Here is a 144,179-nt window from a genome sequence, read left to right as displayed (position 1 = left end):
TTCCCTTAATAGTGGGTTTCCAAAATATGTGGGTGATTTGTTAAAAAAAATGTTTCAGTTCACTGTAATATTTGATCCATATATAGTAAAACATTACAAGTACACTAGGTGAAACATTTTTGGTGGAACAAAAAATAAAACGAATTCCCTTAATAGAAGGTTTTCAAAATATGTGGGTGATTTGTTGTAAAAGAATATTTTAATCCACTGCAACATTAGATCTATATAATGTTTCAACATTGTAAGTACATTAGGTGAAACATTTTTTTGGAACAAAGGGAGGGACAGGTGGGTGCACCCAGCGGGGTGCGCGTGTTGGGGGAGGGGGAGCGACCGATTTCCCCCCTCACCCGGTCGACCGATCCTAAGAATTTTCGTGCAAACGTGTCACAGTTTTTCTGTTGTTACTAATTAAATGCTACCATCATGTGTATTACTACTCCCTCCGGGTTGATAATACTTGTTGTTGTGGACAAGGGCACAGTCTCCAAAAAACAATTTTGACCACTATTTTTCATCATAATATATATAAAATTGTTAGCAAATATATGATCTTATTAAAGTATTTTTTAAGACTAATCTATACATGTAGTCATCATATTTGGAAGACAAATATTTTTAAAATGATTCATAATCAAAGATTCTAGAGTTTAACTTCACTCTTGTCCAAAACGACAAGTATTATCAGCCCGAACGGAGTAATTATTACAAGCAGCAAATCTTTATTTTACCTCTCATATGATCGTTTGATTATGTTTTTACAGGTGACTTGAACAATATACGTCAGAGAGGAGTGCCTGAAATCCATCTTGCAAACATCTCTTGACACTCCTTGGGTTTATACTCTGCAGCAGTATGCCCAGCGCCCTGCATTGGTATACACATATGTCAAGATTATAAATATTATATATCCAAATCACGACTAATTGTATCGCTTGTTTTAGTATATTGATATTTTTGCATGAACTAAAAAAATACTCTGTATATATATACTCTAATAACATGCATATATGAAAATGCACCTTCACAGTTGCGTATGTCAGGTTATTACTCGCAAAGCTTCGTGTGAATCTACAAAACAAAGTAACCAAGTTAGGGTATGATACAAGCAAAACATATCAGCATATGTCCCAAACAGCTAGAACATAATAAATAAGTATGTTTATTTTGGACAAATAAGCAGATAACAATATCCAACTGTATCATCATATATAGGAATAGAAAACACATCTTCCACCCATGATCCACTATACCAGCAGGCCTTCATTGATGAGTTAGAATTCTGATAAAATATAATAGTTAAGCATGACAATATATCTTCACATTAACAGATTTGACACACCTTTGAATGTCTCTAATGAAGTACTGTGAAGTAATATTATCTCTAGTTGAAATACACATTTTACCTCTTGGTAGCTATACTCACCAAAGAAATTGAGGCATTTCCATAAGACCATAAGGGCTAATTGTAAAAGGTCTAATTCGTGACATCACGTTCTATTCCAGTGGTACCAACAGACACCAAATTAATACTAGAAGTGTAACTGATTGTATGATACATTCTTAGGCTGAGTTATTTTCTTCACTTTCCTAACTTATCTCTTTTGTTTTTCGTGCACACGCTTTTCAAACTGTTAAACGGTGTGTTTTATAAAAAAAATCTATACATAAGTCGTTTTAAAAAAAATCATATTAAACCATTTTCAAAAAAAAAAGCTAATACTAATTATTCTTACATCGTTTTATGTGTAGGAGGAGGGGTTCCCAACACCTCCCAAATATAGCCTTAGTATGATAATGGTGGTGCGATAATTTTTTAATGGCATGTTTAGCACAACTTCAGCTCTCAGCCAAACAGTTTCAGCTCCACCTAAAATGGGAGCGGAGCTGGGTGGAGCTCTATCATAAAATGAACTAGAGAGTTGGAACTGGGTTTAGGCTGCTCCACAACTCTAGTGCAGACCCAACTCCTGAAGCTAGATTTGTTCCCTAAGTTAATTTATGATACCTCTTGGTACATCATCTCTACGGTAAAATAGGTCATGCTACAAAGTGCAGTGCGTAGCTCACACTAGAAAGCATAGTATATCAAGTATAATTTTAACAATGAGTGTTAACGGAAACACTTACCCGGCAACTTGTCCATCAACGTACCACGGTCGCCAATCATCAGCAATAGAAAGGTTAAGTAATCTAATCCATGCTTGTGTGCTAATGGAGGGAACTCTAGAATCATGATCACCGCTGCATCGTTAATTACATGAAAACATTAATCCACGTATCTGGGTTAACCTGTTTACTATCGACGAGAAGAGTTATTTTGATCTCAACCACAAGGTTGCATTGGAATATAGTATTATATAGAAACATGGGGATTTATAGATATATATAGCTTAGTTTGTGACTGCAAAAATCTTGTATAAGAATTTAAATTTCTACTGTAGTAGTTAACTCCATGTATGTACACCTGAATATATATTATATGATTAAGAGAAATCAGTCCAACAAATCAGTACCGAAAGACGAATTACCTGTATATGATTGCTCGGTATCCCTTTCTCATTAGCGTCAAATGATATTCCACTGTACTACGGACATCGCTATTGTAATCTATATCGCGATTGCATCGTTTCCACTCTCCAACTGTTCCCTGTATTGCATAGCAGTTCTTTTCTGAAATTACACTGATCATATTTGCACAACTATCATGGAATTAATGCAGATTTCACCCTTTCTCTTAGGCCTTGTGCAAATATAGGTAGTACCATAGTACAAATACCTTTTGCACACCAAGACTCTCCCTTACTGTTTCATCATTTGCCCATATTTTTAATAACACGTGGGAAGCTTTCTGCAATAAATTAACCAAAATTAAAAGTTTTTAGCTCGAGAACTATCCAAAGAAACTGAGGGGAAAAAAAAGAATTCAATGGGATTGTATGATGTTGTAATAATATTTATGCACGCAACTCTACACTCAAATATAATAATGTCATCATCGGCAGCAGCAGGACGAGACTCCAGCATGAGCCTACTCATTACATCTCTCGCTGCAGTGTTATGGATGGGGCTCTGGAGTTCTTCACATAATGGCTCAAGAATGTGTCCCCTGTTGATGTCCTTTGTGCACTAAATGGTTGGTGAAATGTCAGCGAATTTGTAAACTATAATATTAATACAACAGAACAGACAGCTATATACAGTAATTTTGAATAAATTATTGATGTTTCTATACACACAGCGGCGTAATAGAGATCATTTTTATTGGGGGTACTTACATCGTTTATTGCTTGGACGGAATGCGCACATTGAGCATTGCTCGGAGCACTGTATTTTTCTCCGCAGGTCTCCTTTGCATGCTGATAGGAAATTTGTTTGAGTGGTGATTATATATAAAATGAAAGAACTATTACAGTTAGTGTCTAATGATCCGTTCGTGTGTCATACTGTCATGAATGGATAAAGATGGCACATTACCCAAGCTACTAAATGTTGCTGTTTTGTAAAAAGTTATATATTTATATATAAGTTTAGTCGAATATTTTTTTTAAAAAAACTATTCAAGTCGTTTTTTTTAAAAAAAAACTATTCAACATTGTAATACCTAATTGAGTATTTTCAGAAAAGCAGATAATCCATCATCTATTCATCCGTTGAGCTGAAAAGAACTACTGTGCCATGGTGGTCAGGCATATATGGTTACCACTTCAGAAATGCACATAGAAGACGACACTAGCTATAGATGTCGACTATGCTAAAACTAGCACCTATAGATCTTTTCTCACTTTTCTGTGCTGAAAAAAAAGCACATTTAAACGATTGTAGGCATTGGTATTTTGAAAAAAAACCGACACCATTAATTTATTGTAGGTGCAAGTTAATTAAAAAACCGGCATCAATAATGATTATTGGTGCCGGTTTTTTAAAAAATAGGCAAGCGTAAAAAACCGAGCCAAGCTGATCGTTAACCTTATCCTCGGGAGCAGATTAATCTGCTCCTGCGGCTCTCGCGCCTCTCTCTTCCTTCCCAGCGGTGGCAGCGCCCTTCCCTCCACCAGATCAGGCGGAAGGGGAGGCGGCAAGCTCCCCACCTGACGGTGACGGTGTCGGTGGTGCCCTCCTCTCCACCTGATCCGGCGGAAGGTGAGGCGCGGGCTCCCCAAGCAGAGACGGCGGTGCTCTCCCCTCCAACAGATCCAATGGGAGGGGAGGTGGCGGACTTCCCAAGCAGCAGTGGCGGCGGCTATGACGCCCTCCTCGACATCGGGCCATTCTTGTGCTCTTAGTGTTATTGGATGTTCTTGTATTCTTAGATATTTTTGGATGCCGATTAAAATTTTCATTCTGATCGGGTTGAAGGGGAGCTGCTCGATGATTCGAGCTGATACATCGAGCCCTTTTTTTCATTTCTAGAACCTCAAAGGTGCCGGTTTGAAAGTCCGGCACCTATGGCCGGTTCTTTTCTATAGTATTGGCCCTTGATCTGTTTTTTTTTGGCAATGCCTACAAAGATATGCAGTATGTACTATATGGAAACATATAAAGTTATACTAGAGAATGGATTACTTCGTAAAGTTCATCAGATATAAGTCCCATGCCATGCAGAAATGGAATTCTACCATCTTCATCAATCTTGTAATCTGTCACTGGATTTCCAGCAATGTATCCCTGTGTTATGTACAGAAGGTAAATAAATTAGTTGAAGGAAAGTTAATTACAGGACAGATTGTGCCCATTAAGAAACAAATTATTTAAGGAATGCAAGATAGACTATTGAGGCAATTAAGATGTCAAATATAAAATTTCATGATTGACATAATCTGATAAGATCAGACCTTGAGATTAAAAAATGGTTTTTCTTCTGAACCATTGCCTGAAAAATATAGACACATATTCACTAGTTAATAGTTGTGTACATGCGCAGTTAGTCGATACAAGAAAATGAACACCATATTTGTCCCAACTCGTAAACATGAAAACTACAATTTTTGTGCTTGTATATATCTAGATTCTAGACAACAAGAATAGCATTTGGTTAGTAACAAAAAAATATTATAATTATTGTGATACTAATCTATATTCACAGACAGCCGTTACCCGATATGAGATTAGGAATTTACTAAAATATATTTCCCAAACTGCTAATAATTCAATCTTAAGGCCCTCTAAATGTATGTGGTAAGTCTAAGGAAATTATACATTCATAATGAAAGAATCTTACTTTCGTCAATTGCAAGTGTAAGTGTAGGTACAATCATTCCACTATATGAGTCACCTCCAATATAGAGTGGATTCAGTGAGAACCGGGGATGGTCATGAAGCCACTGTATAAAGCAACACTTTTAGCACGCATCCACGGAATATCTGTTATACATGTAGGGGCAATGTAGATCAATGGGTTATGGTCTCATAACACTATGTTTTTATTATCGTGGCACCATATTTCAAATGGAAACTAATCCTCATCACAGTATTGTTTTTCATAATTACATTGTGCATGCAATCAATACATTTTTGAAACGTCTTCATTGTTCAATGATCATAGTGTTAGTTTTATTAATGACCAATTGAAAAGTAAAGGCAGTGCATGCATTTATTTAACTGGATAGGAGTAAGAATGGTAATAATGAAAAAAGAGTGAAAAAAAATCTTAAGAATATAATATCATTTAATTAACATGAGAGAAGTAAAAAAGGTAATAATGTGATAATTCATACGGCCCCTTAAGAAGCCCGCATGTGATAATACGACCATTATATCCCCAAACAAGCTTAAGCTGCAACCATTTGAACTTGAAGTTTCTCTCTCCAAAACAAAGCAACAAATAGGGGGAAGTTTCCAACTTGAAATCTTTGCTTCAAATTGGTATAGTAGGTTACATACTTGCTTACCTCCTTCAATTGCAGCCATTTTTTAAAAAAATTCATTGGTGAAATGCAGCGAATTTTGCAGTTAATAAGGGTACTTTTATGAGCATTTTTTTTTGCAAATTTTAGCTACAATAAAGAATTTTTAGGTGAGCAAATTGTTATTGTAAGCACAGGTTCATAGTGATTCAATGTAGTGTTGCATAATTTTGTGGACATACATGAATTTTCATGTTTTGTGGGGAACACCTTCACCCTAATTTTATTCGTACTGCCATGTTTTATAGATTGATTTAGGCCTGGATGTAAGACATGCGACAACCTCATCTGGCATTTATGAAGAAAGCATATAACTTTGTTCACCATGCTAAGGCACATGCTTTAAGGAAAAATAGGAAAGACATATATTTTGTTCGTTCTTTGATTGCAAGAATCAGAAATTGTTGAGAGACCCCAGTACAATATTGGTGTACTCAATGGAGCATGAATTTAAGGAGGATTGCAGGGTATGGCTATCACGGGGAAATCACCGTTCCTGAAGGTGACAGTAACATGGAATGTGACGAGACTTGTTTTCCCCTTGATGGGGCAGAAGATTTTACAATTGATGACATGGCCCTTGAAAGAATGGATGAAGATGGTTCGACTAGTAGTGACGATTTTGAGGCAGAATTCAGTCTAGAAGATATGATGCACCACGCTAAACCAGAGGTTCTTATGGGTACAGCACGGGGATTAGACAACTAAGAGGCATTATAGAAACCAACGGAGGATCTTCTTTATGAAGAATCCAAGGGATATGAGAAGGATTATACGTGTTGCGTTTGGTGCTTGAACTCTTTATATTGAAGGCTAGGTATGAATGGTCCAATAGCAGCTTCAATGATTTGATGGGTTTCTTGAGAGTTTTACTTCCTAAGCCTAACTTATTGCCATCCAACAAATATCAAGCGAATAAACTTATATGGCCATTATCTCTAGGTGTTCAAAAGATTCATGCATGTGTAATGCAGACAATTGTCCCACCTGTGAGAAAATTAAAGTCGTTACAAAATGGGTAGTGGGTCCTCTGACAGTGAGGTTGTTGAACCAGATTCATCAGGCATACAAAGAAAAAGATTTTGGCCATGGTGATGTGGAACCTGCACTGAAAGATCGCATGAGCATTTGTTCTCAAAGCCTAACGACGCTAAGTTGATGAGATGACGTCAAGATAACCGGAAAGTAGCTGGTATGATTCGATACCCAACGGATGCTCACTAGTGGAAGTTTTTGATTCACTACATCCAAAATTTCCTATGGATCCAAGAAATGTAAGGTTTGCATTGAGCACAAACAGAATGAATTCATTTGGTGACATATACATCTCACACAACACCTGGCCAGTTCTGCTCACCATGTGCAACCTTCCTACATAGATTGTCATAAGGGAAAGTATATTTTGTTGACTATACTTATACAAGGTCCAAAACAACTTGGCATCACCATAGATGAATTTCCTGAACCTTTGATGGAGGGTATGGAAGATCTATGTCAAGAAGGGTTACGAATGTGGGATGTATACCAACTGGAGTACTTTACTCTATGTGCTATCATATTCGTGATCATCATTGACCTGCTTGCAAATATTTTCCTCTTTGGCCAGATTAAAAGGTAAACTGCATATCTTATCTATCTTGACAAGATGTCATACAAATATGTGACATCCTCAAGCAAGATAGCTTACATACGCCATCAACGGTTCTTACTCCAGAAACAAGTATTGTACGATGGCCAAATGTTTTGACAATACAATAGAGAACGAGTCTGCCACCGCAAAACGAAGTGGTAGTGTTGTCTTCGATATGACAAAGAATATTAAGATCGCGTTTGAGAAGGGAAAGAAGTAGTCAAGAGGAAGAAAGCAGTGGAGGAAAATATATGCCTTACAGGAAGCACTCTATCTTCTTCAAATACATGCTGTACTGGGAGGACCTGGAGATTCATCATGCCATTGATATCATGCACCTCGAGAAGAATATGCTCGATAGCACCATTGACACCTTAATAGACATCTAGAGTAAGATGAAGCACAGGCTGGATTCATGTAACGACTTGGTAACTTTAGACATAAGGAACAACCTTCACCCAAAAGATTTGGCGAATGGGAAACAAGATTCTCCTGCTTGCTACTCCATGACACCAAAAAAGAAAAACGGATTTTTGTAAATACTTGAATTGGGTGAATGCCAATTGGTTTCTCATCGAACATCAGGAAGCTAGTCTCAATGAAAGATATGACCATCTCAGAATGCTCATGATTGTCATAATGCTAACGGTCTTTCTCCCTATTGCTATAAGGACAATCAAGCTAGTTCGAAGGTAGTGATAACAAAGATGTGTTACTTTTTCAATCAAATTTCCTAGAAAATATTTGATCCTATGGAATTAGGACCAATCCAGAACTTCACAATCGAGACAGCGTGCCAACTTGAGATGTATTTTCCTCCATCTTATTTTGATATGATGGAGCATCTGATTGTTCATATTGTCCTTCAGATTACGAACTTGGTCTGCTATACTTGCATCAAATGTGGGTGTATGAGTGGTACATATCGATTCTAAAAGGGTATGTCCGCAATCATGCTTACTTAGAGGGATCGATGACATAGGGGTACACAACTGGTTGAGTGCGTTCTAGATTACATAAAGGATGTCAATTCCACCAGGAAACCCATGGCTAGATACGAGGGAAGGTTAACTGGGAAGGGGGCCGTAGGCAAAAGATGCTTATTTGATAATGATTACAAAGCAGTAGCGGAGGCAGACAACAACGTACTGCAACAACTCGCCATCATTGAGCCCTATATTGAGCAACACATGAATGAGGTTAGTGCCTGCAATGCTTTCCTCAATGGTTGTTGGATCAAAGCCTGCTATTGGTGAATCCATGAAGGAAAATAACTTTAGAAAGACTGGCATCTGGCCTGTCAAGTCTAGTGACCTCATGGCAATGGTATGTCATTAACGGATATGAAAATAAAGGACAAGAAAAGCTCAGCACAGAATAGTGGAGTTCGTGTTGAGGCATTCAACACAACGGACGAGAAGAAATTGCACTAGGGATCATACAAGAAATTGCAGTAAACATCCAGATCCCTATCATCGATGCTAATGGGTGAAAGACACAATAGGCATTTCTCTGGATAACTACAACCTGACGATTGTGGAAGGTAGTAGAGTAGGCTTAGAATATTCTACGAATTGCAGTTTCACCGGCAGTTTGGTTTGTAGAACCCAAAATTCAAGTGCTTAATCACTCATTTGCAATCGAGTTGCCATCTACCTTGTTCTTGCTTGTCTTCTTCGATTTGCATGTAGGGATTAGCCTTCTCTGCATGGTCAATCATGTTTTGGCACGGTTGATAACTAGAGAATATGTGATGTTATGATTTCAGGGTTCAGATTATATTGATCGGAAGCCAGATCATGTATGTCGAATTTCCGCCAAATCGAGGGTTATTAATACATATCAAAATATAGGGGCCGAGTTCCTTATCTGAAGCGATGAGGCATCATGCGATGGACCAAAGACTGACACGCTTATGTTGGCACCGACAAAGCCAAAGCCAATGCCCATAGGAGATGAGCCCAGCGGCAAGATGGCAGACGTGCCGCACGGTATGAAGGAAGCAGCGACGGATGGTAGTGGCACAACCAGAAGGGGCCAGTAAAGGAAATGTTGTATGTGAATTTACAGCACCCGAGCGGAGCAGCGATGGATGTATGGTACGAGGCTTACGAATGTGAGATTGATTCGGTTGTGATAGACTATATTTTGGAAAGGACAAAAATGCCCACTGAACGATGATATGGGAAGTACTATCGTACCCTCACAAATTGACGGTGTAGATCATTTATACCGGTAGTATAATACTACCAGTAGAGAGCATCGTAAAGGTAATCCAATCAAATAGCATGCAAAGTGTGAGGATATTCTTGTCCAAAGCCTTTAAGGGAAACGAAAGAAAAGAAAACCAATTCCGTACAAGACAAATAGAGTAAAAAGTTGTTCTTCTAGGAATTGGTCAGGACAGAGTTACCTTTCTAAGGAAAATTAGAAGTTGTTTCACAGCATTGGTATCACTAGACTTGGAACCCTCCTCTGTGGCTGCATATGAGAACCCTGCCCCTACAGGAGAATCCACAAAGATTATATTGCTTACCTACAAAATCACACAATTCATCCATTAAAATATGCAATTGGGCTTATCCCCTTTTCATTTTCAGAGAAAGAGAGAGATACACATCCACTAAAAATTGAACATGGAACTTATTTGCTAATACATGGTATTTGGCATATGCAGGCGACAACCTTAGTCCATGTCTCTGGTCGGTAGATAATTATGGGCAATCCTCCACTATAGTATCGTTTTGCAGCGAATTGAAATGGCCCTACAAGAGCATACATGCACATCAACAATCCGTTAAAGTAGAATAAGCATTGCAACATAACCTATATGCACAATGCACCATATGTTGGTTATCCATAGAAACTCACTAGAACCTTTTAATAATTTGTGAAAAAATAATACGATAATTATTACTCCCTCCATCTACTTTTGATAGTCATATTTCTAAATCTGAAAATTTTATTTTTGATAGACATATTTCAATCCAACAACCTATCATCTTAATGACTCTCTCGGATTTAATGCGTGACTCTCCATTCTCCCATACAAGATTGGCTACATGGACATCGAGAAATATAAATATTAATGAATCACTTGTTCATGAGGAATAACTAGTAGCATGTTTAAATGGATGATAAGTAGAATCACTTATCCTTGGTTTGTGTGCCAAGATGAAATATGACTATCAAAAGTAGATGGACGGAGTATTACCTATCTCATGGGCTAGGCCAGAGATGCTAGAGCAGCCAGGCCCACCTGTTAGCCAGAGCAAAAGTGGGTCTAGATCAGGATTCTTCTCTGACCGGACAAAGTAGTAGAAGAGCTGCACGCCAGTGCTCTCGTTCACTTCCACGTACCTGCAGCGGTCATAAGTGTGCACATGATGTATCCATGGCTTGCATTATATGTTTGTCATTTCTTGGACCAGTGGTAGACCGGCGTTCTTTTTTTTTTTTTTGACTGCGTTCATTGGAGAAATATACGGACCCATACCTTTTCTTCAAAAACAAATTTTTGGTAGTGCCATTTTTATATTTTCAGCGGTATGGTTAAATAGAAATGAAATTGTTTGCATTAGAAATTCATCTAACCCTATCAATGTGGTATTGTTGAGTTCTTTCTATGGCTTTTGAATTTTATTCCAACAGGAGGACTATTATTTGGATTGGGGCAAGTCATAGATTGGAGAATATCACTCTCTTTAGAGGTGTTTATCTCACATGAGTAGCAATAGGGATCTATCCAAACTAAAGTTTGATGTTTTATTATTTCATTTAGAACTTGTTGGTATGTCTATTTTTCTAAGGGGTATCAGGTCTAATACTTAGGTATCTGATTTGATATGATGATATCTATGAGTACCATGTGTGATACCTCGATGCTATGTATCTTAATTAGGTGCATAGTTTCCCATCATCGCTGCCCAATCACTAGTATTGTTTTACATGCTAAATGACACAATCTCCTGCATGATTACCTTTTGGATCATCTTTAAACCATTCTTTTCCATATGGATCGGTAATTTTGCCAATTTTAGCTTGGACCATCCCAAACTACTTCTCCGGTGCACCGGTGAATATAGCGCTTGGTGAATGAACAATATCATGCTTATCGATACATATCGATACTTAATATAATCCTTTATTATTAAAAAAAAATATTGAGACTGCAAGATGTACTCACGCTTTGCATTCAGTATATATACATACCCGGTTTCGAGGGAGAATGGCAATGGGCCGTCGAACCCGGGCAGGCTCGACACGGCGACACAGGCCGCCGCCGTCCACGACGACGAGGCCACCCAAGAAACGAAGCAGCAGCAGGCGAGCCACCACCACGTCAAGCAACGGCGGCTGGTGGTGCTTCTCGTCGCCACCATCGTGCGCGCTTCCTCTCGCATCGTCGATCGAATGGTTTGTTTCCCGTTTCGTCTAACCAATTATGACTGAATTATCAGCCCTGGGGTTATGTGAAAACAGATAGAAACAAGAGATAAAAATTGGCAAAGGAACATGCAAAACAGGCCAGTCCAACTAACTCTTATCTCGTCTCTGACAGATTCATGGATGCGTATCAGAAATTCAGACTATATTTATGTGTATATATATCAGATTATTGACATACCTGCGCACAGATCTTAGGATCACTTACTCTTCGGAATGATCCACTTATTTTACTTTCTTCACTTGATCGATCGGAAAAACAGCACTCCTAATATACGCAAGAGTAGAACTCGGTGTCCTCTAGTTTCGGCAGCTAGAGCTCAGCGCTATGTATATCTTTTATATAGTTATACAAACCCATATAGTGGGAACCTATCCCATGCATACAAGTGTTGCATGCTTACTTTGTACCAACTAGCAAATATCATCGAAAAATCTAAAAAAATTGTGCATACAATTTCGTCAGTATTATACCTACTTTTTAAATCTTAATCTCAAATTTATTATATTTTAGAGATGCATTAAAAAATTTTATCTTTTTTTTATCTTTTTTTAGTCAGAATTTTATCTTTTTTTCTCTATATAATGAATTTGAATATGAAACTTTCTACATAGATATGTACAACTTGTTAAGAAATTTCCATGTGTACATGCTGTGCATCATCGGTTAGTGTACACGGTGTATACATGGGAAGGCTTGTGTATGTAGGCTATTAGTTAGTTGGTACATAGAAGACTACTTGTCTATGCATTAGTTAACATGTAAGTATATGGGCATCAGAAATCATATATAACATGTATATATAAAAATTATTAGTAAATGATTAAATATAATTATACTACATCATCTACAAATTATAGCATTATGAAGCATGCTGATCATACGTTTCTATAATATTGTGCCGTACAATGCGGGTCATCGTATTGAATTGCATTTAAGTACAGGTCTATGTTGATATCCGAGTTGATTACATGGGTCGATCACGTAGGTACAGTATACTGCATTTAAGGTATAGGATATGTGTTGTTGTCATCTCAATTACGACGTACAGCTATGATCTGGCATAATCAATGACGGACGTTGGACATGGCACCCGTGCGTCGGTCATACGAGTCACGACACTTTACGACGATCTTTCCTGATTTCTAGATTTCCACTGTGATGATAGCAGAGAAATTGGCACTCTATACATTCGTTCCAGCCTGACCAACACTATTCATTACTACAAAATCCACCGTAGGTATCGGCTCATGGAACGTTTTCCCATCTTCATGTGTTGAAAAAGGCTCTTTTAAACACTCTAGATACTGGTTATAAAGGAAGCACCAATACTATAGGTACTTTTTTATAATAATCGCACAAAAAACCGGCACAAATAAAAACTAAGCGAGCCGAACCCCCATCGAACCGATCGAGCGCCCACCCCATAAACCCCCCGTCCCCGTCGCTCGCATCTTGTCCTCTCCCCAGTCCCCACCCCTCTATTTCTCGCACCTTCCTCCCCCTTCTCTAGTTCACCCCTCCCGTCCTTGATCCCTCGAGTTCCCCCTCTCCTTCCCTCCATTCGCCTGCCCTCCTCCTCCTCTCCGTATGCGTGCACCTCCTCTCCTCTCGAGAAGTTCGCCATTGATATTTCTTAATGACATTGCTAAAAATATAATTTCCAGTAATGGTGCTCGAAATATTACTTGGTGTTCTTTACTGTTACAGATATAATCCGCAAGTACACGGATATACTATTGTAGCATTTCACCCAGAAGTATTACAAGGTATCATATTTATTTAATCCCAAGGAAAGATATGATAGGAGAGTACTATGCTAGTAATTTATACTCCCTCTGTCCCAAAATATAACAACTTTTAGCCCTCAAGTTTTTTCCTAAAATATAACAACTTCTTCACCAACATTCTCTTTCTAACCAATCACAATCCTCCACCATTCTTTTTCCCACCTGCCTCCACTACTCAACCAATCACAACCATCCATCATTCACTTCTATCTACTTTCTTATTAACCGTGTCCAACTCTAAAAATGCTTATATTCTGAGACGGAGGTAGTATCACTTATGTAGATCATTTTAGGGGTAAGGATAGATAGACACACAGAAGGATACTCTCACTAAAATGATAATCTAGGCTAAGTGCGAAAAGAATAAGAAAAGAATCATTTATGTACTTATAGTATATAGTTATTTAGTCTACACTTGCTATTATACAATTATGAAGCCAATACCCCCTAACAATGCCCTCCTAGTATATCGAGAAACCACCTCTGATTGTCGAGTTTCTTACGACAATCCGTCATGGTCATCCAACCGGTAATAGATATGGAGGAGTACCCACACCAGGAGAAACTCTTAGCCCTATTTACACACGTGGATGAATACCCGTATTGAGCTGTCACCATCAACGGCCTACCTCTACAGATCCATAGCATATAGCACCATTTAATGGTATGTAATAATCTAAGCATCGCGCTTATATTAGTAAATATTACTCTATATCTCTGAAGATGACATAGAGCAATCATGTAAATGAACACCAAGCCAATACCATTACATATCTCCACTAAGCTAGCTACATAATTATTATGAGTCAAGTATGAACTAAAGTCGGCACTCGAATAATTATATAAGTAAAGTAAATGACCAAAACTATATTAAAAAATAATATTTCATTACAGAATAAAGTCTTACAAGCGATAGAAGAGCTACTAGAGCTATACCCGAAATCTCCGGAAGACTTGAAGAACTAAGAAACTATTCTAATTCTACTCCATTAGCACTAGAACAAAGTAAATAACTAGAGAGCTTCTTGCTTGATCCACCTTAGTGTGTGTTAAAATGGAGAGAGAGATAGCCTCCATATGATGGTTGTAACGGCTGAAATATCCTAAACACCCCGCAACCGTCATTGAGGAGTAATCCAGGACATCCACGTGGAAGGCCAGGATGAACGGAGCTGGTGACGGTTCGGCCGAACCCTGGGCTGGTCCATTTGGCCCATCCTTTCTCCTGTAATCCATTTGATGGATCCTAAGCTCAGTGGTATGGTGGTTGGGCCAAATTGTAGGTGTTCAAATGGGTTTGTGGGCCCATTCGTCCATAAGTGTGCCACACGTCGAGCTCTGATTGATCGAACGATTATTTTCATCCTTTCTCCATCATTTATACGAAGATCTCCTGTACACCAATACTTTGCCAAGTACAAGTGAAAATATATTATTTTTAAACAAATATGCATGCAAGCATTGCTAGTTCTTCTTTATTTTCGGATGTATTGACGGTCGAAATTGGTCTATAACGACCGTCACCACTCGCGGATGATAGTGGTCACCGTGGCTGGGAGTAGGCGGGTGGCTGTAGTGCCCACCACTCTACCAGATCCAGCGGAAGGGGAGGCGGTAGGCGACGGCACCCGAGGAGGGGTGGCAGGAGGCAGGGGTGCCCTCCCCTCTACCAGATCCAACGGGTGGAGAGGCAGCAGGCTCCCCACAGGGAGGCGGTGGTAGGGGTGCAGCATCCTCCCCTCCCCGCCGGCGGTGTCACATTCTTTGTTGTCAATGACCTCCGCAGTGTGAGAACCGATGCCCATGTGCGATGAAGATGGTGGACTGGTAGGTGGTGGCGTAGAAGCAGAAGGTGGCGGCAAAGAAGTCCTGTTGCCAGTGGCAGGCACCTAGCGGCCCAGTGGGTCACATAGGTGCTGGTTTTGTGTTTACAGTTGACACCTATTAAGCCACAAAGGTGTCGATTCGAAGTGTATGACAAGCACCTATAATACTGTAGTAAAAAAATGGTATTGCAGGGCAAACACCAAATACTCACAAAAATCCCACATCAATTCAAAGAATATATCCATATTCATATCACCCACATGCCAAATTAATCTCCAAACATACACATATATCCATATTCAGTAATCAATCTCCATGAGTCACATCACCCACATCCCAAATTAATCTCCAAACATACACATATATACATATTCAGTATCTATCTCCAAGAGTCACTCACTTCATTTCACAATGGTGTTGCTGCCGAAACACTCTGCAATCAAATCTAGTAACTCCTGAAATAGAGTTCCTCTGTACCTGCATACACTGTCGTCTTCGGTTTTAAAATCCTTTCTTGCAAAGGTCAACTTTTTCTGCAAATCCCAAGCAAATAGTTTGTCATTGCAAATAGGGGATGTGCTGAATCATTGCACAATGATAATTAGCACTATATGATGGTAATATCTCAGTTTTTCTGCTTCAATGTTTTTATCCAGACAAGAATAGAACGCCATATTGTCATCCTTGTTGAGTCTGACAATGTTGACAAAATCATGCAGTGCACTCACTGTCCAGGTCATTTTAATCAATAATCTGCGTATGCTGTAAAACGAGGATTAAATGTAGCCAGTACATTTTTATTTGTTTCCATTATCCTGGAATTATCTAGAGGAATGGGTATTTGAAGCAAAATAGAGCATGCCACCATGAATTAAAAGGACACCAACATGCCACAGTACTAGAATTAGACAAAGAGAATGTTAAAACAGTACCAAGTTATTCTCTGCCATTAGTTCGTCAATACTTTGTTGATCCAGGTCATTTGGTTCAAATTCTTCAGAACCATCAGTGTGTACATTCTGCAATATAAAGAGAGAGTGACAACAGATCACATTAGTCAACAAGGATTAAGATGCACTTTCCCAGTCAGCTGATATCAAGACTACTTCTAATTTCCTCACTGTTTTATTACAGCTAATTAACCTGAAGTGCATGAAACATAAACAGGTACCTCATGTTCGATTCCATTGAGCTGATCTTGAGAAGGGAATAACGTCGTTTGGGTTCACGACCTGTAAGGAATACAACAGTGAAGTATATGATATAAGGAGCCAGGAGGCATATACATCAGTAAAATTAAGATTAGTGGTTGAGGTAACTTTCCAACATTCTTCTGACCAAACCTCCGTGGGGTTAAGCACTAAGGTAGTAGTCCAAAATGAAAAACAAAATTTGTGGTTCTTAGATGGAATGTGCTTCAAATACTACTGAACACTTGGTTGGTTGATCCCACATGTACATTTTTCAGGCCATCTACAGTTAACCCCAGCACCAAGAACAGATAAGTGTTCAAGAAAGCAAATAGATAAACAGATTAAATCCATCACATTGAATTCATGTTCAGGACAATAAAAAAACGACATCAATCCAAATAACTAATCTACAAGATACTTAGAAAACAGAGTTTGGACTTAGTTACTAAAAATAATAAGTTTGGACTTACTGACAAATAGAGTTTCGATACTTTAATTTTAATTCTGAGCATCACATTTATTCAATCATGGAAAAAGTATAATTAGGCTACATATTTTACAATTACTATTTTTGAATTTAGAGCTGTTAATCGAACCAATTGTTCAGTATAAACAATATACCATGGGCTCTTTAGGTTCTAGTTTTTTTTCTCAAGACCTATTACTTTCTAAATCCAGAATTAAAAATATTGAAGTTGATTTTGTTAATTTCATTTTGAAATAAGGAGTAGCAATTGATGTAGACCCTCTATTAATGCAAATTGCCATAACTTATAAAACGGCCAATATATTATTAGAATTTTAGTATTTATGACGATGATAAATAACCCCCGTGAAACACTCGGGTTGGCGACTAGTAACTCCTAAGTCATCATTCTCGCAATGTGCATACGTGCATGTACACGTCACGGCTTGCAAAGGAGATCGGTATTCGGTAACGCATACAGCATGGGGATGCATGGCGGGATGATGTTCCGTAGCATTCACGAAGGGAATAATCTACGGAAAACAAAGCTACCTTGCAACAAGATCCATTATCATTCTCAAGTCTCAAAACCTAGAGTTAGCAGAATGAAAAAAGAATACGCAAAGTTGCAATGTGGATAATAATAATGATGATGATGATGATGATGTCAAGATAATAATTTTCAGAAAACACGAAGTACACTGACTGAGGACAGGGCTAACAAGGATGAGCAGAGGAAGGTCAAGTTTAGCTGGACCTATCATAGGTGAAAACTTTTCACGCTGTCTCACTTCTCTTATGGGCTCGATTTGTTCACTGTTCACTGAGACGATATATGGAGATTTGCTGTTAATTTATTTTGCATGATAAGAGTTTATTTTTCCTTTTTTTTCCCAGTCCAGATCAGACTGCCTTGAATAGTTTGTGGTCCCAAATTAAATTTTATCTATTATTTTCTTTAAATCCATATGAACTTCAAGTTCAAGGACGAGTGACCTGGTTGGGTTGTTTTGAAAGTCTATTTTTATAGTTTCCACCACTATTGCACCGGGTCTGCGATCTTCAGATTATGAGTGCTTTTAATCGCTATCACAAGACACGCAGGTTCAGCTATATATTAAGGGAGATAAGAATAGGATTACTGAGTGAGCTCTGATAAAAAAGGGCATTGTGTGATTTTGGATCATGGATGAAGATGCCTATTCTAGTTATGTAGTTCTCCTTCCAGGAAGCATCTAACACCTGGAAGCAGGCCAAAATATCATGTGTACTTCTCAAAAAAAATAAGGCAATCTATTTTCAAGTTAAACTAAATCAGCCTACTAAAGTAGCGGCGGAAGAATAAAATGTTTTTCATCTTCTTGCTGCCCACATGGCCACATCTCGTACATGATGAGCTGATAGCATTGATCCTATGATGAAGGTTTTGTGCTGTTGGAAATGCTCTCCTCATAAGCCTCCAAGCAAAAGGTTTGCACCCTGCGAGGAAGAAATTTGTGTTTCCAGGTGTTTCTGATTATGAATACTATCTATGTACCTAAGTTTGTCGTGAATGGAAGAATATCACTTTGTACGCACGTTCTGTGTTACATTCTCCTATTTGTTCCTGCATGATAGCTTGTAACAGCATCATTAATAGAGAGATTTTTTCTTCATCTCAGTTTTTATTTAGTTCACAAAGATCATTTTCTGGGGGCGAGTCTGGGGGAACACTTCTCGACCTTGGAAAGTTGAAGTGAGTTGTGAATGAACTGCAACATAAGTTTACTATATTCTTAACGTTCAGCTATCCATTTGCGTATTTGACAACTGAACATGATTTCAGAGATTCATCTTGAAACGTCAGGTTTCTTGTTCTTAAAATAACATCAGCCACCAGGACTGTTAAATGCACCTTTTACATAGATACCGGTTACCAATAAACCCCACCTAACAGTAATTCGAACAGCTCGTAAACACTTGCAAAGCCTCGATGGGCACATCCCAGTACTTTTGGCACAAGACAAGCATAATTTTTTTGGCCCGTATTGATGAACATACTAGGATACAGTGGAGGTGGAGCTTCAGCTTGTTTTGACTTTTGACCCACTAAGCTAGTAAAAGTGGCCATCACCTTTTTTCTGATTTTAGGGTGATGTATCATAAGAAAGCCTGCCATGACTTTGCAATTACTGTATTATCTGCAAAACATGTAGTCTGTTGAATCAGTGCAATCCATGGGAAAACAAGCATTAGATATGGTGCAAATCCATCGGTTAATAAAATAAAAAATGCTTCTAGGTATTATAACTGAAGGAAAAGTGAAAAAAACAAAAAAAAATGAATAAGACCAATAAAATTGCACAAATTGTAGTGTCATGAATGAAAAATCCCAATAAAAGGAGTAATAGATAATAAGAAAGCAAATTCACTAGCACACGCATCACAACTAATATGATACTCCCTCCATTTCACAATGTAAGTCATTCTAACATTTCCCACATTCATATTGATGTTAATGAATCTAAACATATATATCTATCTAGATTCATTAACATTAATATGAATGTGGGAAATACCATAATGACTTACATTGTGAAACGGAGGGAGTAGAAGTGAACATGCTGACCATTCACATGTAATACATTTTGGGAAGTCATTATTAAGTACTTGCTCAAGCAAAAGAACATTTTTGTCATGATATGTTCACTGATAAGTTAATTAGGAAAGAACGATATTATATTGTTCAATGTCTGTGGATCTGAAAAATAATGCTCACTACATGATGAAAATGGATACTTGCACAATAAAAACAAAAGATAGTTTGTAATACTACAATATACAAATGAGCAAACTGGAAATTCTGATAGATAGCGGTGGAATGATAGATACTTGCATAGCTGAAGGATGGTTGTTGCCTGATGGTTCCTGTTGAGTGCTCACCTCATCCACTCTTTTGGGAACTCTACCCAATGTTCGAAACCAGTGACTGTGAGCAGCACCTCAAATCAGCAGCTGGTGTCCTCTCACTGCATACACAATGATTCCTACAAAATCAACAAGCCCATGTTTTGAAATATAAGAGCTGCCAGTTCAAAAATATAGCATGTAATCAATATTTCCTTGATTATTGGGCAATTGATGGACAAGATTTGCAAATGGAATCCACATAGACAAAAAAAATCTGTAATGAAAAAATGAAGTACGTTGTGTTCAAATTCTCACAACAGACACCATTTTTTTTTCGTGACTCGTGAGTTGGGACAGCAAAAGAGCAAATTGCAGCAGTGAGAATTTGTTGTCTAGTTCTAGAGAAAAGAACATGGACGGAGCGAAGCAAAAGTTACATTGTATACTGGCTAAATTGCCTAGAAAATCAGGAATGATAGAGAGTAAATTGGCGCATCCAAACGAGATGGGGGGAAATCATTAAACAGAAAATTTCAATTCAAGTGCATCCAGCCAACCAAAAAAATCTGAAATTTGTTCCTAGGCATCCTTGCAGCGCTTTAGGACAAAAAAAAACAAGGATTTATTCATCCTTGCTCTTGCCGTAAGTGCATGCACATGAACCAATTTTCAGAAAAAAAAAATGGACAATACTTTCTTAGGAAAAAAATGGGCAAGATTCATGTACACATACCACCTTTTTATTAAAAAAGAAGTTCAGTAAGATGAACTGCTGAGCCTGGGGCTTCAGATCCCCAATGTAGTAGAACCTGAAAAAAATTGAAGAAATCGAAGCACACAGTAACTTGTACTAATTGCTACGACCAAAAGGAAGAACAAACGAGGCAAAAAAGGGAGGACAAAAATCTTCAAATGTAAGTACTACTTTGCATGATTACATCTCCAGAAAAGAAGCATGAGTTCCAACATCCAAACATATCAGGAGGCAGCGCTTGATGTAAAAAAGGTAAAAGTGTAGGTCGGGAGTGCATACCTCTCATTGGTGCGTGGGGTGGTCGCGCGCCCGAAGAGAAAACTCCGTGAACGAGAGGACGGTGGATGCCATGTCCTCTACTCAAGCGAAGGTTGTCGGCGGCTACGCAAACGCACCGCGGGCGACTGCAGTTGCGGAAGGAAGTGGGCGCGGTGGTTCGGGGGAGGTAGACTCGAGCCAGTCCGACACCGGTGCGAGCGCGTCCGCGGTCCGCTCCTTCCAGGACGGAGGTGCGCGGCGGCGCCTCCCATTGCTCATGGGCTCACAAGCCCGGGGTGTCTCCGAGAAAGGGGATCTTGGCGGCATGCGTGTTCAGGCCCCAGCGGGGCGCCACATGCACCTGTACAGAAGTATGTTCTGGTATCACTAGTGAACATAGTTTGGTTTCTTTTAACATTTAAACCGCAAAAATTGATGTTAAAATACAGAATTCAGTTGTGCCTGCACACTGACATTAGTATATATAAAACTGACATGAACCGTTTTTTATAGAGGGAATTGCACAGTTGTCAGCATCGTATCCAGTTGATAAACGGATGCAGCAGATTACAAAATTCCCTTGTCTAATCATCTAATGTACAAGGAGCATACTAGTTAATAGAAAATGCAGAACATGAGGGGCTTTTCTTTTCTGGCTAATTTGTTAAACCGCTTCGCTAGAACATTGGAGACGAGCAAAAATGCAGTTAATGTAGTTGGGATAACGTACCACTGCCTGGGTGTACTTGGTGTTCAGGAATGTCAAGATCAACTGAACTGCACCCTGCTGGAGTCTTCCCAACTCCTTTATGGCGCCTTTGATCTAGGAAATTTGGCGAAAATGTTTTCTGGTATCATTTGTGAAGATTTCTTTTTTAACATTTCAGCCACAATAATCGATGTTCAAATACAGAATTCAGTTGTGCCTGCTGATTGATATTAGCATATAAAATTAACATGAAGCGTATGGTTATTTCTATGCCAGAAGCCCAGCAACAGTTGATAAAGGGATGCAGCAAAACACAAAATTTCCTTGTCTGATTCATCTAATGTCCTTGGCTAATCACCTATGTACCAGAAGTATTGTTAATAGAAAATCCAGCACATGAGACAACCAAAAAATGCAGTTAATGTAATTGGGATAACGTACCACTGCCTGCGCGTACTTGTTGTTCGGGAACATCGAGCTCAACTGAACTGCACCCTGGAGTCTTCCCAACTCCATGGAGCGCCATCTTTCTCCTCATGCGTTCAGCCTGCTCCCATCTCTCCGATGAGGCCATGATATTTGACAGCAGTATGTACTCTGCATCGTTGGTTGACACACGACAGGAGTGCAATTGGTGAATCTCACTTGATACGAGTTCAGACATCTCTGCATCGCCATGCACCCTGCAAGCTCCGAGTAAGGAGCACCAGATCACCTCGTTTGGTTGAACAAGCATGTTCTTGACAATCTCATAAGCTTCTCTCAATCTTCCAGCACAGGCCAGGAGGTCAACCAGGCAACCAGAATGCTCCACTGCAGCAGCAACCCCGTAAACATCGAACTTGTTGAAGATTCTTAGTCCTTCATCTACAAATCCTCCATGCGTGCAAGCTCCAAGCACAGCGAGAAGTGTGATCGCATTAGGCTTCTGGTCCGAACACTCCATCTTGGAGAACAATTTAATAGCCTCTATGCTCTATCCATGGGTGGAAAGTGCAGAGATCATCAAGTTCCAGCATTCGGTATTCCTCCATTGCATGTTGTCGAAGATCTTTCGTGCGAAAGCGAGGTCATCGCACTTGGCGAACATGTCAACCAGGCCATTCAGAACGAAGTGGTTCTTCCGGATACGGTGCTGGATGATGAAACTATGTACCTTTCTTGCTTGCTCTAGCGAACCGAGCTGTGCGCAGGCAGAGAGCACCCCTGCCATGGTGAACTCGTCCGGCTTGATCCTGTCATCCAGCATCGAGTGAAATGCTTCCAGTGCCTTCCCGGAGCATCCTATTTTGGCATACCCCGCTATCAGCGGAAGAGCGCTACGGCTCGGACGTCCGGCATCACACCAAAAATCGGACGTCTAAACGAGCGCATGTGGGAACGAACCATGTCACTGTAATGTATGTGCCTAGCTGTTTCTTTTCATTCTTTCATCCTCTTTTTAAATATTTTTTCCTCTTAAATTACTTATCCGATCTACGATCCGATCACACCGTTGTATTCGTTGCAATTAAATCTTTACAATAAGATATCACATGATTATATTATGTCAAAAAAAAACATATGTTTCAAACCGTTAGAATAAAATATTTCATACGTGATAATGATATGTTTCAATATGTGTCTTCGGTGTGTTTCACAAAATTCCTGAAACTATCTGCTACTACTCTCTCTCCACCTCATGCATGCAACATGTATGTATTTTAGCAAGCTTTAAAATGAATTTTCTTTTAAATTACTTATTTAATCTATGATCCGATCACACCGTTGTATTCATTGTAATTAAATCTCTACAACAAGATATCGCATGATTATATTTTAATAAAAGAAACACATATGTTTCAATCCGTCAATACTTGTTGTTTCATATGTGACAGTGACATGTTTCAACGTGTATCTTCACCATGTGTCATAAAAATATTTAAATGTTTCAGTTGTTGTATTCTTTGTTTCACCATATATAACTTAATGTTTCATTTGTTGGTCAATGCTCTCTCCCGCACTCCCGTGCTGCGTTGCTTGCCTGCCCTGCATGTATTGCTTGCGCTGCTGCTTGCATACTCTCTCTCTCTCCCTCCTATTACACGTGCCTAATTTTTTCCTCACATTGTAAATATTTTTCTCCAAAATTATATATCTGATCTAAATTTCAATTATACCATTAGATTTTTGCACAAATACTTCATTATGTTGAAATATTTTTAAATCTGACGCTACAAATCTTACGTTCAATATTTTTTCAAATATCGAATGCTACTCCTCGTAGGGACGTGTTCGAGAAGCGATGTTGTCACATGCATGCATGTAGGAGTAGAGCTGGTTGCCAAGGTGGCCTGAGGCACCATTACTTTCTCTCTCTTAATCAAACTTTAAACAAATTTTTATTCTAAAATATATATCCAATCTATAATTTATAACAAGATCTCACATGAATATATTTTGATAAAAATATATATGCTTTCTAGAAGAAAACAAACTTATGTTGAACTATTTAAAAATAATTCTTTCATCACTTGTGGAGATGTTTCAACCCACTTCACAAATTATTCCAAAGAAGTACAATATATAAAAAAGTTTTGACGACAACAATAATCATTATTACATGAAACATTAAGTCCCGACTAGTGAAACATTTTTTATATTTAGATCGAAACATCGAATTATAATTATTGTTGAAACATAAAAAATATATTTGCTAAAACATATAAAAAAAGATAGCATGAAACATTGCTAATGAATTAGTGAAACATCAACAAATGCTTGTTGGAACATTTCAGTAACAATGTGTGCAACATTTAAAAAGAAAAATTAAAAGTCGTCGGAATGTAGTCATGTGATATCTTGTTATAAAGATTTAATTATAACGAATCTAATGATATAATTAATTTGAAATTTGGATAAATAGTTTAAGAGTAAAAATCATTTAAATTTTGAAACATGTTTGTATACATGCTCCGTTGCTTGTCAGTACACCTGACCAACCGTTGCACCATGCACCTACACTGTTGTTCTTTTAGATTAAGACGTCCGATTTTTTATTTCTGGCCGGACTGCCGATGGTAAGCATTTCCGCTATCAGCGTGTTCCAATTCACCAAGTTTCGCACGGGTATTCTGTTGAACACCGCGTGCGCTTCGTTGGCATTGCCAGCCTTGAAGTACCCAGTGACCATCGATGACCACACGAACGCGTTCCACGTAGGCATCTTGTCGAACAGCTCCCTCGCGGTCTCCATGTCCCCCGTGGCCATGTAACCCTGCACAGCCACGGTCCACGTGACGACGTTCCGCATGCCCGGCGGCGCGGCCTCGAACCACCGCCGCGCATCCACCATGTCGCGCTCCTCCGCGAACCCCCGGATCAGCGTCGCCCACGTGACGGGCGTCCGTGAGCCCATGCCGGCAAACACCGCCTCAGCGTTGGCCATGTCGCCCGCCGCCGTATACCCGGTGAGCATGGCATTACACGTCACGGTGTTCCGGTCCGGCATTCTGTCCAATACCCCGCGTGCGTTGGCCAGGAGGCCGCACTTGCAGTACACCGGACACCAGCGTGGTGCCCACGAGGCGGTCATGGGCGTTGGCGGATTTCACAGCCTCCGCGTGGAGCGCCCTGCCGACCGAGGATGGGATCCACGCGGGAGGCGGTGGCCTTGAGGAGGACGATGAGGAGAGGCAGGCAGCGCGTACGATGGGGCAGTTGCTTTGAGTAGATGATGGCGGCTTCCCAGAGGAAGGAGTTGGAGGCGTAGTCCTTGCTGAGGTTGGCCCACTTGTCAGGGTCACAACATCCTCTCGTCAGGTAAAGGCCGTGGAGCTAAGGGTGTAAGTGGGTCAGCCGCGAACCCACTTAAACCTGCTTATTTTGACCTATAAGTGGGTTTCGCGGGTTAACCACTTACATCCCTATGTGGAGCTGTCTCGCTCGACTGGCCGCCATGGCGAGCGTTCATCCGCCCGTGCAGCTGTGGCGGCGGCTGCTACCTGGGGCTTATAACGTCATTGGGTCAAACAAAAAGTTCCTGGAAATCTAGCATTCAAAAGCTCACGATTAAGGATGAAGGAGATAAACAGTGTTGCTCTGTTGCAAATGGGTAATACGACTAAATTGACAGGTAACAAATCCCACAAATCACAAGCAACAAAAGTGGCAGGATTGATTACAAATTAGCCATTCCAAGCAGGGCTTAGCCAGAAATTTTTTGTTGGGTAGTCCTATTTCAAAAGTTCACATCACACATGAAAATTTTTCAAACACCGCAAACACCATGCATAGTACAAATTTGGTTAAAAGGCGATGCAAATATAGTAACAATATCTTATGATATTAATAATCGACTAATTTAACAAGCAAGCTCAAAATGTGCAATTATTACAGTAGGCTAATACCAATCCTCACTCTTCATATTTTACCCAATAAAAGAATACCAATCCTGCAATAACAGAAGCAATCTATTCGCATTCAATCATTCACAAATCAGCATCCTATGCTATGAGCTAATCAATTAGCCATGAGTATGATCAATGAGGGAAGCTAATCAGTAATCATAAATTGCATATTCACAGGTTCGCTAATCACAAATTGACAATATAACATTATGATAGTACTCTAGTAGCAATCACAGGTTGCATTGCTTGTAAAGTTGGCCTGCCCCAGAAGACTGCCCTCATTGGCTTTCAATATAAGCCGGGTCCTTGTGACCTTTTTCTCTAAAAAATCACAGATTGCATTATGAAGCTAAGAGCAAGAGGAGTAGAGCTCTAGAGCCCAGAAGTAGAGGAACCTCACCAGCAATGTGGCACCGGCACGGGCGCATGGCAGTGAGTGCCAGCAAGCCAGCCAGCCACGGGATCTTGGTCTCGCCATCTCGGCTCTCAGCTGGCATCTCGAGTTCCCACGCCGAAGCCGATGGCAGCGTCACGACATTGAGCGAGAGTGGATTTGTGTGGCGTAGGCCACAGGCTAGAACGGCTGTGACCAGCAATCCGGCGAGGAGAGGTGGAGCGGCGAACAACCGGACAGGCAGAGAGGAGCCGGCCAACGACCTAGCATTGCTTGGCTCTATGGCTCACCGCTGATCGTCGAAGCAATGAAGAAATAGCGTCCCGCGTCGCGGCGGCGCGGCGCGGACCCACGGGCAAGGGCAGGCTTAGGATTTTCAACTTAGGTATTTGAAACTAGAAGAGAAAAAAATTTTCAACCCAAAGTCTAATAGTTGTATAATATAAAACGGTATAGTGTTCATAGAATCGACCATAAATTGAATGCGTTAAGCATATTTAAGTACAGTACTAAACTATTAATTGACAAAACATATCAAATTTATAGAGCATAGAAAATGGCAAAATGATAAGAAATCTTACAATTCAGAAAGGAACTTTCGGCTTCTTGATATTTTGAAAACATGTACACTGATAAATACTACAATATGGTATTCCAATTTAAGTACTAACATTGCTAACACTGCTAAATATGTGCACTGATAAATACTAACTCTGCTACAAAGCTTCACAAATCAGTGAATCACAAGTTTCGAAGTTCAATTGTTCAACCATGAACCATCCCTGGATGGCTGGATTCAAATCCTAAAATAAAAATGTTCAACCATGAACCATTCCAGATTACTGGATTCAAATAAACTAAATCCTAAATCCTAAATCAAATGAACCATCCTAGATTCAACTGTGAACAACTCCTAATCCAAAATGTTTCTAACCAAAGTAACCATCTCTGGATTTAGGCAGTACAGAGCTATGGGCAGGGGAAGAATTACCTTCGTCTGGAGCTCCGGGCGGCGTCGCGGCCCGGGGAGGCGCCGAGGCGGTGCGGCGCAACTCGGCTACCGCGCGACGGGCAACAGCCGACGGTGCGATGGGCGAGGGCGATGCGCTGCCGCCGACGACGGTCGACCGTCGATGGCGAGTTGACAGCGGCGCATCGGCGGTCGGCCGGTCGCTCTCCTGTCCTGGCTGTGTCAGCTGGATAGGGTTAATTAGATTTTGGGCTGTTCTTTTGTTATTGGGCCAATGGGCCTGAAATAATGAGGAGAGAAGGATGGTGAGGGAGAGGGGCTGCTGGGCTGGGCCAACGGGGAGAGATTGAAGGAGATGGGCCGGATTCGGCCCAAAGGTAAGAGAGGGATTTTAATTAACTTTTTAATTTAAATAATTGCTGAAACGATCTTTCATCTATATCTATATCTATCTACACGTGGCATTTGAAACTCACGAAGATAAAGATTAATTTAGAGCACGTAAAAAGATTAATTAAGTTTTAATTATTACAAACTTGACAAATGGATATATTTGATATTTTAAAACTTCTATATAGAAAGTTTTCGCATGTAACATACCGTTTAGTAGTTTGAAAACCGTGCTAATAGAGACCGAGGTAAAATCTATAATTTCATCAGAAAATAATAGGGCGTATATCTATATCTATATCATCATGATCATGATCATGAGAAAAGAAATGTACCAGTTTCATCCATACTGATTATTTTTAACACTTAGATCTTTTCATCCAACGACTGATATCGCGAGTTGATCCGTCCATACAATTATTGATCTCCCACTCCGCATAAACAGCGGTTACAGAAATTAGCGATCAATCAAATCTTCGCTCCCATCGCCAACCCACTGCCGCCGCCTTCTCCCACGCTCGCCCTACCCCACCGCCACTGCTCGTAGGCGGCGGGGTTGCTTTCATCGTCAGTCGCCTCCATCTCCACGGCTAGGTGAGAGGACAGAGAGCCAGGATCGCCATCGCCATTGATCCTCCTTCCGGGACGTTCTCTCTTCGCCATGCTCTCATATCACCCCTCCGCCTCGCCACCAGCGTCCCTGTCATTGTCGTCGGGATTATCTTCACCAATACCTTCCCACGACGATCCATGGCCCAGGCGCCATCCGTGCACCCAAAGCCCGATGACCTCGCATTGCGCCCAAAGCCCAAAGATCGAGAAAAGGGACTAAATAGCCTATAAACGTCATTTAGAAGCGGTAATTTCATTCATAAATTATCCAAGGGAAGCCGGTGCAATCACAAGACACGGATGTGAGAACCATTTGCTCCTCCTCGCCGTCGCCCCATTCGGAAATCAAGAACTCTGACTCTGGTTTGCTAAGACATAAAACACGCGAATATTAGAGAAGAACCTAATATCAAATAATTAGAAGGGGTGTGGGCGTGAGGCTTCGAATCCAGTTCGTTTAGCCCACCACCTTGTGGAGTTAGCCGGAAGACCCTGGGTGTTTCCCTTGTTTGCTAAGACATGAAGATCAAAGAGACTCTTTTGTCTTTGCTAAATGATGTTCAGGCTATTAAGTAATATATTTAAATCTCTCCCTCCCAATCTTTAAAATTTAGGCAATTTTCTCTTCGAAGAGTACAGAAAGCACATATTCGATTTCGATTCACATTGAGATTTGTCAGACGATGAGTACCACATTCAACAACAATGGCATCATCATCATCATCCTCGGTAGCCTACCTCGTACGGCTGTCCGGTGCTGACGCCTCGGACGGACAAGTACACCACCCACCCGGACCACCTGCCCCACCACCACCGCCGCCGCCTCGCTTCGCCGGCAGAAGCTGTCCACCGTGCACATCACCACCCCGTCGAACATCTCCGCGCCGGCGTCCGCGTGCCCCTCGACGCGCTGTGCGCGCGTCCCGAACCGGCCGTCCATGATCCGCCTTGCCATCTCCTCCCGCCGCACCGCCCAATCCGCACCTTGCCACCCGAGGTGGTAGCTCACATGGACGGGCGGCAGCGGCGGCGTTGTGCTGCGTCTCTCGCCGGGCTGTCCCTCGGCGTTGTGAGCTTGTCGCGCCACCGCACGAGCGGGCGGTTGGTGATATGCCAGCCGTCGGCCTCCTCGACGGCTGTAGTGGTCTGTACGCACATGGTCACGTTAATATTCCAAAAGTTTTGACAAAATTACACCGAAAGATAAACAATGTATTCATGAGTAATGTGAAATAGAAATCTTACATGTTTGAATTTTTATCAATTATATTTGATTTGCGTGTGGTTAAGTTCAACCCTTTCATTGTCGATGGATGACCTAAAGATCCAAGAAATAAAACAAGAAAACTACTACAACCATCCCAAGGGCGATGACAGCGGAAGCCTAAGCGGCAGTGGCCATAGGACGCCCTCTCTGATGCCATGTTAAATATTATAAGGAGAGATAGATATACTGTAGATATTGGACACATTGTATTGTGCCTCGGAGGGCTAGTATATTTAGATTACATGGCTTGGATATCAAGCAATGTCACATATATAGTACTAGTGAGTAGAAACTAATCCTATCTTACCATAACAACACAATACATTATGATCATATCCATATACTCTCATTATGTTAGGCAAAGAAGATGAGCCGAGCTAGACTTGTGTGGGCATCGTCTAAGCTATTTCCTGTACTACCGGTGAATATTGATTTCGAAAATCCAAAAAGTCCAACGAGTCTCCCTGCCTCAAAACGTGTTATTCTGTTTCGGCCCACTCCTGGATTGGTATCCCTCTTCGCTAAAACTGGTATGGCGCGGCGCAAGGGTAGGGTGACGAGTACTTCGTTATCGTCTTGCCCTTTTCGCTCATACGCCGCTGTTGCTCGTTTGGCGATGGAGCGAAATCATCGTCAAGGTTTTGGCAACGGTGGCAACGGAGGCTATGCGCCACGCGGGTTTCATCCGGGATTTGGTGTTGGAAATCAACATGGTGGTGCTCCGGGTGGAAGAGGGCGTGGTCGCGGGAGAGGGAGGTCGGGCGGTCGCCCTGGGTTTCGCCATGATCTCTCTCACGGTGGTAGATGGAATAATTTTGGTGGAGGTCATGGGTGGAGGGGTGGCTTTGGTCTCAATGCTGGTCCGAGTGGAGGTGGATTTAATGGCGCTGGGTTCCAGCCTTCTTTTGGATCTGCTGTTCGGGCAGATGGAGGTGGAGTTGGTGCTGGTAACCTGGTTTTTGGTGCGGTACCAGGGATGTCTGCTCCAGTTTTCCCGGCTGCTGGCGGAGGTGTGTTGCCGGCTGGCGCTTTGCTGACTGGTGGTGCGCCGGGGGGTGGATTGCAGATGGCTGGTGGTGGTGTGCAGACTGGGGTTTTGCCGGCTGGCGCTGTGTCGACTAGTGGTGCGCCGGGTGGTAGATTGCAGACGGCTGCTGGTGGTTTGCAGTCCGGCGCTTTGCTGACCGGTGGTGTGCCAGGTGGTGGGTTGCAGGCTGGCTTCCCGACGAATGGTGCTACTCCTGGTGCCGGGTCAGCTGGGGCAGGTGATCTTTTGCTAACTGGTGGTGTGTTGGCTGCTACATCGGCTGTTGCATCGGAGACTGTTTCGTTAATGAAAATTGCTGATTCAAGAAAAGGAAACTCCCAACAGGATAGGTTAAAGGTGGATGGAGGTGGGATTCAGACTAGAGGTTCGGGGGCAATGGTCTCCAATATTTCTAGTGGTCCTACTGCTGGTGGTCCTGCTGGGGGTTCTATACCTAGTGGAGGAGCTTTTGGTGCTTTTGCTCTTGCTCCTTCCGCTTCGGTATATGGAGGTGGTAAGGATTCTTAGGTTCATGGTGAGCCGGTTCAACATGAGATGGCAGCTTGTGTGGTTGATGTTGACAAAGGCAAGTCAAAGGTAGAAAGTAAAGGATCAGGTAAACCTTATTGCTTTAGATGTCTTACAAAGGGGCATACGATGCAGGATTGTTCTTCTAAGTTTTACTGTGAAATTTGTGAAAGTGTGGATCATATTGCTATCCGTTGCCCAACTTTTAGATCTACAGTTAAACCTACTGCTCAGTTATGTGGTTATGCTACTGATGGTCTGGGTTTTTTTCATATTCCTCTCTCAGCTGGTCATAAAATTAAACATGAGCCTAGGGCAGCTTTGATTAAGGTATCAAAGGGTAAGCTTTCTGTAAATGATGTTATAGCTGAGTTGGAAAGGTTAATTCCTGGTAGATGGAGGTGGGTTGTTCATGACAATGGTGATGATACTTTCCGCACCATGTTTCCGTCTGCTGCTGAATTAAGGCGAATGGTGGAATGGGGTAAGGTACATACTAAGGTTGGTGAGGTTAAGATGGAGATAGCGGAGAGAGGTGTTGGTAATGAAGTTAAATATGTCATTCCAAAGGTTTGGGTGCAGTGTAAAGGTCTTCCCTCTCAATTAAGAGAGTACTTAATTATTTGGGCGGTTGGCTCTATTCTTGGCATTACAAAGGCTGTTGATATGCTCTTTACAAGAAGGTATGATATTGCTCATTTACAAGTTTTGGCCCTTGACCCATCTCTGATCCCTGATGTCGTTGATGTGGTTATTGGTGATCACTTGTATGAGTTGGCTTTTAAGGTGGAGCCTGAAAGTGGGCTGACGAGCCTATTCCGATGGAAATGGAAAATATGGATGATGGTAATCTTGAGGAAAAGGATGATGGAAATATGAAACAGGTTTCAGGGAAGGAAGTTGGGGGTGATTTTGGTGGACAGTCTAGTGGAGGTGGTGGATCGTCCGTACCTTCTGCTCAGTTGAGTTTGTTACCTGAATATGATGGGTTGACTGCTTCTGATGAGGAGTTTGATGGCCTGAAGGGAGAACCTGTAGTGGTTGAAAAGCTGAGAACTCAGGAAAGTCTGGGGACAAAACTTGCTGCAATTCCTGAAGCAGTAATTTCACCTTCTAGGAAGAGCAAGAGAAGAGCAAGTGATAGCGATCAGATTGTTCTTGAAAGAGCTGAGAAGCTGAAAGCTGAAAAGAACTTGGTGTATATGCAGGCTAAAGGTAAGTCTCAAAATAATATTTCTTTTTTACAATTTACAAATGAACAAATATCTGCTTCTCTTGATAATCTTTGTGTCATTACTTTGGGTACGAATTTTTTATTAGATGATGTTATTAATGATTTAAAGAGTATAGAGGAGAAGAGATTAGGGAATTTTGTTTGTAGTTCAGTTAATCAAGCTTCTACTTCAATTGTTGAGAGTGAGTTATTAGATGACCATTTGGATGATAATACTTTACTTCAACACTTATGTGGTGATATTATGGAAGAGGTGATGGATTTAAGTGGTGTAGATGATAATTATTCTCAGGCCACTTTGAATTCTTTGGTCCCTTCTCCTAATACTAAGAAATCTGCTAAGAAGGGTAAGAAAAAGAAATCCATAAAACAATAGTTTCTTATGAAAGGGATTTTTTGGAATTGTGATGGGTTTAAGGACCCAAAAAAACATAAGTTCGTTTCTGATTTAACTAAGAAGCATCAGCTTGATTTTATTGCTTTGTCTGAGACTATTAAAAAAGATTTTTCTCCAAATGCACTTAAAAATCTTTGTGCTGGCAAGGAATTTTTGTGGCATTGCAAACCTCCTAGAGGTAGGTTTGGTGGTTTTCTATTGGGTATTAATTTACTTAATGTAGACATTGGCCTTATTGATGAGGAGGACTTTTATATTAAGTTCCATCTATGTAATAAAGTGGATAAGTTTAAGTGGGCTTTAGTTCTGGTTTATGGGCCTACTCAGAATGAGTTTAAGGAACAATTCCTTGTTAAGTTAGTTAATATGTGCAGTCATGAAACCTTATCAATTCTTATTGGTGGTGACTTTAATATCCTGCGTAGCCCTGATGAAAAAAACAATGATAATTATGATGATAGATGGCCTTTTTTTTTAATGCTATTATTGATGGGTTATGCGTAAGGGAGATTCAAATGTCTGGTAAGGAATTTTACTTGGGCAAACAATCAAGCAAATCCAACATATGAGAAGCTTGACAGGGTTTTAATGTCTACAGAGTGGGAAGAGAAATTTCCTTTATCTTCTGTTGTGGCTCTTAATAGGGATATCTCTTATCATACCCTTTTACTGTTGAATACAAATTCTTCATTTCTGAGTAATGCTCAACATAGTTTTAAGTTTGAACTTGGTTGGCTATTACGGGATGGTTTTGTTGAGATGGTGAAGGAAATTTGGTCTAGTGTTGACGAAGGCAATACTGCTATGGAGAGATGGCAGGCAAAAATTCGACGGTTACGATAGCATCTTAGGGGCTGGTCGAAAGATACTAGTGGTTTATATAAAAAAGAAAAGAAAGAAATTTTAGATAAGTTGGATTTGCTAGATAAAAAGGCAGAAAGTTCCCTTTTGAGTCCGGAAAAATTGGATATTAGATGGTGTTATAGGAATAGATTATCCTCTATTCTGAGAGAGGAGAAGATCAAATGGTATCAGAGGGCTAAATCAAAGGATATTTTAGAGGGTGATTCTAATACAAAGTATTTTCATTTAGTTGCAAATGGAAAACATAGGAAAACTAGAAATTTTCAATTACAGGATGGTGACCATTTGATAGATGGTGATGCAAATTTAAAATCGCATATTACCACTTATTATAAGGGTCTTTTTGGGCCTCCTGATGATTCTTTACTTCAATTTGATGAGAGTAGAGTTGCTGATATTCCTCAGGTCTCTCTTTTGGAGAATGAGGCTTTAACTCAAGATTTCACTGGAAAGGAAATTAAGGAGGCTATTTTTCAGATGGAACATAATAAAGCGCCGGGTCCTGATGGTTTTCCTACTGAATTTTATCAAGTTTTTTGGAATGTCATAAAGAATGACTTACTTGAGCTGTTTAAAGAGTTTCACAATGGATCTTTGCCTCTATTCTCGCTTAACTTTGGTACTATCATTCTTTTACCTAAGTGTGTAGAGGCCATGAAAATTCAACAATATAGGCCTATATGCTTACTTAATGTTAGTTTCAAGATTTTTACCAAAGTTGCCACAAATAGAGTAATGAGTGTCGCCCAGAAAGTCATTAGTCCTACTCAAACTGCTTTTATTCTTGGGAGAAATATCATGGAGGGTGTGGTTATATTGCATGAGACTTTACATGAATTGCATCGTAAAAATAATAGTGGTGTAATTCTAAAGATTGATTTTGAGAAAGCCTATGATAAGGTTAAATGGTCCTTTGTTCAACAGACTTTGCGGATGAAGGGCTTCTCTCCTAAATGGTGTGAGTGGATAGTCTCTTTTATCCAAGGAGGTCACGTTGGTATTAAAGTCAATGATCAAATTGGAGATAATTTCCAAACTCATAAAGGCCTTAGACAAGGGGATCCATTATCTCCAATTCTTTTTAATATAGTAGCTGATATGTTAGCTTTGCTAATCAAAAGGGCTAAAGATAATGGTTTGCTTAATGGGGTAATTCCTCATCTTGTTGATGATGGTTTGTCCATTTTACAATATGCAGACAATACTATCATTTTTTTGGAGCATGACTTACAACAAGCAAAGAACTTGAAATTGATTTTATCTGTGTTTGAAAAATTATCTGGCCTGAAAATTAATTTCCACAAAAGTGAGTTATTTTGTTTTAGTCAGGCGAAAGATTGCTATGATCAATATTCGAGTATCTTTGGTTGTAAGCTTGGGTCTTTTCCTGTTAAATATCTGGGTATTCCAATGCATTTCAGGAAGCTAAGTAATAATGATTGGAAGGTAATTGAGCAAAGAATAGAGAGGAAACTTAGTAGTTGGAAAGGAAAACATATGTCTGTTGGAGGTAGATTGGTTTTGATTAATTCCGTCCTTTCTAGTTTAGCTATGTTCATGATATCTTTCTTTGAGATTCCGAAAGGGGTTCTTCAAAAGATTGATTATTATAGATCACGTTTCTTCTGGCAAGGGGATGATCATAAAAAGAAATACAGATTAACTAGATGGGATATAATTTGTCAACCCAAAGATCAGGGTGGTTTGGGTGTTCATAATTTAGAGATTCAAAATAAATGCCTGTTAAGTAAGTGGTTATATAAGTTAATTAATGAGAATGGTGTGTGGCAAGATTTATTGAAGAGGAAGTATCTTCATAATAACTCTATAACCCAAGTGGATAGGAAACAAGGTGATTCTCATTTTTGGTCAGGGCTCATGAAAATAAAAAACACCTTTTTAAGTATGGGCTCTTGGATTGTGAATTATAGTCAACATATAAGATTTTGGGAGGATAAATGGGTAGGAAACATGGCCTTCAGAGATAAGTATCCTTCTTTATATGCTATTGTCAGAAGGAAGAGTGCTACTATTGCCAGTGTTATGGCCTTGGTTCCGCTAAATGTTTCTTTTATAAGAGCTTTAGTTGGACAGAACCTAACCCTTTGGTATGATTTATGTGCTTCTATTGCTCATATCCAGTTGGATGATTCTTTTGATTGTTTTAGATGGAATTATCATCAGAATGGCTAGTTCTCTGTTAGATTAATGTACTTAGCTTTAATTAATAATGGTTACATTGACAGAAATAAGTTTATTTGGAAGCTTAAGATGCCACTTAAGATTAAGATCTTCATGTGGTACTTGCTTAAGGGTGTCGTGTTAACCAAGGATAATTTAGCAAGATGAAATTGGAATGGGTGTTGACGATGTTGTTTTTACATGAAAAATGAGTCTATTCAACATTTATTTATGGATCCTCATTATGCAAAGTTTATTTGGAGAGCGGTTTAATTTTCTTTTGGTTTATACCTCCCTAGAAGTATATCTCATATGTTTAACAGTTGGCTTCAGGGTGTGGACAAGGAAAAGAGTAAACTGATACTTTTTGGTGCCTCGGCTTTATGTTGGGCTCTGTGGTTGTGTAGAAATGATAGGGTTTTTGACAAATCACCATCTATTTCCTATATGCAGGTAATTTTCAGGGCAACATATTGGTTTCGACTGTGGGCCCAACTACAAAAGTGTGAGGAAGATGGAAAATTACTGTCTGTTGCATGTCGTAACCTTGAGTCAACGGTTATGCAACTTTTTACCAACCATGGATGGAGATTCATCAATAGAATGGAATAATGTTTTCCTTGTCATGTTAGAATTTCTTTTATTTTTGGTTGATGTGCTTGTTTAATTTTGGACTAAGCCATTTTAGTGTGCTACTTCTTGTAATAATTGGCTGTAGCTTTCATGAGCAAAAGCCGGGATGATTCATTCCATTATCTAAAAATAATGTGTTGGGAAAAACTGGGAATGGGCTGAAGGGGCAAATAAGGGTGTGTTGGCTGCAACGTCCTTTGTTATTTTAGCCTTTGTATAGGAGAGGATAATTGGTCGAACTTTTGTTTGGTACAGATGCATGCTGATCCAATGGTTACACAACCTGATTGATCTGGCATCATAGAACTGTGAGTTTGTAGCTGTAAATGACACGAAGTGAGTAGTTGTACATATATAAGAAGAAAGTATATCTTCATGTATGCTGCATCAGCATGCGTGCAGCTCATCGAGCATAGATGACCTGTGTCGGGCCACAACTAAAGCCCATCATAGATGAGGGTTCAACGGTGATGGGTATGGCCATGAAGCTCAATTTTCAACAGGATTATTTTCAGCCCAACATAGATGAATACCTTTTTTATGGGCCACTGGTCTCCGTCATAGATATCTATGTACTAGTGATAGTAATTATGGTTTTCCAAAATATTACATGCAGCAAATGTTTTTCTTCATATCTCTGATGTGATCATTTACTCATGTTTTCACAGTTGACTTGATCTGGTTGAGGAATATACATCAGAGAGTATTGCCGGAAATCCATCTTGCAAACATCTCGAGACACTCCTTAGGTTTATACTCCGGAGCAGTGTGCCCAGCACCCTGAAGTATTGATGTACACTTAAGTGAAGGTTATAAATATCTCTTATTACCACCAGCCACAAGTGTAAATATTCTGGACATGGAGATAATCTTGAGAAAGCAACTTGTCAATTTTTTTTGTAAAAGCTCAATATAATAAGTACAATATCACAAAAACGTAAAAAAAAATAACTTGCATGTATAAAAACACACCTTCACGGTTGCATATGTCAGGTTATTATTCGCATGGCTTCTTGTGAATCTATAAAACAAAGTAACCATATTAGGCTAAGATATAGGTAATGGTCGCAATGCATATCGCGGCAGATGTCCCAAGCAGCTCGGATGTAGTGAATTGGAATATTTATGTTGCATAAAATAAGAAATAGCAATATGAACCAGCGCCACATATAGGAAAAGCATATATATATTGCCAGCAATGTTGGGAGCAAAATATTCGACGCTAATTCAAAGATCATGCTTTTATGGTTTGAGGAAGATAAGGACCATGTACAACGTGTAAGCCATTGGGAGAACAACTTCGTCTTTTGAGGTAATATTGTTAGTAGTTTTCTTGTTTTTAGTCAAACCATAATTTTCTAATTCGCAATTATTCATCATATTTGAACTCTATAATACTGGTTGTATAGCTTCATGGAAATAATGAACAGAATAAATTCTATTGTATTAAAAAATAACTGTAAATACATATTCCACTCATCAGCCACTTCCCCAACTGGCCTTCATGATATGTCAGAATTTATTAGTTATAAGTATGATAATCTTCACATTTATTAATTTTTACTATTGTTAAAAAGCCAGTGAAAGATACTACTCCCTTTGTAAGTCATTTTGGGAGTCAAATTCTTCATCAAGTTTGTTCAAATTTATAATGTGATGGAGTACAATTATTTCTTGTGCTAATATATTTGCACCTCATGGTAGGTTAACTGTAGAAACAACGGTATTTGCTTAACGGCTAACCAAAAGCGTATAATATTTGACATTGTGTTCTATTGTATTAAAAATTAATGCATGATATGCAAAAGGGTCTGTAGCCTAGTGGTTACAAGAACCTCAGTAGCACCTGAGGTCCTGGGTTCGCTCCCAGTGGGAGGCGACGTACCCAGCGATAGCGAAACGCCTATGGTGACTTCGTCAATTTCTCCAATTTTACTGGCCCAGTCTTCGAAGATACTTATAGGGGTAGGGTTTGCGTGCGTTGTGAGTGTCTGAGTTGTACTGTATAATTCTAAAAAAAAAATTAATGCATGATACTCTTGCTTGGAATGGTAATGGGGGTACCGTAATTTTTGAAGTTAATTTGGGATTCCTTTACATCATTTTTACGAAGGCACTGAAATATACCAATATTTACACTAAACATATCTCGTGCTACAAAGTGCAGTAGCTCACACTAGAAAGTGCAATATATCCCCCGAAATTATAATCACTCTTGAAATTGACTGTCAACGGAAATATTTACTTCTTACCCGGCAACTTGTCCAGCAACATACCATGGTCGCCAATCATCAACTACAGAAAGGTTGAGAAATCTAATCCATGCTTGTGTACTAGTGAAAGGAATTCCACAATCGTGATCACCGCTGCATCATTAATTAATTAAATGAAAAAAAATAATCCATGGGTTAGCCTGTTTAATTTGCTATCGACGAGAAGAGCAATTTGGTGGATTTGAACCGCAAGGTTGCAATCAAATTTAATATATAAAGGATCGGAAGATGGCATGATGTAGCCGAGGATTCCATAATCTTATAAAAGAATTTTAGTTTCCAATATGTATAGTAGTTGAGTTCCATGTAAGAATATATAACTGCATGTATATTTTGTGAATAAGAGAAACGCAACAGTTCGGTATCAGAGGACATAAGTGTACATATTGATCAATTATTTGTTCGATATATAATTACCTGTATATCAATGATCGGTATCCTTCTCTCATTAGCGTCAAATGATACTCCACTGTACTATACACATCTTTAATGTAATCTATATCGTAATTGCATCTTGTCCACTTTCCAACTGTTCCCTGTATTGTATAGCAACTTCTATGAATTAAACTCGTATATATGCATAACTATCATGCAATGCAAATTAATCCTTTCCCTTGGCCTTCACAGCGGATAGGCTGAGTTTCGGTTCAAAGAATTATTCTGATATAAAAGGATTCAAAGAATGATTAGCCTTCTGTAAGGACAATGCTGAATTTGTAATATGATAATCGGCCTAATTTCATGCGGAAGACCAACTGCAAAGTGAATTTATATATTCACTTTGCAAACTTTGGATTTCCATCCACCAGTAGCAAAGTGCATATACTTTGAAAAGTCAATGGAAGCATACATAGTACCATAGTAGAAATACCTTGTGCACACCAAGACTCTCCCTTACAGTTTTATCATTTGCCCATATTTTTAAAACCACATAGGAAGCTTTCTGCAGTAAATAAGCCAAATTAGACTTTCTTAGGTCAAGTGCTATCCAAGGAAAACTAGAGCAGATAAATTGGAATTCAATGGGATGTAGTAATTAATGTTGTATTTTTCATGCACTCAACTCTACACTTGAATTCAATAATGTCATCATCAGCAGCACGAGCAGACTCCAGCATGAGCCTACTCATTCCATCTGTCGCTGATGTGTTATGGATCCTGGGGCTCCAGACTTCTTCACATAATGGCTCAAGAACATGTAGCATGTTGATGTCCTTTGTGCACTGATTAATTTGTAAAATATGTAATTAGGCCACATAACAGAGAACTATACACAGCAATTTCAATTACATTATTGACAATTGTATACACACAAACAGTAGCTAGTACTGATACTACCTATGTCCCAAAATATATGATTCCATTGACTTTTAGCACAATATTTGACCATTCATTTTATGAAAAAATATATAAATAATATTAATTTTGTTTTAACTTGTCTTATCATCAAAGAAATTATAATGTTGTCTTATAATTTTGCATATTTAATCTAAATTTTTGAATAAGATGAATGGTTCAATGTTATATAAAAAGTCAACAGCGTCGTTCAACGTCATATAAAAAATCAACGCCATTATACATTTTGGGACGGAGGGAGTATAGTTTTTCTTGGAATACTTACATTGCGTATAGCTTGGATAGACTGCTCACACCGAGCATTCCCTGGGGCACTGTATTTCCCTCTGCAGGTTTCTTTAGCATGCTGGTAGAAAATTGGTTTGAGTGGTCAGTATATAATATGTAAGAAATATTACAATAGATTTTGCACGTAGGCAATAGTACCTTTTGCCCTGTTCGAATGTCATGTATGAATAAATATTTTGGGCAGCACACTTCGCAAGCTAAACGTTATGATTTTATAAAACAAATTATATATACACGGTTGGTAGAATATGTTTTTAAAAGCAACTTTTCAACTTTGTAATATAGTTAATTGTCAATTTATTAGTTCGTGCTCTCGGGTATTATAAAAAAAAATCAGATACTCCATCATCCTATTCATCCTTTCAGCTGAAAAGAATTAGAATATTGCCTAGTTGGTCAGATATATACTGCCGTGATCTGTTATTCATAATGAAACAGGCCGGTGTCTTTTTTTTTGGAATTAATACCTACAAATATTTGCTGAATGTACTATAGGAAACATATAAAGTTATTAATTACTGGATTATGGATTACCTCATAAAGTTCATTGGATATAAGTCCCATGCCATGGAGACATGGAATTTTACCATCTTCATCAAATTGGCTATCGGTCACTGGATTGCCAGCAACATACCCCTGCGTTATAAAGACAAGGTAAATAAAATGGTTGAAGGCAAAAGTTAATTACAGGGCAGATTGGTAGTACACATTAACAAGCAATTTATGTAGACTATTGACGTAATTAAGATTCCAAATATAAAATTTCATGATTGATATTTATCTGATAAGATCGATCAGACCATGAGATTCAAAATTGGCTTATCTCCTGAATCATTGCCTGAAAAATAAGATGCATAATCAGTAGTTAGTAGTTAGTAGTTGGAAACACGCACAATTAATCCGCGCAGAAAGTGAACACCAAATTTGTCTTTAACTCATGAATAAAAAATATATATATATATATATATATCTCTGTCCTAATATTGTTGTGATAGTATTTAGTTAGTAGGAAAAGAAAAATCTTTCTAGTAATTATTGTGATAGTAATTGATACATGGTGACAACCATTTCCCATATGAGAGATGGTATTATTTACCGAAATATATTCCGAAACTGCTTGTTGATCAAATTTAATGTTGTGTAACAGTACGAGGATGTCTAAGGAAATTATCCATTCACAAGGCAAGAAGCTTACTTTCATCGATCGCTAGCGCAAGTGTAGGTACAATGATACCACTATATGAGTCACCTCCAATATACAGCGGACTCAACAAGAACTGGGGATGATCGTGAAGCCACTGTATAAAGCAAATGTTTTAGAACAATGATCACTGGAAGATCTGCTATACACCGAGGGGCAATATAAATGAATATGAGAAAAAAAAACCTCAGTCTTGTGCTGTGATAGCGCATCAGATTAAAAGTACATAACGTGCTACTGCTTTTGCATCTTCAAGCTGTGATTTATGCTCAATCAAAGCAGAGTTTTGCTCAACAAACTCCGTACATCACGGAGCAAGATTTAGTATCTCCACCGAGAGATAATTACTGGAATTTTCACAATTTGGTCCTTTTAAAAAACTTATTTCACAAATAGACCTAAAAAACTTATCATAGAAATAGTCATTTATGGACGCTAGAGTCGCTGGTGCCGTCCTCCTGCCACCGTGGCGGGTTGGTGCTGACGTGGCGGGGGAGCACGCCAATAAGGCTGATGCCACCCCTGTCCAACCCACGCCATTTTTTTTCCTCTCCTCTCTAGTGCAGAGGAGAGATGTGCAACTTTTTTATTTTTCTTTTATTTTTTCATATTTTTTCACACTTAGGAGTAGGGGTGAATATGGGGCAGGTATTTCCCGCCCGCCCGCCCAGCCACATTGGGTATTTTAGGATAAATTCGGGTACCCGGGACTTTTCACGGATATTGGGTCCGAATACGAGTATTTTATGGTGGTTATGGTATTGGGTTCGGGAAGTAGTATCCGACGGATATGGATTATCCGGTAAAATTCGGATATTACCCGGATAAATATACGGATATTACCCGTATTAGTTTTTGTGAGACACTTTTTGGTATTATGTATTCGCGGGGGGGGGGGGTGCCAGAGAGGCTGGCGCGCTCCCCCTGCCACGTCAGTACCTGGCCACCACGTTGGCAGGCATTGGACGATGGCGCCAGCCACTCTGACGCCCCAAAAATGACTATTTCCACGAAAAGTTTTTCTAGGAATCTATTTGTGAAAAAAGTTTTTCAAAAGGACCAAATTGTGAAAAATCCAGGAGATAAATCCTTGATTAGTTAATTCTGAATCTTATACCTAAGCTATTAAAAATAAAATTGGGCTATGGCCTCATAACAACATGTGTTTTATAATCGCTGTCGACGGGGGATACCCGTAGACCGGAAATAGAGGGTATTGGGGTACGCTGGTACGAGGATCTACGTAGTACGACATCAAGCAAATAGGAAACAGGGATTATACTAGTTCAGGCCCCTTGGTAGGTAATAGTCCTAATCCAGTTGATATGGGATTATATGATGGAAACCACAGATTACAAAGGGAATAGTAGAACTCGACGATACCAACGAGATCGTAGTCGAGTTGATCCGACTAGATCTCCCCGCGACTTGGCTCTCACAAGCTCCGGCTTCGTAAGCTGTGGTGGGTGTGTTGGCTCTGAGATTCGATGCCTTAGGTCCTCCCAGGGGGTCCCTTTTATACCGCAGGTCAACTGTCTCCAAGTAGGACTTGGAGAGGCCAGACCGAACACGACACAATGACGACCCAGTTCTGACCGAGTAGGACTCCTTCCATCTGTGAACTCCATGATGTATTTCCTTAATGTATGCCGAAAACGTCCGTATACGCGTGAGCATACCATACCGATACGTGACGTATATCCAAGGGTAGAGGGTATACCTTACCCGTAACCCTGACAGTAGCCCCTGACTTCTGCTTAAATGAACTCGCGAAACCGATCGCAACTTCTGATGTCGAAGTTGTCGTCGTTCTCGGTGTGAGGACCGAGAGACAAGGAGTGATCGACAACATCGGGTGAAGTTCAACGGTCATGAGTGAATTTAAATTGAAGTCCGAAAAACTGCCGCGCGTAACGGACCTAGAAATTTCCGGCGGTCATCTCTCCTTTCCTTGGAATTCGCACCGGCGGAGGTGCGTCTATTTAAGGGAGTTTTGGGGATCTAATTTGAGGTCCGCCTGTTAAAAAAACTCTCCAGCTTCCAAGCGTCCTTCGTCTTCTTCGCTCTCGCAAAAACCCTAGCCAACTCATCTCGGTCCTTTCTCCGGCGATCTCCGGTGGCCATGGATCTCGACAAGTCTACCTCCACCAGTGCGTCAATGAAAAAACTACAGGAGGATGGCGCCCTTCCCGGTCGCGGGACCGCGGAGAGGGAAGTAGGAGGTACTGAACCCCAGCCTGTCCTGGGTCGCATGGTTGCGGTTGAGGACTTTATTCTCTGCGGTTTTCTTCCACCGCCTTCTGAATTTCTCCTTTTGGTCTTGAATTTCTATGGTCTTTCCTTGCTCCATTTGAACCCCAACTCCATCGCCTTCCTGAGTATTTTTACGCATCTTTGTGAGGCCTACATTGGGGTGGAGCCGTTTCTTGACCTCTTCCGCTTTTACTATGAGTTACGCTGGATGGAATCCAAAAAGGTGTCCGAGTGTGTTGGTTTCCGACTTCGGGATGGTCTGAAGTCGCGATACATCCCCTTTCAGTGCCCCTCATCTCGCAGCAAATGGCGGGGGAGGTGGTTCTATCTTCAGATAGAGGATTTGGATCCTGTCTTCGTTGTTCCTGAGGAGCAGCCAGACAAGATTCCATCTTGGACCACTAAACCTGCCTTGACCCCGTCCCTCCAATCTTTCATCGATATCGTTGATGACCTCCGAGAACGGGGGTTGTCGGGGTATGAAGTTGCTGCCGACTTCATTGGTAGGCGGATCCAGCCGCTTCAGGCTCGAGCCCATCCTGCCTTTGATTATTCTAGGCCAGAGGACGCGACCCGGGTTTCTCCTCGGGGTATTTCCTTTTTAGTTAAATTGACTCCCTTATGTGCGTGTTCTTCCCGGCTTATCGAATTCTGGTCTCGATCTACAGGCTTGGATAGCGCAACCGTGGAGCGCTGTGTTGGCTAACGGATGATTAGCGGCCCAACAACGGCGAGCAACGTCCCCGTCCCCCTTTTGCGAGAAAGGGGTAGCCGAGCGACGCTGCCATCAATGTAAGTGTACTTAGCGGTCCTTTTGCATTTTTCTTCCGGGATCGCATTATGACTTTATGAAGCGTAGGCTCTCCCTTTGACTGATATCATCGGGCCGCTCGTGGACCATCAGGTGGCGGCATCACTGAAGGAGAAGGTCGCCAAGGGGGTGTCTGACACTGCTGCTGCCGCTGCCACGACGAGTAGCGGCGACGTTCCGAAAAAGGGGAGGAAATTCTCCTCTGTAGTTGGACATCATCAGAAGACACCCACCACCTTGGTAAGTTCTCCTGTTATTTGATCACGTAGTCGGAAAACTTCCACCTCACATCATATCGATTGTACTACAGGCCTCGGACGCGTCTCCCCCGCCTCCGCGACGGCAGCGGCTTATGACGCTCAGCGAGAAGTAAGTGAATGGATTTGACGTTTCATGATTTTGTCGAACTCTGTCTCAATCGTAGCCTTTTGCAGGGCGGCGCGGGCGAAGGCGGCGCAAGATAGGTCTGGAGGGACCTCTAGCGCGTCTTCTGCCGTGGCCTCGACGGATGTCGTGGCCGTGCCCAGGAGCCGTGAGGCGAGACCTAGCGGTCTGGCCAGCGATCACGTGGCTGGTCGTGGTTCGCCGGCTACCGTCCTCACCTGGGAGGAGCTCCAGGTTGAGATGGGGTGCCTCCTCGAAGCTGGTGCTCGAGGTGTTAGCCGCGAGATTGCGGAGGCGAGGGTGGCGGCTGGGTCGTCGGCGAACGAGCGCGCCGATCGGCTGGCGCGTGATCTGGCGGAGGTTCGCGAGGACCTCTAGAAGATGAGGGAACTGGTGGCCAGCAACAAGCGACAACGGCAGGGGCTCGAGCACCGTATGTCGGAGCTTGAGAACAAGTTGTCGGAAATCCGTGGCTCGTTGCGGGTCACCTATACTGGTCTGCATCAGCTCGCCGGGGAGTGCGGTACCAAGTCCACCATTCCGGCGAATCCCGATGAGTTCTCGCTGACGTCTTCTCTTGCGGAGCTGGTGACGGCGATGGAGGAGATCCCCTCCAAGCATGCGGCCAGGATCGGAGAGGAGACGTCTAACGGGATCTACACCGGGGCGTGCCAAGTCCTTGCGTGTGTGAGGCTGGCGCACCCTGAACTCGATCTGCGGAAGATCTTGGATCAGGGGGCGACTAGCGACGCGCGCAAGGATGTGATGGAATAGGTCGGCGATTTGGGGGAGTCCGTCCTCCCGCTTTTCGAAGAGTAGGGTCTTAGCTCTCTTGTACTCTTTAGTCATGCTTTGTGTGCGATCATTGCCTTAACCTTCTTTAGCATTTTGATCTCGAGTACTTTGTTGTCCTTTGTAGAGATGTTAATGTCGATGATGTCCAGCAGCGCGGGCAGCCTGAGTTGCCAGTGGTCGTTCCGTTACTTGCGTCCGAGCAGCATGTGCCGGAAAGCGATGTAGATCGAAGTTTGCCAGTGGAAACGAGCATGGCAGCGACTCCCTTAGGTTGGTTGTCTTTGTTACCATCTCCTTTGCCCTTCCGTCTGGATCGACTTAATTTGTTGTGTTCTTAGGAGAGAAGAGCAGCTTGACTTAGTCGTTTCCATGCTGAGCAGATCTCGAGAGTGCGCTTGCTGACCAGGATCGTCGCATCCAGTATTGGAGGACGAAGTTTGAGGTTGCGGAACTCGAGAGGACTATGCTAGAGGTGAGAAAGGACCAGGCCATAGAGACACTCCGGGGTCATGAGGTGTGGTTCAACTCGTATCTGAAGAGTTGCTGCACATCCATGTCGAGAGTCTGTAGAAAGCTCCGAGTACCCCATGGGGATCCCGAGGAATCGGTGGCCGGATACATCTCGTGGCTGAATGGGGCCTGCGCCCAGCTCGAAGGCATCGGTCAACGTGTCGACGAGGCCTTGAAGCAGGAGTGTCGTCGCTCAAGCTGATATGCCGGGGGGCTCGTGTCGGCCTGCGTACGAGATCATTGTCCGCAGCTGCTCCTTGAGTTCCTCCGCGAAGGGTTTTCACGTTCTCGGAGAACTCCTACGGAGATAGATGGCTTGGCGAAGTCGATGGCGCCGCTGGCGGAGAAGGTTTTCCAGTCGATGGACTAGCGTTGACCTTCCTGGTAGTCTCCGTGTCCTGTGACAAATGTCTTAGGAAAAAGTGTAATTTGGATTTTGATGGAATTGTAAGAAATGTTTGTGTAATAGAAAAGAAATCTATCTAACTATGCTTTCTTACTCTGGATGTAGTGTGTATGAGTGTCTTCTCACTTCGCGACTTCGATCAGTCGTTTGAGTTGTACACTCTCCCTAGCCCCTAGCCTTGTCATCGGAGAATTCTTCTCGGAAGATAAGGCTCTTGGACCTTTGACCTGCCTCGGTTGAACAAGCACTGATCCTAGCCCCCAGCCGTGAAGTTGGAAAGTTTATTTCCGATTACACGGCTTGGTTAATACGCACGGCGAGAACTCTTACACGACCAGATCTTACATGGTCTTTCGTCTCTACAGGATCCGACAAGGCCTTATCGGCTCTAGGCGTCCCCAGCCGAAGTTCCCTTAGGTTCCTCGGAGGCCTTGTCAAGACGGCGTAAAGGAACATGAGGATAGGTTTCAATGCTAAGTGTCATCTGGGTAAGGGATCATCGGAAAGGAACACTTTGATTGTAGTCTGTTCCTGAAAAATAGGCTTTATTGAGGCTGTAAGATGTCTTATAAGTATGGATACTATTGACTTATACATAGAATTTACGTAATTGATCAATGTTCCAGGAATTTGCCAACTCGCGACCATCGCCGCTTGCGATTTTGAATGCGCCTGGCCGCAGAACTTGTGTGATCGTGTACGGTCCTTCCCATTTGGGTGAGAGCTTGTTGCGCCCTGCTTGGCTTTGAACCCGTCGGAGGACGTAGTCGCCGATCGAAAGCGTGCGTGCTTGGATGCGCTTCTCGTGGTAACGTCGAAGGGCTTGTTGGTAGCTGGCTGCTCGAACGGCAACTCGTTCGCGATGTTCTTCGAGTAGATTCACATCGTCGTATCGCTGTTCCTCCTGATACTCATCGGAATACTTCTGTACTCGTGTACTTTGATGTCGTAGCTCGGTGGGGAGCATGGCCTCTGAGCCGTAAATGAGGAAGAAGGGTGTTTCCTTGTTGGACGTTGTCGGTGTGGTACGCACGGCCCATAGTATTGATGGAAGTTCCTCGACCCACTTCTTGTCATGTGACATGAGCCTGTCGTAGACGTGGGTCTTGATTCCTTGTAGTACTATGCCGTTTGCCCTCTCGACTTGTCCATTGCTCTGAGGGTGAGAAACCGAGGCGAAGCAGATCTTGACTCCCAGCCTGATGCAGTAATCCTGGAAATCGGCACTGATGAACTGGAGCCGTTGTCTGTTATGATACCGTGGGGCAATCCGAATCTGCAGAATATCCCTTTGATGAATTTGATGGCGTTGTCGGATTTGATTTCCCCCGTGGGTGTCGCTTCAATCCACTTGGTGAATTTGTCGATCGCCACAAATAGGAACCTGTAGCCACCCTATCCTCGCGGGAATGGCCCGAGTATATCTAGCCCCCAGCACGAGAACGGCCAAGTAAGAGGGATAGTCAGGAGTGCTTGCACTGGCAGCTTTGTATGTTTATTGTGGAATTGACAGGCTTCACACCGCTGAACCATGTCGCAGGCGTCTTTGAGGCCGGTTGGCCAGAAAAACCCTTGTCGAAAAGCTTTTCCGACTAATGTCTGACCGGCGGCATGTGACCTACAGATCCCTTCATGTATGTCGAGGAGGAGGTGTCTGCCGTCGTCGGACGAGACGCATTTTAGGAGTACCCCGTTTGGTGCCTTCTTGTATAGATCGTTGCCGATCATACAGTAGACTTTTGCTTTACGGGATATTTTCTCGGCCTCTACGTCATCCTCGGGCAACTCTTCGCTGCCTATGAATTTAATGAGTGGGGTACGCCAGTTGTCTGTGGTCTCAATATCGGCAACGGCTCGCTCTGCCTCTGTAGCCCCCGAGCCGATGTTGGGGGCGACCGGGCTGTCTGTGCCGGTTGCCTCTTTCACTGATGGCCTCGTCAGGACGTCCAGAAAGGTGCCAGGTTCAAGTGGTTCTCGTCTGGACGCACGTCGTGCTAGATCATCCGGTTCGATGTTGTCTTTGCGGTATACATGTCGGACCTCGATCCCATCGAACCTTTTTTCTAGCTTCCTGACTTCTGCGAGATACTTGGATAACTCGGGGCTAGAGCACTTGTAATCTTTATGCACCTGGTTCGCAACTAGTTCGGAATCCCCTTTCACGATCAGTTGCCTGACTCCGAGTGCAGCTGCAACTCTTATCCCAACGAGTAGTGCTTGGTATTCGGCTGTGTTATTGGTTGCCCTGAAGTTGAGGTGAATTGCATGCTTGAATTGATCTCCCGAAGGTGATGTCAAGATAAATCCTGCCCCTGCTCCCTGGCTGTTGAGTGCACCGTCGAATGCCATTGTCCACGTTTCGTTGTCGATTTGGTTGTCTGACCTATTATCAGGTATGGTCCAATCAGCTACGAAATCGGCAAGTACCTGGGACTTGATGGCTGTTCGTGGCACGAAGTGGATATCAAATTGGCTTAGCTCGACTATCCATTTGGCAATGCGGCTGACAACGTCTTTGTTTCTCACGACTTCACCGAGAGGGAAGGAGGAGACAACTGTGACCTTGTGGGCTTGGAAGTAGTGGCGTAGCTTTCTTGATGTCATGATTACTGCGTAGAGCAGTTTTTGGATTTGTGGATATCTTGTCTTTGCGTCGTGGAGAGCTTCGTTGACATAGTAGACTGGTCGTTGCACCTTCTCTCTCTCGACAACAATGACAGTGCGAACGGAATATGGTGTGGCGGCAATATAGATAAATAATTCTTCATTAGGTTGGGGGGCAACAAATACAGGTGGATTTGATAGGTAGAGCTTGAGTGCAATGAATGCCTCTTCGGCCTCCTATGTCCATACAAATTTGTCTTGCTTTTGCAGCAGAGCGAAGAAAAGTTGTGCTCGCTTTCCCATCCTAGCGACGAACCTGCTTAGTGCAGCGATGCATCTGGTTAGCTTCTGTACTTCCTTGAGTCTTGTAGGTGACTTCATGTTCTCGATTGCCTTGATCTTCTCAGGATTTGCTTCTATTCCTCTGCCAGAGACGAGGAAGCCGAGTAGTTTGCCCGATGGTACTCCGAACGTGCACTTCTCTGGATTGAGCATGAGGCGATATCGTCGGAGGTAGTCGAACGTTTCTCGCAGATCGTCAATCAATGAGTTGCTTGTCTTGGTCTTGACAACAATGTCATCGACGTAGGCCTCGACATTGTTTCCGAGCTGGTCGCTAAGTGCACCTTGGACCGTGCGCTGGAAAGTGTTTCCTGCAGTTATTAGTCCAAACGGCATCTTAACGTAGCAGAATACCCCGAACGGCGTGATGAATGTTATCTTCTCCTCATCCTCTTTTGCCATACAGTTGAGTCCACCAGTTGGTCTATTCGAGGAAGAGGAAAATGATCCTTGGGGCACGCCTTGTTGAGGTCGGTGAAATCGACACAAATTCTCCACTTCTCGTTGGCCTTCCGTACCATAACTGGGTTGGCTAGCCACTCTGGATGGAGTACCTCTCTGATGAAACCGGCTTTGAGAAGCTTGTCGAGCTCTTCTCGTATGGCTTGTTTTCGATCTAGTGCAAATCTCCGCGGTTTTTGCTTTACTGGCTTGGCATCGGGTCGCACCATGAGTTTGTGCTCAATCACCTCCCTGGGTACCCCCGGCATGTCGGACGGCTGCCAAGCGAACACGTCAGCATTGTCGTGGAGGAAGGTGATGAGCGCGAGTTCCTATTTCTCGCCTAGTGATGCCCCGATCTTGACGGTCTTGTCGGGGTTGGCACTGGAGAGTGGAATGATCTTGATTGCACCATCTGGTTTCGGCGTCGTGTTTGTGTTGCTCACTTTCTTTGGTGGCTCTGTTGTGGCAGGCGGGCTGGGCGTGTGCTCGACCAAGTCGAGGCTCCGCTTGTCGCATTGTACTGCCAGCTTAGTGTACCCTTGAATAGTGATTGTTCCCTTCGGTCCTGGCATCTTGAGCACTTGATACGCATAGTGAGATGCGGCCATGAACTTCGCGAGTGCAGTTCTCCCAATGATTGCATTGTATGCTGTATCGAATTCAGCGACATCAAAGGTGATCTGTTCCGTTCGGAAGTTGTTTGCTTGGTCGAAAGTCACAGGCAACGTAATTTTGCCCAATGGTTTGGATGATGACTGAGGAGTGATTCCATGGAAGGGTTGATCGGTAGGTGTCAACTCGCTTCGTGGAATCCCCATCGCGTCCAAGGCGCTGGCGAAGAGAAGGTTGATTGAGCTCCTGTCGTCGATCAGTACTCGGGCAACCTTGATATTACGAATAGTGGGTTCGACCACGATCGGATATCGCCCTAGGATGACAGCAGTCTTGGGGTGGTCCTCTTCTGAGAATTCTATCTTCTGCTCGGACCACTTCATCTTGGGCGCGGCCCCCTGCCACGTCGAACAGACTTCACGTTCCACTTTCTTGTATTCTCGCTTTGAGGAGTATGCCGTGGAACCTCCGAAAATGTGTGAGACATGGAGATCGGAATCTGGGTATGCTGACTCCGATTCCTGAGTAGGCGCCTCAGCGTCCTTCTCAACCACGCGTACTCGCTTGCCTTTTTTCGATGCCATGTGTTTTGCGAGCAACTTTTTGAAGACGAGGCAATTCTAGAGAATGTCTGTCCGTCTTGTGTATAGGGCACTATGCTTTCTTCGTGTCGCTGCCTTGTGGGTCTGGGCGCTTGGGAGGGTCCGCGTATTCTGTTGCGAGAACTTCTGATTGAGCTTTCCTTTTCCCACTCTTCCGATTTTTCTTCTTGCTTGACTCAGGTGCGTCCTTGGCTGGTTTCTTCTCTTCTCCGGTTTTCGGTTTGTCGTTCTTGCATCTCAGTGCGTTATCCGCATGAGCGCATCGGTCGACAATTTCGAATAATCTCCGAGTAGTCGTGATGCGCCTCGTTGCCAACTCCTGAGTAGTATAGCGATCTCTGACACCGGATTTGAAAGCGCGAATTACAGAAGCATCGTTGATCTCGGGGATTGTGTTTCTACACTCGTTAAAGCGCCGAACATAATCCCTTAAGGATTCGCCCGGGCTCTGTGTCAACGCATGTAGGTCGTCTTCGATCGCGTGGCGCTTGTAAGTTCCTTGGAAGTTGGCTACGAACTGCTGCCACAAGTCTGCCCACGAAGAGATCGAGTAGGGGGGAAGATGCATCAGCCATGAACATGCAGAGCCTTTCAATGCGGTTGGCAAGTAATTCGCCAACGCGTTGTCGTCAGCTCCGGCAGCGTAGAGTACCGTGGACTAAACCTGAAGGAACTCTTCCGGGTCGGTGCTCCCATCGTATTTCTCTATTGCTCCAAGTTGGAATCTTTCGGGCCATCGGACATCCCGAAGTGAACGACCGAAAGCTCTACACCCAGCGCTGGGGGCGGTGGGTTGTCGGCGATCATACGTTCTTCGTGGATGTCTATCTGATGATGAAGATGACGAGGATGATGACGATGACGATGGGTCGCTTGGTTCCAGCGTATTATTACGAGGACGTCGGCTGGGTTCTCGAGAATCCTGTCGTCGTCTCCATCATCGTCATCATTATGGCGACGTCCTTGACCAGTATCGCCCAGCACCTGCCATTCGTGATCGTCGTGATTGTGGCGGTTATCATGGTCTCGGTCTTCGCTTGAACGGCCTCCTCGATCTTCGTCATCATGACACCGTGAAGAGACATGACGCCGGGAACGGTTCTCGTTGTCTCGTGTGCGTCGTGCCTCTCGGCGGCCATTCAGGTGATCGCGGAGATCGCCGGTGCCGCGAGGCGGAGGGGTGGCTCGATGAGGCGATTCCCGCCGTTCAGGGTCTTCACCATTAGCATCGCCAGTTGGTGGCTGTTCCGGGTGCGCTGCAGCAGCGGTCTCTTCGAACGCGTTGTTGAGGTTGGTCATTGATTCCCGTAGTCGTTCTGTCCAACGTGCGAGATCGTCGTTCAGAACAGGATCGTAGGGGGTTTCCCTCAGTATTGTGTTGACGGCTCTGATGTGCTGGGCCGGAGTAGTCACTTGATTCTCCGCTTCCGTATTGGTGCTGCTGACGTGCCGACATCGTCGATAGCCAATACCTCATGCGGCATACTTGTTGTCGATGATCCATAGTCTTCGAGAAAGTGCAAGACTGATGGTTTGTGGGGATCGATGTCGATTACCCCAACAAATCGATCTGAAAATGGCGTCGCTCCCTGTTCCTTGTCTTCATCCCTGATGGGGATGTGTGACTGCTGGACCTTAGGAGGTGGCGTCTTCATGGCGCTGAGAAAGACCTTGCAGCTCGAGAGGTCGTGATTCTTTGTCTTGTGAATAGGACAATAGACATCATGAGTTGGAGAGGTACGCTGAATTCCACGCTCTTTGCAGGCACGAATTTCAGCATGGACGTTGAGAAAGATCCAGCAGGCTTGCAGGGTGTGTTTCCTGGTTTTGTGATAGGACATCAGGACCTTGTCACCTCGGAAGTAATCCTCGTCGGCTTGTGATTCCTATTGGGAATACAAGGCTTGGCCGCATTAGGATCCTTCTCGGGCTCGGATGTCGTCGACGTTCCGATCTCCGCTTCGGTGGGAGGATCCTTCGACATGGAGTCGCCCCAGGTTGTAGCCACTGCATTCTCGTTTCTGGCCATTGGCGGACCAGCTGAGATCGGCACTGTGGTGTAAACCGGAAAGATGATTTCACCGACTTGAGTCCACACCAGTGTTGTTGAAGTAGGAACTCCTTGGTTGAGGTTGGTGTTGACGCTGTTGTCGGCGAAGCTGGATGTCATAGTAGTAGAACCTTGAGCACCAAGTCCCCCTACCTGGCGCGCCACTGTCGACGGGGGATACCCGTAGACCAGATAGAGAGGGTATTGGGGTACGCTAGTACGAGGATCTACGTAGTACGACATCAAGCAAACAGGAAACAGGGATTATACTGGTTTAGGCCCCTTGGTAGGTACTAGCCCTAATCCAGTTGATATGGGATTATATGATGGAAATCACAGATTACAAAGGGAATAGCAGAACTCGACGATACCGACGAGATCGTAGTCGAGTTGATCCGACTAGATCTCCCCGCGACTTGGCTCTGACAAGCTCCGGCTTCGTAAGCTGTGGTGGGTGAGTTGGCTCTAAGATTCGATGCCTTAGGTCCTCTCGGGGGGTCCCTTTTATATCGCAGGTCAACTGTCTCCAAGTAGGACTCGGAGAGGCCAGTCCGAACACGACACAATGACGACCCAGTTCTGACCGAGTAGGACTCCTTCCATCTGTGAACTCCATGATGTATTTCCTTAACGTATGCTGAAAACGTCCGTATACGCGTGAGCATACCATATCGATATATGACGTATATCGAAGGGTAGAGGGTATACCTTACCCGTAACCCTGACAATCGCAGCTTCATATTTCAAGTAGAAACTAAATTTCATAATAGTATTGTTTTGTCACAATTAACATGATGCATATAACTAACAAAAATAATTTAAGAAAAAAATATTGTAACTGTTAGTATGCATTTATGTGGCATGTGTAGCGTCCTCCAACCGGATGGGCGTAAAAAGGCAATAATGAAAAGTGTCAAAAATTCTCAAGAACATAATAACTGTATGATGCATCATTATCGATTTACTTACCATATAGACATAATATCATACTTAATGTTGTATTCGGAAACTCTTTTCCATGGTATGACACACAACATGGTCTTTTGATGGATCATTGGACAAATAATCTAGAAAACTTGAAAATGGCCGTATAGTTGGCTACCATGGGGAAATAAAGAATTTACTCATTTTAATTCATAGCTTCGGCAATATAGCTTAGATTAGAAAATTAACTTGATTCACAGCTTGGTCCGTATAGCTTGAGAGAACTTGTTGCACATACATAGGTGTGGAAACTAGAATAGCAAAAATCTAAATTTTGTCTACAAGCATCAAAATTAGAATAGCAAATTCTGCAAACAAACCCAATTAAGGTGAACAAAGGTAAATTTTCATTGGAAGAAAGTCTAACATTAATTTTTAATGGACAAGGCAATAAAGCACGGGCTACATGCGAAAACATCTTGTCCCAAGCAATAGATGCCGTAAAGCCTCTATTTCCATAGGTGGCTGCCTGGGACAAGGCTATTTTGACAGATCCATGGCTGCATATAGCTGGCCGCATGTGAAAATGGAGGGCTTTTTCGTAGGCAGACTTCCGTGATAGACCTTATACACAAGCCTTCTCATATTGTTATGTTTTGCTGTTACTGTGTTTGCTATCGAAGGAAAGTAACATGACACTCTCACATTTGAATAGAACTATACATTGGGGATAATTTGACATGAAGGACTACTATGTCTGATGTAAACACAAACTTTTGTTTCCCTAGAGAAAATAAATCACACATTTATTTTATTATAAAAAACTGTTTTTTCTTTTTTATGATATTTCTTTATGAAAAAGTTAATTGTAGTCTCTTGAACTATTTTGTGAAAGCAGTAAACCGCCTAAACTATATGCAGCTCAATTCACACCCCTAACTAGTGAAATTAGTTCGGCTTACTTCGTAACGATATTTTTCTTTTCTTTTCTTCTCTCTACATAAGGAGATAGATGCATTACAGTTTATGTCTTAACATTTTTTTAGACTTTTATATCACTGTCTACATATGTTGGAAGCACCAAATACTGAACTAAACATGGAGATTTTAAAGTTCAAACTGTCAAGGTTACGGATAAGGTATACCCTCTATCCATGGATATACGTCGTATACTGATACGGTATACCCGTGCGTATACGGGTAGTTCCTGTATACGTTAAGGAAATCTATCACATGATAGAAACAGAATCCACAGATGGAAGGAGTCCTACTCGGACAAGACTAGGTCGTTACCATATCGTGAGGGGTCCGATATCTCCGAGTCCTACTTAGAGATCAAGTAACCCGCGGTATAAAAGGGACCCCCTGGGCAGGACCTAAGGCATCGAATCTCACCGCCAATACATCCACCATAGCATACGAAGTCGGAGCCTACAGGAGCCAAGTCGCCGGGTGACCTAGTCGAACCAACTCGACTACGGTCTCATCGGTATCATTGAGTTCCGCTATTCCCTTTATAATCTGTGGTTTCCATCATATAATCCCATACCAACTGGATTAGGGTTATTACCTATCAAGGGGCCTGAACCAGTATAATCCTTGTCTTTTGTTTGCTTGATATCGTATTACGTAGATCCTCGTACCAACGTACCCCAATACCCTCTATATCCGGTCTACGGGTATCCACCATCGACACAAACGTTCATGAAAAATTTTAGATTAAAATATATCTTGTATAAAGAGGAACTAAAACAGAAATATTATTAAGAAGTAAAGTGAACAATTCTTTTAAAAAAAACTAAAGTGAACCATTTTCAATTGTGTAGGGATTAAAGTGAGCCAAAAAAATAGTTTAGATGATTAAGTTATTGAAGTAGATCAGGGGAGTATAATGGTCAATTTTCATTATTTGTTACATCTATATATATTGTGCAGCATTTCAAATAGTACAAGAATATTTTTTGTTGCAGAATTTGGTACCTCATAGTAACTGCTAGTTACTAAATGGTAAATGTGGTACTTCCTGATACATCCAGTATGGTGAAGTCACACTTAATTATGTGCTGTACATGTACTTTCTCATTCTCCGTCCATTTCAAAATATAAGGAGCTCTAGGATTCCAATTTTATATTACAATATAAGCAATCCTGCATTGATTCTTATGATTTCCATCATCTCAATGATCCTAGAACCAATCAGATGCTTAGAAAGAAAATCTAAGGTATTTAAAATTTAAAAATGGACAACTCAAGTGACAAAAAAGGAATCTTTTGACCTAACCATAGAATTTACTGAGCAACCTAAAAAAAATATTTTGTAACTGATGGTGGATGTTACTGAAATGACATTCAAAGCCCGCAGATGTTCTCGAAGAAAACCATAAGGCAAATAAAAAAAATATTAAACCAATTCCATACAAGACAGATAGAGTAAAAATCTGAAATTCTGGGCATGCATTGGTCAGCACAGAGTTACCTTTCTGAGGAAAATATAAAGCTGTTTCACTGTCTTGGTATCACTAGACTTGGACCCTTCCATTGTTGCCGCGTATGAGAACCCTGCCCCTATAGGAGAATCCACAAAGATTATGTTGCTCACCTGCAAAACCATACAAAGTTCATCCCTTAAAACCTGGATAAGGGCATATGCCTTTTTTTTCATTTGAGACAGAGATACAAATAATTTTCTTTGTTGCCACATTCAATAAAAAATGTAGGCAACCTTAGTCCAAGTCTCTGGTCGGTAGATAATTTCCGGCAATCCTCCACTGTAATACCGTTTTGCAGCGAATTGGAATGGCCCTATAAATATATGGACATAAACAATTTGTTAAGTACAACAAGCCTTATTGTAACATGACCTATAAGCATGGTTTATAATATAATATATATTGTTTATCCGAAGGAACTCAATGTAAACTTTTTAATAATTTGAGAAAAAAAACCTGCTAGTTAATTTACCTATCTCGTGGGTTAGGCCAGAGATACTAGAACATCCTGGCCCACCTGATAGCCACAATAAAAGTGGGTCTACATCAGGATCCTTCTCTGACTTAACAAAGTAGTAGAAGAGGCGCACGCTAGTACTCTCGTTCACCTCCACGTATCTGCAACAGTAATATTGCGCACACATGATATATATGGATCGCTGGCATTGAATAGCCAATAAGTTTTCATTTCTTTGTACCAAGGCTGGAACCACAATCGTTGAAGAAGGAGAAACATATGTAGCTAACCACCCATTGTGGTTTAGAAAACAAATACTTTTAGCCACATGATTAAATTAATAGAAGTGGCATTGATTTTATTAGAAATACATATCAAACCCTACGAATACGACATTTTGGAATATACTGGAACTATCATTTGGAGGCTATTGTAGCAAGTCGTAGTTTGGAGAAGATCATTATAGTAGCGTTCATCTCAAATGGGTGGAAGACAAGTACTATGATCTACGTATATGCAAATAAAAGAATTTATAACTATTATGATCATTATTGCCGGCGCAAACTTTTTTATGATGCCTAACTCTGTCATTGTGTTGAAGTTATTGGATTTTTAAAAAATATATTATTATTTTAATGGAAAATGAGAAAAAAATATTTTGTGCCTAATTATAATCGTGAAAGTAGAAGCCAATCAAATTCATGATGTTCGATGTGAGGCTTGTCGAAGGGCACAAGTTCAACATAGGCATATCAATTGTTGGAAGCGCGGTGAGCCAAGCCATTCAAACTGCGGGTGGTTCAATAGGGGCTTGTTGAACTTTGATAGTTCGACTAGGCCCACAACTAACAGCCGCAGGCCCTGTCTAATGACAGTAGTTCAATTGGCCCCAGTATATCCCCTATTGAACAATGGGCATTCAGTACAGCCCTTTTAAATCCTTCCCCACAGCTCGACAGGGGTCGTTTTGATCTGAAGAGGGAGGACCACTTAGAGGGCACATTGGCGTCGGCAATGAATGGGGAGTGCAGCTGTGGGAGAGGACGCTGCTGGAGGCCACGAGAGAGGAAGGAGGCCACACCTGCAGACAGCGGGAGAGGAGCGGCAGTGGAGGCCCTCCCTCAGGTGATTGCAAGGTTAAATTCCCAATCCCTAAGTAAAATGCTGGATGTTAGCACAGATTTAAATTAGTTTTACTAGAATAGTTAGAGTAGTTAAATATTTAAGTAAGTACTTGGTGAGTACATGTCTTTTTTACTTAGTATTAATTTATTATTACAGTGAAAAAGGTTTTTGGTAGCACGTATGTTACTGTGCATAATTGGCGGTAGTAAAAATTAACACGGAGTATTAAGTTGACGTTGAACCGTATTTTAATGAAGTTGTATTGCATCAGTAAAAACTGAACCACATGTGAAATTATTGGGTAGTTCCATGGTAAGACATTTTTTCATGTTCTATCAAGATGACATATGATGTGGTTATTTGTGCGTATGACGGTGATGCTCCTATACTAATTTTGCGTTAGCAGGGTAGATTTGAACTTATATGCCTAAATTCACTAGAGTAGTAGGTTATGTACGATGTCCTAGGGTGGCTGCATAATATGTTTAGGGTTGATCCAATTGTTCAAAAGTTTGTTATCAAAACTGTGAGGCCTGTAAGGGGTGAGTATGCTTGGCAGTGGGAAGTAGTACAACTTGCATGCACTGGAAGTTGGAGAAAGTTTGTAGCTAGAGTGAATAAGAAAGGGTATAGCCTGGCAATACTAGTGGAGTCATCAAAGCTGCGGAGGCAGCGCTGCCGCCCCGTCTGTTGCCTCCTCGCTCCTCCCATTGACGTCCATACGCAGCAGCGTGTCGCATCTTCCCTCGAACCCCTGCAGTTCTCCGCTTTTTCTCGGCTGCAACCACACGGTGAGCAGGTGAGAGCTCAACCCGCTCTAATGCTGCATGCAAGTTGCTTGATGAAATGCTTCCATGGAGCCAGCTTCTAGTTTCTTGTGTACATGTACAATTTGCTATTTTCCGTATATTTTAACAAGAACTTTCTGCTTCCTCAAATTATTTACTTGATGAGTTCTTGGAACAAACTCATGTCGAATCTGTGCAAGAGTTTAATGTGTATTACTCTGGCCTAAGTGAAGCAATGAAAGAGGTTGTTGCACCATATAGTAATTGCTAGGCGTATGATTAGGCTGACGACAAGCTGAACTCACTGTTGACTATTGATGCAACAAATGAGAATGAGGCGTTAGTGGAATAGATGCAGCTGGGAAACAAGGAATACATCAAAATTGTAGTGCAAGGCCAATATACAACACACTGGGACATAGAAATCAACGTGCTTCCTGTCACGTCCCAAAACGACTCTAAAATATATCCTTTAAATGATGCCTAGAATAATTAAAATCCTTGTGAAAGCCCCCAACAATTAAAATGTGCAAAGTTAAAAGTCAAATGAGGCTTGGAGGATTTTTGTATATTTCCTAAAAGCCTAAAATACGTAAATAAATTTTAGTGGAATTTTCAGAGCACAAATAATAATTATTAAGAAATAAACAAAGTTAAAATGATTTTATAAAAAGAAAAACTCTAAAAAGTCCCCTTTCCCTCCCTCTTCCTCTTGGGCCGGCTCAGCCCATCTCCCTCCCCCTCCCTCTCCTCTCCCCGCGGCCCATCCGGCCTCTCCCCGCGCGCGCGCCGCTGACGGGCGAGCCCACCCGCCACCCTCGCTGACGGGTGGGGCCCACCCGTCATCCCCTTCCTCCCGCCGCTCCCGCCACCTTGCCCGCGCCCTAGCGCCGCCGCCGCCGCGAATCCCGCCGCCCCCGTCCTCCCCGCGTGCAATCAATAGGGGGGAATTATTCCCCGTGATTCCCTCTCCCTTTCCCCCCATTTTTCCCTCTCTCTCTCGCGTTCAAACAGGCGGATTTGCCCCCGCAAATCTCGCCGGCACCATTGATGGCGGCCGGACCTCCCGCACCTATTCCTTCCCCGCTGGCCGCCCTCTCCCCCTTCCAACCCTATATAAACCCTCCCCGCACTTCCTCCGTTCGTTTCCGCCTCTCGCCGCCCTTCCTCCTCGCCGAAATCGAGCTCGCGCCGTCGCTCTCTCTCTCCGCCGTCGCCGCCAAGCTCCGGTCCGCCGCCGTCGTCGCCCCGGACCACCGCCCACCTCGGCGTCGCCTCCTTCGGCTTCACCGCATCCTCACCGACCTCGTCCACCCCTCCGTTTCGCTCGTCGACCGCCGAAACGCCGTCGACCCCGTCGACCCGAGCCGTGCCGCCGCCTTCCTCCGCTCCGGCCGCCTTTTTCGTCGTCGCCGTCGACCTAGGGTGAGCCATGGACCGCCGCTTGTTTTCCCCCTTCCCTTCCCCTCTCTCGACCACCGCTCCGCCGTGCCTATGGCCGCCGCCGGCGACCATAGGGGGGCGGGCGCCGCCTCCCGCCGGCCACGCCGGCTTGGCCGCCCTCGGCCGCGCCGAGTGGCTGCCGCGTGGGGCCCGGCCGTCAGCCGCCCGCGCCCTCGGGTGCGGCTGACGCGTGGGGCCCACGGCGCCGGCCGGTGTGAGCCCGGGTGCACCCGGTCCACCGTGGACCGTGAGGCTGCCGCGTGGGCCCCACTCCCGTGGACCCGGTCCGCGTGCCCCCTCCCCTCGGCTGACGCAATAAACCTTTTTTTTTAAATAAAATTTAAATGAAGAAATTCGCAAATATTCACTTAAAGAGCATATAAACTTCAAATAGCCATAACTTGGCCATTTGAACTCGGAATTGGACCGTTCAAGTCTCTAATTTTTCCTTAAGAAGTCAAGAACCTATTTTTGTGCTTTGTTCCTGCTTGTTATATGGAGTTTATTAGAGTAAAAGCCTTTTCTTTTCCGTTGGTCGTGTAGACGCTGCAGCTTCAGAAGATCCGCTCTTCGTGGAAGTTGAAGCCGACGTTTGGGAAAGCGAGCAAGGCAAGTCACATCATCCTTGAACATATTGAATCCCAGTTTATAAAATTATGTTGATTTAAATTATTGCATTATCGCTTTATTTAAATTCCCGCGTTATCACTGTTTTATCTAGCCATGCCTATTTACCTTTGTTATGACCTTATTATTGTTATTGTTATTATTTCCTTGTTCACCCTAGAATAAACAAAACCCCAACTAGTGGACACTCTACTCATGGTACCACTAGTATGATTTTTGGTAGATGCTTCGCCGCTTAATTAGGCAACATTAGGCGGTTTTACAACTCTAGACTTTGGGATATTCATATCACCTGGATACTATGGAATGGTTGGATTATTGTGGAATTGGATTCACACCTCCCCCTTTATTCAAAATCCTCAAAATGGTTTTAGGCTGGGCTCGGGGTGCATGGTTTTGATAGTAGCATCTCGGCCATATAAGGACCGGTCTTCGGGCCTCTGTTGCAAAGCACTACCGTACTTCCACATGTCTAGTGGGTAAGGCTTAGTTTGTGGCTCAGTCTGGTTATAAACAAAAGTACACGGATGGAGATGGACGAAGTCGGGGGTCGATGGACATCTCTAGGACAAATGAAAGCTACACGAGCTGCGGCCCGGTAGTCGAGATGTCATGGCACAGGGCCGGTGTCCTGCTGCTAGGGGCTCAGTCCTGCCTACCTGTCCCGGGGGTTCCGGCCGTAGGTGGGGTTGGGTCGGTACTCTTGTCTATGGCTAGGATGGGTTGGAAACTATGTCACGTCTTCCGTCCATATACTGTGATGGTATGTGGCACGTGGTTACACGTGAGGAAGATGTGTCTTGTGGGTAAAGATGTACACCTCTGATCAGAGTATAATCTATTCGAATAGCCGCGCCCTCGGTTATGGGCAAGCCGAGCAATGTACCCAAGTTAGTGTTTTAATTCTTAAAACCTGCTTAACAACTAAAATGTGGAATGGTTGGCCTGGGTTGGCTTGGGACGAGCTGGGACCCAGGGTCGGGTTGCTAGTTGAGTCTGAATCATCGTAGGCCTTGGGTTAAGGCAGGTTCGTGTGGGTTCACGGCCTTGATTAATAATATTGTATAGCTCTGGAATCGTGTTTACAAAATAGCTTTGAGCAACTAAGTGTCTTTTAATGCTGTTTACTGCAAACTCTAACCCTTTATATTATAACCCCCTTGTACTCCCTTGCATTTATCCTGCACTTGTGGGTGTGTCTTGTTGAGTACGGTGGTTGTACTCAGTCTTGCTCAATTTTTCCCAAACCCAGAAGAGGAGCCCCTGGAAGATGAAGGCTTTGGTGTCTAGCTCGTGCCTGCCGTCAAGCGCCTGTGGTCGTCGCCCTAGTCTTCCGCTGTTTCTCGTTTGTCTTTGTGTGTGCTGGGCCTTCGCCGCCCATGTAATAAATTAACTATTTACGCTTCCGCTTGATAAACTCTGAAATGTATCAACTTTTGGTGTACCTTGCCTCCTGGGATAAGGAATAATACACGCACGTAAGGAACGCCCGTTGGGTTAATTCCGGTCGTGACACTTCCTGATGTGTCGTCTAAGGGTCAATGATGGTCTTGGTGCCCAATAACAGTATGATTGTAAGCAGGTGCAAATTGAATAGATGTTTTATGATAAAGGACAACTCCAATATGCAGTGGAGAGATTGGCTTTCCCGCAGAGGTGGGAGTAGGAGAGGGGATTTCAAATAGGACAATTTATGTCGTGAAGTGTACAATGCTATGCATAACGGGAAGTACACTCGATATACTCTGTAGACAACCTGTATTTTCTCAAGTCAATCAATTTCCCAAGGCACGTTAGGTTTAGCTCCGGCGCATATGTATTATGTGTACGGTACATGCCATTGTAGTGCTAACATCTAAGTATTTCCTAATCTGCCATAGTATTAGTCAGGCAAGCATATGTAACCACATAATCAATTTAAAGTCGTGAATGAGGAATTTGTGATGGGGCCTATCACCTGTCACATAGGCCATACTATTGACGGGCTGGAATAAACCCCGATATAGAAGCAACCATATAGGCACTCATCATAGGCCTCTTGGCCAGACCCGTCACCAGTGACACTCATCGGTGATGAGGATAGGTGGCGGCCCGATAAAGATTATCATTGACAAGCCGCAACCTAACCCCGCACTGGTGACGGCCCCACAAAGATAATGTTATGGCCCGTCACTGAGGATTATAGTTATTGATGGTCTCCATTTATTGGCTGTTACTATGAATACTCCCAACCACTTCGTGGAAAGGAATCCTGATCAAATGTACTATCCCCATTTGTGGTGGGAGAGCTAGAGGGGTGAATATTGTCTTTTATTAAAATAACAGAAAATTTAAGGAAAGGCTATCTAGGTAGTAATAAATTAACCATTCCTACAAATTTTGTAATATATTGTTGGTATTTCTTAACGACATTACTAGAAATATAATTCTCAGCAATGGTGCAGAAATACTCCTGGTATATTATGGTTACAGAGTTCATCCGCAAGCGTACGAATATACCATTGTAGCATTTCACCGGAGAGTATTCCAAGGGTATCGTATTTATTTTATCCTGTGGAAAGATCATGTAGAGAGAACTCAACTAATAATTTATATATTACTTGTGATAATCATATTCTAAGTAGTGGTTAAGATAATCCAAGGGTAGAGTGACACACAAGTATTACTACTCATTCTCATTCTCATAATATATTATCTGAGCTAAGTGGAAAGAAAAGAGAAAGAAGATCTATTCCTATACTTTTAATATACATAGTATACATACATTCTAGTTAACTGATATACTAGCTAATACCCTCTATCCGATGCCCTCCTGGTACTTTGAGAAGCCACCCCTGACTGTCGAGTTCCTTACGACAGCCCGTCATGACCATACAACCGGGGCTAAATATGGAGGAATACTCTCCTCAGGGAATTAACTTAGGATTATATATCGGCGTGGAGAAATACGTACTGAGCTGTCACCATCAGCGGCCCACCTCTCATCCGCAATATATAACCCCAAATAATAATATCCCGTAATCTAGACACCACGTCTAAACTACCAGATACTACTCCAATATCATCGTCATGACATAGAGTAACTGCATAAGCAAACATTATACCCGCACCAAAGCATCTCCCAGATAAGCTAGCCGTATATTTAGTATAACAAGAACATAATGTAAAGTAGGTATTTATATACTTGGAAAGTATTTCAATCCATAAATGTATTTAGAAGAGTATTATAATAAAAGTACAAAGCTTACAAAAGAGGAAAGGAAAGCTGCTAGAGCCATACCCGAACTCTTCCGACGGCTTCCGGACTCTTGATTTCTACTCTATTCCTATTCCACTAGCTAGATACTACTAAACTAAAATTGAGAGAAATGAGAGAGCTATTGCTTGAGGTGTGTGTGTGAAGTGAGAAGGTGAAGTCCTTTTATAGCTGAACTATGACGGTTGTGACGGTTGGAATGGTCGGTAATACCATCCAACCGTCATTGGGGCTTCATCTCAACCGTCCAGCCAAAACCTGGATCCAACGGAGGCGAGGGAGGTTCGGCCGAACCTGGGGCCGGCCCAATCCAGCCCAATTTCGGCTGGTGGCCTCCTCCGTTGCTTCACTTCGTAGACTTGTGAATTTTGGCCTAATTCATCGTGTCAATTCTACGTTCTTGGCCCATTCATTCATAAGTCTGACTCTCGACATCGTCCGATTGATTTATCGTCTATGTTGATGTCGATTCTCCTCCACTTTAGTGTCATTCCCTGCAAGAGGTTAGTATACCTAATACTAGTGGAATATTATTATTCTAGCATATGTATGCATTGCAAGCATCACTAGTTCTCTATTTTTGTAATATTGACAGTTGAAACTGATCAATAACGACCATCAACATATATCGCAAGAAAATTATACCTAATATTTGTTGGATGTACCGATTTGATTGACATAGCAAACATATAGAAGTAGTGTTGCAAATTTTATAAACGTTCTATGGGAGGAGAAGAAAAGAGCCAACAAGTATATCATCTGTCCATAAGTAGATTGCAGAAATTAGAAGATGTTTGCCAGAAGAATGAAAGTATACTATCATCTGATACGTCGAGGATTCATAAAAAGTTACACATGCTGGACAAGGCATGAAGAGCATGATCAGTCGTTATTAATATTGAAGATGAAGCGGGTGTTGGATCACAAAATCAGGAAGAACATGGAGCAGACATGTGCATGTTTGTTATGTTGGAATTAATACATGAGTCTTAGCCCATTCAGAGATTAATTATATGGAAAGTCACAAAAGCCCACCTCATGGGATGACATGCATGGGGAGTTTAATACCAACTTGCCTACTATAGGAGAGGGAGACCTTCTTATAAGAGAGGATGCTCTCCTGACTACTTGAAGCATGTGAGGTGAAGAGAAGAGAGGGAACACACGCACGCACTCGCTCGCCAGGCCTGGCCATGCCTGGCGGCACGCGCACGACGTACATGTCTAATGGTCTACCAAAATTGGTTCCTCACCCTTGCGCAGATGCAGTCTCCTTTTGCAGTTTTGTTTTGCTGTGGGAAATTTAGATTTGGTTTTTGGAAATACTCCGAATAACCCGGTGCGTGAAACAGCGTGGAGTCCGGATAAGTTACGCACGACTTATCCAGTTCGGTTACACGGAGTGGAGATCGTGCAAGCGCCTGTTGGTATTTCTTAACATTACTAGAAATATAATTCTCAGCAATGGCACATACATATTCATGGTATATTATGGTTACAGATTATATCCGCAAGCACATGGATATACCATTGTAGCATTTACCCAAGAGTATTCTAAGGGTATCGTATTTGTTTAATCCCGTGGGAAGATTATAATAGAGAGAACCAAGCTAATATTTATATGTTACTTGTAATAATCAAAGTCTAAGCAGGGGTTAATTCAATTCAAGTGTAGAGTGACACAAAGTAGAAGCACTCAATATTCTCATACATACTAATTCTAGGCTAAGTGGAAAAGAATAAGAAAAAAATCATTTCCTATACTTCTAATATACATACGTACAACTTTAGTCTATATTATCTACTATATAACTATATAACCAATACCCCCCTTACGATGACCTCCTGGTGTTTCGAGAGACCACCCCTGGTTGCCGAGTTCCTTATGACAACCCGTCATGGCCATCCAACTGCGGCTAAAATACGAAGGAGTACCATCCCTAGGAAAGTAACTCAGGATTATATACTAACGTGGAGGAATACACATACTGAGCTGTCACCACCAGCGGCCCACCTCTACTGTCCCACAGCATATAACCCCAAATAATGATATTCAATAGCCTAAGCACCTCGCTTATGCTACCAAATACTACTCTACAATCATCGTCATGACATAGAGCAATCATATAAATGAACATTATACCCACACCATTGCATCTCTCGAGTAATCTAGCTAGATAATTATATCTCAAATAATAAATCAGAAGCTGGTACTCGAATGATCCAAATGAAGTAAAGTACTGTAAATATATTGAGAAAAATATTCTATAAATATTACAAGTCTTATTAAAGAAGGAAAAGGTACAAGAGCCATACCCGAACTCTTCCGAAGACTCCGAGGACTGAAGAACTCTATTCTATTTCTATTCTACTATACTCTAGAGACTATACAAAACTTGAGAAAATGTGAGAAGCTACTTGCTTGAGTGTGTGGAAGAAGTGAGGAGGTGAAGGCCTTAAATAGCCTAGTAATGACGGTTATGGTTGTTGGGAAGGTCAGTAATACCCTTCAACCGCCATAAGAAAGCAATCCAGACAGTCCAACGCCAATCTTGCATTGAACGGCTAAACGACGAGATCGGCCGAACCATGGGCTGAGCCAAACTGGCCCAATCTCAGCAGGTGGCCTCTTTGACTTCTCCCTTATCCAGAACAGTGAATTCTGGGCCTGTTGGATCGTGTCAATTCTGTGTTTTCAGCCCACTTGTCCACAAGTCTGATTCTTGACAGTATCCGATTGATTGATTGTCCGTTTTGCTGCCAATTCTCCTCCATTTTGTATTTATTCTTTGCAAGAGGTTAGAATCGTAGTGCTAGTGGAACATAAGTTATTCCAACATAAATTTGCATTGGAAGCATAACTAGTTCTCCTTTATTTTGGTAATATTGACGGGTGAAACTGATTGATAATGACCGTCAACAGCACCCTGATCAAGCATCCTGATATGTCTATATAAGTTGAGCCACCGCCTCCACACAACACATGTGAAATCAATCTAGGGTTTTCCTCCTCCTTTGTACTGCGCCGTCACTCGTAGTTTACTCCATCCCGCTTGCCGGTGTGCACCGGCAAACAGGAGAGTAGGCCTTCGGAACCTTCGCCTTCAACGCCCTACGTCGGGATATAGTGGCAATAAGGTTTTTGGGAAGCGCTTCGCACGACTGCTCCTTGTTCGCCCACATCAGCTCATCTTTCTCTTCGCTCGCGTGCTGTGCACCGTCGTCAACGCATGGTATTGTGAGTCCTTCCTACTGAGAAGCTGGTTTTCGAAAACCCTCGATACGCATTCAATATGTTTCGCATATTCCATCTGCTCATGCTTTACTGTCTAGTTTACATGTGTAGATCGTATGATGCGATAATGCTAGTTTACATCTGCAGTGTCATGATTTATTTATGGAATAAACTAAATCATTATGTGTTTATATATTCAACAATCCAAAAACCTTATTATAGGCACTATGGTTTAACTATGGCTTATTGTGCCAATGCACTGAGGCTGGATAAATTCTCCGGTATACACTTTAAGGGATGGTAGAACAGGGTCACTCTATGGTTGACGGCGATGAAATGCTTCTGGGTTAGTAATGGCAAATCTAAAGGAATTCTCATTGCTGAAAAGCAGAAAAAATTCATAAATGATAGAATTGGATGCATTGTTAGCGTTCTTGGCAATCGTCTAGTCGAGGTGTATATGCACATGATTGACACTAAGGAGTTATAGGATGCACTGAATACCAAATTCGATGCTACTGATGCTAGCAATGATCTGTATGTCATGGAGCAGTTTCAAGACTACAAGATGATTGATAACCATTCTGTAGTTGAGCAGACTCACGAAACACATACAAAGGCTAAGGAACTCGAACTCCTTAAGTGTGTCTTACCCGACAAATTTGTGGTCGGGTGCATTATTGCGAAACTACCTTCATTTTGGAAAAATTTCAATATTGCACTTAAAACACACGAGACATGAATACTATGTTGAGGGGTTAATAGCATCTCTTGATGTTGAGGAGAAAACTCGGGAAAAAGACATCGCGTCTAAGGAGAACTTGCTTTGTGTGTGGCTTGCCTGGTCATCTGGCCAAGAATTGTCCACAACGCAAGGGGATGAAGGCACCTGCAGGGTAGTCTTCTAAGTCTTCCAATGTGACCATTGGAAACACTGGAGATGAAAGCGGGTATGGTAATTTACCTACTATTTTTTTCTGTTAATCAGTCTACTAACTGGTGGGTAGATACAGGGGCCAATGTACATGTTTGTGCTGACATCTCACTATTTTGTTCTTATCAGGTCGCACGGGATTCCACCGTCCTAATGGAGAATAGGTCACATGCTTCAGTTCATGTATTGACACGGTAGATCTGAAGTTTACTTCAGGAAAGATCGTGCAACTGAAGAACATGCAGCATGTCCCTACTATCGACAAAAATCTTGTTAGTGTCTCCCATCTATGTAGAGATGGATTTAAGTTGGTGTTTGAATCTAATAAAGTAGTCGTGTCTAAACATGGATATTTTATTGGTAAAGGCTATGAGTGTGGATAATGAGGCTAATGTTTGGCACTCACATTTATGTCACATTTTATTGGTTGGTTATGAGTGCCTCCCGTCTATGTAGAGGCTTGATGTCTCGGCTTTACAGTATGTGTTTAATTCATAAGTTCTCCATTGTTAAAGGTTCTAAGTGTCATAATTGTGTGCAATCAAAGCAACCTCGCAAGCCTTACAAGGCAGCCGGGGAGAGAAACTTGGCACCTCTGGAACTCCTACGTTTAGATCTTTGTGAAATGGATGGGGTCTTGAGAAGGGAGAAAAACGATATTTCATGACGTTGATTGATGAAGCTACTTGATTTTGCTATGTGTATTTGTTGAAAACGAAAGATGATGGTCCAGACTATTTTAAAATCTATAAGGCAGAAATTGAAAACCAACTTGACAGAAAGATAAAAAGATTTAGGTCTGATCGTAGTGGAGAGTTTTTCTCAAACGAGTTTGACTTATTCTGTGAGAAACATGGCATCATACATGAGAGGACGCCTCCCTGTTCACACTGACTGACATGGTGAATGCCATGTTGGATACTGTGGGACTACAGGCATGGTGGGGGGAGGCATTGTTGACCTCGAATCATGTCTTAAATAGGGTTCCTAATAGAAATAAGGACAAAACACCATATGAGCAATGGATCGAGAGAAAACCATCACTTTCTTACTTGTGCACATGGGGGTTCTTGGTGAATGTCAATGTACCAATAACGAAGAAGTGCAAACTTGGAACTAATACTGTGGACCGTGTCTTTCTAGGATATGCTCATTACAGCATTGCCTATAGATTTTTAATAGTTAAATCGGAGGTACCTCACATGTATGTTGGTACAATTATGGAGACTCATGACGCTACCTTCTTTGAAAGCTTTTTTCCAATAAAGGATACACACAGTACTTCTAGCCAATCCTGTGAAATAATTCTCAGTTCAATCACACCACCAGGACAAACTGAACATACACATGAATATATCACTGAGGAGGATGACTGAGGAGGATGACAGTGAGACTCCTTGGAGAAGTAAGAAACAAAGGACTACTAAGTCTTTTAGTCATGATTTCACTGTGTACCTCGTAGATGACACTCCTAAGATTGAGCTCTTTCCCCCAACTTTCCCAACTCACCTCCCTCGTTTCCCGCATTCACACTTTTCAAACCGCTAAACGGTGCTTTTTTGCCAAAATTGTCTATATGAAAGTTGCTTTAAATAATTATATTGATCCATTTTTCAAAAATTATTTAATAAATACTTAATTAATCACGCGCTAATGGACCACTCCGTTTTCCGTGCACAGGAGATTTGATCCCAACACACCCAAATGAACACAGTCTAAGTCAATTTTAGAAGCATACGCATCTCCTGGTGCTGACTACTAGAAGGAGGCTATCCATAGTGAAATGGATTCCATTATTGCTAACAGGATTTTGGAGGTGACAGAGTGACCCTATGGGTGTAAACATGTGGGATGCAAGGGGGTGTTCAAGAAAAAGCTTTGGCCTAATGGTACTATTGAAAAGTACAAGGATCAGCTTGTTGCAAAGGGCTATACTCAGAAAGAAGGCGAAGATTTCTTCGACACTTACTCACCTGTTGGTAGATTGACCACAATTCATGTACTACTTCCCTAGCTGCCTCACATGGTCTTCTCATTCATCAAATGGACGTTAAGACAGCTTTTCTTAATGTAGAGCTGGATGAGATCTATATGGATCAACCTTATGGGTTTATAGTTGAAGGTATAGAAGGCAAGGTGTGCAAATTTGATAGAACATTGATATTGTCAGGGTTACGGATAAGGTAGACCCTCTATCCTTGGATGTATGATGGGTAACGATACGGTATACCCGCACGTATACGAATAGTTTCCGTATACGTTAAGGAAATCTTTCACGTGATAGAAGCAGGATCTGCGGACGAAAGGAGTCCTACTCGGACGAGACTGGGTCATTACCATATCGTGAGGGGTCCGATATCTCTGAGTCCTACCTGGAGATCAACTGACCCGCGGTATATAAGGGACCCCCTGGGCAGGACCTAAGGGATCGAAGATTACTGCCAACACATCCCCCACAGCCTACGGAGCCGGAGCCTACAGAAGCCAAGTCTTCGGGAGATCTAGTCGAATCAACTCGACTACGTTCTCGTCGTATCATCGAGTTCTGTTATTCCCTACGTAAATTTTATGTATAAATAAAAAATATCCATATTTGTAAGACATCTCATGATTTCAATAAAGTTGATTTCAGGTAAATAATATTGTCAAAGTGTTCATTCCCGACGATCCCAGACCACGATGACACCTAAAGTTGAAACCTATCCTCATGTCCTTTTACACCATCCTGACAAGGCCTTTAAGGAACCTAAGGGAACTTCGGCTGGGGACGCCTAGAGCGGATAAGGCCTTGTCGGATCATGCAGAGACAAACGACCATGTAAGATCTGGTCATCTACGAGTTCTCACAGTGCGTATTAACCAAGCCGTGTAATCGGAAATTGAGTTTTCCAACTTCACGGTTGGGGGCTAGGGTCAGTGCTTTTTCAACCAAGGCAGGTCAAGGGTCCAAGAGCCTTATCCCCCGAGAACGATTCTCCGATGACAAGGGTGGGGGCTAGGGAGAGTGTATGGCTCAAGTGACTAGCCGAAGTCGCAAAGTGAGAAAACACTCATACACAACATACCCAGAGTAAGGAAATTTAGTTAGATACATTCTATTTCTATTTTACAAGTATTCCTTACAAGTCATAAATACTTCAAAGTATGTTACATGCTTCCTTGAGATATTTTCTATAGGACACAAAAGCTACCAGGACGGCCAACGCCAATCGATGGAGCAAAAAACGTTCTCGGCAAGTGGCGCCATCGACTGCGCAAGACCATCGATCTTCGCGGGCGTCCTCCGATAATGCGAGAACCCTTCACGAAAGAACTCAAGGTGCAGCTGCGGGCGGAGATCTCGGATATAGGCCAGCACATGCCCTCCGGCGTAACGGCTCGCTCGACGACACTCCTGCTTCAAGGCCTCATCGATGCGCTTGCCAATCCCTTCGAGCTATGCATAGGCCCCATTCAACCACGAGATGTAGCCAGCCGCTGACTCCTCGGGATTTCCATGGTGAACTCGAAGCTCCTTGCAAACCCCCGCCATCGCCGTGTAGCAGCTCTTGAGGTACGAGTTGAACCACACCTCGCGACCTCGAAGAGCTTCAACGGCCTAGTCCTTCTTCACCTCCACCATGGCCCTTTCGAGTTTGGTCACGTCGAGTTTCGTCTTCCAGTACTGGATTCGACGATCTCGATCAGCCAACATGTTCTCAAAATCTTCCCAACACGGAATGGACTAAGTCAAGCTACTCTTCTCTCTCGAGAACACAACTAATTAATTAAATCCGAACACGAGGAGCGAAGGAAATCAAGGCACGAACCTAAGGACGTCATGGCCATGTTTGTTTCCACGGACGGGCTCTTATCGCCCTCCACCAGCGGCGTATGTGGCTCAAGTGTGAGCAGCGGAATGACCACCGGCACATCGGGCTGCCCACGCTGCTGGACATCCTTGAAAACAGCATATCTACAACGAGAAAAGTACTCAGGATCACATGCTATGGAAACAAGGGAAACAGATGTTCAAGATAAAAGCAGTTGGGACCCGCATAGAGTTTTACAAGCATGTAGATTAAGGAGTACAAAGAAAAATGGATATCCTACTCTTCAAAAAGGGAGTGGATAGACTCCCCCAAGTCACCGACTTCTTCCATCGTAACCTTGCGCGCGTCATCGGCCACCCCCTGATCCAAGGCCCTCTTAAGTTCTAGATCGGAATGCGCTAGCCTCATGCACGCAAGGACATGGCACGCCTTGGTGCATATACCGTTGGACGTCTCCTCGCCGATCATGGCCGAGTGCTTGGAGGGGATCTCCTCCATCGCCGTAGCCAGTTCCGTGAGCGATGACGTCAACGAGAACTCATCGGGGTGTGCCGGGATGGTAGTCGTGACACCGCACTCCCTGGCGAGTTGGTGCAGGCTGGTGAACGACGTTCGCAGCGAACCGCGGATGTTGATCATGTGGCCCTTGAGCTCCGACATCCAGTCCTCGAGCCCGCGTCGCTGCATCTCGTTGCCGGCTACCAGCTCCCTCATCTTTAGGAGGTCCTCGCGGGCCTCCGCCAGATCGCGTGCCAGCTGGTCGGCACGCTGGTTCGCCGACAACGCCACCGCCCTGGCCTCCTCGATCTCGTGACCTATGCCACGAGCGCCGGCCTGGAGGATGCGCTCCATCTCCACTTGGAGCTCCCCCCAGGTGAGGGCATCGGTGGACAAGCCCCGGGTGGGCATGAGGCCGACGACAGGGCTACTCGGTGTCGCCTCCTGGTCCTTAGTAGCGACCACGACTTCTGTCGAAGTCGCCGTAGGGGACGCGCTAGAGACAGCATCAGTCCCACCGTGCACCACCTTTGCCCGCGCCTTCCAGCGAAGATTTTCTTTTTCTTCATGAGGCTAGTCGATCACAACTTCGAGAATGAAAAGACCTCAAGAACATTTACATACTTCTCACCGATCGTCACCAGCCTTTGCCTTCGCTGAGGTGGAGGAGACGCGTCCGAGTCCTGACCAAGATGAAATGGTGTGAGGTCAAGTCGTTCCGACTACGCGTTAAAGAACAAGAGAAGAGCTTACCACAGAGTTTGTCGCCTTCCGGCGAGTCCCGAGTACAGAGGAGAATTTCCTTCCCCTCTTCGGAACATTGCTGCCACTCGTGGTGGCAGTGACAGCGTCAGATGCCTCCTTGGTGACGCTCTCCTTCAACGATGCTGCTGCCTGGTGGTCCACAAGGGGCCCGATGACGTCCGTCAAAGGGAGCGCCTGCATAACTTGAAGTCACGGTGCAGTCTAGACAGGGAAGATATAAAGGAATCATCGACTACGATCACATTAATCGTGTTGGCGCGTTCGGCCGCGTCCATGTCGCAAGGTGGGATGTGGATGTTGCCCACCCCCGAGAGTGCGCTGATCATTATTTGACCAACATGGCGCCCCACGATGTCACTGTTTAGACCAATAAATCGAGAACGGAAACTCGGTAAGTCAGGAGAGACCCGGGTCGTGTCCTCTGGCCCAGAATAATCAAAGGCTGGATGGGCGCGGGCCTGCAGCGGCTGAATCCGCCGACCTACGAAGTCGGCAGCGACTTCGTATCCCGACAACCCCCGTCTTCGGAGATCATCGATGATATCAATAAAGGATTGGAGGGAGGGAGTTAGGGTGGGTTTGGTGGTCCACTCTGGAATTTTTTCCGGTTGCTCCTCAGGGACAACAAGGACGGGATCCGAGTTCTCTATCTGGAGATAGAACCACCTCGTCCGCCACTTGATGCGAGAAGAGGGGCACTAGTAGGTGATGTAACGCGACTTCAGGGCATCCTGAAGTCAGAATCCAACACATCCAGATACCCTGCTGGATTCCATCAAGCGCAGCTAATAATAAAAGCGGAAGAGATCAAGGAAGGGCTCTACCCCAATGTAGGCCTCGCAAAGATGAGAGAAGACGCTCAGAAAGGCGATAGAGTTGGGGTTCAGGTGAAGCAAAGAAAGGCCATAGAAGTTCAAGACGAGAAGAAGAAACTCGGAAGGCGGAGGAAGAAAACCGCAAGAAATATAATCCTCGACTACAACCATGCAACCCAAGATGGGTTCCGGTACTGTACCTCCAGCCTCCCACTGCAAGGTCCCGCGACCGGGGAGGGCACCGTCGTCCTAGAGCTTCTTCATGGATGCGGTGGTCAAAGTTGACTTCTCAAGATCCATCGCCGCCGGAGGATCGCCGGAGAATAGGATGAAGGAAGTGGGCTAGGGTTTTCTTTGCGGGGAGCGGAGAAGACGAAGAGCGCTAGAAGGCAGGAGAGTTTCCTGGCGAACGGACTTCAAATGGATGCCCAAAATAAGCACACTACCGACGGTACGTATCCCAAGGAAAGGAGAGAGATTGCCGCCGGAAAATTCTGGGTCCGTTATGTGCGGCAGTTTTCAGACTTCAATTTAAATTCACTCATGACCGTTGAACTTCACGCAGTGTTGTCGATGACTCTTAGTCTCTACAGTTTTCACAGCGAGATCGACCAGAAGAGAATGACAACAATTCCGACATTAGAAGTCGCGATCGATAACATGAGTTCATTTAAGCAGAAGTCGGCTACTGTCAGGGTTACGGATAAGGTATACCCTCTATCCTTGGATGTACGATGGGTACCGATACGGTATACCCGCGCGTATACGAATAGTTTCCGTATACGTTAAGGAAATGTATCACGTGATAGAAGCAGGATCTGCGGATGAAAGGAGTCCTACTCGGACGAGACTGGGTCGTTACCATATCGTGAGGGGTCCGATATCTCTGAGTCCTACTTGGATATCAACTGACCCGCAGTATATAAGGGACGCCCTGGGAAAGGACCTAAGGCATCGAAGATTACTGCCAACACATCCCCCACAGCCTACGGAGCCGGAGCCTACAGAAGCCAAGTCGTCGGGAGATCTAGTCGAATCAACTCAACTACGTTCTCATCGGGGTCATCGAGTTATGTTATTCCCTTTGTAATCTGCGGTTTCCATCATATAATCCCATACCAACTAGATTAGGGCTTGATGTCGTACTACGTAGATCCTCATACCAACGGACCCCAATACCCTCTATATCCGGTCTACGGGTATCCCCCGTCGACAGATATCTGTAGGCTTTGCAGTCAATGATGCAAAAAAATATGTGTACTATCACCATGGAGGGGGTGAGGGAGTTATTATATGCTTGTATGTTGATGACATACTAATATTTTGGACAAATCTTGAGTTGATTAATGATGTTAAATCATTCTTATCTCAAAATTTTGATATGAAAGATTTGGGAGTAGCTGCTGTTATCCTAAACATTAAGCTAATTAGAGGTGAGGATGGGATTACACTCTTACAGTCCCATTATGTGGAGAAGATCTTGAGTCACTTTGGCTACTAATAGCAAGCCTTCTCCAACACCTTATGATCCTAGCTTGTTGCTTCGCAAGAAGAAGAGAATTGCTAGGAATCAATTGGAATACTCCCAAATTATTGGCTCACTTATGTACCTACCTACCACAACTAGGACTGACATCTCCTTTGCTGTGAGCAAGTTGAGCCGGTTTATCTCTAACCTGGGAGATGATCACTGGCGTGCGCTTGAGTGAGTGATGCACTGTCTAAAAGGTACTATGGAATTGGGGCTTCACTGTGCTAGGTATCCTGCGTTACTAGAGGAATATAGTGGTTTTAATTGGATCTCTGATGTGGATGAGATCAAAACCACTAGTGGATATGTCTTCACATCAGGTGGTGGTGCTGTTTCATGAAGGTCTTGCAAACTGACTATTTTGATGAGGTCATCCATAGAAGCAGAGCTGATGGCAGAAGATACTGCTATTGTTGAGGCGGAATGGCTGCGTGTTCTGTTGATGGATCTGTCTATGGTTGAAAAACTGGTGCTAGCTATTTTTATGAACTGTCACAATCAAACGGTAATTGTCAAAGTCAACAGTTCTAATGATAACATGAAATCGTCTAGAAATGTGAAAAGACAATTGAACTTTGTCAGGAGATTGAGAAACTCCGAAGTTATAACATTGGATTACATCCAAACAGCAAGCAACCTGGTAGATCCCTTCACGAAGGGACTATCACGAAATGTGATAGACAATGCATAGAAGGAGATGGTTTGAGACCATGTGTTGCGTTTGAACATGTTATTCACATTGCTAGCGAGAATGAAGAGCTTAAATTGCTATCTTCCTTAAATACCATACCCTTCTAATGTGATTTTTCATGTTATGGCAATTATGATAGTAAAGGAGAATATAATATGCATCGAGTATATATTTGTTCTAATTTGACTACACCTCCTTTTCATGATGAAAGGTATTGTCTAAAGGACCGCATGCGTATACGTAATTCTCTATCAAGTTCCTCTAGTTGTTTAAATGAGTTACAAGTTGGTTTGTAAGAAGAGGAGTGTTGTGGTTTTTCGACTACAAAGATTTCAGGATCCAACCATATGGCCATCAAGAAATGTTCTTCACCGGATGTTGTGATAGATAAAGGTAAGTTCAATACGCTCCATGACAACCTAAAACCTAGGACGGTTTCCAATCAAGAAGGGGAGGATGATAGGAACACAACTAGCTCAGATATAACCATGATTACCTTATGTATTAATGAACCAAAGATACATATGTTCTATATTTGATTTACTTGTTATATATTTGAACAAAAGTTGCTACACAATGAGTTTTGTGTGCTTTCGTTTGCAGAGGTACTTGCTTGGGCGAAAGAAAAGAGACTGTGCGTAAGGAATGAATGGATGATTAAAGAAGTTTATTGGGGACCAAATCAAGACCTTCTCTAAGTCCACTTCCATCTTACCACATCACTTTTTGGTCCATAGAAGACAAGAGATAAAGTTCTACACGTTTTAAATTCGGATTCGGGCCTCTTGACAGCATCAACTGTAAACGGACCTAGCTGCTGATCTAGAAGGAATTTCGGGGCCCATTAGTATTTGTTGGAAAGCTTATGGAGTCTACTTTCAGATGGTTTTGGTCCCACATCAAAATTCCTACCGAGCTGTCGGGAACCTGCAAAACAAGCCATGTACCTCATCCAGTCGGAATCTAATTTGGGTTTTGGGCCTTGTAATTGAGTTGTGGGCTTAGCCCAATAGGGTGTGCCCCCTAGGGCAACCCTACGACATTCCTAATCATATTTATTCAGTAGCCAGCGTCGTTTAGAGTTGGGTTTTGCTTAGATTAATCTGTCGAGAATAGTTTTGCCACTAGATCGATTCGTAGAACCCGAAATTTGAGTGCTTAATCATTCATATGCATTCTGTTGCAATCTATCTTGTTCTTGTTTGTGTTCTTCGATTCGCATGCAGGGATTAGCCTTTTCGGTGAGGTCAACCAGGTTTCGGCACGGTTGATAACCAGAGGAGACGTGGTGCTGCGATTGTGGGGCTCAGGAGGATGTTCATTTAGAAGTCGGATTGAGTTGTGTCACGACTCTGCTCAAATCGACTGCTTATCAATACCTATCGGAAGATCGGGACCTTACATCCTCATCAAGCGGTAACCCAGTCTATGTGATCAGAGATCCCGCGAATTAGAACCTGGGAAGAACAAGGCATTAGTTAACTGGAGGAGAGTAGCAATCTAAACTCTCTCTAAGTGAAGATGCATGTACTCTCGTGAGCTGCAAGGCAGGTTGGCTATGCCTTAATGAGTTCTGTTGGCTTTAATTATCGAAGATGCTATCCTGCAGAGCATTCTTGAAAGAACTCACATTTGTGAGCTTGACTGTTGGTCGCAGTCTATGGAGATTTTGGGTGAATCTTCTAGGAAGCTTAATAAGAGACCAAGGAGTACGACTTATACGTCCACCCGAAGGGTAGTCTTCTAGTACCAGATAAGACTTTGAGTGAAACTTATTTGCATAAGGCTTGCAATTTAAGGCGTAGTCCATTGTTCAAGTTGTGAGTAAGTGTAGCTTGGAGTTCCAGGTGGATATTCAACCTTAATTAGTCTCCATCGAACCGCTGGTCTATAAACAGTACATTGGAAAAAGGCAAATCTCAGTGGGATTTTGAGATTTGGTGGGGGTAGTTGGAATTAATAGATGAGCCTTATCCCATTTAAAGATTAATTCTTTGGAAAATTACAAGCCCACCTCATCTGATGGCATGCATAGGGTGTTTAATACCACCTTAGGAGAGAGAGATCTCTATATAAGGGAGGATGCTCTCCTTGCCACTTGAGGCATGTGAGGTGGAGAGAAGAGGGGGAACACACGTGCATGCTCGCTCGCTTGCCTCACCTGGCCTGGAATGGCATGGCGGCGCGAGTGCACGAAGTACGCGTCGAATGGTCCGCCAAAATTGGTTCGTCACCCTTGCGCAGATGTTGCCTCCTTTTGGTGTTTTGTTTTGCTGCGGGATATTCAGATTTGTTTTTTTGGAAACACTCCGAATAATCCAGTGCATGAAACGGCGTGGAGTCCAGATAAGTTATGCGCAACATGTCTGGTTCGATTATGCGGAGTAGTGATCATACGTGCGTCCTAATATCTCTACATTAGTTGAGCCGCCGTCTCCACGCAACACACGTAAAATCAATCTAGGGTTTTCCTCCTCTTCTGTACTGCATCATCGCTTATAGTCAACTCCATCCCGCTCGCCGGCGTGCGCTGGTGATCGGGAGAGCAGGTCTCTGGAACCTTCGCCTTCAACGCCCTGCATCGGGAGAAGGCGGCAATATGGTTTTTGGGAAGCGCTTCGCATGACTATTCCTTGTTCGCCATCTTACAACAAGAAAGATTACATGAAGTTCACCAGATTGGCCAGAGACACCTCTATACATCGGATGTAAGGCAAAACATACAAAGTTAGCTGCTATCAAATTTTGATGCATCGCCACCTTTTATTCTAGCAAGATCTTAGTTTCGATCTCCCTAAGTTGATTATCGGCTTCCCAAGTTGATGAAAAACTTCTTCATCATCGATCGATTTCCACCTTGTTAGTTGCGGAATCAAATTAATTGGCATGCCCAAACCTCATCAAGATTTAGGACCTGCACTAAATCGATGCAAATCTCCTAGGCCTCCGTGTGCGACGAATTTCACGAGAACACATATGCAATGAGTTTGGGAAGAAAAGAAAACATATTAATACTAAGGACATATTATAGTGACTACCATACTAGAAAGATATTGAGATGCATCATTGCATTGATCTGAAACATGTAGAAAAGAATGAGTATGATAGTTTGATAGGGCTATTGTTGAATAGTCCAGCAAAGATAAAAGATGGATTGAACGCACATCTAGATTTATAGGAGATTAATATTTGAAGTGAACTCACTCCATTAACTAATCTAGACATAGCAAGAGCGTACCTCCCTCTTGCTTGACACAAATTGGCCATGGAAGAGAGGATCCATATGTAATCCTGCTTGAATGATATAAAGTTCCTTCGGGCTATTCAGCGATGATATGGAAGTATGTTTTGTTGGACGATCTAAAACTGGTTGGAATGAAATCCCATGTTTGTCATGTATTAATCACACAGCTCTGACCAGTTGCTGTAAGGAATATTCTTCCAACTAATTTCTATCACACAATCATGCATCTGTGCGCCTTCTTCAATGCAATTAGTCAAAGGTTATAGATACAATTGGTCTTGATAGCTTGTAGGAAGATATTGTCAAAACCCTCTATCACCTGGAGATGTATTTTCTACTGCCTTTCTTCGATATCATGTTCATCTCCCTGTTCATGTTGAGAAGCAAACAAAATTATGTGGCCCACATATTCTAAGCGAAATGTACCCATTCAAGATGTACATGGGAATTCTGAAATCGTATGTTAGGAATAGAGCTAAAGCGAAGAGGAGCATCATTGAATGTTACATGACATAGCAGGTTATTGAGTTCTACATTGATTACATGTTTGAGTTCTAACATCTCGTCATGAAGGAAGGTTATCTGATGTCGGCACAGTAGGCAAAAAAAGAATATAGCAGGCCCAACTAGCCTATGAGTAGGCCTATTTCTCTATGCTCCAAAATATGATAGAAGTTACGCCATACTTTGAAGAACATGTAATGAAGATCCAGCAGGAGAACATGAGTCGATCAGATAACTGGATCAATAAGAACCATAACTCCCATTTCAACGAATGGTTTAAGAATCATATTGCAACATTGACAGAAGGCGTAAGCGAAACATTAACATGGTTTCCAGTAGGACTGTTTTTGGATATTGACACATGGCAGCGATACGATATTAATGGATACACACTTTACACCGTCAAACAAGATTATAAAACAGCGGGGTTCGTATATAGGCATTTCTGGATCAACTTGGGTCCAACCCAAACTACAGCCGCATAAAGCTGATCTGTGAGCTGAACTACACGAAGTTCAAAGTCTCATTGTTTTGTTGCCGCTGGGTCAATTTATGCACTGGAGTAAAAGTCAATTAGGAAGGTTTGACAAATTTGGATCTAAGCAGGATTAGTTACGTGGATGAACCATTTGTACTTGCAAAATAGGTTGTGCAAACAAGAAGCTGCGCATCTTTAGGAATGACAAAAGAATGATTGTTGGGGTTGACAATATCGGCGATAAGGACGATTACAGCATAAACCTCCATGTTGATTCACACATAGACCTAGACGATGACACTAAAGAAGACGTGGCGTATGTTTGTTCAGATCACATTGAAGGCCTATCCTCGTAATTGAAGCCTTTGTATTATTTTGATTTGCTATTGTTGCGAAGCTTCAATCATTTAGTACAACTAGTTGGCACCCCACGTCTTTACCGCGGGTTTTGTAGTTTTATCGTCAAACGAAATCATGGTTTTAAATGGTTAGGTGCGACTCTATGTATATACAAAATATATGATAATATGGATTTATATATGACTTATGTTATTACAATACAATTCATGCTTTATTTTTCCAAGCATCATTATGTATTGTTATAATATATGAATATTATTTTCATACTCAATATGGGTATCATTGTAGTTACAATTTGCATCTCTCTACTTCACTCAAGTTTTTTCTGAAAATGGATTCAGATAACGATACCTAATAATTATATGCTATCTTTATATCTTGCATAATAAAACAGAACACACATATTAAACAATAATTTGAGTTGTATTAAGAAAAAATGGTGTTATGCACAAAATATGTAATGGTGCTATGTGTGACTATGAGGTGAAGCAAAGGGAGGTGAATGGATAACTAATAAATGATTGAATTTGATGAATAAGTAGCTTCTTGATCCAACGGTTGTTATCTGTGTACTAATATCATCTGATGGCTTAAAATTATTGATGATGTGGCTTCTTGCATGTATTGCTTTATAGGAGTAAATACCTCTTAGTGGGTACCAACTATATAGGAAGATAGAATTTTGCTACCATCCGTGACGGTGTCCCTCTATAGACTGTCACCGATGGTTACCATCTGTGACGTTGTCAAATAGATACTCTTCAAGGAGGTGGTTTGACTAGATTAAGACCGATCTAGTTTAGGGCTAGTTCACTCATCATAGCTACGCCCCCTAGCCCAAGCCGTTGTCCTCACCACTGTGTTGATGGTCATTACGTACCAATTTCGACCACTAACTAGCACAATGAATAAAGGGAAAATTAGCATTTCTTACACGTATATCAATAATAAATAATGTAGTTGTATTAGGATTAGTGAATTAACTTGGATGCAAGAATTATACACTAAAGTGAAGAGGAAATGAAGCCGGCATACGAAGAAACACACTTCCGGCGAATCACATGCTAGTACGAGGATTGATGGGCCCACAAGTCAATGCAAACCGACTTAGAATGGGAACAAACAACCGGGAACCGTCATAGGGGCCCACATGTCATCCTCTAATCAAAGGCGATGGCGAAAGGTGGTGGCCATGGTTCAGCCGAACTAGGCTTGCTAGCCCCGCCACTGAGCTTCCACGTGGCGACTCCTCCTTCACTCTTGCTAGCAGTTATGCCCGTTTCCTGACCTACAACCGACTTAACTACCATCATTCGGAGGCTATAAATAGAGGAGCTCATTTCACTTCACAACACACACCTAAAGGAGCAATTCACTCTTCCACTTTGTATTCTCTATAGTTTTTAGTATGAATAAAGCTTAGGAGCTTCGGTCCCATAGTCTTCTCGGAGTTTTGAGTATGTCTCTAGTACTTTCCTCTTTGTGTAAGACTATAGTTGAATTAATAGAATTATCTTCTTTATTTATTTATGCTCACGGTTTATATATTTCTTTATTGAATATATGTTCTTTGAGTAGTATATACTTTGTATGTCTTATGTTGTAGCTCCATCTTGTTCATCCGTAGGGCGAGAGTCCCGGGGGAGAGGACAGGGACTGTGAGAGCGCCACGGATGTCCCTAACCCATGAGTTTTCGGCAAGGCCAGAAGCAACCGTCAGCGAGGCCCAAAGACGTGGGAAAACGATAAGGAGAAGGTCCGGTATTAAGGAGGCCACTAAGTGACCCTCAATCCATCGATACGTCTAGAAGTGAGTCAATGCGCCGTTGCCCCTCACGAAGAAGGTGGACACCGCAAACATGTCGGGGACACATTGCTTGAGGGGCACCTTCAAATCGGCCAAGTTTACAAATCACAGTAAGGAAAAAACATGGAGGGTTCACAATAATAAATCTCAAAATAAATGCATGATCAATGCAGAAGGGGGACTGCTTGTGGTAGGACCCAAATTAGAATGAACGAACAGTTTTTTTTAAATGAATATATAGTACATTATTGTTCAAGCCATGTCATTGCTTGTTGATGTGAAGACACGTTTGGTCAATTTGAGAAATGATGCTTGGCAGCCATTATTTGAAGAGGTAATTAGTCATTTTGTGATGCAAAAAAAAAAAGATTCCAGTGCCAAATATGGATGAGCCAATACCAAGATTTGGTCGATCAAGAATGCAAGGGAACTTAATCACTCAAGAGCATTATTAGCGTCTTGACACTTTCTTTGCAGCTCTTGATGCTATTATCACTGAGATGAATCATCGCTTCAATGAGGTATCTCATCAGAGCTACTAGTTAGCTTTTCTTCTATTGATCCAAGGACCCATTCTCTAAGTTTGATATTGATAAGATTGCTCGCTTGACTGAAATATATGATCAAGATTTCTCAAATGCTGATCCTTCTAATATAAGGGATCAACTTGAGACCTTCATTCTACATGTTCCAAGAATTGATGATTTTGTTGGCTGCCATTATTTTGGAAGTTTGGCCATTAAGATAGTAGAAACTGAGAAGAACGTGACTTTTCCATTAGTCTAACGTCTAATTGAGTTAGCATTGCTTTTATCTGTGGCAACCGCATCTGTTGAAAGAGCTTTCTCAGCTATGAACATAATAAGACATATTTGTGCAATAGGATGTCAGATGAGTGGCTCAATGACTTGATGTTGTGCTATGTTGAAAATGAGATATTTCGAGGACTTCGTGTTGATACAATTAAGAAGACATTCCAGGCCTTGAAAACTTGGAATATGGACTTACCTATGCCTCCAAATGTTCTCAGCTCTCATAATATCTTTTAGGGGCAATTTCATTCTTACCCCTACTTTTACATCCAATATTAATTTTGCCCTTCTTTTTTAGGGTTTTCGTTTTTTCCCTGTTTTTCAAAACGAAAGCACATTTTACCTTTACTTTATATGGTTAAGTTATTGGCAAAATGACGTTTATACCCTCACTTATTGTTGCACATTTGCAACCATCATTCATTGTGTTTTTATCCCTATATTATACATGTGGCTCGGAACATTTCGAAAATCAAATGATTTTGACAATCTTTGACTAATATAATAATTTGGATAGAATATCAACATAATAGTGGCATGATCAGATTCAGGATTTTGATAATTTTGGCAGCATTTCAATTTTTTTACTATATGTAAAAAAAAAGAATGAATGAACAATCATTAGCCACCAGTGCGGCAGTGCAGCAATCACAATGGATCCTATCCTAGACAGAAGTGATTCTGTTCTACAACGACAATCTAAAGAATGAGCTCAAGCAGAACGGGCGGCAGCAGCGAGGCTGAGTGCGAGCCTGTGGCGGCCGCCTGGTTAGGTCGCCGACGACGGCTGCTCCTCTCAGCCATGGCGGCCTCTTGCTCCTCGTGGCTTGTTCAGGTCGCCGCCGCCTGGTCGGGTCGCCGACGACGGCTGCTGCTCCCGCCGCCTGGCCGACCCTCCGACGCCGCTTGCTCCCCGTCGCCATCGCCCGACCAGGTCACCGCCGCCGCCGCTGCCGCCACCTCACTTTCTACTGTTTGAGATGGGGATCGGGGAGAGGAAGCAGCGGTTCTCGGGGCGATACAACCAAACATTTGCAAAATAACCAGGAGGAACAAAGGTCACTACATATTTTGCAAAATATATAATTTATTCTTCTTTTCTATTTCTTTACCGCAATAACTCCAGCTCCGCTCACTTCCGTTAAAAACAGGAATAAACGGCTGGTTCGTTTTGGAAAAACTGAGGTAAAAACAAAAACCCTAAAAAATAGGGGTAAAATTAATATTGGATATCAAACTAGTGGTAAAAACAAAATTGTTCCTATCTTTTATATATGATAATTCAATGGTGTTAACTTTGTTTAACTGCTACTTTGATGTATGATGATTTATATGTCTCGCGTGTTCGACCCACCTATATTTTTTTTTGGCATACTCCGCCACTGACAATACATGCACCTTCATATCAAAACATTTCGCGAATCAAATAGAAAAAAAAAAGAGACATATCTCGATTGGAAGAACAGTCATTCATTGCATACAGTATACATACCCGGTCTCCAGGGAGAAGGGCAGTGGGCCGTCGAAACCAGGAAGGCTCGTCACGGCGACGCCGGCTGCCGCCGCCACCGTCACCGCCGTGGAGGCCACCCAACAAACGAAGCAGCAGGCGAGAGGCAGCAGCCGCCACCACCACCTCCTCCAATCATGGCGGCTGGTGCTTCTCCTCGCAACCATCGCGCTCGCTTCCTTTTCCATCTCGGCTCCGTAACTAATTAATGATCCTGAAATTAGCCCTGGATTTATAGATTGAAAAAGCAATGCAAATAATATTTTGGCAGAGGAAGAAGCAAAGCAGGCCCCACTCATGTTTGATTGACATCATTTTCATACTGTGCATGGAATCATGGATTTGAGGACTTTGTCTTCGGACTGATCCACTTTGCGCGCTTTCTTGATCACTTGATCGCTTGGGAAAGCAACATCTCGAACGTAAGTTTAATTAAGAGTTTAATTAGAATTCTATGTCCTCATGCTAATTATATCATCGAATTGTATTTATGGTATACGATTGTGCTAACGTCAGGCTTGATTACGTGGGTCACAGGTAGGTATATTGTATTTATCGTACAGGATAGTGTTGCTAACGGTGAAAACGGAGCGGATTCGGACGGACAGTGGTTATACCATATCCTAAACTATATTTTTTAAGCGGATTCGGAGCGGATGCGGATAGTGTACGGATAAGGATGCGGAGTGGATTGTTTCGGATGTCGGAAATGGTGCAGAGTCGGTGCGGAATCGGTTAAGAAACGGATTAAATTTATCGGATGTTACGTGTGTATACATTTAATACAACATTGAGTTAGCAATGTAAGGGACAATAATACAATAGTCAATAAACGACCCATTGTAATAATTACGTGCTTAAGTACTAAACAACATGAATAGTTGATGTTCATAATATAAAAAAATACAGCTACACAAGTGTGACATGAAACGGTAAAAGCCTCAGAGTAAGAAATCTCGGGTAATAGATGAATTAGGCCATTGGATGGACCAACTTATGTTATATGCAATAGATAGAGTGGTTATATGTGTTTATAATTTTGGATTATCCGGTAAAGGACCTATCGGATAATCCAATAAAAATGTCGGATAATCCGTATCCGCCGGATTTTGGATATACCATATCCTCATCCGCATCTGTATCATACTATCCATATCCACATCCATATCCGCCAGATTTTTAAAAACCAATATCATATCCTTATTTCGGACGGATTCGGATCGGATCAGATGGAATATTATTTAATATCTGATCCGTTTCACCCTAGTTGCTGTCAGCTTAGGTAGGTGTGTCCTTCTCACATTTCAGACAGCAACACGTAATGAGGAACGTTGAATAATGTGGAACCTGACACGGTCACGGTATTTAATTTCGAGACAAACTAGAAAATGGGTGCGCCATTGGCTCACCAACTAAAAGTACCCGTGAATATTTATATTTTTCGTTTAAGATATATAAATGTTGTAGAGTTATTTAGAATTAGTTTGATTTCTTAAATATATATGAAATGGAATAAAAAGAACCAAACGACAATAATCGGTGGTATCTGTGATATTTTTATTTGGAAAAAAGATCTGCAATATTTCTAGTTGGAAAAAAATGGAAATGTTTATTTCCCGACAAACATATTTCACTTAGATAAACGGAAACTTGGAAAAAAAAATCTAAGCTCAAAATAATATATCAAAAGAGACATGACTTTGCTGTATAATGGGCCAAGAAGTAAAAAATATTATTGTGCTAAAATGCAGAATGTTTTATTTGGCCAATGTTGTAAACGTTCACGTGTAACACTTTTTAGCAATTCTTCCATATAATTAACGATTCTTAGCGAAGGCAAGAGCTAGCTCTTCGGGAAAATAAACGTGCTGGTTAGAGTTCTCTGTATGGCTTGTATATATTGGCAAGGGCAATTAATGAAAATATTTTGCTAGACTTTATAGGAATTAGCTCAACTTTTATCAAATTCTTGTGAAGATCATGCACTTTGAGGTATTCACAATAGAAGCACATATGTTTCACGATGCACGATAACCTTAATGTACCGTTGGTAGATTTTGTATTTCAGCTCTCTACCTTTTATGTTTAAGTCCTTTTATTTTATTAATTAATATTTCTCTTGATTTTTTACCCTAGTAACAATAGATAAGAAAATTACTTATATAGATGCCCTATGGGCCCACTTCACATTCTAATTACTCTCTCCATCTCCAAATAATCGCTCATTTGGGTTTAAAATTTGTCCCAAAATAACTACTAAACCTAAGGGTGTGTTTGAGTGAAGGAGAAAAGAGAAGAATGATAGATACGAAAAATGAGATAAGTCATTAGCATATGATTAATGAGTGTTAATTTTTTTAATCCTGAAAAATGGATTAATATTTTTTAAGATAACTTTCCTATAAAGTTCTTTTGAGTAAATTTTTATTTTGGGCCACATTTTATTACCGATGTTTCACTTTTGATCACCTTTGACCAATGTTTTCACTTCGGACTGGGCTAATCTTGCATTTGTTACTTTCTTTTGGTGCATGCATATGAACAAGCTCGAGTACTCTTGTTCTTATTTGTCAATAAACTCCCTCAGCTGTATGTCGTAGTCCGTTCTTTGATATATGACAATTTAGATGTAAATGGATAAAACGGTTGAGGATGGTACAAAATGCGACAAAGGTAGTATTATCCGGACAACACTGAAAAAAATGGTTGAAAGGTGATCCAAATAGAAACAACGGCGATAAAAAAAAATGTCTAAAGGTGAAATTTACTCCTCTGTTTACAATAAAAAAAAACTGCTCTTTTGGGTTTAAAATTTATCCCAAAATAACTACCGCTTTGAGTGTGTTTGAGTAAATGAGAAAATAGAACAATGGTAAGATACACAAAATAATGTGGTTAAGTAGTATTACTTATTTTAAATTAAAAAATGGATTAATATGAATTTTTGAAGTAAATTTCCTATAGATTTTTCTTTTGAAAAAACACATCATTTATTAGTTCGGGTACAGTATAGAAAACGAGATTTTTTTTCACCTTCTCACACTGTCGAACACAGATTAATGCTCTCATCAGTTGTACATATTTTCTACTAAGTCAAAACGGCTTATCAAAAATAGAAATTAATTTATAGTTTAAACTTTTATACATGTATTGTTAGCGAACTAGAAGCAATACTGAAATAAAAACTACGTTGAAAAATATCTTAAAATCAACTTTAAAATTAAGTTTAAAAATTTAAATTTTGACTTTAGTCTGGACTTATCAGGGAAACCAATATGGTTCTCAGTCATATAGGGAGATCTGATATTTGTCTTTTTTTATTATATGCAGTATATTTGTCTATGTTTTAATGCAGCCTTGTGGTGAACAGTTAATTAAATAGAAAAAAAAGAGGGAAAACGCATACCAAAGCACTACTACTAGCGCATACTTGGAAGTTGGAAATAAGCGTGTCTTTTGGCACGATGATTGCATAGCCCATGGATACTGTGTAATTCGGGGTACATAAATGTTGTATTGTTTATTTAAAAATCCTTAGGCATATATGAAATGGGAAAAAGAAAGATCAAGCAACAGTAATAGATGATGTTTAAAAATGTAGAACCCAACAGATCTAAATTATGCATAAAACGCCCCTCAACAAATTTAATGGTTATCTATAATCAGTTAAGCATGACTTTGTTCTTATAGACTAAATGAAAAATAAATAGAAAAAATAGTGATTTCTATTTTATCCGTCCTGTAATAAGTTCATTCTAGCCCCTTCCTTTTGTTATAAAATAAGTTTATTTTTAAGTAATCATTTTATCGGAGTTTGTAAAAATGAAAAAAAATTAATTAAAACTAGAAAATAAATTTCTAAATAGAAGTTTCTTTAAAATAGCAAATAAACCTATTTTTCAAGTTTGTAATAACTAAAAGACAATTAATCATGCGCTAATGACTTTCTCAATTCATGTATCCTCTCTATTTTCATTAATTTCAAACACCGTCTTAGTTGTACAATGTCAAGGACACCAACAAGGTATTTTGGAGTTGAATCTTAGTTTTACATATCTAATCGATTCAAACTCCGAGCCAAATTGTTTCTCTTACAATTATGCTTAGAAGAAAATTTTGAATTTTAAAATTTAATTTTGGAGTTATTTCTTTTTTATCGTAGTTTATTTCACTAGAAAGGATACCATCACCTCAATCGGGCGGCAACCCCCATCTCAATTGGGCACGGCGTCCGTCACAGGCTAGAAGTCACTAATGTGAAAAGTTATCTCAATCGGACAAACGGCCGTCACGGATGAACCTATCTCAATCGGGCCTTAATTAAAGCCCATCACCGATAGCTTTGACCCAGACGACATGTCAAACTATAGCCCGTCACGGATGATCTATCTTAATCGGGCCTAAAATATAGCCCGTCACAGATGACCCTTATCTGTGACGGGCATTAACTATAGCCCGTCATAGTCATAGATGAGTCATCTCAATCGGGCCTAAGTTAATGCCCGTCACAGATGAGTCATCTCAATCGGGCCTAAGTTAATGCCCGTCACAGATGAGTATAATCCCAAAAAAAAATAAATTAAAAAATAAATTTTATTTTTGGCTAGCCTTGCCATGCCGTCCCACCTCTCTCACGCCAATCTTTCTTTTGTCCTTCCTCCCATCCCGAAATTGCTCTATGCCAAGCACGTTTAATATCAAAGTTCTTTGGAGATCGGCTTCCGGAAGAGTAGTTGTAACTTGTTGGTATGAGTATTCTATTAATCCTTTTAAGCCCTAGGCTGGGATATGTCACACCCCAACATCCCCCTTTCATATACATTCATTCACATACACAACCATCAAAAATCATAAACAACAAAATTGTATAACTCATCGAGATCTACAACTATTGTATCGGTCCTTTGTACAAATAAGTTCATTTGAACAATTCAAATTTTGAATTTTCAAAATTTGATAACTTCGAAGAAAAATTAGGGTTGATAAATGAATTCAAATAGAAAAGTTACTGAAACCAAAGTTGTAGAGCTCATCGAGGTGCAAAATTTTTATTTTGGTCATTTCTCCATCTGACTCTATTTAAACTATTTGAAATTTGAAATTCAAAGTTTGAGAAATTCAAATAGAATTTTTTTTTGTTAGTGAACGACTTTAACTGAAAAAGTCATCAACAACAAAGTTGTATAACTCATCAAGATCTATAACTTTTATTTTGGTCATATTGCTATATAACATTTTTTGAACCGTTTGAATTTGAATTTGAAAATATGACAACTTCAAACAACATTTTCAAATGCTAAATGATTTCAACTGAAAAAGTTATCAACAACAAAGTTGAATAACTCATTAAGATCTATAACTTTTATTTTGGTCATTTATTCATCTAATAAAGTGATAGTAACATTGTTCACAAAATTGACATATCTCTTATCTGGTTTTATAAACTATACACATATATGTAAAATTTATAAACAATGTTACTAACATTTTATTAGATGAAGAAATGACCAAAATAAAAGTTCTAGATCTTGATAAGTTATTCAACTTTGTTGTTGATAACTTTTTCAGTTGAAATCATTTAGCATTTGAAAATGTTGTTTGAAGTTATCTTATTTTTAAATTCAAAATTCAAACGGTTCAAAAAAATGTTATATAGAAAAATGACCAAAATAAAAGTTATAGATCTGGATGAGTTATTTAAGTTTGTTGTTGATAATTTTTTCAGTTGAAATCATTTAGTATTTGAAATTGTTGTTTGAAGTTGTCATATTTTCAAGTTCAAAAGTCAAACTATTCAAAAAATGTTATATAGAAAAATGACCAAAATAGAAGTTATAGATCTTGATGAGTTATACAACTTTGTTGTTGATGACTTTTCCATTTGATATCATTTACTACCCGTAAAATTATTTTGACTCATAAAATACATTATTATACTCCAAGTTAATTATTTTGCTATAGTTCAACTTACAAATATAAACATTTCATATAAAAAATGGAAAAATACTCATTGGTGACGGGCTTTAATTAATGCCCGATAGAGATTAAGTCATGTCAACCGGGGATTAGTATATAGCCCGTCACTGATGAGTCATCTGTGATGGGCCTCAAGTTGGTGCACGTCACAGATGATTGTCATCTGTGACAGGCCCCAACTCAAGACCCGTTTGAGATATGGAATGTTATCTCAGTCGGGCCTAAAGTTGGTGCCCGTCACGGATGATGGTCATCTGTGACGGGCCCCAACTTCAAGCCCGTTTGAGATATGGAATGTATCTCAATCGGGCCTAAACTACGGCCCGTCACTGATAGGTGTCATCCGTGACGGGCTTAAGTTTCATGCCCATCTAATATGTCTGTGCGACCATATCTCAATCGGGCACTTTTTCGGCTTGATTGAGATGACTTCCCTGTAATGGCCCGCTATTTCTAGGTATGTTAGAGGCCGTTATAGATAGAAGGATCTGTACAAATGTTTTATAGTATTTGCTTTTGACCACATTCTTTACTGATATATATAGTAATGAGCGATTTAAAAAAGCATGTAGATAAGCGAAAGGATGATTGCAAGCATGCATTTTTGGATTATTGTCAAGACAAACAAAGGCGTACAAAGTAGTAATAATGGACCTGTGGCTGGTAGTTTGGCCGGTCAGGCGTCACGCTTCCAGAGGCAAACATGCAAGGTGCTGTGTGCTACAGTTGGGTCACTATTCGAAATAGAAAAAGAGTAAAGTTCATCACCGGTCCCTAAACTTGTACCGCTGTGTCATCCCGGTTCCTAAACTCGCAAATCGACTGTTCAGGTCCTCAAACTTGTTCGACTGTATCATCCTGGTCCCTAAACTTGCAGATCACTTGTTTAGGTCCTCCAACTTGTTCAGTTGTGTCACCACGGTCCCTAAACTTGGATTTGAATATCATCTGGGTCAAATAGGACGGTCTAGAGACTTCATAACTTTTCATGTGAACTCTAACGAAGATAAACTTTATATCAAACTTGTAGCCCTCGACGCGATCTACAACTTTGTAGTTGAATTTTTTTATTTTAAGTCATTTTTTATCCCAAAATGTAATTTTAAAATTAAAATTTCAAAATCTATAAACATGCAACAATATTTCGAGACCCTAAACAGTTTTAATTCAAAAACTTTTCAACTACAAAGTTGTAGGTCGCGTCGAGGGCTACAATTTTGATATAAAGTTTGTCTTCATTAGAATTCACATAAAAAAGTTATGAATTATTTTTTAATATAAAGTTTTTATACCGTCCTGTTTAGGGACCGGGGTAACACAACTGAACAAGTTGAAGGACCTAAACGAGTGATCTACAAGTTTAGGGACCAGGATGACATAGTTGAACAAGTTTGAGGAACTGAACGGTCGATTTGTGAGTTTAGGGACCAGAATGACACGGCGGTACAAGTTTAGGGACCGGCGACAACTAAGGGCCTGTTAGTTGGCAAAAAAAATGCATGTATGTTACATTGGATATACGGATATCAAACGTAGTCTAATAACAAAACAAATTACAGATTCCATCCGAAAATTGAGACACGAATTTATTAAGCTTAATTAATCCATCATTAGCAAATGTTTACTGTAGCACCACATTGTCAAATCATAGCGCAATTTGGGCCCTGTTCTTTTCTCCAATAAAAATTGGATAAACTTTTAGATAAAAGTGGCTCGCATTTCAAACTGATAAACTATGCATTTCGTGCGAAAACTTTACATGAGAGTTGTTCTAAAATATAAGATTAATCATTTTTTAAGTTTGTTGTAATTAAAACTCAATGAATCACATGTTATTACCACCTCATTTTGCGTAAAACACTTAATCTTTACTTCATCGTCATCTTCAAGAGTTTCAAACACCACCTAGGCTTAAAAGATTCGTCTCACAATTTTCTGGTGAACTGTGTAATTTTTTTTTACATTTAATACTCTATGCATGTATCCGAATATTTAATGTGACGGCGTGAAAAATTTTGTTTGGGAGCTAAACAAGCCCTAACTATGCGGGTTGTATGCGTATCGACTAGCATATTGGGGTGCCTTTGTAAATATTTTTTTATTTAGAGGGAGCATGCAATAATAGAAGGGGTTCCAATATAAATTGTCAGTCCTGATCCGGGTATTGGGCGGTTGCCTTTTTCCCTTCACGAGTAAATTTCTCCGCGTGGTGAGTCGCTAACAATTCTCTGGCTCCGTCCTTCGACTCCCTTTCTACATATAAGGGCATTCACAATGTGAAAATAAGAGAGGGTATTATGCTCATAGGTCTACTTATATATTGTGGAGGTGGTTCTTATAGCTATCCTTTTCTTGAGGTAGCATTATGCATAAGAACCACCCATAAGAACCACCCATAAGGAATAAACAATCCGATCTTATTTGCTCTAGCTTTGTCTCTCTCCAAAGTAGTTGGTTACCGCCATGGGAGAGGAGAAGCAGCAACGAGCCCACCATGGGAGAGTGAAAGAGGACGGGGAGCACCTGCATGGCCGTCGCCGGAGAGCCGCCCGCCACTGTCGTCTCCGTCGCTGGAGATCCACCCGCGAGGCCGTGACCGCCGTCGGAGATCTGCCCACGACTCCCGCCAGATCCGCTCGCTCACACGGCTGCCGGATCTGCTCGAGACCACCGTCCCCGACGCTGGATCCACCGTCGACCATCGCCGACGCCGCCGGAGATCCACTTAGGACCGCTACCGGATTTGCCCGCGCGCGCGGTCGCACATAGCCACCACTCCGTCACCGGATCAACCACCGCCGCCGTCACTCCGTCACCGAATCAACAGCCGTCATCGCCAATCCGACGCCGCCACCCCGCCACGCTGCCGCCTCTCGCGGTCTCTCTCTCTCGGAGTCGGAGTAGATGGGGATGAGGTAGTCGGGATGGGGATGGGGATGAGGATGAGGCAGAGAGTAGTAGTAATTGGGAACATGGAGTCCACCTTAATGCCCACTTTTTTAATATACACTGTGAAGATGTCCATATAAAATGGTGGTATCCACCTGGGCCCATATTAATGCCTACTTTCACTTTATACATTGTTTTGCTCTAAGACATGATGATCAAAGAGACTCTTTTGTCTTTGCTCATTGCTTTTCAAGCTCTCCCTCTCAATATTTAAAATTTAGGCAATTTTCTCTTCGAAGAGTACACAAAGCACATATTTGATTTCAATTAGGGGTGCAAGTGGGTTTACCTGCAAACCCGCTTATAGACAAAAATAGTGCGTAACCCCCCGGTTTAACTAGCGGGTTAACTATGAATTTAACTATAAATAGGTTTATAGATCGATCCATTTGTATATTTAGATGCAGCAAGTTAGGCCACGATGCGAAAACCCATAAATTATTATTTATTTAAACTCACGGATCGATCCGCTTGTATCCCTAATTTCAATTCATAATGAGATTTGTGAGAGGATGAGTACCAACATTCAACAACAATGGCATCATCATCCTTGGAAGCCTACCTCGTACGGCTGTCCGGCGCCGACGCCCCGGACGGACAAGTACACCACCCACCCGGACACGAAGCACCACCGCACCACCTGCCCCGCCACCGCCACCGCCGCCTCACTTCGCCGGCGGAAGCCGTCCACCGTGCACATCACCACCCCGTTGAAGGTCTCCGCGCCGGCGTCCACGTGCCTCTCGACGCGCCGCGCGCGCGTCCCGAACCGGCCGTCCATGATCCGCCTCGCCATCTCCTCCCGCCGCACCGCCCAGTCCGCGCCCTGCCGCCCGAGGTGGTAGCTCACGTGGACGGGCGGCGGCGGCGGCGGCGTCGTGCGCGGTGCGTCCCTCGCCGGGCTGTCCCACTCGGCGACCACGTAGAGGACGTGCTCCGGCAGCGCCGCCACCGATGCCGGCTCGTCGCCGTATCCGGCGGCCATCCACTCCGGCTGCTCGTACCGGGACGGCTGGCTGCAGTAGTGCGCGTCCCACGCTGGGAGGTGGTCGCCGCCGCCGTCGTCCTGCGTCATGGCCTGCAGGCGGTGGAAGCTCCCGAAGGCGGCGGCGGAGGCGAAGCGGAAGTGCGGCGGCAGCGCGTCCATGGAGGACAGAGCGAGCGCCATGACGTCAGCGCTCTCAGAGAGGTCGAGCTCCACGAACAGCTCCAGCTTCTCGCCGGTGCCGCCGCCGTCCGCGTACAGGAACACGACGTGCGCGCGCGGGCGGCGCCACGGTGATGTGAGGTCCGGGAACGCGAACGCGTGCGCCGTGGCGCCCGGCGACGCCGGCGGCTTGACGGAGAAGCTCACCGCTCTCCGCGCGAGCAGCGACGCCGCGACCGGCTGGAACGGCACAAACCGCTTGGCGCGGCCGCCGCTCTCGACGAGCTTCACGAAGTCGCCGACGCCGTCCGCCAGCCGCTCGAACCGCCGCACGGTGCCGCCGCTCAGCCGCTGCTCGTCTCCGCCGCCGAAGGCGAAGAGCTTCTTGCCGGCGGCCCGAGCAACGCGCCTCGGAAACCAAAGGCGGCGCGCATCATCATCGGCGACACACAGGCGCCGCCGCCGCCGCCGCCTGTACTCCCGCAGGACGCACTCGCCCTCGTCGGCGGCGCGCTTGAGCTTGTCGCGCCACCGCACGAGCGGGCGGTTGGTGATGTGCCAGCCGTCGGCCTCCTCGACGGCGGCCTGAATCCTGAGCAGCGCCACCTCCATCCTCTCCTCGTCATGCTCGGCTCCATCGCCGGCGGCCACCTCCTCCTCACCGCGGCTGATGAGGTACGAGCATATCCGGCCGACGGCCTCGCCGACGACCGCCGAGCCGACGATCTCCACCACCGACGGTCGCTGCATATTCTTCGCTTACAAGTACTCCAACTATGGTGGTCTCTACGCACATGGTCATGTCAATATTCCAAAAGTTTTGACAAAATTACACCGAAAGATAAACAATGTATTCATGAGTAATGTGAAACTGAAATCTTACATGTTTTGGATTATTATTAATTATATTTGATTTGCATGCGGTTAAGTTTAACCCTTTCATTGTCGATGGATGACCTAAAGATCCAAGAAATAATATTCTTATGTATTATAGATGTGCAAATTTCATCCTAGAGAGACTATTATCTGCCACATAGAAAGGTTGTGTTTCTAAGTAGGAAGACAGATTGTGTGAAATCATGACCTTTGTAGTGAGGTTTCTAGTGGGAAGCCCAATGAGGATAACAGTGGTTGACTGAAGAAACGGAGAAACCGTATAATCAATCAAAAGGATCATAATCAAGCTGATGAGACAGTGGCTCCTGATGTTTTACACATCGAAACAACCGTAGCACCAAAACCTATCTATTCCCAGCTCTCCAAGTGAACCAGCCGGCTGGACGACCGACATCTCGATGACAACGATGCCACACCAGATGGCAAAGCCGTCGTTCTTGACATACCAACTTACTCCCTCCATCCCATTTTAAGTGTAGTTATTGTTTTCCGCGTCTAACTTTGATCGTCCGTCTTATTTAAAATTTATTTTAAAAAAAAATTAAAAACATAAGTAATGAGCAAAGTACTATTCATGTTTTATCATCTCATAACAACAAAAAATACTAATTATAAAAAAATTTTAGATAAGGCGGACGATCAAAATTGAGAGAGCGCAGAAACTTATGGTTGTACTTAAAATGGGACGGACGGAGTACTACCATTGACTCCTCTAATTGGAACAATTAAGTTGTTAAACCTGTCGCAGCCAGGGTTTACAATTTCGGTTGCTACAGAAATTTCCAATGCTTCGGTGGTTGCCAAAAAATTGAAAATTTTATGATTTTCAGGGTTTTTTTTAACCGAAATTATTTGAACTTTTAACATATTTTGACTGAATTTGAATAAATTTTGATCAAATTAAAAATATTTGATAAAAAACCAAAAATTTCAAAGAGATTTGTGTTTGTCGGTGGGGGTCGAATTACCAAAATTTTGAAACGAAATTTCTAACCATGGTCGCGGCCCTATGGTGGTCGAACAGATTGTGCGTAGAAAGGACAGTTTTGGCCAGAGCCCAGAGGCCACAGCCAGCCCTGTGGGAGCTTTGTTTGACACCTAGCTTTTCATGTTCTTCTTCTCCTCGCTTACTCTTTTATGAGCGTCTAGTTTAGTGTTAGCCGTTTCTTTTTCACTTGCAGGAATAATCAGCCGGGTCGCTTAACACCCCTTAGTGACCACCTTGGTGTGTCACCGTTCTATGCTATTCTCTTTCTAATCTATACTTCAACATCATCATCTACTAACAATAATTACATATTCAACCTCATGCAAGCATGCAAGAGCATCTACAATCTATTTAATTCTACAAATCAACATGCAAGCATATTGTTAACGACCAAATTTGGTAAGCCATGAACTAGATTCGTATCGGGATCGAAGAGGATTTGATACGGATTTGTCTTCTGAAAATAGAGTGCACATCGGCTACGAGGACATCGGCTAAAGACTGCATCGGCTGACATAGATCAGACAGAAGACATCCGATGTAGCCGATTTCGTTAAGATGGTTATATAATTGTCTCCGGGATTGATCAACATGCTATGCAAGGATTGCCATGATTGAGATAAGCTCACGGATAGGCAATTGTATCTATTAATTAGGATATTTTAAATAGTTTCTTTACAGATATGTTCCGCAAGAGTCTGCCATGAAAACTTGTTCGTATATTAGAGTTTGTTAGAGATAAGAGTCGTGCCCTACAAGGACCTGTCATGTATATCGGGTATAAATATAACCCGATCCCATGTAAACATCTAACGACAGTTCAATAACACTTTCGGCGCATCGCCACCTTTTTCTACTTTCATTGTTTCGATGAGTTCTTACTTTCAGGTTGAGCTGCATCGATTTCGATCTTCAACAAGAGGTAAAACTTATTATGACGGCTTGCATTCTCGGGATTAGTGCTTACATCTTTATGCTTCATTGGTTATGTAAATCGTCGAGTTATCTTATATGCTTCATAATCTTTATTAGTATCATAATCCAACCCTAAACCGGCCAACATCTATTAATGGAACGCAACCGATAGGGTTAGATATCGTTGTTAATCTAGATTATATAGCATATCTACCATCTCTTAGAGGTTTTCATCAACCTGTTTTGATGAACCCTGAGTTCCTCTCTACACTCAAGGCTGTTGTTGGCCCGATCTTTCGTTGAGTTGTGATAACTACGATTTGGGAGAAACGTTGACGATCCGACTACAACCGTACGAGACGTTGTGTTGCGCCTTAGCGATCGATACACCTCTCCGTGGGTTGTTGATCTTACCGGTGCAGATCAACCCTATTCTTGCAAGCAAATCGAAGAAACAAGCAAGAACAAGATAAAAGCAATCTAATATTACAAATAGGAATTTAATACAAATGATAAGTTGGGGTTCCGAAGAACAAGCAGACGGACGGTCTAGCCGACACGCGCGCTGCAAGCAAGTAGCAATGGCTAAACTTTAATCTATCAAAACCCCAGAAACCCTGAAGGGGTAACTAGCTATATATAGGGGTGGGAGGATGACCTATGGGTGCCTAGGGTCATGCTCCACCAGCTTGGGGCGCACCCCACATGGGCCCCACCTGAGCCGGGGTCCCAAATGAAGTTACAAGCCCATAGGCCCATTATAGGTGACGCAGCACCTTGTTCTTGTGATTCCGGCCACACGAGATGGAATTCAGAGAAGAGGCTGGATCTGTTAGAAAGAGGGCTCCGAGAGCTTTCCATCAAGTACTCACGGGCCGAAAACGGAGGTCGTATGTAGATTCGGTGGCCGTTTGAAGTCAGCAGTGTAATAGGTGGCCGAATCGGATTCCAGCACTTGGAGTACTTGATCTCGATATCTTCTTGTTCATCCATGATGTGAGCAATGGTTGCATCCGTGGTAGCCATGGTCACATCATCCTCCCCTTCATCATGGAAAACCGTCCTCGGTTTTTCCATATGGTGCTCTTTGCGTAGTCCATTTACAACAACCTGTTTCTTCCAATCAAAACAAGGCAAACTCGAGACAATTTGGTTAGCAAGAACATTTTTCTCTAGCTTGCATGTTTTATCCACATGTACAGGAAGTTCTAAATCTGAGCAGATGTAAACTCTATGCACAAAATATATTCCAAGATCATTATAATCGCCAAAGATGTGAAATATAACATTACGAGGACATGGCAAATCAGAATGAGCAAATATTTTGTCCTTCAAACAATTGAGCTCACAAGAACCATCAAACATAAAATACCCCAATGTATTTAAAGAAGATTGCAATTGAAGTTCATCATTCTCGCCGGACGTGTGAATAACATACTTAAATTCAGTACATGGAGAATCAAGATTAAAAGAAGCATGTTCATTCACTAGTTGTAGAATGGATATAAGTGAAGTACTATTGCACAACTCTTCTTTATCACAAGGAACAGAATGCAAATCAACTTGTGACAAAGGCAATTCAGAAGTAGGTTCCACTAAAGTTTGCTCTAGGTCAGCATGGAAAGTGGAAAAATGTAATTCATCAGAAGCATACTCACCTTGAGTAATTTCTGCACCATTTAATTTACCTTTTATGCCTTCTTCAGATAATGTAGGTGCATCAGCCTTCTCCTCATTCGCGAGTGAAGGAAGTGACATCTCAAACATATCGTTCTTCTCATTTTGGGGACTGTTCTGAACTTCCTGCAAAACATCAGTGATAGGAGGCACAAGCATAGCTTGTTGCTCCGTTGGGTTCTCCAAAATTTTGTGCTCAACATTGCAAGCAAGCATGAACAATTGGCCTATATGATTATATGTCACATTAACAAGCCCAGCCTGAATATTGGAATTAAGCCCTCTGAAAAATCTAGTCATTGTGTTCTCATTAGATTCTTGTAAATCACTATAAGTGATACATATTTTAAAATCATGAAAGTACTCCCTAACAGTTTTGTCACCTTGTTTTAGATGTTCAAATTTCTCAAGGAGAGCACGTCTATAGTATGAAAACACAAATCTTTTTCTCATCAGTATTTTGCATTCATCCCAAGTTTCAAGCTTATTTCCCACAGTATGCCACCAAAAAGATGCAGAACCGGTACACTTATTACTAGCAGCCTTAATCATTTGAGCATTAGAAAAATCATATTCATCAAATTGTTTTTCTACTGCTAGCTCCCAATTAACATAAGCGGCGGAATCATACTTACCATCAAAACTAGGCAATTTAGATTCTACCCTTGTAAGATCATTATCATGTACCTCATATGTGATGCGTGAAGAAGTCGCTATATCTCGTTGATGGTGAAGATGTTGACGTTGAGCATGACCATCTTGTTTCCCCTTGCGCAATCCTGCCATGGTTAGCAGCAAACAAGAAACATATACAAGAATATACACGCTCCTATCAAATACTAGGTAGTGGCAGCTCAAATCTCACACACACTCAAGCTTTTAACCAAGCTCTTACAAGATCTTACCAATGCAGGTGGAATGGTGACTCAACCAAGCACCCCAATAGAGGTTGGATGTATCGATGCCTCGGCAAACACTTGTTGTACGGCTGCAATCAAATTTGTGGAGCTCTGGGTAGGCTTAAATATGTAGCAAAGGAAAGCAATGGTTCAAATCAGAGAATGCAAAGTTGAATAATGGTTCAAAGTCAAGTACCATGCTGGTCCTAGGCTAGATCGTACTAGAGACACGAGTCTAGACACAAACGGTACCACAAGATAGCACTAGGAACAACTTATGCACAACTCTGATATATGAAAGAAAATTCAAAGATACAACTGATTTTTCTCTTTTCCTTTTTTTGGTGCGGCTTTTCTTTTCTTTTTTTATGCACCTTTCTGCCTTTTTTTTTTGGATTTTTCTAACAAAAACAACCTCAAGGACTATAAAGCAAGTTTACAGGGACTCAAATGTAAATATAAAAAAAATACAAGGACTCAACTGTAAATGTCCAAACTCAAAATTAAAACTATATAAAAATGTAATGCTCTCGTCCCGTAGGTTCCGTTTTTGCAGACGGATCTCCAATCCGATACACGAAAATTTTTCACCAAGCTATCTATACCGTGAGGAGAGGGGATGGAGGGAGTCGGACTCACCAATGCCGAGAGGAAACTGTGGCTGGAGATCTCGGTCACGGGTGGAGATTGATTCCCGATCTATGGAAAGGCTCCATGTGAAAACAGAGACAAATCCCTCCCTTCCTTTTTCTTTTCTACGTTGGCCACCAAACAGAAACCAATCCAATCTAATCTAGACAGATCTCTCCTCCTTCCTTCTTCCTCGCACACACATGCACGGCAAAAGGAACACACGGCAGCAACACGGCCTCGGGACAGCGCAGAATCACACCACAAAAAACTAGATGCAACTCAGCAACAACAAAACCGACCGATAGAAACTTCTGAAAACTAGAAAAATGAAACCTTGGCGGAAAGACGATTCCGTTTTCGTAGGTCCCGACGACAACAAAGCACACGACGACGACGATGACAGTGGTACAAAACGTGACCAGAACTCGAAACTCTAAACGAACTAAACGCTATGACCAGCAACACGACGTGACGATGCAACACAAAATTCAACAAAGCAAAAACTGAAAAGAACAATGCAATGGCACAAATGTGGCTACGTAATGTATGAATTTTTTTTTTCGGGCTATTTTCTGGTTATAAGTAAATGAAAACTCACCGAGCAACGAAAGCTCTGATACCACCTGATGAACCCTGAGTTCCTCTCAACACTCAAGGCTGTTATTGGCCCGATCTTTCGGTGAGTTGTGATAACTATGATTTGGGAGAAACGTTGACGATCCAACTACAACCGTACGAGACGTTGTGTTGCGCCTTAGCGATCGATACACCTCTCCGTGGGTTGTTGATCTTGCCGGTGCAGATCAACCCTATTCTTGCAAGCAAATCGAAGAAACAAGCAAGAACAAGATAAAAGCAATATGATATTACAAATAGGAATTTAATACAAATGATAAGTTGGGGTTCCGAAGAACAAGCAGACGGACAGTCTAGCAGACACGCGCACTGCAAGCAAGTAGCAATGGCTAAACTTTAATCTATCAAAACCCCAGAAACCCTGAAGGGGTAACTAGCTATATATAGGGGTGGGAGGACAACCTAGGGGTGCCTAGGGTCGTGCTCCACCAGCTTGGGGCGCACCCCACATGGGCCCCACCTGGGCCGGGGTCCCAAATGAAGTTACAAGCCCATAAGCCCATTATAGGTGACGCAGCACCTTGTTCCTGTGATTCCGGCCACACGAGATGGAATTCAGAGAAGAGGCTGGATCCGTTAGAAAGAGGGCTCCGAGAGCTTTCCATCAACTACTCACGGGCCGAAAATGGAGGTCGTATGCAGATTCGGTGGCCGTTTGAAGTCAGCAGTGTAGTAGGTAGCCGAATCGGATTCCAGCACTTGGAGTACTTGATCTCGATATCTTCTTGTTCATCCATGATGTGAGCAATGATTGCATCCGTGGTAGCCATGATCACATCATGTTTGGATCTTGTATTTATTATTATGCTTAATTCTTCTTCGATTGAGTTCGATCTATTAAGTAATATTCATAACTGCAATATCTAGCTTGTCTTATGATCATCAATAGAGATAGTATCTGTCGACGGGGGATACCCGTAGACCGGATATAGAGGGTATTGGGGTACGTTGGAACGAGGATCTACATAATACGACATCAAGCAAACGAAAGACAAGTAATATACTGGTTCAGGACCCTTGATAGGTAATAGCCCTAATCCAGTTGGTATGGGATTATATGATGCAAATCACATATTACAAAGGGAATAATGGAACTCGATGATACCGACGAGACCGTAGTCGAGTTGGTTTGACTAGATCACCTAGCGACTTGGCTTCTGTAGGCTTCGGCTTCGTAGGTTGTGGTGGATGTGTTGGCGGTGAGATTCGATGCCTTAGGTCCCGCCCAGGGGATCCTTATACCGCGGATCAGTTGATCTCCAAGTATAACTCGGAGAGATCGGACCCCTCACGATATGGCAACGACCCAGTTCTATCCAAGTAGGATTCCTTCTATCTGTGGACTCCGTTTCTATCACTTGATAGATTTCCTTAACGCATACAGGAACTATCCGTATACGCGCGGGTATACCATATCAGTATACAATATATATCCAACGATAGAGGGTATACCTTATCCGTAACCCCGACAGTAGCCCCCGACTTCTGCTTAAATGAACTCATGCAACCGATCGCGACTTCTGATGTCAGAATCGTTGTCGTTCTCATCTAGTCGATCTCGGTGTGATAACCGTAGATACACATAGTTATCGACAACATCGTACGAAGTTCAACGGTCACGAGTGAATTTAAATTGAAGTCCGAAAACCGTTGCGCGTAACGGACCTAGAATTTTCCGGCGGCAATCTCTCTCCTTTGCTTGGAATACGCACCGTCGGTAGTGTGCTTATTGAAAGGAATTTTGGGGATCCATTTTGAAGTCCGTTTGCCACAGAACACTCCGGTCTTCAAACGCCCTTCGTCTTCTCCGCTCCCGCAAAAAAAAACCCTAGTTTGCTCATCTTGCTTTGTTCTCCGGCGATCCTCCGGCGGCGATGGATCTCGATAAGTCTACCTCCACCACCGCGTCTCTAAAGAAGTGGCAAGACGACGGCGCCCTCCCTGGTCATGGGACCATGCAGAGGGAAACAGGAGGTACTGAACCCGAACCCATCTTGGGCCGCATGGTTGAGGTTGAGGATTACATTTCTTGCGTTTTTCTTCCTCCGCCCTCCGAATTTCTTCTTCTCGTCTTGAACTTCTATGGCCTTTCCTTGCTTCACCTAAACCCCAATTCCATCGCGTTCCTCAGTATCTTCTCTTATCTTTGTGAGGCCTACATTGGGGTAGAGCCATTCCTTGATCCCTTCCGCTTTTACTACGAGTTGCGCTGGATGAAATCCAACAGGGTATCTGGATGCGTTGGATTCCGACTTCGGGATGGCCGGATGTCATGTTACATCCCCTTCTAGTGCCCTTCCTCTCGCAGTAAATGGCGGGCGAGATGGTTCTATCTTCAGATAGAAAACTCGGATCCTGTCCTTGTTGTCCCCGAGGAACAACCAGACAAGATTCCAGAGTGTACCGCCAAACCCGCCCTGACTCCCTCCCTCCAGTCTTTCATCGACATTATCGATGACCTCTGAGTACGGGGGTTGTCATGGTACGAAGTCGTTGCCGACTTCGTAGGTAGGCGGATCCAACTGCTCCAGGCTCGTGCCTGGCCTTTGACTACTCTGGGCCGGAGGACGCGACCCGGGTTTCTCCTCGTGGTATTTTTCTTGTATTCCAGAATTTGTTCCGGATGTGTCTGTTTCTCCTGACTGATCGAGTCCCTGTCCTCGATCTACAGGTTTGGACAGGGACACCATGGCACGCCGCATTGGCCAGGTGATGATCAGCGCTCCTGTGACAGCGAGCAACATCCCCGTCCCCCTTTGCGAGAAGGGTCCGGCTGAACGCGAAGCTGCGATCAACGTGAGTGTACTCGATGACTCCATTACCCCTTTTCTGCCAGGATCGTGTTGTGACTTCATGTTGCACAGGCCCTCCCTCTGACGGACGTCATCGGGCCGCTTGCGGACCATCAAGCGGCGGCTTCATTGAAAGAGGGCATCGCGAAGGAGGCATCTGACGTCGCTGCTTCTACCACAAGCGGCAGCAACGTTCCAAAGAAGGGGAGGAAATTCTCCTCTGTACTCGGGACCCGTCGAAAGGCGCCTAATCCATCGGTAAGCCTCTTTTTTTTAACGCATAATCGGAATGTTTTAACCTCACACCATGCTATCTTGCTTAGGTCACGGACGCGTCTCCCCCGCCTCAGTGAAGGCAGAGGCGGGTGAAGATCGGCGAGAAGTAAGTAGATGTTTTTGGAAGTCTTTTCATTCACGAAACCTTGATCGCCTGATTTTATGAAAGAGCGGAAATTTTTCGCAGGGTGGCGCGGGCGAAGGTGGCACAAGACGGGTCCGGTGCGGGCTCCAGTGCGTCCCTTGTAGTGGCCTCGACAGATGTCGTGGTCTTGACTAGGGACTGGGAGGTGACGCCAAGCGGCCCCGCCGACGGCCTTGTGCCCGCTCGGGGCCTGCCTGCTGATGTCCTCACCTGGGGGGAGCTCCAGGCTGAGATGGAGCGCATCCTCCAGCTGGTGCTCGTGGCGTAGGCCACAAGATCGAGGAGGCCAGGACGGCGGTGTCGTCGGCGAACCAATGCGCTGACAAGCTGGCACACGACCTAGCGGAGGCCTGCGAGGACCTCCTGAAGATGAGGAAGCTGGTGGCCGGCAACGAAAGGCAGCGGCAAGGACTCGAGCACCGGATGTCGGAGCTCGAGAACAACTTGTCGGAGATCCGCGGCTCGCTGCGGATATCTTACACCGGCCTACACCAGCTCGCCAGGGAGTGCGGCGTCACGACCACCATCCAAGCATGCTGCCAGGATCTGCGAGGAGACGTCCAACGGTATCTACACCGCGGCATGCCACATCCTTGCATGCGTGAAGCTGGCATATCCCGACCTTGACCTCAAAAGGGCTCTGGATCAAGGGGCCGCCGATGACGCGCGCAAAGGCGTGATGGAGGAAGTCGGTGACTTGGGGGAGTCAGTTCTTCCCCTTTTTGAAGAGTAGGATCCTGTTTCCCTTGTACCCCTTAATCAACACGCTGTAAAAACTTCCGCAGGTTCTGACCGCTTTTATGTATGCAGCTGTTTCCTTTGTTTTCTTAGCATGTGATTCCGAGTACTTTTGTTGTCGTTGTAGACATGTCGACATCAAGGATGTCCAGCAGCACGGGCAGCCTGAGATGCCGGTAATCGTCCCGGCACTTGCGCTTGAGCCGTACGTGTCGCAGGAGGATGTCGGTCAAGACCTGTCCGCGGAGACGAATATGGCTATGACGTCCTTAGGTTTGCACCTTGGTTTTTACTTCCTCCACTCTTTTGTTCGGATTGACTTAATTTGCTGTGTTCTCGAGGGAGAAGAAGAACCTGACTCAGTCCTTTCCGTGTTGGGCAGACCTCGAGAGTGCGTTGGCCGACCGAGATCGTCGAATCCAATACTGGAGGACGAAGCTCGAGGTGGCCGAACTCGAGAAGACCATGGTGGAAGTGAAGAAAGACCTGGCCATGGAAGCTCTCAGAGGTCGCGAGGTATGGTTCAACTCGTACCTCAGGAGCTGCTGCACGGCAATGGCTGGAGTCTGCAGGAAACTCCGAGTTCCTCGCGGGAATCCCGAGGAGTCAGCGGCCAGATATATCTCGTGGTTGAATAGGACCTGCACACAGCTCGAAGGGATCGGTAAGCGCATCGACGAGGCCCTAAAGCAGGAGTGTCATCGATCGAGCCGCTATGCCAGAGGGCATGTGCTGGACTGTATCCGAGATCACCGCCCGCAGCTGCACCTCGAGTTCCTCCACGAAGGGTTCTCACGCTCTCGGAGGACTCCCGCAGAGATTGACGATCAGGCACAGTCAATGGCGCCGCTCGCAGAGAAGGTCTTTCAGTCCATGGACTGGCGTTGGCCGTCCTAGTAGTCTTTGTATCTTGTAGAAAATATCTCAAGGAAACATGTAATATATTTTGGAATATTTACGAATTGTAAGAGGTACTTGTGAAATAGAAAAGAAATCTATCTAGCTAAGCTCTCTTACTCTGGATATGTTGTGTATGGGTGTTTTCTCATTTTGCGACTTCGATCAGTCACTTGAGTCATACACTCTCCCTAGCCCCCAACCTTGTCGTCGAAGAATCGTTCTCAGAGGATAAGGCTCTTGGACCCCTGACCTGCCTTGGTTGAAAAAGCACTGACCCTAGCCCCCAGCCGTGAAGTTGGAAAACTAAATTTCCAATTACACAGCTTGGTTAATACGCACGGCAAGAACTCTTACATGAACAGATCTTACATGGTCGTTTGTCTCTACATGATCCGACAAGGCCTTATCCACTCTGGGCGTCCCCAGCCGAAGTTCCCTTAAGTTCCTCAGAGGCCTTGTCAAGACGGCGGAAAGGGACATGAGGATAGGTTTCAGCGCTAGGTGTCATCGTGGTAAGGGATCGTCGGAAAGAAACACTTTGATCGTAATCTTCACCTGAAATCAACTTTATTGAAATCGTAAGATGTCTTACAAATATGGATACTATTGATTTATACATAGAAGTTATGTAATTGATCAATGTTCTAGGAATTTGCTAACTCGCGACCATCGCCGTCTGCAATCTTGAATGCACCTGGCCGCAAGACTTGCGTGATCGTGTATGGTCCTTCCCACTTGGGTGAGAGTTTGTTACGCCTTGCTTGGCTTTGAACCCGTCGGAGGATGTAATCGCCGATCGAAAGCGTGCGTGCTCTGATGCGCTTCTCGTGGTATCGGCGAAGGGCCTGTTGGTAGCTGGCTGCTCTGACGGTAACTCTTTCTCGATGTTCCTTGAGTAGATTCCCATCGTCGCTTCACTGCTCCTCCTGATTCTCGTCGGAGTACTTCTGTACTCGTGTGCTCTGATGTCGTAGCTCCGTGGGGAGCATAGCTTCTGAGCCATACGCGAGGAAGAAGGGTCTCTCCTTGTTGGACGTTGTCGGTGTGGTACGCACGGCCCATAGGACAGAGGGGAGTTCTTCGACCCACTTCTTGTCGTGTGACATGAGTCTGTCGTAGACACGGGTCTTGATCCCTTGTATTACTATGCCATTTGTCCTCTCGACCTATCCATTGCTCTGAAGGTGAGAAACCGAGGCTAAGCAGATCTTGACTCCCAATTTGATGAAGTAGTCCTGGAAGTCGGCACTGATGAATTGGGAACCATTATCTATTATGATGCGGTGAGGCAAACCATATCTGCAGAATATCCCTTTGATAAACTTGATGGCGTTGTCGGCCTTGATTTCCCCCGTGGGCATTGCTTCAATCCACTTGGTGAACTTGTCGATCGCCACGAATAGGAACCTATAGCCGCCCTGTCCTCATGGGAATGGTCCGAGTATGTCGAGCCCCCAGCACGAGAACGGCCAAGTAAGAGGGATAGTCTGGAGCGCTTGCGCTGGTAGCCTTGTGTGTTTACTGTGAAATTGACAGGCTTCACACCACTGAACCATGTCGCAAGCATCTTTAAGCGTGGTCGGCCAAAAAAACCCTTGTCGGAAAGCTTTTCCGACCAATGTCCGGCCGGCGGCGTGTGACTTGCAGATCCCTTCGTGTATGTCCAGGAGGAGGTGTTTGCCATTGTCGAATGAAATGCATTTGAGAAGTACCCCATTTGGCGCCTTTTTGTATAGATCGTTGCCGATCATACAGTAGATCTTGGCTTGTCGGGTTATTTTATCTGCTTCTGCATCGTCCTTGGGCAACTCGTCGCTATTCAGGAACCTGATGAGTGGGGTCCGCTAGTCGTCTGTGGTCTCGATGTCGGCAACGACGTGTACTGCCTTTGTAGCCCCCGAGTCAATGTCGGGGACGACTGTGCTATCTTCGTTGTTTGCCTCTTTTTGTCAGGACGTCAAGGAAGGTGCCAGGTTTGAGTGGCTCTCGTCTGGACGCACGCCATGCTAGGTCATCTGGTTCGATGTTGTCCTTGCGATATATGTGTCGGATCTCGATCCCATCAAACCTTTTCTCCAACTTCCTGACTTCTGCGAGGTATTTGGATAACTCGGGGCTAGAGCACTTGTACTCTTTGTGCACCCGGTTCGCGACTAGTTCAGAATCCCCTTTCACGATTAGTCACTTGACTCCTAGTGCGGCTGCTGCTCTTATCCCAGCGAGTAGTTCTTCGTACTCGGCTGTGTTGTTGGTCGCCCTAAAGTTGAGGTGAATTGCATGCTTGAACTGATCTCCCGAAGGTGATGTCAGGATGAACCCTGCCCCTACTCCTTGGCTATTGAGTGCGCCGTCAAACGCCATTGTCCATATCTCGTTGTCGGTCTGACTTTCTGACCTGTTGTCAGGCATAGTCCAGTCAGCTACGAAATCGGCGAGGACCTGGGACCTGAAGGTTGTTCGTGGCACAAAGTGAACATCAAATTGGCTTAGCTCGACTACCCATTTCGTGATGCGGCCGATAATGTCTTTGTTTATCATGACTTCACCAAGAGGGAAGGAGGAAACAACTGTGACTCTGTGGGCTTGGAAGTAGTGGCGTAGCTTTCTTGATATCATGATTACTGTATAAAACAGCTTTTGGATATGTGGGTATCTTGTCTTTGCGTCGTAGAGAGCTTCACTGACGTAATAAACTGGTCTTTGTACCTTCTCTCTCTCGACAACAATGACGGTACTCACAGAATATGGTGTGGCGGCAATATAGCGGAATAATTCTTCATTAGGTTGGGGGGCAACAAGTACAGGGGGATTTGACAGGTAGCTTTTAAGTGCGATAAACACATCTTCGGCTTCCTGTGTCTTGTTTCTTCAGCAGAGCGAAGAAGGGTTGTCCTCGTTCTCCCATCCTAGCAACGAATCTGCTCAATGCCGCCATGCATCCAGTTAGCTTCTGGACTTCCTTGAGTCTTGTGGGCGACTTCATGTTCTCAATTGCCTTGATCTTCTCGGGATTTGCTTCGACCCCTCTTCCTGAGACGAGGAATCCGAGTAGCTTGCCCGATGGTACTCCGAACGTGCACTTCTCTAGATTGAGCATGAGTCGATATCGTCGGAGGTTGTCAAACGTTTCCCGGAGATCATCGATCAATGAGTCGCTTGTCTTAGTCTTGACAACAATGTCATCGACGTAGGCCTCGACATTGTTCCCTTGGACCGTGCGTTGGAAAGTATTTCCTGCGGTTATTAGTCCAAACGGCATCTTGACGTAGCAAAATACACCGAACGGCGTGATGAATGTTGTCTTCTCCTTGTCCTCTTTTGCCATGCTGATCTGGTGCTAGCCGGAGTAAGCGTCAAGAAAGCTTAACAATTCACAACCAGCTGTTGAGTCCACTAGTTGGTCTATTCGAGGAAGAGGGAAGTGATGCTTGGGACACGCCTTGTTGAGGTCTGTGAAATCAACGCACATCCTCCACTTCCCGTTGGCCTTGCGCACCATGATTGGATTGGCTAGCCACTCTGGATGGAGTGCCTCTCTGATGAAGCCAACTTTGAGAAGCTTGTCGAGCTCTTCTCGTATGGCTTGTTTCCGGTCTGGTGCAAATCTCCGCAGTTTTTGTTTTACTGGCTTGGCATCGGTTCTCACCATGAGTTTGTGCTCAATCACCTCCCTGGGGACCCCCGACATGTCAGACGGCTGCCAAGCAAACATGTCTGCATTGTCACGGAGGAAGATGATGAGCGCGAGTACCTATTTCTCGTCCAGTGACACCCCGATCTTGACGGTCTTGTCGAGGTTGGCACTGGAGAGCGGAACGATCTTGATTGCGCCGTCTGGCTTCGGCGTCTTGTTTGTTTTGCTCACTTTCTTGGGTGGCTCAGCTGTGGCGGGTGGGTTGGGGGTGTGCTCGACCATGTCGAGGCTCCGCTTGTCGGACTGCACCGCCAGCTTCGCGTTTCCCTAAATAGTGATTGTTCCCTTCGGCCCAGGCATCTTGAGTATTTGATACGCGTAGTGAGATGCGGCCATGAACTTCGCGAGTGCAATCCTCCCGATGATGGCGTTATATGCTGTGTCAAACTCAGCAACATCAAAGGTGATCTGCTCTGTTCGGAAGTTGTTTGCTTGGCTGAAAGTCATAGGAAGCGTGATCTTGCCCAATGGCTTGGACGACGACTGAGGGGTAATTCCATGGAAGGGTTGATCAGTGGGCGTCAACTCGCTCCGTGGGATCCCCATCGCGTCCAAGGTGCTGGCGAAGTGTAGGTTGATGGAGCTGCCGCCGTCGATGAGAACCCGTGCAAACTTGATATTCCGAATAGTGGGTTCGACCACGATCGGATATCGCCCTGGGGTGACAGCAGTCTTGGGGTCGTCTGCCTCTGAGAATTCGATCTTCTGCTCTGACCACTTCATCTTGGATGCAGCCCCCTGCCATGTCGAACAAACTTCGCGCTCCACTCTCTTGTACTCTCGCTTTGAGGAGTACGCCGTGGAACCTCCGAACATGTGTGAAACATGAAGATCGGAGTCTGGGTATGTTGAGTCTGAGTCCTGAGTAGTTGCTTCAGCAACCTTCTCGACTACACGTACTCGCTTGCCCTTCTTCAATGCCAGTTGCTTCACGAGTGCCTTTTTGAAGACGAAACAAGTCTCTAGGTAGTGCTTGTCCGACTTGTGTATAGGGCACCATATTTTCTTCGTGTCGTTGCCTTGTGGGTCTGAGTGTTTGGGTGGGTCTGCATATTCTGCTGCGAGGACCTCCGTTCGAGCTTTCCGTTTCCCACTCTTGCTACTCTTCTTCTTGCTTGACTCAGGTGCGTCCTTGGCTAGTTTATTCTCTCCCCCTATCTTCGGCTTGTCGTTCTTGCGTCTTAGGGCATCGTCCGCGTGAGCGCAACGATCGACAATCTTGAATAGCTTGCGAGCAGTCGTGATTCGTCTTGTCGCCAACTCCTGGGTGGTGTAGCGATCTCGGACACCGGATTTGAAAGCGCGGATCACAGAAGCATCGGTGATCTCAGGGATCGTATTTCTGCACTCATTGAAGCGCCAAATATAGTCCCTCAATGATTCGCCCGGATTCTGCGTCAATGCATGTAGGTCGTCCTCGATCGCGTGGCAGTTGTATGTTCCTTGGAAGTTAGCGACGAATTGCTGCCACAGATCTGCCCATGAAGAAAACGAGTAGGGCAGGAGGTGAACTAGCCATGTACGTGCAGATCCCTTCAACGCCTCCGGCAAATAATTTGCTACTGCGTTGTCATCTGCTCCGGCAGCGTAGGTACTGTGGAATAAACTAGAAGAAACTCCTCAGGGTCGGTGCTTCTGTCGTCTTTCTCTATTGCTCCCGGTCGAAATCTCTCAGGCAATCGGACATCTCGCAGGGCACGACTGAAAGCCCTACACCCGTCGCCAGGGGCAGTGGGTTGTCGGCGATCATGTGTCCTCCGCGGATGTCTATCCGATGTCTACACTCGGTTCCGGTGTGCGCTCGGGTTCTCGAGAACCTTGTCGCCGCCCACCATTGTTGTTCTGGCGCTGATCTCCGTCGTCATCATCATTGCGTCGGCGTCCTCGACCAGTATCGCCAGGCACCCGTTGTTCGCGATTATCATGTTCGCGGCGGTTGTGGCGATTATCACGGTCTGGGTTCTCGCTGAGATGTCCTCCTTGCTCTTCGTTCTCACGATGTCGCGAAGAGACACGACGTTGGGAACGACTCTCGTTGCCTTGGGCGCGTCGTGCTTCTCGGCGGCCTTTTAGATGGTCGCGGAGATCACTGGCGCCGCGAGGCAGAAGGGTAGCTTGACGAGGTGGCGTCCGCTGCGCAGGCTATTCCCTATTAGTGCCGCCAGCCGCCGGTTACTCTGGCGGTGCCCTGGCAGCGGCCTCCTCGAACGCGTTACTGAGGTTGGCCACTGATTCCCGTAGTCGTTCTGTCCACTGATCGAGATCCGCGTTCAGGACGGGATCATAAGGAGTTTCCCTCAGTATTGCATTGATGGTCCTGATGTGCTGGGCCGGTGTAGCCACTTGATACTCCGCTTCCGTGTTGCCGTCCCTAGATGTGCTAGTCCCATCGACAGTGTACACGTCGCATGGTGTACTTGTCGACGATGAGGCCTGGTCTTCGAGCAAATGTAGAACAGATGGCTCGTGGGGATCGATATCGAGTACCCCAACGAATCGATCTGAGATAGCTGCCGCTTCTCGTTCCTTGTCCGTATCTCTAGGAGAGATTTGTGACTGCTAGACCTTAGGAGGTGACGTCCTCATGACACTGAGAAGAACCTTGCAGCTTGAGAGGTCGTGATTCTTTGTCTTGTGGATAGGACAATAGACATCACGGGTTAAAGAAGTTCATTGATTTCCGCGCTCTCTGCAAGCACGGATTTCGGCTTGTACGTCGAGAAAATCCCAGCAAGCTTGCAAGGTGTGTTTTCTGGTTTTATGGATAGGACACCAGGACCTTGTTGCCTCGGAAGTTGTCCTTGTCGGCTCGTACTTCTTGTCGGAAGGACAAGATTGGGCCACATTAGGATCCTTCTCGGGCTCAGACGTTGTCGATGTTCCGTTTTCCGCTTTTACGGGAGGATCCTTCGACATGGAGTCTGTCGGGGTCGTAACCACGTCGCTCTCGCTTCCAGCCATTGCTGGGCCAGTCAAGATCGGCATCGTGGTGTAGACCGGGAAGACGATTTCGCCGACTTGGGTCCACACCAGCATCGTTGAGTTAGAAGATCCTTGGTTGATGGCGGGGTTGACGCTGTCGTCAAGAAGGCTTGAAGTCATACTAGTAGAACCTTGAGCACCAAGTCCCCCTACATGGCGCGCTACTGTCGATGGGGGAAACCCGTAGACCGGATATAGAGGGTATTGGGGTACATTAGAACGAGGATCTATGCAATACGACATCAAGCAAACGAAAGACAAGGATTATACTGGTTTAGGACCCTTGATAGGAATAGCCCTAATCCAGTTGGTATGAGATTATATGATGAAAATCACATATTACAAAGGGAATAATGGAACTCGATGATACCGACGAGACCGTAGTCGAGTTGGTTCGACTAGATCACCCGGCGATTTGGCTCCTGTAGGCTTCGGCTTCGTAGGCTGTGGTGGATGTGTTGGCGGTGAGATTCGATGCCTTAGGTCTTACCCAGGGGGTACCTTTTATACCACGGATCAGTTGATCTCTAAGTAGAACTCGGAGATATCGGACCCCTCACGATATGGTAACGACCCAGTTCTGTTCGAGTCGGATTCCTTCTATCTGTGGACTCCGTTTCTATCACGTGATAGATTTCCTTAACGCATACAGGAACTATCCGTATACGCGCGGGTATACCATATCAGTATACAACCTATATCCAAGGATAGAGGGTATACCTTATCCGTAACCCTGACAGTATCGAGGTTTCAGCCGATCTTACCGGATTTAGCTACTTTAATCTTTACATGTTCACTTAATATGCTAAGTCTGCCCTTTAAATTAACATCTTATTGCATTAAAGTATATTAGGCTTACTATTTGATATATTTTGTCTGCTTTAATGTCACGTCCCAAAACGACTCTAAAATATATCCCTTAAATGATGCCTAGAATAATTAAAATCCGTGTGAAAGCCTCCAACAATTAAAATGTGCAAAGTTAAAAGCCAAATAAGGCTTAGAGGATTTTTGTATATTTCCTAAAAGCCTAAAATGCGTAAATAAATTTTAGTGGAATTTTCAGAGCACAAATAATAATTATTAAGAAATAAACAAAGTTAAAATGATTTTATAAAAAGAAAAACACTAAAAGTCCCCCTTCCCTCCCTTGGGCCGGTCCGGCCCATCTCCCTCCCCCTCTCTCCTCTCCCCCGCGGCCCATCCGGCCTCTCCCCGAGCGCGCGCCGCTGACGGGCGGGCCCGCCCGCCACCCTCGCTGACGGGTGGGGCCCACCCGTCATCCCCTTCCTCCTGCCGCTCCCGCCGCTCCGCCCGCGCCAAGCGCCGCCGCCGCCGCCGAATCCGCCGCATCCCGTCCTCCCCGCGTGCAATCAATAGGGGGGAATTATTCCCCGTGATTCCCTCTCCCTTTCCCCCCAATTTTCCCTCCATCTCTCCCTTGGATTCATTTGGAAACCCTCCCCTAATCCCGCCGGCGCCATTGATGGAGCCCGAGAGCGCCGCGCCGGTTTCCTTCCTTCCCCGGCCACCCTCTCTCGCCCCGGCTCTATTTAAACCCTCCCCGCACCTCCTCCATCGGTTTCCGCCTCTCGCCGCCCTTCCTCCTCGCCGGAATCGAGCTCGCGCCGTCGCTCTCTCTCTCCGCAGTCGCCGCCGAGCTCCGGTCCGCCGCCGTTGTCGCCCCGGACCACCTCCCACCTCGGCACCGCCTCCTTCGGCTTCGCCGCATCCTCGCCGACCTCGTCCACCCCTCCGTTTCGCTCGCCGACCGCCGGAACGTCGTCGACCCCGTCGACCCGAGCCGCGCCGCCGCCTTCCTCCGGTCCGGCCGCCTTTTTCGTCTTCGCCGTCGACCTAGGGTGAGCCGTGGACCGCCGCCTCTTTTCCCCCTTCCCTTCCCCTCTCTCGGCCGCCGCTCCGCCGTGCCTATGGCCACCGCCGGTGACCATAGGGGCGCGGGCGCTGCCTCCCGCCGGCTGCGCCGGCTTGGCCGCCCTCGGGCGCGCCGAGTGGCTGCCGCGTGGGGCCCGACCGTCAGCCGCACGCGCCCTCGGGTGCGGCTGACGCGTGGGGCCCACGGCGCCGGCCGGTGCGAGCCCGGGTGCGCCCGGTCCACCGTGGACCGTGAGGCTGCCGCGTGGGCCCCACTCCCATGGACCCGGTCCGCGCGCCCCCTCCCCTCGGCTGACGCAATAAACCCTTTTTAAATTAAAATTTAAATGAAGAAATTCGCAAATATTCATTTAAAGAGCATATAAACTTCAAATGGCCATAACTTGGCCATTTGAACTCAGAATTGGACCGTTCAAGTCTCTAATTTTTCCTTAAGAAGTCAAGAACCCATTTTTGTGCTTTGTTCCTGCTTGTTATATGGATTTTATTAGAGTAAAAGCCTTTTCTTTTCCGTTGGTCGTGTAGACGCTGCAGCTTCAGAAGATCCGCTCTTCGTGGAGGTTGAAGCCGACGTTTCGGAAAGCGAGCAAGGCAAGTCACATCATCCTTGAATATATTGAATCCCAGTTTATAAAATTATTTTGATTTAAATTATTGCATTATCGCTTTATTTAAATTCCCGCGTTATCACTGTTTTATTTAGCCATGCCTATTTACCTTTGTTATGACCTTATTATTATTGTTATTGTTATTATTACCTTGTTCACCCTAGATTAAACAAAACCCCAACTAGTGGACACTCTGCTCATGGTACCACTAGTATGAATTTAGGTAGATGCTTCGCCGCTTAATTAGGTAACATTAGGTGGTTTTACAACTCTAGACTTTGGGATATTCATATCACCTGGACACTATAGAATGGTTGGATTATTGTGGAATTGGATTCACACCTCCCCCTCTATTCAAAATCCTCAAAATGGTTTTAGGCTAGGCTCGGGGTGCATGGTTTTGATAGTAGCACCTCGGCCATATAAGGACCGGTCTTCGGGCCTCTGTTGCAAAGCACTACCGTACTTCCACATGTCTAGTGGGTAAGGCTTAGTTTGTGGCTCAGTCTGGTTATAAACAAAAGTACACGGATGGAGATGGACGAAGTCGGGGGTCGATGGACATCTCTAGGACAAATGAAGGCTACACGAGCTGCGGCCCGGTAGTCGAGATGTCATGGCACAGGGCCGGTGTCCTGCTGCTAGGGGCTCAGTTCTGCCTACCTGTCCTAGGGGTTCCGGCCGTAGGTGGGGTTGGGTCGGTACTCTTGTCTATGGCTAGGATGGGTTGGAAACTATGTCACATCTTCCGTCCGTATACCGTGGTGGTATGTGACACGTGGTTACACGTGAGGAAGATGTGTCTTGTGGGTAAAGATGTACACCTCTGATCAGAGTATAATCTATTCAAATAGCCGCGCCCTCGGTTATGGGCAAGCCGAGCAATGTACCCAAGTTAATGTTTTAATTCTTAAAACCTGCTTAACAACTAAAATGTGGAATGGTTGGCCTGGGTTGGCTTGGAACGAGCTGGGACCCAGGGTCGGGTTGCCAGTTCGGTCTGAATCATCGTAGGCCTTGGGTTAAGGCAGGTTCGTGTGGGTTCACGGCCTTGATTAATAATATTGTATAGCTCTAGAATCGTGTTTACAAAATAGCTTTGAGCAACTAAGTGTCTTTTAATGCTGTTTACTGCAAACCCTAACCCTTTATATTATAACCCCCCTTGTACTCCCTTGCATTTATTCTGCACTTGTGGGTGTGTCTTGTTGAGTACGGTGGTTGTACTCAGTCTTGCTCAATTTTTCCCAAACCCAGAAGTGGAGTTCCTGGAAGATGAAGGCTTTGGTGTCTAGCTCGTGCCAGCCGTCAAGCGCTTGTGGCCGTCGCCCTAGTCTTTCGCTGTTTCCCGTTTGTCTTTGTGTGTGCTGGGCCTTCGCCGCCCATGTAATAAATTAACTATTTACGCTTCCGCTTGATAAACTCTGAAATGTATCAACTTTTGGTGTACCTTGCCTCCTGGGACAAGGAATAATACACGCACGTAAGGAACGCCCGTTGGGTTAATTCCGGTCGTGACATTTAATATCTTGATATAGAGTGGTATCAGAGTATTAGCCGACACATGTTAAATCTATCTAATCGGCTATGCTATGAGTGTATATATAATATTCGTCTTAAAGTACTTTTAAGCATAAGTGATTTATACTGCCTCGACTTACTGTTCGATCTATCTTAATCACTTGGTTTAAATATATTTCGAGAGGAATATTATATATTATTGATATCTACAGCTGATTGAGTAGATTTAATTTTATATTGATTTAATCTTCATTGCCGATCTAATGCCAATAACGTCGGCTCAATGATTAACGATATGTCATCGACCCTAAGCCAATCGGCTATTGTTTATGGATTTAACCTCGTTTTTCTTGTTTTTCCTTCTTGTTGATTACAGGATCAAATCAACTAGCACGCCTTTGAACCCAAGAGCAAGATTTTGGACCTGCACTGGAGTTAAGCAAATCTACTAGGCCAGTGTGTGTTTTTTTCATCAACACATATTCACTCACCACTTCTCACATCATTTCCCCAATAGTTTTACAAATCTCTCTATCATTTTATAATATTTAATATATACTTATCAACATGTTCTACATTAAAGTACGAATTTCATTTGTTTCATGATAAATATTGATAAGTCCTGAGATTTTTTTTTTCTTTTTACTCCTCGCTGAATTGTAACGAAAAATAATATAAAAAATTACTTAGTAATTCCTGCAGCAAAGCACGAAGAATCCGCTAGTACAATGTGAGGCTGTTGCAGGTTCACTAAAAAAGAAACCCATCGTAGCCCTCCTTGCTCCCCTGGTAAAGAAGCCCTCCTGTATCTATGCTCGCATCCCACGGTCGCGACAAACCACAGTGGACAGTGGTAAAATCACCAATTATGCAATTAAATTCCTATATTAGATGGGGAAGCACAAGCATTAGAGCATATACAACCGTTTATAGTGGTCTCTCTCTATTGTCATACAAGCAAATTCGATGACATGGAAGAAAGAGAAATGGGTATGGTTGTTATGCATGACAACAGTTCAGAGTCGACTCTTAGCATTTATTAGAGCAAATTTAGTTGCATGGTGGTGGAAGAAAGAAAATAAAAGTAAGAAAAAGTATTTTGATACATTAATGATTAGAAACCATATTGTCTCTAACTGTTGTAGGATGCTAGTATCTAAATAATGTAGAGCTCATATCTGACTCTACCTTTGTACATGTCCTATATGGTGGTACTGTGTACTCCACCATGACTCTACCTTTGTACATGTCCTATATGGTGGTACTATGTTGTGGACCCCGTTTTTATAATAGGAATCAATCGTATAAACAGTACCATTTCCCTGGATCAAGTAGTTTGGTACACACGAATTCATAGCTGGAATACCAAGTGCACATACACGAGTGTCTAATACGATGTAATAATATTATTACATCATAGGCCCGCAGGCATAGTCTTAAATCATCAGACCGAGCGGTCCGGAATACATCCAAAAGCAGAAATAGATAAGGCAGCGGAATTCAGGCAGCGGCATGCCATTGCCACAGGCAACGACCGTACTAAGACCTACTGAACGCCATCGTCTTCATCTCCCTCCTGGTAGTAGGCATAGGGATCCTCCGAGGCTTCATCTCCCGCTTCTGATTAATTTTATATTTTAACTAATGAATTCACCCTAGATTAATATTACTCATATTTTATTTTTATATAATTTATTTGAGTTTTAATTAGGGTTAATTCTTATTCCATCGTAATTAAATTTAATTGATCCAAATATGGTCGCGATAATATTTTATTTATTACTATCCACACCCAATCTTTATTTTTAATTTATATTTATTTTACCAATTTGTTTTTAAGGTTTATTCCTAATTAACTATTCTTTACTCACGATTAATAATCTTCGAGATCAAATCCAGATAAAATAGACGAATAAGATCGGCATGATGCAATTAGTTTAAAAAGTTTTTGAAAATCCGTATTTTTAGAGTTTTGATTTTGTCGATCGAATTTTCAGGGTGTTACAAACCTACCCCCTTAAATAATGCTCGTCCCGAGATTTCATACCAGTTTTCGAATAGATGCGGGTATTCCGTCCTCAAAAATTCTTCACTTTCCCAGGTGGCTTCATCCTCAGTATGATTGCTCCATTGTACCTTGTACATACGCCACACTTTGCTCCTAGTCCTCTTTTCGGCTTCATCCAATATCCGGATCGGGTGTTCTGGATATGTGAGATCATTGCTAATGTGAATCTCTTCCAGCGGAGCTTGCTCTTCCGGCATTCGTAAACATTTCTTTAGCTGAGACACATGGAAGACTGGGTGCACATCCGCGATATTCTCTGGTAACTGTAACTGATATGCAACTTCTCCTCGCCTGGCGATGATCTGGAATGGTCCCACATATTTTGGTGCCAGTTTTCCTTTGACCTTAAACCTTTTTGTTCCCCTCATCGGAGAAACCTTTAGATAAACGTAATCTGCTTCCTTAAACTCCAGGATTCTTCTTCGGGTGTCGGCGTAAATCTTCTGTCGTGATTGTGCCACTTTTAGACGGTCACGGATCAAGCGAACCTTTTCTTCGGCTTCTTGAATAATGCCAGGTCCAAATACCGCCCGTTCTCTAGTCTCGGACCACATTAGCGGGGTACGACATCTTCGACCAAACAATGCCTCATTGGGTGACATCTTTAGGCTTGCTTGAAAGCTGTTGTTGTAGGAGAATTCGGTGTAGGGCAAACATCTCTCCCAGTCCTTGCTAAAATCCATAGCACAAGCCCTCAGCATGTCCTCCAGGACCTGGTTGGTTCTCTCCGTCTGGCCATCTGTCTGTGGATGATAAGCGGTGCTAAATGCGAGGTAACTTCCTACGGCTTCATGGACTTTCTCCCAGAAATGTGAGGTAAACAGTGTGCCCCGATCAGATATAATTTTCTTAGGTACACCATGAAGACATACTATCCTGGTCATGTATAACTCGGCTAGCTTAGCACTGCTATAATTTGTCTTAACGGGAATGAATCTCGCCGTCTTGGTGAGTCGATCCACGATCACCCAAATGGAATCATATCCTGTTGCGGTCTTGGGCAATCCAACAATAAAATCCATACCTATCTCATCCCATTTCCATTCGGGAATCCTGAGAGGTTGCAACAAACCTGCCGGCCTCTGGTGTTCAGCCTTCACCTTCTGGCATACGTCGCAGAGTGCTACGTATTCGGCCACATCTCTCTTCATGTTGGGCCACCAGTAGCCCTCCTTCAAATCCTGGTACATTTCGGTACTTCCGGGGTGTAATGAATAAGCCGATTCGTGAGCTTCCTTTAAAATTAATCCCCTCAGTCCACCCTGTTCGGGTACGTAAATTCTCTTTTTATACCATAGAACATCATTTTCGTCGGTTGAAAATTCCTTTGCACGTCCTGCAGCTAAGCGTTCCTTCACCTCTCGGATTTCCTCGTTGTCCTTCTGGGCTTCTTCTATTTGGGTTCTCAAAAGAGGTTGAATGTCCAGGGTGTTTATCTGTCCACGGGGTACTATATGTAAGTTCAGCTGAGCTATTTCTTCCCTAAGCTCAGGGACCATCCCTTCCATTCTCAGATGATTGCAATGGCTCTTACGACTCAGAGCGTCGGCCACGACGTTTGCTTTGCCTGGGTGATAGTGAACCTCTAAATCATAGTCCTTGATTAATTCTAACCATCGTCTTTGCCTCAAGTTGAGATCTGACTGGGTGAAGATATACTTTAGACTCTTGTGGTCAGTGTAGATATCGCAATGGTTTCCAATTAGATAATGTCTCCAAATCTTTAGCGCATGAACCACAGCTGCGAGTTCTAGGTCATGGGTAGGGTAGTTTTCCTCATGTGGTCGCAATTGTCGCGACGCATAGGCCACAACTTTTCCGTCCTGCATCAGTACTCCTCCTAGTCCTTGCCTTGAAGCATCACAATATATAACAAAGTCTTTCCTGATGTCGGGAAGAACTAAAATAGGTGCCGAGGTCAGCTTTTCTTTGAGCTGCTCAAAGCTTTCCTGACACTATTCTGACCACACAAACTTCTTTTCCTTCTTGAGTAGTTGTGTCATTGGTCGGGCTATCTTAGAGAACCCTTTAATGAACCGTCGGTAGTATCCAGCCAAGCCTAGAAAACTCCGAATTTCAGTCACAGATTTGGGTGCTTTCCATTCCGTGACAGCCTCCACTTTAGCAGGATCCACTGCTACTCCACCGGCCGAGATTACGTGGCCTAGAAAAGCGACTTCTTTTAACCAGAACTCACACTTGCTGAATTTTGCATATAACTTATGCTTCCGAAGTTTCTCGAGTACCAATTGCAAGTGCTCTGCATGTTCTTCCTCATCTTTGGAGTAGATTAGAATATCATCGATGAATACCACCACAAATTTGTCCAAGTAGTCCATGAACACTTTGTTCATAAGATTCATAAAGTATGCCGGAGCGTTGGTTAAACCAAACGACATTACAGTGAACTCATATAATCCATAACGTGTTGAGAACGCGGTTTTGGGTATGTCCCTGGTTCTAATTTTCAATTGGTGGTATCCTGACCGAAGGTCAATCTTAGAGAACACCTTAGCTCCTTTGAGTTGATCAAAAAGATCATCAATCCGTGGTAGTGGATACTTGTTTTTGATAGTTACTTCGTTCAGTGAGCGGTAGTCCACACACATTCTTATGCTACCATCTTTCTTCTTGACGAATAGCACTGGGGCTCCCCAAGGTGACGAACTGGGGCGTACAAATCCCTTTTCTTGCAGCTCCCTAATTTGCTTCTTAAGTTCTTCTAACTCATTGACCGGCATCCGATATGGTCTCTTGGATATGAGGGCAGTTCCGGGTATCAGGTCAATAATGAACTCTATGTCACGATCTGGTGGCATTCCAGGTAAATCCTCTGGGAACACATCAGGAAATCGCTGCACTACGGGCATTCCCTTTAGGGGTAGCATGGTAAATATACCTCCAACACGTTCGGTTAGCCTAGGATCTTGATCCATGGTTGCTCTCATATCCGATCCCCAGGGTGTGGTCAGGGTAACTTCTCTACGTCTATAGTCAATTATTCCTCTATGCTTTGCTAACCAATCCATACCCAGAATGACATCAAGAGTTTGGGGTATTAGCACCATAAGATTGGAGGGAAATACCACATCCCTAAGGCGGATGGGTACGTCAATGCAAGCTGTATCCACTGCTATCTCACCCCCAGGTGAATGTACTAACATTGGTTGTCTTAGTTTAACTCTGGTTAAATTGTGTTGTTGACTTGCTTTCAAAGATATAAATGAATGCGATGCTCCTGAATCGAAGAGAACTTTAACTGGAGTGGAGTTGAGTGAAAACATACCCATCAGTACGCCTTGATCTTCCTGGGCCTCTTCAGCTCGAACGTGGTTCACTTGCCCGCGTCCAAATCCGGTAGCGGTCCTGTTAGTCTGCGGAGTCCTGAATAGACCTCGTCCAGCAACAGGGGTAGCAGTCCCGTGAATAGCCGTTGCATTAGCTCCGGTGCGAATGGGTGTCTTGTTTGGATGAGGACATTTATTGGCAAAATGCCCATACTCTCCACAGTTGAAACAGCTTCCTGGCCTTACTGATCCAGTGGCGGCCTGATTTGGCGCAGGAGAGCGATTCTGAATGGTAACCGGCCAGTGGAAATTGCTGGAGGCGGCAGGTCGACTGGTTGTCACCACTGTTGGTCTCCATGCCGAGGGGGTTGTCCCTTTAGGACGCTGGGGTGCGGTCTGAGGCGGGCGGTTCATGGCAAGCCTCCTTTTACGATTGTGCTCCACGACCTTCCGGTCGTTCTCCAGCCTAACGACCTTATTGATTAAACTCTGGAAACTATCGTGGTCTTGTCCAATCATGGGCCCGCGTAACTCGTCATTCAAGCCTTCAATGAATTTGTCGATCTTTTCCTCCTCGTCGGCAAGATCTCTAGTCGCGTAGCGTGCCAGCTGAGTGAAACGGTTCAGGTACTCTTGTACTGTGGTATTCCCTTGCCGTAGTCTCCTGAACTCATTCTTCTTCATCCGCATCACCGCGGCAGGCACGAAGTTGTCACGGAAGGCTATGGTAAATTCCTCCCAGTTTGGTTCTCCAGCATCTTCTTCTCGGGCTTCTTTGTACATGTCCCACCAATCTCCGGCTGGTCCTTCCAATTGGTTTGCCGCAAAGATCACTTTATCGGCCTCAGGTACTCGAACAAGAGTTAGCTTCTTCTCAATGATCCTTAACCAATCTTCAGCATCCATAGGTTCTTCAGCTGTGGCGAATGTGGGTGGCTTGGTCCTCATAAACTCTCCAAAGCTTGACCCTCCGCGGTTGCCTTGGTTGTTCGCGATAGCTTGCAGAAGTTGAGTTTGGGTGGCCATAACTCCGGCCAGAGTGGTTAAGTCGGGTGTCTGAGTTTCGTCATTGCTGGTTGTTGCCCAACGTCGGCTTGCCATCTGTGTAGGTTGATGGAGTAAGTATCCTAATTTTCTAACTAGCTCCTATGGCTTTATCCCATTAAGGGAGTTATGTTGATATGAACTTTGTTTTGCAAGCATGGTGGAATAAACTCATTTATAATACAACAACAATAGATATCATAAATAACATCACAGAGTTTCACAAATGGTACATGAATCATGATGCAATCGACTGCATACATACGCAGTCCAAATAAGGTTCATCCAAAAGATACAACGAACTAATCATCAAACTACTCGTCAATCTAGGTAAGGGAGGGGGTGTCTCGCATATTATCCAAAAACCATCTGATACGAGATCGAAGCTTCAAGGAGTCCGTCAGTCTAGTCCTCCAGCCATCCGCAGGATCCCGGGGCAGGTAGAGGGTGGTCACTGGCACGCGCAAACCTGAGTCCCCACGGCTCAGAGGTAGTGGCCCCTGGATCTGGCTTGGGCCTCTTGCCCGGAGGTCGTGTGCTCTTGCGAGCAGTGCTAAGGGTGCGAGGGCCTCCAAGGAAGGTGATGCGGGGAACAGGGGTCTCATCCTCTAAAGGATCAGTGATGTCTGGCTCGATCTCTGGCTCGGTGTCGGTTCCCTCTGTCTCGGAGTCGACCTGGATCGGAGTCTCCAAACTGGAACCCAGCTGTGGAGAAGGTGTAGGGATCAGTGGAGTGTGCACCAACTCCGGAACAGGTGGCTGTGCCGCTGTCGGGTCCACTAGGTAGGGCGTTGACTCGGTAGCTAGCATACTAGCCTCTCCCAGAAGAGCGTGGAACGCCGGTGGGTACGGCGGGGTGAGGAAGAAGTAGCGGTCACGGCCTACTGCTGTGGAAGTAGAAGCCCCTGTAGTGCTGATCTTGGCTGCTCGAAGCTGCTCCTCCAGCTGGCTGACGTGCTCCTGACTCTCTCTCAGCTGCTCCTCAAGAGTATCCATCATCCCGCGGCGATCGTTGTACTGGTCAGATAACTGCTGGAACTGGTCGCCGTGGACCTGGAGCTGTGCCTTCAGTGAGTCCATCTCACTGCCCCAAGCCTGGTGCTCCTCCTCCAACTGAAGCTGCTGCACTGAGAGGTCAGTCAACTCAGTCTCCAGCTCTCCCATACGTCTCTGGTGGTCGTCAATCTCCAACAGAGCCTCCTCGTAGTAGTCATCTACTGCCTCAGCCCATCGTGACAACCGAGTCACTATCGGGTTGTAGCAGCAGGGCGTGTCTTGAACTGTGCAAACTGAGTTGCCCTCCTCCCGGAACGGGTGATGAGCAAACTTGGTACTCACTAACTCAGCTCGGTGAATAGAGCTGAGTCGGAGGAAGGCCTCCCGGGCGGCATCCTGCATCGCGGTCTCTGGCAGGTCTCGGTGGTGACGTGTCTGGAAGCTGTAGTCCAACTTGGAAGGGACTCGGGGGTGAATCTCGACCCGAGCCTCCCAAACTGAGCCACACTGTCTCACTCGGTATGACGGGAACCCAGGGTATCGCAGACGCCTCAACATCCGATGCAGCTCAATGACATACCCCTCTGATTGAGGTAAGCTCAACTCCCAGGTAGCGGGTGAATCCGAATCTGCCATCTAATTTTAAGAAAAACCCAAAGTCAGTTGAGGGTAAAACTTGTTTTTGTAAAGAAAATAGTTAAGAGTAAGATGAAAATTGTACCGAGTTTTGTAAACATAGCGTTTTTATTTTTGAAAGTATTACTAAATGGGAATTTCTCCCTTGGCCAACTTAGAAAAGGGGTGGGGCGCCTTTTGGTCTTTTCCTACAGTCGTATGGCTCTGATACCAGCTCTGTAGACCCCCGTTTTTATAACAGGAATCAATCGTGTAAACAGTACCATTTCCCTGGATCAAGTAGTTTGGTACACACGAATTCATAGCTGGAATACCAAGTGCACATACACGAGTGTCTAATACGAATTATTACATCATAGGCCCGCAGGCATAGTCTTAAATCATCGGACCGAGCGGTCTGGAATACATCCAAAAGCAGAAATAGATAAGGCAGCGGAATTCAGGCAGCGGCATGCCATTGCCACAGGCAACGACCGTACTAAGACCTACTGAACGCCATCGTCTTCATCTCCCTCCTGGTAGTAGGCATAGGGATCCTCCGAGGCTTCATCTCCTGCTTCTGATTAATTTTATATTTGCAAGGGTGAGTACCAACCGTACTCAGCAAGCCATCACAGCAATGATGCACATGACAGAGGAATTCAGAGGATGGCTATGGTTCTTTTGCGCAAAGCAAGTTTTGTAATTCTTTTCACAAGCCTAAGACCTAGCATAGACTGATCAAGTTTTAATACCAGTATTCATATTAAACAATGACGGTTCTGTCCACCATCCATTGTGATCCCAAGGATAGCTTCCCGCCATTGAGTCGTTATGGTTTTCTGAGGACGTCCACATTCCCGCCTCTCAGGAAGTGGCTCCATCAGTATAAAAATCATCATGCAGATCCCATCCCACACAAGTTTAAGAATTTTAGAGTCTAGCCAAGTGTAATACATGTCCCGGTGCTCAATAACCGCGAGCATGGCTATTCGAATAGATTTGGTTTACTCACACTGCAGTGGATGTACACTTTACCCGCACTCCGCGACTGCCCAACACATGAGCCTCGTCCCAACACATGAGACGCGTCACGGCAAAGCTTTTCGATAACCTCGCATTGGCAGTACCCGCTCCATGAACTTAAATCCTCATGCACTCTAGGCGTCCATGTTTCTAGCAGTGAGAGGAGTTCTGGCGCTCCCGGGAAAGAGAAGTCTCACACACATATTAAATTATGGTTCAAGTTAAGTTCTCTCTCTCACACACTCATGGCAGTCCTACCAATGGTGACACCGATGTAGGGCACGCCTCTCGGCCCTACCTCAATGGCTGTCCCACCGTAGCGCACCTGCCTCACTCAGGGGTGAACCATCTATGCAGGGATACTGCATCCGCTCAGCTATCTAATCCGCTAGGTCTACACCCATTCGAGAAGTACGGTTGTACGGGGGTCGTTTCATGCTTAACTTCATGGCTTGGTCCTTAATTGACCGGGGACGGTACTAGCCTTTTCCAGATACCACCCAAATCCTCCGTCCGCCCCAGTCGAAAACAGTTGTTTAATTTTATTTCTCCTTTCACAAATCATGTCATCAACATCATGGCAATGTGGCGCTCATGTCTCCACATGCCGCATCTCAATTACCTTCCCAAAGGTAATTGCCCAAGCATATAGCATTTGATAAATATGAGTATGCATGATTCTAGAATAGCATTTCTAAGCAATTGTCATAGTTGAATAGAGACTCATACGTAAACATGGTTACAAAGATTTAAGGGTTAACAATAATCAAGGCATGGCATAATCACAAGTGGGATGTTCATCATTGCATGCAATTTTATTTGTAAACAAAATAATTTCGCAATTGGGATCAACATGTTCAAGGAATAGTGATGACTTGCCTTGCTCAAAGTCTTGCGGGTCTTGGCCTTCGCTTGGATCCGCAACTCCCTCAGGCGCTATAGTTACGTGCAAAAATTGATTTGAATTCGGTTAGAATTCAAATAAAAATCCAAATAAATTCAAATGAAAGTCGAATGCGAAAGTCGATTATTCGCGAACTAAGGCAAACCCAATTTCGAGTTTTAATATCCTAAACTATTTTGCGGGTATAAATATTTTGTTGTCCTAAGTTTTTAATTTAATCTACCCGAGCATTATATCCATATAATAGGTTAGAAATTTCTATCGCGAGCTAAATGTCGGACGAAATCCTAGAAATATTATACGATTTAATTTAGTCTATGACTAAATGATTAAATATAACACATGGCTAAAATCCCTAGTAATTAAATCCGAATTTCTACCGTGAATTGATTACTTATAGGGATTACCCAAAAATAATCTATAATAATCTATAAGAATTCATCTATTTGTTTAGTTATTAATTACATCTAAATTACTACCGCGAATTGATTTCTTATAGAAATTACAAAGAATAATTAAATTTTGCAATTCTAGGACCATGATTATTCTATACTTAAATTCTAATTATTTTAAATTTTCTAAACTATTATCCCCCCTAATTTTCTTCCTAATTTTTCTATTTATTTTTCCTTTTTCTCTTTCTCCCTTTTTTTTTCTTTTCTCTTCTTTTCTTTTTCTTTCTTTTCTCTCTCTGCTCTCCCTCTCGGCTCTCTTTTCCTCTCTCTCTCTTTCTCTCTCTCGGCTCTCTTTTCCTCTCTCTCTCGGCTCTCTTTTCCTCTCTCTCTCTCGGCTCTCCCTCCTACCCGAGCGGTGGCGGCGGTGGACGCGAGGGGGAAGGAGGGCGGCTCACCGACGGCGGCAGCGGCGACGACGGCGGTGGCGACGGTGGCGTACGGCGGCACAGAAGCGGCGGCACGGTGGCACAGGAGCGACGGCACGGCAGCGCGGGAACGGCGGCGCGGCGGCACGGGAACGGCGGCGCGGCGGCACGGGAACGGCGGCGCGGCGGCACGGGAACGGCGGCGCAGTGGAGAGGGGAGAGGGGAGGAAGGGTGAGATGGGATGGGGGAGAATGGAGAGAGGGGGGTATTTGTAGAGAGGGGAGGAGGAGAAGGGGAGGGGCTGCGGCGTAATGGCGATGCGACGGCGGCGCACGGGGCGGAACAACGGCGACGCGCGGGCGGCGACACGATAGCGGCGTGGGGCTCGGAGCGGCGGTGTGACAGGTGGCGCGGGGCTCGACGCGGCGACGCGACGTGCGAGCGCGGGGCGCAAGGCGGCGATGGCGATGGGCGGGCGGCGCGGCGCGGGACGGCGATGCGACGGTGACAGGATGATGGCGCGGCGACGGGACGGGCGCGTGGCGCGGCGACAGCGTGGCAGCGGCGGCGCGGAGCGCGAGGCGGCGGCGCGGGGCTCGAGGCGGCGGCACGGGGCGCGAGGCCGACGGCGACGATGGCGACGGCGGCGCGGCGGGCGAGCGGCGCGAGGTGGCTACGCGCGGTGACGGTGGCGACGTGATGGCGGCGCGCGGGACGGGCTCGGGGCGGCTAGGACAGAGGTGGGAGAGGAGGGGGAAGGCTAGGGACCACATCGAACACCTACGCCATAATGAACAGTGTATTTTTCTATTTATCCCGATTTTAGTTTATTTTCCATATGAATTTGATTCTACAATTCCTAATTTTACATATATGTATTTTACTCAATATTTGTATTATCTTAACTAATGAATTCACCCTAGATTAATATTACTCATATTTTATTTTTATATAATTTATTTGAGTTTTAATTAGGGTTAATTCTTATTCCATCGTAATTAAATTTAATTGATCCAAATATGATCGCGATAATATTTTATTTATTACTATCCACACCCAATCTTTATTTTTAATTTATATTTATTTTACCAATTTGTTTTTAAGGTTTATTCCTAATTAACTATTCTTTACTCACGATTAATAATCTTCGAGATCAAATCCAGATAAAATAGACGAATAAGATTGGCATGATGCAATTAGTTTAAAAAGTTTTTGAAAATCCGTATTTTTAGAGTTTTGATTTTGTCGATCGAATTTTCAGGGTGTTACATGTGTACTCCACCCATCAGTGTTTATGTCACAGCCTGTACGAATAATATACTTACTATGGTGACTTTTTAAATGAAATTTAGTGAGAATAGTGATTTAGATCTTGCTCGATCTATTACATCGTGTGTCATAAGGTGCACTCGTGGGTATGTCGCATACGTAGTGGAATGTGCAAAGTATGCCTTATTTGTATTCGAATATACATAAATCAAGCGATTTCATATTTTCAAATGTCATAAAATTAGAATAGACATACAATTGGCGCTAATATTATGGATTTGTTATTCGTGATTCACTGAAATATTCTCTATATATGTTTGCGGATCTTAGAGAAAAGAAAAACAATTATGCTTCGTCATTGATAAAAAAATTAAAATCAAAATACAATATCAACTATGGATTAATAAATTGAATATTGATAAACTCTCATAGAGGAAAGCACCCTAAGAAAAACTCCAAAAACTTGAGCTTGGCAACTTGGGCGAAGCTCAAGGTATGGTGGAGCGTGCACATATCGTCGTTGCAGTTGCAAACCATCCCCAGCCTCTCCAGGTCGGCCGGCCGAACCACGGGCTCCTTCACGACCAACTTATTGACGACGGCGATGTCGCACCGGATCGCGAACCCGTCATCCTTGAGGTACCACGACTTCTCCAGCTCCTTCCTAACGACGAACCTGTCGAACCCCTCCGTGACCCCGGAGTAGAATACCCTCGTGAACCTCTTCTCGTGCGGCTCGCCCAACGGCAGCGTCAGCCCGTAGTGGTGTTGAGGGACCAGGCTAAACCGGACCTCGGCCTGGGCCTGGGTGATGTGGTGGAGCGTGAGGGAGACAGAGACGAAACCCGGACACGTCCTCCCGTTTGGGTAGCAGAGGATGCTCCAGGTGTGGCCGGCCACCTTGAACTTGGAGGACTCGACGAAGTTGCCCACCATCCGTGCATGTTGGCGATCCGCGTGTAGCCGTCGATCTTGAGCATATGGCATCCGGTGGTCGCCGTGGTGCTGACCGTCGACACGGTGACATCCTCCTCCGTTGGCGCCATGAGATCGATGGCACCTGGGTCGTCAGACAACATACGGTGGTGTTCGATTTGTTTGTAAGGTACGTTGGTAGGGTTCAGTTAATTAAATATATGGAGAAGTTAAGGTAGATGTCGGCCTGTAGTTCGTCTCGGATAAGAGCCATTTTTTGGGACTGAATAAGTATTACTACTACATGTTGGATATCACGGATCGTTGCAAACTCTTCAAGTCTCTGTCCGGTTCGTAAACGAACAAGGGGGAGATATTACTGATTTCTTAAGTTGCTATGAAAAGCTAGTAAAAACTAATGTGTTAATGAAAAAAACGGAGGAATATGAAAAACATAATATTCTGATAGGAATGTAAGTATAAAATAGAGGATTGCAAAACACAGGAAAAACATAGGAATGACCGTTTGATTGGACCACAGGAAAAACACAGGAATTTGAGGAGAGATAAAGACTAAGGATTTCTTCCATGAGGTTCCACCTCTTGTTAAAAATCCTCCAAAACTTATATGAGAAGAGGCATTCCATAGAAATTTCATAAGATTCTATAGGGTTCATTCCTTTGATTCAAAGAACTTTGTAAGAAAAATTCCTATATGAATAAAATTCTCTAAAATTCCTATGAATTTCCTTTGAATAAAAGGGGGCCTTAGTATGAATCATATTAATGTATCCACTATAGCAAGCCACCAAAAATTTGTAAATTCTATTCCCGTGCTTCACCTTGTCCCGTTCTCTTTCCCTGCCCTACTTCCCTCCTAATGTAAAATAATTACTCTTACTTTTACATGAAAATAGGGTTCCATCGCTACCAATCCCCTCTCTCGTGCCCTCCACTATCACTCCCCCACTCCATCTTCTTGCTGTCATGTCCAATCACGCTTCTCCTCTAAGGTTTTAACTGCGCGTCCTAAGGTTACGTTGGGTTAGAATAATTTCTCGTTTATCATGAGCACATTTATCAAACGGCTAAATTGAAAAAAAAAATTATATATGTATTTTAAAAAAACAAATAAATTTGTTTCTCAAATTTATTATAGTTAATACTTCCTCCATCCTAAACTAGAGATAAAAGAAACAATTATTATCACCCCATTTGAATCATCCCAATTAATACATTACATAAATATAATAGTTAATTACATATGTCACATGCATTGAATTATGAAACATTAAAAAAATAGTTATGCATTATATTTTTAAATAGAGCGAGTACTTAAATAATCGTAAGCTAATTGATATTCTCATTTTTTCCGTGACACTAACTAGCTAACTTCAAAAGCTAGCAAACTATTCTCATGTCCCACTCGTTCATAGTGCCACACAAGATTTCAAATTTATAAAATATAATGTAGAAAAAGATCGGGATATTGCGTCGCAGCTGGCCCTTTCTTTGTGTTGGAGAATAGGAGCCTTTTGTTTGGGAGCTCATGCCTGCAGAGAAGCAGAGAATTTGATACATTAGTACTCCGACTTCAAAAAGCTCGATAAGCAAACATGTTAACACATAGTATTAATTTGGAGTTATGTCACATAAAAGCTTTTTCGTAAAATGAAAAAACAAGTAGCACGAATAACCTTCAAGTTATCTGATTTATTTGTCACTTTGTTCTCCCCAGTTTGATGGCCAACTTTTTCATCAAGGGAGGCATGTTCTGCAGGAACATCACCAAATATATCATCGATACTCCAAGCAGCAATAATGCTCCCATCTTCACTGATGCGTTTCTTTAACTCTTTCTGCACGGATGGTAAATTAATCAACGAGCACACGGCATGCGCAATTTTACAGTTGGATAGTTGGACAAGACAAGAATTTCAGATAAAAGCTAACCCATTGATACATCCTCGCAAGGGGCACGACTGCTTCACGGTAATCGAAAACCGACAACTCGGTAAACTTCAGCCACAGATCTTGCATTTCAGAACGAACCTGATCAAACTGCAATGCAAAAAAACCGTGATAATTAGAGCATATAATTGTCAAAACAAGAATGAACACAAGGAGAGAACAGTAAACTGAAACGATGCTCAAAGTTTCAGACCTCAGAGCTTGATAAATCTTTAGGACAAGCCCTCAACTTCTTCTTGATTCTGTCAAGGATCTCAGCTAATTCACTGCATTTCCTCCTCCTCATCTCTGACAGGGTCTCTGATTTCATTCCACCAGGAGGTAGGTTTAACACTAGCTCGATCATACCATCTATGCTCTGAAACTGTAACATCTCATCGTGGCATGAATAGCCATCCTGTGATGCATTCTCAGTTTTAAATTTTCCACACAGTTTTGTGTCAAGAAATGACTTCAAATTCACCCATAGATCGTCCGGGTGCTTATTGCGCAGATGTTCCAGCAAAGATGCAGTGTCCAGGAACTTCTTGCCTGCACATTGGCCCGAAGATCGCGGGCAAATCCAGAAACACCATGAACCGTGTGTCTTGGAGAAGCGCCGCGCTTCGGAGACTGTGTTCGCCGCGATTTGGTCGATCTTGCTGTAGTGTTCGCGCAGTTCGTCGATGCTGACGGAGAGGATCTGAGATTGCTTCTCGCTTTCCATGGATGCCCAATCGTGTACGGCTAACAAGACAAGCTTCTTCTGAAGATCACAGAGTTGTTTCCTGAGGGATGACACCATGTCGTCGTACTCTTCTCCGATCGCAGATCCGAGGGGGATTTCGTGCGCCGCCGGGTCGTCGGGGTTATCGACGGCGAGGGCGCGGCGGCATTCGGCCTCGGCGGCGTCGTAGTCGTGGAGGCAGGCGAGCAGCTTCGCGCGGAACAGCGCGACCACGAGCGATCGGTCGAAGGTGCGGGCGGCGGTGTCCATCGTGGCGAGCGCGCGGCGCAGCGTCTTGTGCCTCGGGGTGGCCGCCGTCGCCGGGTACGCCGCGCCGCCGCGGCGCTCGCGAGCTAGCTCCACGGCCACGTAGGCCGGGAGGCACTGCGCCCGCGCCGACGACGGGTAGCGGTCGGCGAGCTTCGCCGCGCCGTGCACGGCGGAGGCGGCGCCGTGGTGCTCGACGGTTGCGAGCACCTCGGCGACGGCGTCCTCGCAGCGCGCGTTGGAGTAGCAGTCGATGGCGCGGCGCAGCCTCGCCTTGGCCATCTCCACCCTCTCCCCCCTCGTCAGCCCCGCGCTCCGGCCGTAGCCGCCCAGGCGGTGCGCCGCCGGGTCGGCCGGGTGGGCGATCGCGGCGGCGCGCATGAACGCGTCCCACGCCGGCTTCCACATCCCCGTCCCGACGAGGGCCTCGCCATAGGCGGCGAACGTCTCGACGCAGTCCGGGACGGCGTCGAGCGACATCTTGTAGCAGGTGGCGGCGAACTTCGCCTGCCTCTCCGCCAGCGCCTTGTCGTCGGCGGCGGCGCCGCGGCCGCGGCGGCGGTTCCGGCGGTGCGCGGCCATGTTGAGGTCACCGGAGAGGTTGAGCGCGAGCGGGGAGGACCGCTTGTGCTGGATGGCGAGGTCCATCGCGCGGGACAGCGCCTCGTCGCGGCGGCCGTTGCGGTGGAGCCTGAGCGCGGCCTCGGCCTCCGCACGGATGAGGTCGTCGTCGAGGTCAGGCGCCATTGCCGGAGACGGTGGGGGGAGCGGGTTGGCGGCGGCGTGATCGGCGAGGCGAGGCGTGTCCGCGTGTGTAGGGTATTTGTAACGGACTAACGAGCGGGACGGCGATTTTGGGGTGGTCGAGTCAAACAAGATTTGGGTTGAATCCTCGTACGTTGCCAAAGATTGGCGATGCATTCCATAGTTTCTCTGTGTTTCCATTGTTTTTTTGGGTAGTTTCCATGGTTTTTTTTTCCTTGATTATTGCACGAATTTGAATTGCGCCTAATATAATCCATATGAAATTCCTTTAAAATCCATTTGTGGAACTATATAGTAGCTCAAGTACTAATATAATCCATATGAAATTCCTATAAAATCCATTTGTGAAACTATATAGTAGCTCAAGTACGTAGCAACATACTTAGGGTTTTTTTGGACTGGCCAATATTCCTTCCGCCGGGAATTAGGACTGCTAGAGTGCTAGTTGTATGGTGTATAGTCAATCACCTGTTTTATAAAAAAAAATGACCCGTGTAGATATTACGAAGTTTCATGTCAATATGACAGTAACAGCCTGTTTAGCACAGCTCCAGCTCCAACTCCACACCTCCTGGAGCTGGAGCTCAGCCAAACAGTTTCAGCTCCACCAAAACTGGAAGCAGAGTTGGGTGGAGCTCTCTCACAAAATATACTAGAGTTGTGGAGCTGGGTTTAGGCAGCTCCACAACTCCACTCCAGACTTAACTCCTGAAGCAATATTTAGGAGTTGGAACTGTACCAAACAGGCCCTAAAAAAATTATATAAGAACATAATCCTGGAAGGTTAATTATAATTAGAAAAAGGAAAAAAAAAGCACCATGCCCTCACCCACAACATTGGGAACTTATCCTCTACCATTGAAACTAGAATGGCAGACAGCTATAGTACTCTCTACCATGAGCCATTTTCAGCCGTTAGATTAGATGTGGATGGATGAGATCGATCGCTACAGTACCTAACAGTAAATTAATGCCGTACTAACGGTAGGTATTTTACATTGTTTGTACAGAGGTTTTTAACTGTAGCTGTGGTAAAACACTGTACCATCCCTCACGTTTTACTGTTTACCTCTGCCATTTACCTCTAATGGCAGTGGATGTGAACCCCACAACACAAACACGTATTGAAGAAAAAACAGGAGCTTAGAACAACCCGACAAGCTCAACTTTGTCCACGCTTTGTGTTGGAGAAGGCGAGGGCGAGAAAGAATATATCTGTCGCCCACATAGTCCCGCCAACGTGGCCATCGTGCTGGCTAAAAGCGCCACCAGAAGAGGACAACTGTCTGGAGATGGAATTGGTAGGAAATGGATCATCAAACAACGCCTCCAAGAAGGTTATGATGCGACAACACTACCACCATCACCCGTCTTGAGGATCAGGGCGTGATTTTCTCCCAACAAAACCATCAGGAGGAATGAGATATGCCACAACAGCGCCCTAACAGGGGTTGGGCTACCGCAAAAAGCATCATCGCTGCCGCCCCAGAACGGGCTAGGCTTTCGCCTAGCAATCTTCCTACCTCAACCTGTTGTTGAGTCCCTATCGAAAACAGAAAACAACAGTCATTACTATCTAAAGCACATTTGTTGACGATTGTTAAGTACAAATTTTGAACACCAACCAGTACAATGAATAAAGGAAAAATTAGCATATGTTACATGTATATCAACAACAAATAATGTAGTTGTATTAGGATTGGGAAACAAATGTGGATGTAGAGAATATACATCAAAGTGAAGGAGAAATGAAGACAACATGTGAAGAAACACACTTCCGATGAATCACGTGCGAGCACACAGATTAAAGGACTCACAAGTCAGTTCAAATCGACTCAAAGTGGGGCCAACCACCTGGAAACCGACTAAGGGGCCCACATGGCAGCCTCTCGCCAAAGGCGGTTTTCCTGGTTTGACCGAACTAGGTGTTCAACCGAACATTGGCTAGCACCGCTCAGCCTGATCCTCCACGTGTCACCTCCTCCTGCGCACCTGATGGCAGTTATGCACGGCTGGCGGACCAATAACCGTCATATAACCATCATAAGAGTGCTATAAAAGGAGCTCTCCCTCACTTGCAATACACACCTCAAAGAAGAAATCCCCTCTTCCGCTTTGTATTCAGTTTCTAGTAGGAATAAAGTTTAGAATCTTCGGTCCAATAGTCTTCTTGGAGTTCTGGGTATGTCTCTAGTACTTTACTCTTTGTGTAAGATTATAGTTGAATTAATAGAATTATCTTCTTTATTTATTTATGCTCATGGTTTATATATTTCTTTATTTAATATATGTTCTATGAATAGTATATACTTTGTATATATGCTTCATCCTAGACTTTGTATATTGGTCCATGCTACGGTAACGGTCCAATAACCTTTATAGATTGATTTAACTCCAACTTATTCATCCGTAGGGTGAGAGTCTTGGGGGAGTTAGTGATATTGTTTACTTGCACAAGCATGGTATATAGGCTAAATAAATGTTGTTGGATCCGGGTGTGCCTCCACGGAAAGTGAGGTAGGTGGCAGGTGGTGATAGCCATGTCCGTCCTTTTTATTCCTACACATTCAAGTATGACGTAAGAATGCATAAATGCCATAACCATGCTGGCAGACTAGTAGTGAGTGGTCTCTCGGTAGTATCTGTGTGCCTAGAACTAAGTCCTATGTTGTTAGCATGTATATGTTAAGTGTATACTAGAAATGATTAGTATTCAAGTATATATGAATCGTAGTTTCCTAATGATAAGTCCCTACTAGATATTCTTATAGAGGTGAATCTTCTGTGTGTGTCCACTACCTTATCATTTATTATCCTAACCACTATTTAGACTATGGTGAATTAATTAAAGGTTGATTAAGAGATATAAAAAAACATATCTTTATACCACCCCCTTCGCTGTGGAAGCACAAATACGATACCCTTGGGAGTACTCGTGGGTGAAATGCTATAGCGATATCCGTGCGCTTGCGAATTTATATGTGACCATAAGAAATACCAACAACCTTCAGCTCACAATCACCGCACCAACACTTTACCGTCGGTTGGCCATCAGGCAAGATGCCCCTTCCCGAGACAGAACAATGTGCCCTTCTCACCGCTAGACTCCATCAAGCCGTCAACACGCTGGCCACCTCCAGTTTCCCCACACACCACCGATGGGCCTCACTAGCTTACAAGTCCCACCGCCATTGCCTTGCACTGCTACCTTCTTCCAACTTCACCCAAGAGGGATGACCACACGCTGTCGACTTCTGTATCATGCCACTCCATGGTGCCTCCTTGCTGAATGCCCAAACTCCAGGTACCCTGCCTCCTCGCTGCACGTCGGCCTTCAATGCCCACGGCCACCCTTGACACCGTGGCTACACCGTTTTACGCCTCTCTCCATATCACTACCGGCCACCACGCCATGTCTGCAGAGCATATGCCCACCACCCACGTCGTTCTCGTCGTCATCAAGAGTTGCTTTCAAGGATCTGTACCTCTCACTGGAGACACACAGGATCCGTCTAGAAGGACATAAGATCTGCCCAATAGGATGTTGATCTAGCATCCCCACCGCCACCTCTATGACCATTACTCTGCCATCCTCAATCACAGCATGTGTTGGCTCGGCCCTCCACCGTCCACTGGCCTCACCTTGTGTGGATCTAGCCATGGAGACTCGGATCCGGCAGCGCCACCTCTGTCTTCACGATTGCCTCAGAGCCCTAGCCTAATAGCACCCTTGAGAGTAGAAGAGAGAGCCTCACCGCTGCCTTCCTTGCAGCCGCACGGTTACCAACGGGCCATTCGGGTGATGGTGATGCAGAGGATAGGAGGAAGGGGGTTGGTGGTAGTGGACGTAGAGTCGCTGTTCTGATCGCCCCTAGGGCTGGGGACGACAAATAAGCCCGCTTGACCCTAGAGACACTCCCTTCATCTATTTATTTTTGGAAGTGAAGTGTATAATCAAGTTATAGCTCTTTTCGGCAAAGATCTGAGTATTTTAGCAATTCCTTTTTTCTTCTAGTTATCCTTTTGAATTCAGCATGTCTTCAAATTTAAATATCTAACTTCTTTTTGTACAAATGGGAAGTTAAATAATACTCCCTCTATACTAAGATATAAGCATTTCAGCTATTTAAATATTGTATTAAAACATTATTACTTCTAGGATAGTTATTCCAATACACAAAAATTCAAGCATTTTCAATCAATGAAAAGCATCGAAAGAAAATATATACAATTAAGTTTATTAAAAAAGTATTTTGAACCAATAGGCATGAGATCTGCCTTGATTATATTAAGAAGAGGCGAAATATGTCGCAATGGTTTGCTTAGAAACTACAAGATTTAAAATTTGACCTAAGAATGCAAATTACAACTTTAGTTTATAAAATGTGACTAAAAAGATATCTCTTTCTGTTAACAGTGAAATTTGGTAATCGGCAAAGACGTCATCGGCTTATAATCATTATCGGCTGCAACATCTCGGAATCAGCCGATGGGAGTTATCAAGTCGCCAATAGTAAGATTCCTGCTATATTCGGTTAAGAAAATCAATCTACTAAAGGAAGCTTATCCCTAAGTGACCAAGTTTAAAGAGGATGCGGCATGGCAGTTTATCTATTAATTAGGAATAGTTTGTTAGTTTCCTTTTATCTTTAGGAAAGTGTGTTTAGTGTCCGATAAGGACTTTACATTTTCCTTTTATCTTTAGGTTAGTTTCTTTCTTGTCTGACAAGGACTTGTATCAACCCATGGGTATAAATATGTACACCCGGGGTCTATGTAATCTATCGCTACGATCAATACAATTTGGCGCATCGCCACCTTTTACCATTTCTACTTTTGTTTTTATGTTTCGGCGTGACTTGGCACCTGATGCGGGGCTGCATCGGTGTTCGATCTCCAGCTAAGGGGTAAGTCCAATGTTCCGCCGGCCCAGGCAATTGTATCGTTTACGTCGGCGTCGTTCAAGGCTGCATCAGTACATTCGACCTCTTGGATTGCTCTGGTTTGGATGATATATTTTCCTACCTATTTATCATATGTCTCTGTTAATCTAGTCTTAGCATATCAATTTAGCTCTATCGGCTGCTTCTCGTTTTAGGGTTTCTGCCGGTATCGGCTAAATCGCATTGCTAGATTAGATTAGCTTAGACATCTACCACCCTGAAAACTCAGTCAACGGCTTGATTGTCTAGATATCATGTTTCTTTTCATACTTAGTGTTGCATCAGTTAAGTTTGATCTAGTAAGTCATGCTTAGAACCATAATCTCTAGCCTACTTCTTGATTGCCAATAAGGGTTTCATCGGGGTTTCAGCCGGTGAGTTATCTGGACGTTGCATCGGCTCATAAGGATTGCATATACATATAAGTTGTATTGAGCCGATGACAACAAAGGTTTCACTGTTTAATCTAATCTTGTGGATTTCATGACATCGGACCTCCAGCCGATGTGTGATTTAACCTTCGGATCGATGCTTATTTATCATATCATTGCTAGCCGATTGGTTTATATTGGATTATATTGTTATTTTATTACATCATCATCAGCCGATTGCCTTTATATCATTATCCACATTGTACATATAGCCGATTGCCTAAACCCTATCGCTATCGGCTGGTATCGGCATCAGCTATTATCGGCTATCGGCTGGAACTACTCCATCGGCTTGTCAGCCGATTGGCTGCTTTGATCTACTATTTGCATATCTGCAACTTGTCAGTTGCAGGATCAAACTGACTGGCACGCCCGCATCTCATCATATTTGGACCTGCACTGGAGTTAAGCAGATCTCCCAGGCCGGTGTGTTCGATTTTTTCGTCAACACTTTCCCTCAATACAACCCCCCCCCCCAAAAAAAAAACTAAATCAGATGCAACAATCCTAATCTGACATTGTCCCTGGGCTTCACTGAGCCCACGGCCCCGAGGCCCGGACCAAAACTAGTTGATCATCTTTCCGATGTCTCCAACTCAGTCTGCTTGCTCCTTCGCGGTTGCCGGAGAGAGACAAGCGAGCGACGAGCCAGGCTACCACCACCAGCGCCGCCGCGGCGATGGCGGTGGAGATGATCTATGATGTGAAAACTCGCCCATCTTCCGCTTGTTCCTCACCCAGAGGCGGCGCTTCGCTTCCTCCAACAATAGGTAAGTGATGCCCCGCCCCTCCCCTCATTCCTTCTTCCAGAACCATAATCTTTTGCTTCCGCAATGCCCTATTGCTTCAAAACTCAAAAATCCTTCCTGTCATGTCATTGGAAGTATTAATTTTGTTTTATCAGGCTGACAGTTTTGCCCAAAGCAAAATGTTACTCCCTCTGTTTCAAAATATAGTAATTTATAGCTATTTATCTAGACAAGCATTTCAGACATATAGCTAAAAATTACTATATTTTGATACCAAGGTGTAGTTAACTGCTAAACGGCATGACATTTCATAACTGTATACACAATGGTACATTTCAGATGGTTAGTAAATGGCAATTGCTTTTGTGACCGAAGAGTCTTTTTTAATACAGTATGTGATAAAGATGAATATACCGCTGACGGGTTACTAGGTTTGATGACGGGGGACCTTTGGTTATCTACGTGTTTTGAGCATCGTACATTCTTAAAAAAAATTAAGTTTGAAAGATACTACTTTATATACCATCTGACTAGAAACCCTATCTTGATGCTCACATGCTGTAGAAGGAACATGCCAAATTAACGGTTAGGTTTATATACATGATGTTCTGTTGGAGGGTTGGAAACCTCTCTCCTCTGCACGCAAAACAGAGCAATAGATTAACGCATGATTACTTAAATATTAACTTAAAAAACTTGAAAATAAATTAATATGATTTTTAAAGCAACTTTCATATATAATTTTTTTTCAAAACACGTACCATTTAGCAGTTTGAAAAGCGTGCACGCGGAACAAAATGTGTACTATGTTTTGAGAAATAACATGTTTGAAAAGCGTGCACACAGAACAAAATACGTACTATGTTTTGAGAAACAACATGTTTTGGCAAAAGCTGGTTGTATATGATCCAACACGGATTTGGGCTTTTGCCAACTAAAGGGCTAAGGCCAGCCATACAAATGGGCTTCTCTGCTTATTTTTCTTCAAACAGTAAGGTTGTTTTGGGCAGAAATAAGTTCATCCGAGGTCCCTTAACTTGTCAATGAATCTGATTTCCGTCCTTCAACCGGAAAACCAGATACAAAACCAGTGGAAAATAAGTCTCAAGCCAGTTTAGACAGCGGTTTCAGTTGACGTGGTGCTCACATGGCTAATTTAACTCGGTATTTATCTGACATGGCACATAAAGCAAAATTTAACAATTTAATAAATAAAACAAAATATGTGGGCCCACATGTCAGTCAAATAATAAGATTAAAAAATAGTGGGGCACATATGTCAATGGGCCCCACTTCCTCCACCTCATCCCCTCTCAACTTCTTCCTCTTCCCTAGATGTGGCAGGCACATGCATCGACCGGCATGCCAGCGAGCGATAGCGGAGGCGTGGGGAGGCTGGCGAGCGGGGGTGGCACCGGGAGGCATGGAGGTGGGCGAGCCACTCACCGTGAGATGGAAGGCGGGCACGACGACTGGGGAAGAAGACGACCGCTAACACAACTCCACCGCCCTAGACTTGAGTGAGGGCCGCACTTTTGCTCCCCCTCCTCCCCTCTTCGTTCCCCCATCCACTTCTGGTTGTGGCCCCTGACGTGGCTCAGTCCCCTCCTCCGCCTCCTCCGACGTACGGTGAGGGCGGAGCTGGAGCCTGTCTGGGCATCGCGCCACCGACGCTCTCGGGCTTGTATAAGGGAAGAGGAAGAGAGGTTGCCATCAATGCGAGCGCGACCGACAGGGTGCGGCCGAAGAACACAACGGCCAAGATGGGACGATGCATCGCTCAAGCTCATCAGCTCCCTCTCCCTCACCTCCATCCTCTCCTCATCGAGGAACCTGGCCACCGACCGTCTTCTCTCTCTAGGCGTGACGCCCATCGTCTCTACTTGCTCCTCTCCTAACGGCCGCTTTGCACCACCCCTTCTCCCCACTGGCCACCGCCCTTTCCCCGCCGCTCGTCAGCCGTCGTGCCTAGAGAGAGGAGAAGAGAAAGGAGAGGGGAGAGAGATGAAGAGAGGGGAGATGGGGAGATAGAGGAGGAAGAAGCCCGCCAGGACAGAGGCGATAGAAGAGGAGGTGCCACGCCCGGAAATTCACTAATAATTTCCGAACTAATTTGTGCATAAAATCCTCGTCCAGGAATCAGCCGAGGTACACAAACTGATAATTTAATATACAAATCCATCATAATAATAACGTTACATACTTACAAAAGAAAAGAAAACAGCAGCGGAATAACAGTCTAGCGATGGCTTCAGCTCCACTCCCACAGGCAGCTCAACTGGGGTATAAGCCAAACGTCTTCTCCTTCTGGATCCTTTTTCTTTAATTGAGGTTGATTGATTATTGCAAGAATGAGCATATGACATACTCAACAAGCCACACAGCAAATATGCAAGTGCACAAGGATTCCGAAGGATGGCATAATATAGGGTTCATTTGCGAAGACAACATTTAGCAAACATTTAAGAGAAGTAAAACAGTAGAGTAATTAATCATCAATTTTAATCAACACTGAATAGCACCCCAATGCTGCACAGGCCCAACCAAACCTGAACAACCAACCCCGGTCGTACAGATCAAACCTCCAAACCAGGAGCTAAACAAATTATTACCAGTTATAGCATCAATAATTATTTGTGAGATGTGTGAGACTAATCACGAAAAACATTGCTCAACCCGCCCATAACCGCGGGCACGGCTATTCGAATAGTTTTACTCTGGCCAGAGGTGTACCACTGTACCCACAAGACACAGCCTCAACATCATGTCTACCATGCGTCGCGATACTAGAAAGTACCCGAATAGAGGCTGTGACAATACCCCCTGCACAACACAACTCACCACAGTGCACCATTCCTGAATCATAATCACCCCCTCTATAAATATAACCAGAGGCATGGACTCCCCAGCGACCCCCACGGACTTCTCGCCGCTTCTCAGTCTGATGCCCCGCAATGAATCATGCTATACAAAAGGTAAAGCCGTTGCCCACGCTGGCTTGTGGTTGGTACGGTTAATGTTTCACAACAGTAGCTCGCGAACCGGTCCTTAATTGTCATGAGCACGACCTTCAAAACCATGTGCTCACAACCCACCATTAATCATATTTTAATTACCAATTAATTATCATAACACGATTAACCATCGTGAGCTACCATTAAATATAACCATAAATAATAATGTAGTATATATGATTCATCCCATTAGTGAGCTAATGTTTCTAAGCATGGCTAAGCAATTATATATATAACATTTAGCTGAACCAAACCAATACATAAGGTTCAAGCTAATCAATTTATTACCCAAGGTATCAAGGAATAGGGCATTCAATGCAAATTGGCCA

The 144,179-nt window shown here is 43.8% G+C and overlaps 4 protein-coding genes, 4 long non-coding RNA genes and 1 pseudogene across 10 annotated transcripts in view; all 9 read right to left on the bottom strand.

Annotated features, from left to right (window-relative positions):
* Window positions 1–613: 613 nt before the first annotated feature.
* LOC4350472 (serine carboxypeptidase-like 2) lies at window positions 614–12,361 on the bottom strand. 2 transcript variants are annotated; one of them, XM_015760001.2, is made up of 15 exons: window positions 12,164–12,361; window positions 11,749–11,970; window positions 10,751–10,896; window positions 10,222–10,301; window positions 9,950–10,072; window positions 5,222–5,324; window positions 4,836–4,873; window positions 4,567–4,668; window positions 3,279–3,359; window positions 2,971–3,129; window positions 2,780–2,851; window positions 2,532–2,650; window positions 2,131–2,244; window positions 1,023–1,071; window positions 614–867 (listed from the first exon to the last, which is right to left on the bottom strand). In XM_015760001.2, exons 2-15 carry the CDS (start codon window positions 11,937–11,939, stop codon window positions 784–786), a joined length of 1,461 nt encoding a protein of 486 aa, XP_015615487.1. In that variant the 5' UTR covers window positions 11,940–11,970; window positions 12,164–12,361; the 3' UTR covers window positions 614–783. The 2 variants fall into 2 exon arrangements, with proteins under 2 accessions (XP_015615487.1, XP_015615488.1); XM_015760002.3 differs by having other exon boundaries at window positions 11,749–11,998; window positions 12,164–12,328.
* A 6,714-nt stretch (window positions 12,362–19,075) lies between these two features.
* LOC4350471 (uncharacterized) lies at window positions 19,076–22,045 on the bottom strand. 2 transcript variants are annotated; one of them, XR_010737513.1, is made up of 4 exons: window positions 21,891–22,045; window positions 21,182–21,521; window positions 20,131–20,285; window positions 19,076–19,439 (listed from the first exon to the last, which is right to left on the bottom strand). It is a non-coding gene; the product is annotated as an uncharacterized lncRNA (long non-coding RNA). The 2 variants fall into 2 exon arrangements; XR_010737514.1 differs by lacking the exon at window positions 21,891–22,045 and having other exon boundaries at window positions 20,135–20,285; window positions 21,182–21,464.
* Window positions 22,046–22,287: 242 nt separating this feature from the next.
* Window positions 22,288–25,821, bottom strand: LOC136351203 (pentatricopeptide repeat-containing protein At3g21470-like; annotated as a pseudogene).
* A 430-nt stretch (window positions 25,822–26,251) lies between these two features.
* On the bottom strand, window positions 26,252–27,853 carry LOC136353942 (uncharacterized). Its single transcript, XR_010737515.1, has 3 exons — window positions 27,643–27,853; window positions 26,658–27,046; window positions 26,252–26,578 (listed from the first exon to the last, which is right to left on the bottom strand). It is a non-coding gene; the product is annotated as an uncharacterized lncRNA (long non-coding RNA).
* Window positions 27,854–37,081: 9,228 nt separating this feature from the next.
* Window positions 37,082–86,064, bottom strand: LOC9269030 (serine carboxypeptidase-like 13). The gene is made up of 14 exons (XM_015760215.3): window positions 85,773–86,064; window positions 57,571–57,716; window positions 57,332–57,411; window positions 57,086–57,208; window positions 41,867–41,969; window positions 41,472–41,509; window positions 41,206–41,307; window positions 40,649–40,729; window positions 40,092–40,250; window positions 39,899–39,970; window positions 39,445–39,563; window positions 39,007–39,120; window positions 37,727–37,775; window positions 37,082–37,534 (listed from the first exon to the last, which is right to left on the bottom strand). The coding sequence occupies exons 1-14, from the start codon at window positions 85,976–85,978 to the stop codon at window positions 37,451–37,453; spliced, it is 1,476 nt and encodes a 491-aa protein (XP_015615701.3). The 5' UTR covers window positions 85,979–86,064; the 3' UTR covers window positions 37,082–37,450.
* LOC136353933 (uncharacterized) lies at window positions 58,224–59,457 on the bottom strand. Its single transcript, XR_010737484.1, has 2 exons — window positions 59,325–59,457; window positions 58,224–58,707 (listed from the first exon to the last, which is right to left on the bottom strand). It is a non-coding gene; the product is annotated as an uncharacterized lncRNA (long non-coding RNA).
* A 7,821-nt stretch (window positions 86,065–93,885) lies between the features above and the next one.
* On the bottom strand, window positions 93,886–96,640 carry LOC9270393 (uncharacterized). Its single transcript, XM_015760148.3, has one exon. The coding sequence runs from the start codon at window positions 96,610–96,612 to the stop codon at window positions 95,260–95,262; it is 1,353 nt and encodes a 450-aa protein (XP_015615634.1). The 5' UTR covers window positions 96,613–96,640; the 3' UTR covers window positions 93,886–95,259.
* Window positions 96,641–132,224: 35,584 nt separating this feature from the next.
* On the bottom strand, window positions 132,225–134,765 carry LOC107276165 (uncharacterized). Its single transcript, XM_015760754.3, has 4 exons — window positions 133,169–134,765; window positions 132,958–133,065; window positions 132,702–132,863; window positions 132,225–132,557 (listed from the first exon to the last, which is right to left on the bottom strand). The coding sequence occupies exons 1-4, from the start codon at window positions 134,693–134,695 to the stop codon at window positions 132,552–132,554; spliced, it is 1,803 nt and encodes a 600-aa protein (XP_015616240.1). The 5' UTR covers window positions 134,696–134,765; the 3' UTR covers window positions 132,225–132,551.
* An 8,220-nt stretch (window positions 134,766–142,985) lies between these two features.
* Window positions 142,986–144,179, bottom strand: part of LOC136353862 (uncharacterized) — a 2,355-nt gene continuing 1,161 nt past the window's right edge. Inside the window, exon 2 of the long non-coding RNA XR_010737336.1 lies at window positions 142,986–144,179. This exon is cut by the window's right edge and continues 207 nt beyond it. This is a non-coding gene — a long non-coding RNA (uncharacterized lncRNA).

The sequence above is a fragment of the Oryza sativa genome, chromosome 11 (assembly GCF_034140825.1).
Source record: "Oryza sativa Japonica Group chromosome 11, ASM3414082v1".
Classification (NCBI taxonomy): domain Eukaryota; kingdom Viridiplantae; phylum Streptophyta; class Magnoliopsida; order Poales; family Poaceae; genus Oryza; species Oryza sativa.
This window is presented reverse-complemented; position numbering and strand designations above follow the sequence as displayed.

Coding starts and splice junctions, on each gene's coding strand:
- LOC9269030 (XM_015760215.3), bottom strand. CDS start 85,978: ATGGAAAAGGAAGCGAGCGCGATGGTTGCGAGGAGAAGCACCAGCCGC. Junction 57,412..57,570: donor TGGCCTAACCCACGAGATAG/GTAAATTAACTA, acceptor ATATATTTATAG/GGCCATTCCAATTCGCTGCA. Junction 41,510..41,866: donor TGCGCTAGCGATCGATGAAA/GTAAGCTTCTTG, acceptor CTTATTTTTCAG/GCAATGATTCAGGAGATAAG.
- LOC9270393 (XM_015760148.3), bottom strand. CDS start 96,612: ATGCAGCGACCGTCGGTGGTGGAGATCGTCGGCTCGGCGGTCGTCGGC.
- LOC4350472 (XM_015760001.2), bottom strand. CDS start 11,939: ATGCGAGAGGAAGCGCGCACGATGGTGGCGACGAGAAGCACCACCAGC. Junction 10,073..10,221: donor GACCAGAGACATGGACTAAG/GTTGTCGCCTGC, acceptor GTGATTTTGTAG/GTAAGCAATATAATCTTTGT. Junction 2,852..2,970: donor TTATTATATTTGAGTGTAGA/GTTGCGTGCATA, acceptor AATTTATTGCAG/AAAGCTTCCCACGTGTTATT.
- LOC107276165 (XM_015760754.3), bottom strand. CDS start 134,695: ATGGCGCCTGACCTCGACGACGACCTCATCCGTGCGGAGGCCGAGGCC. Junction 133,066..133,168: donor AAGATTTATCAAGCTCTGAG/GTCTGAAACTTT, acceptor TTTGCATTGCAG/TTTGATCAGGTTCGTTCTGA. Junction 132,864..132,957: donor TTGCGAGGATGTATCAATGG/GTTAGCTTTTAT, acceptor CCATCCGTGCAG/AAAGAGTTAAAGAAACGCAT.